At 44.9% G+C, this 144,179-nt stretch overlaps 3 protein-coding genes across 5 annotated transcripts; 1 reads left to right on the top strand and 2 right to left on the bottom strand.

Annotated features, from left to right (window-relative positions):
• Positions 1 to 37,167: 37,167 nt before the first annotated feature.
• On the bottom strand, positions 37,168 to 45,170 carry C1H2orf49 (chromosome 1 C2orf49 homolog). Its single transcript, XM_066577853.1, has 4 exons — positions 45,019 to 45,170; positions 42,516 to 42,682; positions 40,181 to 40,532; positions 37,168 to 37,576 (listed from the first exon to the last, which is right to left on the bottom strand). The coding sequence occupies exons 1-4, from the start codon at positions 45,121 to 45,123 to the stop codon at positions 37,520 to 37,522; spliced, it is 681 nt and encodes a 226-aa protein (XP_066433950.1). The 5' UTR covers positions 45,124 to 45,170; the 3' UTR covers positions 37,168 to 37,519.
• A 9,105-nt stretch (positions 45,171 to 54,275) lies between these two features.
• Positions 54,276 to 106,788, top strand: TGFBRAP1 (transforming growth factor beta receptor associated protein 1). The gene is made up of 12 exons (XM_066577847.1): positions 54,276 to 54,352; positions 59,497 to 60,235; positions 68,776 to 68,970; positions 71,524 to 71,678; positions 78,035 to 78,117; positions 81,355 to 81,696; positions 90,229 to 90,286; positions 91,165 to 91,308; positions 91,987 to 92,133; positions 100,846 to 101,005; positions 104,992 to 105,425; positions 105,812 to 106,788. Exons 2-12 carry the CDS (start codon positions 59,527 to 59,529, stop codon positions 105,998 to 106,000), a joined length of 2,616 nt encoding a protein of 871 aa, XP_066433944.1. The 5' UTR covers positions 54,276 to 54,352; positions 59,497 to 59,526; the 3' UTR covers positions 106,001 to 106,788.
• A 9,313-nt stretch (positions 106,789 to 116,101) lies between these two features.
• Positions 116,102 to 129,563, bottom strand: GPR45 (G protein-coupled receptor 45). 3 transcript variants are annotated; one of them, XM_066577834.1, is made up of 3 exons: positions 121,164 to 121,335; positions 120,948 to 121,068; positions 116,102 to 117,645 (listed from the first exon to the last, which is right to left on the bottom strand). In XM_066577834.1, the coding sequence occupies exon 3, from the start codon at positions 117,517 to 117,519 to the stop codon at positions 116,398 to 116,400; it is 1,122 nt and encodes a 373-aa protein (XP_066433931.1). In that variant the 5' UTR covers positions 117,520 to 117,645; positions 120,948 to 121,068; positions 121,164 to 121,335; the 3' UTR covers positions 116,102 to 116,397. The 3 variants fall into 3 exon arrangements, with proteins under 3 accessions (XP_066433931.1, XP_066433935.1, XP_066433926.1); XM_066577838.1 differs by lacking the exons at positions 120,948 to 121,068; positions 121,164 to 121,335 and adding an exon at positions 129,506 to 129,563; XM_066577829.1 differs by lacking the exons at positions 120,948 to 121,068; positions 121,164 to 121,335 and adding an exon at positions 126,459 to 126,549.
• Positions 129,564 to 144,179: the final 14,616 nt, after the last annotated feature.

The following is a 144,179-nucleotide window of genomic DNA, read 5'->3' as shown; positions in this document are numbered from 1 at the left end:
AATGTTGGCAGTATTTGGAATGTTGGCAGTATTTGAAATGTTGGCAGTATTTGAAATGTTGGCAGTATTTGGAATGTTGGCAGTATTTGGAATGTTGGCAGTATTTGGAATGTTGGCAGTATTTGGAATGTTTGCAGTATTTGGAATGTTGGCAGTATTTGGTGTCTCTGGAATGTTTGCAGTATTTGGAATGTTTGCAGTATTTGGAATGTTTGGAGTATTTGGAAAGTTTGCAGTATTTGGAATATTGGCAGTATTTGGAATGTTGGCAGTATTTGGAATGTTGGCAGTATTTGGTGTCTCTGAAATGTTTGCAGTATTTGGAATGTTTGCAGTATTTGGAATGTTTGCAGTATTTGGAAAGTTTGCAGTATTTGGAAAGTTTGCAGTATTTGGAAAGTTTGCAGTATTTGGAAAGTTTGCAGTATTTGGAAAGTTTGCAGTATTTGGAAAGTTTGCAGTATTTGGAAAGTTTGCAGTATTTGGAATGTTGGCAGTATTTGGAATGTTGGCAGTATTTGGAATGTTGGCAGTATTTGGAATGTTGGCAGTATTTGGAATGTTGGCAGTATTTGGAATGTTGGCTGTATTTGGAATGTTTGCAGTATTTGGAATGTTTGCTGTATTTGGTGTCTCTGGAATGTTTGCAGTATTTGGAATGTTTGCAGTATTTGGAATGTTGGCAGTATTTGAAATGTTTGCAGTATTTGGAATGTTTGCAGTATTTGAAATGTTTGCAGTATTTGGAATGTTTGCAGTATTTGGAATGTTGGCAGTATTTGGTGTCTCTGGAATGTTTGCAGTATTTGGAATGTTGGCAGTATTTGGAATGTTGGCAGTATTTGGAATGTTGGCAGTATTTGGAATGTTGGCAGTATTTGGAATGTTTGCAGTATTTGGAATGTTGGCAGTATTTGGAATGTTTGCTGTATTTGGTGTCTCTGGAATGTTTGCAGTATTTGGAATGTTTGCAGTATTTGGAATGTTGGCAGTATTTGAAATGTTTGCAGTATTTGGAATGTTTGCAGTATTTGAAATGTTTGCAGTATTTGGAATGTTGGCAGTATTTGGAATGTTGGCAGTATTTGGTGTCTCTGGAATGTTTGCAGTATTTGGAATGTTTGCAGTATTTGGAATGTTGGCAGTATTTGGAATGTTGGCAGTATTTGGAATGTTGGCAGTATTTGGAATGTTGGCAGTATTTGGAATGTTTGCAGTATTTGGAATGTTGGCAGTATTTGGAATGTTGGCAGTATTTTGTGTCTCTGGAATGTTTGCAGTATTTGGAATGTTTGCAGTATTTGGAATGTTTGCAGTATTTGGAATGTTGGCAGTATTTGGTGTCTCTGGAATGTTTGCAGTATTTGGAATGTTTGCAGTGTTTGGAATGTTGGCAGTATTTGGAATGTTGGCAGTATTTGGAATGTTGGCAGTATTTGGTGTCTCTGGAATGTTTGCAGTATTTGGAATGTTTGCAGTATTTGGAATGTTTGCAGTATTTGGAATGTTTGCAGTATTTGGTGTCTCTGGAATGTTTGCAGTATTTGGAATGTTTGCAGTATTTGGAATGTTGGCAGTATTTGGAATGTTGGCAGTATTTGGAATGTTTGCAGTATTTGGAATGTTTGCAGAATTTGGAATGTTTGCAGTATTTGGAATGTTTGCAGTATTTGGAATGTTTGCAGTATTTGAAATGTTTGCAGTATTTGGAATGTTTGCAGTATTTGGAATGTTTGCAGTATTTGAAATGTTTGCAGTATTTGGAATGTTTGCAGTATTTGGAATGTTTGCAGTATTTGGAATGTTGGCAGTATTTGGTGTCTCTGGAATGTTTGCAGTATTTGGAATGTTTGCAGTATTTGGAATGTTTGCAGTATTTGGAATGTTTGCAGTATTTGGAATGTTTGCAGAATTTGGAATGTTTGCAGTATTTGGAATGTTTGCAGTATTTGGAATGTTTGCAGTATTTGAAATGTTTGCAGTATTTGGAATGTTTGCAGTATTTGGAATGTTTGCAGTATTTGAAATGTTTGCAGTATTTGGAATGTTTGCAGTATTTGGAATGTTTGCAGTATTTGGAATGTTGGCAGTATTTGGTGTCTCTGGAATGTTTGCAGTATTTGGAATGTTTGCAGTATTTGGAATGTTTGCAGTATTTGGAATGCTGGCAGTATTTGGAATGTTGGCAGTATTTGAAATGTTGGCAGTATTTGGAATGTTGGCAGTATTTGGAATGTTGGCAGTATTTGGTGTCTCTGGAATGTTTGCAGTATTTGGAATGTTTGCAGTATTTGAAATGTTTGCAGTATTTGGAATGTTTGCAGTATTTGGAATGTTTGCAGTATTTGGAATGTTTGCAGTATTTGGTGTCTCTGGAATGTTTGCAGTATTTGAAATGTTTGCAGTATTTGGAATGTTTGCAGTATTTGGAATCTTGGCAGTATTTGGTGTCTCTGGAATGTTTGCAGTATTTGGAATGTTTGCAGTATTTGGAATGTTTGCAGTATCAGGAATGTTGGCAATATCAGGAATGTTGGCAGTATCAGGAATGTTGGCAGTATTTGGAATGTTGGCAGTATTTGGAATGTTTGCAGTATTTGGAATGTTTGCAGTATTTGGAATGTTTGCAGTATTTGGAATGTTTGCAGTATTTGGAATGTTTGCAGTATTTGGAATGTTGGCAGTATTTGGAATGTTGGCAGTATTTGGTGTCTCTGGAATGTTTGCAGTATTTGGAATGTTTGCAGTATTTGGAATGTTTGCAGTATCTGGAATGTTGGCAGTATTTGGAATGTTTGCAGTATTTGGAATGTTTGCAGTATTTGGAATGTTTGCAGTATTTGGAATGTTTGCAGTATTTGGAATGTTGGCAGTATTTGGAATGTTGGCAGTATTTGGAATGTTGGCAGTATTTGGTGTCTCTGGAATGTTTGCAGTATTTGGAATGTTTGCAGTATTTGGAATGTTTGCAGTATTTGGAATGTTTGCAGTATTTGGAATGTTGGCAGTATTTGGAATGTTGTCAGTATTTGGAATGTTGGCAGTATTTGGAATGTTTGCAGTATTTGGAATGTTGGCAGTATTTGGAATGTTGGCAGTATTTGGAATGTTGGCAGTATTTGGTGTCTCTGGAATGTTTGCAGTATTTGGAATGTTTGCAGTATTTGGAATGTTTGCAGTATTTGGAAAGTTTGCAGTATTTGGAATGTTGGCAGTATTTGGAATGTTGGCAGTATTTGGAATGTTGGCAGTATTTGGAATGTTGGCAGTATTTGGAATGTTGGCAGTATTTGGAAAGTTTGCAGTATTTGGAATGTTGGCAGTATTTGGAATGTTGGCAGTATTTGGAATGTTGGCAGTATTTGGAATGTTGGCAGTATTTGGTGTCTCTGGAATGTTTGCAGTATTTGGAATGTTTGCAGTATTTGGAATGTTTGCAGTATTTGGAATGTTTGCAGTATTTGGAATGTTGTCAGTATTTGGAATGTCTCTGGAATGTTGGTAGTATTTGGAATGTTGGCAGTATTTGGAATGTTTCGGAATTTTTTGGAATGTTTGCAGTATTTGGAATGTTTGCAGTATTTGGAATGTTTGCAGTATTTGGAATGTTTGCAGTATTTGCAATGTTTGCAGTATTTGCAATGTTTGCAGTATTTGCAATGTTTGCAGTATTTGGAATCTTGGCAATATTTGGAATGTTGGCAGTATTTGGAATGTTGGCAGTATTTGGAATGTTTTGGAATGTTTTGGAATCTTTGCAGTATTTGGAATGTTGGCAGTATTTGGAATGTTTGCAGTATTTGGAATGTTTGCAGTATCTGAAATGTTGGCAGTATTTGGAATGTTGGCAGTATTTGGAATGTTGGCAGTATTTGGAATGTTGGCAGTATTTGGTGTATCTGGAATGTTTGCAGTATTGGGAATGTTTGCAGTATTTGGAATGTTGGCAGTATTTGGAATGTTTGCAGTATTTGGAATGTTTGCAGTATTGGGAATGTTGGCAGTATTTGGAATGTTGGCAGTATTTGGAATGTTGGCAGTATTTGGAATGTTGGCAGTATTTGGAATGTTGGCAGTATTGGGAATGTTGGCAGTATTGGGAATGTTGGCAGTATTTGGAATGTTGGCAGTATTTGGAATGTTGGCAGTATTTGGAATGTTGGCAGTATTTGGAATGTTGGCAGTATTTGGAATGTTGGCAGTATTTGGAATGTTGGCAGTATTTGGAATGTTGGCAGTATTTGGTGTATCTGGAATGTTTGCAGTATTGGGAATGTTTGCAGTATTTGGAATGTTGGCAGTATTTGGAATGTTTGCAGTATTTGGAATGTTTGCAGTATTGGGAATGTTGGCAGTATTTGGAATGTTGGCAGTATTTGGAATGTTGGCAGTATTGGGAATGTTGGCAGTATTTGGAATGTTGGCAGTATTTGGAATGTTGGCAGTATTTGGAATGTTGGCAGTATTTGGAATGTTGGCAGTATTTGGAATGTTAGCAGTATTTGGAATGTTGGCAGTATTTGGTGTCTCTGGAATGTTTGCAGTATTGGGAATGTTTGCAGTATTTGGAATGTTGGCAGTATTTGGAATGTTGGCAGTATTTGGAATGTTTGCAGTATTGGGAATGTTGGCAGTATTTGGAATGTTGGCAGTATTTGGAATATTGGCAGTATTTGGAATGTTGGCAGTATTTGGAATGTTGGCAGTATTTGGAATGTTAGCAGTATTTGGAATGTTGGCAGTATTTGGAGTCTCTGGAATGTTTGCAGTATTTGGAATGTTTGCAGTATTTGGAATGTTTGCAGTATTTGGAATGTTTGCAGTATTTGGAATGTTTGCAGTATTTGGAATGTTGGCAGTATTTGGAATGTTGGCAGTATTTGGAATGTTGGCAGTATTTGGTGTCTCTGGAATGTTTGCAGTATTTGGAATGTTTGCAGTATTTGGAATGTTTGCAGTATTTGGAAAGTTTGCAGTATTTGGAATGTTGGCAGTATTTGGAATGTTGGCAGTATTTGGAATGTTGGCAGTATTTGGAATGTTGGCAGTATTTGGAATGTTGGCAGTATTTGGAATGTTGGCAGTATTTGGAAAGTTTGCAGTATTTGGAATGTTGGCAGTATTTGGAATGTTGGCAGTATTTGGAATGTTGGCAGTATTTGGAATGTTGGCAGTATTTGGAATGTTGGCAGTATTTGGAATGTTGGCAGTATTTGGAATGTTTGCAGTATTTGGAATGTTTGCAGTATTTGGAATGTTTGCAGTATTTGGAATGTTTGCAGTATTTGGAATGTTTGCAGTATTTGCAATGTTTGCAGTATTTGCAATGTTTGCAGTATTTGCAATGTTTGCAGTATTTGCAATGTTTGCAGTATTTGGAATCTTGGCATATTTGGAATGTTGGCAGTATTTGGAATGTTGGCAGTATTTGGAATGTTTTGGAATGTTTTGGAATGTTTTGGAATCTTTGCAGTATTTGGAATGTTGGCAGTATTTGGAATGTTTGCAGTATTTGGAATGTTTGCAGTATCTGAAATGTTGGCAGCATTTGGAATGTTGGCAGTATTTGGAATGTTGGCAGTATTTGGAATGTTGGCAGTATTTGGAATGTTGGCAGTATTTGGTGTATCTGGAATGTTTGCAGTATTGGGAATGTTTGCAGTATTGGGAATGTTTGCAGTATTTGGAATGTTGGCAGTATTTGGAATGTTTGCAGTATTTGGAATGTTTGCAGTATTGGGAATGTTGGCAGTATTTGGAATGTTGGCAGTATTTGGAATGTTGGCAGTATTGGGAATGTTGGCAGTATTGGGAATGTTGGCAGTATTTGGAATGTTGGCAGTATTTGGAATGTTGGCAGTATTTGGAATGTTGGCAGTATTTGGAATGTTGGCAGTATTTGGAATGTTGGCAGTATTTGGTGTATCTGGAATGTTTGCAGTATTGGGAATGTTTGCAGTATTTGGAATGTTGGCAGTATTTGGAATGTTGGCAGTATTTGGAATGTTTGCAGTATTGGGAATGTTGGCAGTATTTGGAATGTTGGCAGTATTTGGAATGTTGGCAGTATTGGGAATGTTGGCAGTATTTGGAATGTTGGCAGTATTTGGAATGTTGGCAGTATTTGGAATGTTGGCAGTATTTGGAATGTTGGCAGTATTTGGAATGTTAGCAGTATTTGGAATGTTGGCAGTATTTGGTGTCTCTGGAATGTTTGCAGTATTGGGAATGTTTGCAGTATTTGGAATGTTGGCAGTATTTGGAATGTTGGCAGTATTTGGAATGTTTGCAGTATTGGGAATGTTGGCAGTATTTGGAATGTTGGCAGTATTTGGAATATTGGCAGTATTTGGAATGTTGGCAGTATTTGGAATGTTGGCAGTATTTGGAATGTTAGCAGTATTTGGAATGTTGGCAGTATTTGGAGTCTCTGGAATGTTTGCAGTATTTGGAATGTTTGCAGTATTTGGAATGTTGGCAGTATTTGGAATGTTGGCAGTATTTGGAATGTTGGCAGTATTTGGAATGTTGGCAGTATTTGGAATGTTTTGGAATGTTTGCAGTATTTGGAATGTTTGCAGTATTTGGATTGTTGGCAGTATTTGGAATGTTGGCAGTATTTGGAATGTTGGCAGTATTTGGAATGTTGGCAGTATTTGGAATGTTGGCAGTATTTGGTGTCTCTGGAATGTTTGCAGTATTTGGAATGTTTGCAGTATTTGGAATGTTTGCAGTATTTGGAATGTTTGCAGTATTTGGAATGTTTGCAGTATTTGGAATGTTGGCAGTATTTGGAATGTTGGCAGTATTTGGAATGTTGGCAGTATTTGGAATGTTTTGGAATGTTTCGGAATGTTGGCAGTATTTGCAATGTTGGCAGTATTTGGAATGTTGGCAGTATTTGGAATGTTGGCAGTATTTGGAATGTTTTGGAATGTTTCGGAATGTTTTGGAATGTTTGCAGTATTTGGAATGTTGGCAGTATTTGGAATGTCTCTGGAATGTTGGCAGTATTTGGAATGTTGGCAGTATTTGGAATGTTGGCAGTATTTGAAATGTTGGCAGTATTTGAAATGTTGGCAGTATTTGGAATGTTGGTAGTATTTGGAATCTTGGCAGTATTTGGAATGTTTCGGAATTTTTTGGAATGTTGGCAGTATTTGGAATGTTGGCAGTATTTGGAATGTTGGCAGTATTTGGAATGTTGGCAGTATTTGGTATATCTGGAATGTTTGCAGTATTGGGAATGTTTGCAGTATTTGGAATGTTGGCAGTATTTGGAATGTTTGCAGTATTTGGAATGTTTGCAGTATTGGGAATGTTGGCAGTATTGGGAATGTTGGCAGTATTTGGAATGTTGGCAGTATTTGGAATGTTGGCAGTATTTGGAATGTTGGCAGTATTTGGAATGTTGGCAGTATTTGGAATGTTGGCAGTATTTGGAATGTTGGCAGTATTTGGAATGTTGGCAGTATTTGGAATGTTGGCAGTATTTGGAATGTTGGCAGTATTTGGAATGTTAGCAGTATTTGGAATGTTGGCAGTATTTGGTGTCTCTGGAATGTTTGCAGTATTGGGAATGTTTGCAGTATTGGGAATGTTTGCAGTATTTGGAATGTTGGCAGTATTTGGAATGTTGGCAGTATTTGGAATGTTTGCAGTATTGGGAATGTTGGCAGTATTTGGAATGTTGGCAGTTTTTGGAATATTGGCAGTATTTGGAATGTTGGCAGTATTTGGAATGTTGGCAGTATTTGGAATGTTAGCAGTATTTGGAATGTTGGCAGTATTTGGAGTCTCTGGAATGTTTGCAGTATTTGGAATGTTTGCAGTATTTGGAATGTTTGCAGTATTTGCCAAGTTTGCAGTATTTGGAATGTTGGCAGTATTTGGAATGTTGGCAGTATTTGGAATGTTGGCAGTATTTGGAATGTTGGCAGTATTTGGAATGTTGGCAGTATTTGGAATGTTGGCAGTATTTGGAATGTTGGCAGTATTTGGTGTCTCTGGAATGTTTGCAGTATTTGGAATGTTTGCAGTATTTGGAATGTTTGCAGTATTTGGAATGTTTGCAGTATTTGGAATGTTGGCAGTATTTGGAATGTTGGCAGTATTTGGAATGTTGGCAGTATTTGGAATGTTTTGGAATGTTTCGGAATGTTGGCAGTATTTGGAATGTTGGCAGTATTTGGAATGTTGGCAGTATTTGCAATGTTGGCAGTATTTGGAATGTTGGCAGTATTTGGAATGTTGGCAGTATTTGGAATGTTTTGGAATGTTTCGGAATGTTTTGGAATGTTTGCAGTATTTGGAATGTTGGCAGTATTTGGAATGTCTCTGGAATGTTGGCAGTATTTGGAATGTTGGCAGTATTTGGAATGTTGGCAGTATTTGAAATGTTGGCAGTATTTGGAATGTTGGTAGTATTTGGAATCTTGTCAGTATTTGGAATGTTTCTGAATTTTTTGGAATGTTTGCAGTATTTGGAATGTTTGCAGTATTTGCAATGTTTGCAGTATTTGGAATGTTGGCAGTATTTGCAATGTTGGCAGTATTTGGAATCTTGGCAATATTTGGAATGTTGGCAGTATTTGGAATGTTGGCAGTATTTGGAATGTTCGCAGTATTTGGAATGTTTTGGAATGTTTCGGAATCTTTGCAGTATTTGGAATGTTTGCAGTATTTGCAATGTTTGCAGTATTTGCAATGTTTGCAGTATTTGCAATGTTTGCAGTATTTGCAATGTTTGCAGTATTTGCAATCTTGGCAATATTTGGAATGTTGGCAGTATTTGGAATGTTGGCAGTATTTGGAATGTTGGCAGTATTTGGAATGTTGGCAGTATTTGGAATGTTGGCAGTATTTGGAATGTTTTGGAATGTTTTGGAATCTTTGCAGTATTTGGAAGGTTTGCAGTATTCGGAATGTCGGCAATATTCGGAATGTCGGCAGTATTCGGAATGTCTGCAGCATTGGGAATGTCGGCAGCATTGGGAATGTCGGCAGCATTTTGGAATGTCGGCAGCATTGGGAATGTCGGCAGCATTGGGAATGTCGGCAGCATTGGGAATGTCGGCAGCATTGGGAATGTTTGCAGCATTGGGAATGTTTGCAGCATTGGAAATGTTTGCAGCATTGGAAATGTTTGCAGCATTGGGAATATTTGCAGCATTTGGAATTTTTGGCAGTTAGAGATGAGCAAGCATACTTGTCCGAGCTTGATACTCGTTCGAGTATTAGGGTGTTCAAGATGCTCGTTACTCGTGACGAGCACAACGTGGTACTCGAGTCAATAACCTTTACTTCCCTGAAATGTTAGCGCCATTTTCTGGCTAATAGACATGCAGGGAAGGCATTACAAATTCCTGCAGTGAGGTTCCACCCCTATCCCACCCCCCTGAAGTGAGTGACTGGCGAGATCAGGTGACCGCCGAGTATTTAAATCTTTCCCGCCCGCTGCTCGCCTCAGACAAACGCTGGCAGAGATTAGGGACAGTGCTGCTGCTGCTATAGGGAGAGTGTTAGCGTCAGCAAGAACCCCAACGGTCCTTCTTAGGGCCACAGCTCACCCAGTGCACTACTGTTGTGGGTGCTGGGAGCAGTTATGCACAATATTTTTTTTTATATCGGACGTGCAGGCTATAGCGTTCTCAGACTGCAGTCTGTACTATGTAGTATAGGGGCAGTATTGGTCAGGCAGGGACAGTGGGTAGTGTAGAAGAACCCCAACGGCCACATCTTACCGTGTGACTTACAGTTGTTGCTGCTAGGAGCAGCTTTGCACCAAATTTTTTTCTTTAATCTTGGGCTCTGCAGACTATTGCGCTCTCAGTCTACAGCCAATTCCACAGAGTATAGGGGCAGTATTGGTGAGGCAGGGACAGTGATAGTGTAGAATCCTGTCAACAAGTACCCCAAAAAGCACATGTTTAGGGCTATCTGTGTCCGTATGCATTTAACTCTGTGGCTGCTATTAGTTGTAGTACCTCATTATTGCAGAGCTAGGTGTGCTTGCAGTCTTCCGTTTATTTTTTTCCTGGCTGCAGTTTGCGCTGTCTCACTCCAACTGCAGGCCAATAAGAATTCAAAAATTTTTTACACCGCTGTGTGTCTGCTGTAAATTGTTACTGTGACAGACCCCCATACAGAGAAACTCACATTGGCGTAATATAGCCTGCATTGCATTGCACAAAAATTACCAAAAGAAAACTGAAAATCCTTACAGCTAGCTGTGACTCTCTGCATTTCACTGCGTGGTTGGTGTGAGCTCAGAAGTATCAGTATTGCATATTGCACAGCTAGGCATGTTTGCAGTCTTCTGAATTATATTTTTCCTGGCTACAGTTTGTGTTACATAAGCGCTGTCTCACTCCAACTGCACGTCAATAAGAATTGAAACCATTTTTACACTGCTCTGTGTCTGCTCTATTCGTAATCCACCATGCTGAGGGGTAGGGGTAGGGCTAGAGGACGCGGAGTTCCAAGTGAGGGTGTCGGTATAGGCCGAGTTCCTGGTCCAGGTGAATCACAGCCGGCTGCTGCCAGAGTAGGAGAGAGGAAAGTTTCTGGGGTCCCCAGCTTCATATCACAATTTTTGGGCCCATGTCGTAGACCTTTATTACAAAATAAGCATTGTGAGCAGGTCCTGTCGTGGATGGCAGAAAGTGCATCCAGCAATGTCTCCAGCAACCTGTCTTCTACACCGTCCCCTGCTGCAACTCTGAATCCTCTCGCGCTGCTGCTCCTCCTTCCTACCGGCCTCCTCACTCCATGAAAATGACATATTCGGATGAGCAGGCAGACTCCCAGGAACTGTTTTCGGGCCTCAGCGCTGATTGGGAAAAAATGGTTCCTCTCCCACCTGAGGAGTTTGTCGTGACCGATGCCCAACCTTTGGAAATTTCCTGGGGTCCGAGTGATGAGACTGGGGACTTCTGGCACCTGTCTCAAGATCTTTCGGTGGGTGAGGAGGACGATGACTATAAAGAGACACAGTTGTCCATCAGAGAGGCAGTAGTAAGGGCAGTAAGTCCGAGGGAAGAGCGCACAGAGGATTCGGAGGAAGAGCCGCTGGACGATGAGGTGACTGAACCCACCTGGTTTGATAAGCCAACTGAGGACAGGTCTTCAGAGGGGGAGGCAAGTGCAGCTGCAGGACAGGTTGGAAGAGGCAGTGCGGTGGCCAGGTGTAGAGGCAGGGCCAGAGCAAATAATCCACTAGCTGTTTCCCAAAGCACCCCCTTGCGCTAAGCCACCATGCAGAGGCCAAGGTGCTCAAAGGTGTGGCAGTTTTTCACTGAGAGCGTGGACGATCGACGAACTGTGGTGTGCAACCTTTGTCGCGCCAAGATCAGCCGGGGAGCCACCACTACCAGCCTCACCACCGCCAGCATGTGCAGTCATATGATGGCCAACAACTCCTCAGGTTGGGATGAAGGCCGTTCACCGCCTCCAGGTTGCACCACTGCCTCTCCCCCTGTGCCCCAACCTGCCACTCAGATCCAACCCCCCTCTTAGGACACAGGCACGACCGCCTCCCGGCCTGCACTCATACCCTCACCTCCGCTGTCCTCTGCCCCATCCAGCTATGTCTCTCAGCGCAGCGTCCAGCTGTCGCTAGCAGAAGCGTTGGAGCGAAAGCGCAAATACGCCGCCGAGCACTAACACGCTCAAGCTTTAAACGTGCACATAGCCAAATTGATCAGCCTGGATAGGCTCCCGTACAGGCTTGTGGAAACTGAGGCTTTCCAAACCACTATTTTTCACGGTGTGCCATCCCAGCCCTGCACGACCACGTCTCCCGCAACATTGTACGTGCCCTCACTAATGCGGTTACTGGCAAGGTCCACTTAACAACGGACACGTGGACAAGCACAGGCGGGCAGGGCCACTATATCTTCCTGACAGCACATTGGGTGAATTTAGTGGAGGCTGGGACCGAGTCAGAGCCTGGGACCGCTCACGTCCTACCCACCCCCAGAATTGCGGGCCCCAGATCGGTGCTGGTATCTGCGGTGGTGTATGCCACCTCCACTAAACCTTCCTCCTCCTCCAACGCAACCTCTACCTCGCAATCAAGACGTGTCAGCAGTAGCACGTCGCCAGCAGTCGGTGTCGCACGGCACGGCGGCACAGCGGTGGGCAAGCGTCAGCAGGCCGTGCTGAAAGTACTCAGCTTAGGAGAGAAGAGGTTCCACAAACTGTTGCATGGTCTGACAGAGCAGACCAACCGCTGGCTTGCGCCGCTGAGCCTCCAACCGGGCAGGGTCGTGTGTGACAACGGCCGTAACCTGGTGGCGGCTCTGCAGCTTGGCAGCCTCACGCACATGCCATGCCTGGCCCACGTCTTTAATTTGGTGGTTCAGTGGTTTCTGAAAGGCTACCCACACTTGTCAGACCTCCTCGGCAAGGTGCGCCAGGTCAGCGCACATTTCCACAAGTCCAACACATTACCTTTGAGTAGTATATTGAAACTCACTCCTGAACAATTCCAATAGACAACGTCTAGCATATCTGGAAATATTCCCAGGGTGCGGGCTATCTTGGTGCCAATCCTAGGTATTATCCTATGGAAAACCACCGCACTCTGGCTTTCATCAATACCCCTAGATCTTCTGGTATTGTATGATTTACTGATGAGTCCAGAATAGGGACTAATCAATACCACTAGAACAACTTGATTCCGTAGTTGGGTACAAAATTGACACAGTACCCTGTATATGATTATCCACACCGTTTAATGGATTATAGTCCTTTTTTGAACAAATACCTTCTTTTGTGTCTATCTTAGACCACTAACGTCACTCCAAGAAAGTATATCTGGAGTAATCAAAGCCCCCGAGGAACCCACCCTGTGGGCGAAACGCGTTGGGCTACTGGAAGGGTTACTGTCTCATACTACACGACATCTTTTACTAATTATATATTGGACTATGAGAATTACATCTAATTCCGGCTGAAAAAATTATTGGAAATACATCAATTTTTCAGCTACGGGGAGTTTCATGTTGCGTTTTTTTTTATTATTAAAATAAAAAAAACCCTTACAGATGTAAAATACGTAAAGAGTTATGAACGGTACTGATCTTGAACTGTGATTGGACAATATACTCACATATCCCCTACCGTCTATCGGAATTTTTTGTTTGTTTGTTTGTACATAAGCTTTTAAGGATAATTTAATAAAGGTTAATTTTTAGAATTTCTATACTTTGGGTCCTAGAAGTAAGCAGGACTAATTATTTGGGACCTTGCTGCCTCTGTGAAGTGGTTTACTGACATCTGAGGCCACAAAGAACTACAATATTCTTCAGGTCAAAGCGAAGTTTGTCTATGCACTTTGCGGCTATATACATTGACAGCAGCAATTTAACCTCTCCCCATGCACAGATCACCTTTTGTATAGACATATAAATGTAATGCAGCTTCTTTCTCTAGTCCTTCCAATAGAACCCTGTTTCAATTCTCTGCTGGTATACAAGCTTTCACACCCAGCAGCAATATATCCCCTGTAGAATATCTGTCCTTGTTACCTGACCATGTGTTATATAGGCAAATAAACTTGATGCAGATTCTTTCTCTAGTCCCTCCAATTGAACCCCGGTATACCAGCTCTCACATCAGCAATATAGCTGTAGAATATCCGTCCATAACAGACCACGTGTTATTTAGGCATATAAATGGGATGCAGCGTCTCTGTCCTGTGCTCAACTGTAAAATGGCCATTAGTTAGACTGTGCCTACATTATATATGGCTAAGCCATGTAATGGAGTCACCTAATGAAACTGCTGCCCATATGCAAGATGAAGGACACATTTGCTGACATCAGCAAGGTACCCTGGCTGCTGATTGGCTGCACACTGACCTCTGCAACAGACATTATAGGAAGTTTGTTTTTCCACCAACTGCACAAATTTAGTTCGGACTTACCAGTTTCCATTTTGCAAAAATCGGGAACATTTTATTCCCGGGTCAATCACTATGAACAACCCAATTCACAAGCCTAATAATGTAAATTATTAGAGGAGAACCTAGTGCAAAGGTTAGCTTTAACACTTTCCAATTCTGTGTCAGGCCTCATTCAACATGCAGATTTCCCTGCATAGCTCTGAGATCTATTTACAATGTACTAGGCAACACTCCGATGTTGAAGATTGTCCGGCACATGGTTATAGTTTTGAGTCCCTGCGCAGTTACGCTGAAGTCTGCCCAGCAAAATCACAATGTAATATAGTCATCGCATAGGCGGTGTCTTCCCGTAGCACTATAAATTCTCACTCTGCCGAATAAAAATCGGAGAAGGAAAGATAGCAGGAATGGAGAATTTAAGTGATGAGGGCATAAGTGATGAGGGCATAGGAAGGTAAATTATGGAGGGGAGTGAGAATAAAGAAGATTTAAGTGATCGTGAAGAAGAGGTTATTGTTTTCAGTGATAAATAATGATGCTGAAAATAGTGAAGAAGAAGAAAGTGGTGATACTTCAAACTACCTGTAACGGGTAGTAAATTAATATTATGATGCTGATCTTATACAACTCATGTACACAGTAGTACAACAGCGATTCGCCCTTCCACAACATGCTCGCCCAAATGCAGAGTTAGAATGTTTTCAGCTGTTTTCTGCCAATTACAGATTTGTTTGAGCCACAATTTCACCAAAAAGGTATGTGCCAGGGAAATTCTGCGTACAGCACCAATCAGGCCCACCCCAATGCCCTGTTGCCGGTGGTAAAGAAAAAACACCACACACGGAGGTCTGGTATAGTTCAGGGAGTATCTGTGCGCTTTATTATAGATTACATGGGTCTTTATACCCCTTATCACGTCATTAGAAGTGTGTAACTGTCTTATTGGCTCAAATCCACCGCATAACCATATATGTGATGTCCGCAGTTCTGCCTGAGGCAGTGTTAGTCATAGACGCAGTTCCGCCTGAGGCAGTGTTAGTCACAGACGTAGTTAAACAGTTGTTCTCTTGATAAGGTGTCTCTGGGAAAACAGCCAAGCGTGCGGTCTTCTCTCAGCCTTGCAAAGCCTTGGAATAATATCTGATATGATTTTTAAGGCTACATATTAAGTTTTTTTTGCATTATAGTATTGCATAGAACTTGCATACAGGTATACAAGCATAAAAACATATAGCAATATATACATATACTCTCACAAACCCCCCTAAAAAACCTAATATGGAGATCAAGCACTAGGTCTCACACCTGCTCCTGGTCATCCTCTTTTATGTCAGGGCTTCCCCACTGCCCTCAAGGCCCTACTCTTAGGAGGGGAGCTGCCTACCTCGCCCCAGAAGGAGGCCATGGATTCCCTGGGCTTGTCTTCCGGGCATCCATACTCTATCTGTACAAGTTGACACCGCGCAGTGTGCCCCCTCACTGGAACCTATGGTTTTCTATACTATCCCTAGGCAAATGGGAAATCCACTAACAGTCCATCTTTGGAGACCGAGGCAGGCGCAGTACCAGTCCATCTCTCCATGTCTTTGGTAACGTACGGTGGTTGGCATTATAGGGACTGGCTGTACATCTCTTTCAAACAAAGGAAATGTTGGTGTCACATTGTCCAGTCTCTTACTCATACTCCTTTTGATCAAGGGAATAATACACGTACAGGAAATCAGCAGAACTAACAAAACAATGCCCAGGATTATACCCACTTGAATCAGGACTTTCTACCATCCCTTCAGCCATGAAAAGTATTGGTCCCAGGGATCTGTAACCCCTGAATTCCATTTAAGTTCTTCTGACAGACTGGTTAATTTTTTAATAGCGACAGTCACTTTACCTGTAGGTCCGGTGTTATTGAGAATGTAGGTGCAACAAGTTTCAGCAATCATCTTATATACTCCACCTTTTTCTGCTAAAATCATTTCCAGGGCAATTCTATTTTGGAACGCCATGGATGCAGTGGGTCCTAACTGGTCAGCTAACCCTTGTAAAGCATCCCTGGTGTAATTTACAAACCTCTGCTGATTGCAATATGATTTATCCAGTCAAGATTTTTGTTAACCGTGACAATAGTAAATAAGGATGCAGAACCTGCTTTAACCTGATCTCTGTCCTTAAATTCATCTGGCACCCCTATTGCATCTATGTATACATGTGGATCAAAGCTACCACCTGGAGCGTCAACTTCTCTCCTAGTACGATGCAGTGTTGGATTTTCACCCTCAGTGTAGCCTTCATATTGCACATTTCATTGTATTAATTTGTTCTGATCCCTGAAACGGGGCTAGTGTACAGTAGTCAAAGGTGTATGTGGCTATGTGTGCGTTAGAGGAATTGTACCACAATGTCGCTTCCCCTTCATATTCTCCGGACCAGGAGTTCCAGTTTCCCTCCTTTCCTGCCCCTGAACGTGTGACGGCCGCTTCTGCCCAGGCTCCCCATCCTGCCCATAGCATGGAAAAGATCATGAGTTCTGTGCTCCGGGACCCAGGACCTTTTTGCAGTGCGAGGTGTGGATCCAAGTGGGCTTTTCTTCGAGCTTGACTGCAGTTTGGGTGGTGAGCAACACCTGGTAGGGACCTGCAAACCGGGTTTCTAGTCCTTATCTCTCAAACTTTTTCACATAGACCCGGTCACCTAGTTTCAGATTGTGACACTCAGCTGTAGGACCTGGGAGAAAAGCTGAGACTGCAGAATGTGTTACTGACAATTCCTTGGAGAGGCCTATGACAAAACAAGAGAATCATTCCCCAAGCTCAGCTACTGTGGTATGTACCCTCCTGAGGGGAAAAAAAAACTAATGGAAGGTACTCAGTCCAAGATCTCCCCGTTTCCTCCATTGCCTTTTGTATCTACTTTCCCCCTACTCCGTGGATGGTAGGGTGTGTGAAAGTTCTGTTGACTGTTCGCCATACGCCGTCCTGTTCTGTTGCTGCCATTTTTAGTCCATTTTTTTTCCTTTTCTTCCTTGCTGGCTTGCAACTGTAAAGTCCTTAGCATATCAAAGTCCAAAGTTTTTATCAATGTTCAAAGTTTGTCAATGGCTTCTTTTCTTTCAAGGCTTGAGGGTCGCTGCCTTTGCTGTGTGTTCGGCCAGGGTGTTGCCTCTTGCTTCTCCAGTTTAGGAATTGGTGTGAGCTCTCCACTTTTTCAGGTAAAAGTAGGGCCTCCATGAGACTCTGCACCGCTGCATCATTCTTAATCAGCTGTCCTGCTGAGGTAAGAAACTGTCTGGTCTCCCATATTGGGCCATAATCATCAGCTATGCCAAATGCATACCAGGAACCAGTTTAAATGTTTGCCGTCTTACCTTCTGCCACTCTACACGCCTCAGTGAGGGCCTTCAGTTCCACTTCTTGCGCTGAGACATGCGGAGGCAGAGCTTCTGCTTTTAGGACATCTTGTTGTGTGACCACTGCATATCCGATGTGGAGTCATTGATCCTCACCCTGGTACCATCTACAAAAAGCTCAAAATATGCATTGTCAACAGGGGGTTTCAGTAACTGATGCTACAAGAAAATTTAAGTTTTAAAAACAAGGCTAGATAATCATGCTGATATTCTATTTCAAATAGATCAGAATCTTGTTGCAAAAAATGTAAAAATGGCTGATCTGCAATACCTAGATCACCTATTCCTTTTCCTTCCCCCTTTGAACCAGGATACTCAATTGGAAGAAGAGTAGCCGGGTTCAAAGTAGTACAACATTGGAAAAAGATGCTATGAGGCATGAAGAGGGTTGGATCTGACAGGCCAGAGATTAAAGGGGTTGTCCCGTGAAATCAAGTGGGGTTATACACTTCTGTATGGCCATATTAATGCACTTTGTAATATACATCGTGCATTAAAGGGGTTGTCCCGCGGCAGCAAGTGGGTCTATACACTTCTGTATGGCCATATTAATGCACTTTGTAATGTACATTGTGCATTAATTATGAGCCATACAGAAGTTATCAAAAGTTTTATACTTACCTGCTCCGTTGCTGGCGTCCTCGTCTCCATGGTGCCGACTAATTTTCGGCCTCCGATGGCCAAATTAGCCGCGCTTGCGCAGTCCGGGTCTTCTGCTCTCTTCAATGCAGCCGCTCGTGCAGAATGCCGGCTCCGTGTAGCTCCGCCCCGTCACGTGCCGATTCCAGCCAATCAGGAGGCTGGAATCGGCAATGGACCGCACAGAAGAGCTGCAGTCCACGGAGGGAGCAGACCCCGGTGGCCATCTTCAGCAGGTGAGTATGAAGACGCCGGACCGCCGGGATTCAGGTAAGCACTCTCCGGTTTGTTTTTTTAACCCCTGCATCGGGGTTGTCTCGCGCCGAACGGGGGGGGGGGTGTTAAAAAAAAAAACCCGTTTCGGCGCGGGACAACCCCTTTAAATATGAGCCATACAGAAGTTATACACTTACCCACTCCGTTGCTGGCGTCCCCGTCTCCATGGCTCCGACTAATTTCTGCATCTTCTGGCTTGTTTAGACGTGCTTGCGCTGTCCGGTCTTCTGCTCTGTTGAATGCGGCCGCTCCGGCGTGCTCGCGCCGGACAGCTGGTCTTCTCCACGTCATCGTAGCTCCGCCTCCGTCACGTGGCGCCGATCAGCCAATTAGGTGGCTGTAATCGGCAGTGGAACGCAAGACATCCACGGTGCACCATGGGAGAAGACCCACGGTGCACCATGGGAGAAAACCGTGGTGCATCATTGGGAAAAAAACGGTGGCAATCTTTAAAAGAAGAAAAGAAGAAAGTGCCCGAACGGGGATGCAGGTAAGCGTTTTTTTTTTTTGTTTTGTTTTTTTTTTAAATAACAAAGGGATTGTTTTTAAAGGGGCACAATGTGGGGGTAGGTAGAAAAAAAAAATTTTGATGTCACCGTGGGTCAACCCCTTTAAGTGCTTGGGTTGCACTTGTGTGCATATGCTCTGGGTGTCATGAGGGGTGAGGACCACTAGGGGGTAGTCCAGAACCGTAACCTTGTTCCCCCCAGTGAGGGCCTTCAGTTCCACTTCTTGCGCTGAGACATGCGGAGGACACCTCTTTGTGTCTTTTCTTGACTGGAAAAGAAAGGCGTTTGCTGGAGGATATATCTTGCGCTAAACCCCATCGGAACCAAGTCTCGCACTTGTCCCCTATCAACATTTCTTGTGGGAAACTAAAGGGATGCCTTGTTCCCCATATTTCTCTCACTACCTGTCCATCAATGTAACGTTCAGTAGACACTCTCCCACGCCGGGCACAATATATTACATACTGAACTTTTCACATTTCACTTACAGATACTTTCTTAGGCAAATAATACATGTACATACTTAACTTTCCCTGACTGTCCGTCTGCTCCTCATTTCAGCACTTTCTACCAAACCTTTGTCTTTCAAGGCACCCTTCTTGATCCTAAGGACCTCCACCCAGTCACCATACTGTAATCTACCTGTTACGGCACTCTGCCCCCCAGAGCGCCAGGTGGGGTGCCCTGATCTTCCCGCACCCCACTGTCCCTGCCTACTTGCCTCGGTCCTGGCTAACCCCAGGCGGACAACTGGGCGGCGGTCCCTGTGCTGGCTAGGGACCTGGCGACTACCTAGATGGAACTACTAACAGGGGACAGAGTGCCGACAGAAGAGGCAGGTGGAACAAACCAACAAAACTTACAAGCAGAGTAAGTCTGGAGATGGAGCTCACAGGTAAACAGACAGGCTACTGACGAGCAACTAGCACAGACTGGGACAGACCTGACTAGAGGCTAGCAGAACCAATAACTGGCAGTGAGCTCAGGTCACTGCCAGCCTTTTAACTAAAAGCCTCCGCCCAGGGGTGGAGAGTGGGAGGAGCCGACTCTCCCACTGTTGCATAAGGAAGGTGGAGGAGAGCGGGCGGCACCCTACGGGCGGACACGCCCACGCCGCTGCACGCTGGCTGCTCCACGCCGCCGGGAGAGCCCCGACAGCAGAGCTCTGGGACGCCGGAGCCGACATCGGAGCGCCGCGCGCCGGCCGTGGGAACCAGCGCCGCCCTGCATGGTAACATTACCCCCCCTCTGACGGGGGACCTCCGGGCCCCCGGAAACTCGACCAGGCTTATACGGAAAACGACGGTGGAACCGCCGTACCAACACGGGAGCGTGAACATCACGTGCGGCCACCCAGGAGTGATCTTCTGGTCGAAACCCCTTCCAGGCCACCAAATATTGTAGGGTTCCTCGACACCGACGAGAATCCAGTATCTCCTGGACCTCGTATTCAACTTCATCCCGGACCAGGGTGGGCGGAGGGGGACCGGAGGTGGGCATCACCGAAGGGACAAAAGGTTTCAATAGCGACTTATGGAATACCCTGTGAACCCTCCATGTGGGTGGCAGCCCCAGCTCGTAGGCGAGAGGGTTCACCACACGTGTGATGGCAAACGGCCCTACGTAACGTGGCGCCAGCTTCAAGGACGGAACCCGCAATTTGAGATTTTTAGAAGACAGGTATACCTTCTGTCCCACCCTGTAAGGTTCAGACACAGACAGACTCTTCCCACTACGCAACTGCATACAGGCCCCCGCTGCCTCCAAGTTCCTCTGTACCTCTTTCCATACCCCCTGAAGCGTATCTGTGGCGACATCCGCTGCAGGACAGACCGACGGGGTAGGGACTGCTGTAAGGAATCGAGGATGCTGACCGTATACACAAAAAAATGGAGACACCCCAGTGGAAGAACAAAGGCGGTTGTTTAGTGCAAACTCTGCCAAGGGCAGGAACTCTGCCCACTGATGAGCCTTTTCGCTAGCAAACAACCGTAAATATTGCACTAAATCTTGGTTCTTCCACTCAGTCTGACCATTAGTCTGCGGGTGGAACGCTGAAGAGAAGGAAAGCGACGTTCCCAGGTTTCTGCAGAAGGCACGCCAAAACTGCGACACAAACTGAACCCCGCGATCAGATACAATATTTTGAGGAACCCCATGTAGGCGAATTATTTCCTTTACAAAAATCGTGGCGAATTCTTTTGCCGAGGGTAGCTTTTTTAACGCCACAAAATGTGCCATCTTGGAGAACCGGTCGACCACCACTAAGATAGTGGTGCACTTCTGGGATTCTGGAAGGTCAGTGATGAAATCTACTGATAGGTGCGACCATGGGGTGGAAGGAACCGGTAGCGGTTTCAGAGGACCCTCCGGAGGACGCCGCCGACTCTTATTGCGAGCACAGACCGAGCAACCCCTCACAAAGTTGCGGATCTCCTGAGACATGCCTGGCCACCAGAAGTGTCTGGAACAAAGCTCCAGGGTCCCCTGGAACCCTGGATGCCCGGTGAGAACCGACGAGTGAGACTCATCCATGACTCTAGGGCGTAGGGTCTCAGGCACAAACCATCTGCCCTCCGGCACCCCCGAAGGAGCGTCCTGCTGAGCATCCTGTAGTTGAGGGACGAAGTTAGACTCCACAACTGCCACCACCACGCCGGGGGCTAAGATATTCTCGGGAGTCATGGTCTCACTATCCGGTACCCCGAAACTCCGTGACAGGGCGTCCGCCTTCACGTTCTTCTCTCCTGGGATATATGTCACGACGAAATTAAACCTGGCGAAGAACAGCGCCCACCTGGCTTGACGAGCTGTGAGTCTTTTAGCATTGGCGAGATATACCAGATTCTTGTGATCAGTATATACGGTAATTGGGTGTCTAGCACCCTCAAGATGGTGTCGCCACTCTTCCAGGGCCCATTTGATAGCCAATAGTTCACGGTTACCCACGTCGTAGTTGCGCTCTGCTGAATTGAACTTCCGCGAAAAGAACGCACATGGGCTATACCCAGACCTCCCACTGACTTCCTGCGACAATACTGCTCCTGTCCCCACTTCAGACGCGTCTACCTCAATAAAAAAGGGTAGTTGTGCGTCCGGCTGTATTAGCACCGGGGCAGTCGTGAATGCCTTTTTTAGACGGCTAAAGGCCTCAAGGGCTGCAGGCGACCACTTACCCAAGTTGGCCCCCTTCTTAGTCAGGTCGGTCAGAGGTTGAGCAATAACTGAGTAATTCCTAATGAATTTGCGGTAAAAATTTGCAAAACCTAAGAACCGCTGAAGAGCCTTGAGGTTGTCTGGTCTGACCCATTGGGAGATTGCTGCTACTTTATCAGACTCCATCTGAATCTCTGTGGGTGAGATTACATAACCAAGGAAGGATATTTGTTTAGAACCAAACGTACATTTCTCTAACTTGACGAAAAGTTGATACTCGCGCAAACGGGTCAGGACCAACCTCAGGTGCCGCACATGTGAGTCCCAGTCAGGCGAGTACACCAGAATGTCGTCAAGATAGATGACCAGAAATACCCCCAGAAAGTCGTGGAAGACCGCGTTCATAAAACCCTGAAACACAGCGGGGGCATTACAAAGGCCAAAAGGCATGACCAGACATTCAAAATGTCCTAACGGGGTGTTGAACGCCGTCTTCCATTCATCTCCCTCTCTAATGCGAATTAAATTGTAAGCCCCCCGCAAGTCCAGTTTGGAGAACCATTGGGCCCCTACCACCTGATTCAACAAGTCAGGAATTAGGGGCAAGGAGCACTGGTTCTTCACAGTGATTTTATTCAGGGCCCGATAATCCACACAAGGCCTTAGTGTCCCGTTCTTCTCTACAAAGAAGAGACCCGCCCCGGCAGGGGACCTGGACGGCCGGATATGCCGGTTGGCCAGAGCCTCCGAGACATAGGACTTGAGGGCTTCATGCTCACGGCCTGACAAATTGAAAATGGCTCCCTTAGGGATGGGGCTGTCGGGAATCAGATCAATACCACAGTCCCACTCCCTATGAGGAGGCAGAGCCTTAGACAGTTTTTTGGAGAATACATCCTGAAAGTCTGACAAATACTCCGGAATGAGCACCGTATCTGCGGAGCACACAGCTATGGTAGACAGGTGGTCATGACAGGATGATCCCCAATGAGTCAATTCCCGGGTGGACCAATCAAATTGGGGATTGTGCAGTGCCAACCAGGGCATACCAAGCACCACATCAACCGACATTTTCTCCATAACCAGGAAGGACAGTTCTTCCGAGTGGAGGATCCCCACCGTGAACTGTAATCTTGGGGTCCTCCATCGTACCAGGCCTGTAGAGAGGGGGGTAGCATCAATACTGGTAAAATGAATTGGCGTCTTCAGCGCCACAAATTCCGCCATCAGAGTACGGACAAAACACAGACTTATCAAGTTGGCGGCTGCTCCAGAATCAATAAACGCCCGCCCTGATCGGGAAAAATCCCGGAATTTAACATGACACGGTACCAAAAGTTTAGGAAGTACCTGAAGTACTAGGCGATCCTCCCTGCAATCGCCTAGGACTCGGAGTTTTCCGCCGGTTCCGGCTGCGAGCGTTGAGCCCTCAGTGGGCAGGTTATCACCCGGTGTCCAGCTTTCCCGCAGTAGAGGCAGAGACGGTGCAACAAACGGATCTGGCGTCGCTCTTTGGGGTCCAGCGGATCCACCTCCATCGGCTCGGACACAGGGACTGGTAAGAAGGAAGAGGGACCGGGATAACCGACCTCCCTGACTCTACGGGTTTGCCTGTCCTGCTTCCTAGACCTGAGCCTCCTGTCTGCCTTCACTGCTAGCTCCATAGCCTCCCTTAAGGACCCGGGAACGGGATGGGAAATTAACAGGTCTTTAACTGCGTCCGAGAGGCCCTGCAGAAAAACGTCTTTCAGCGCGCTATCGTTCCATGCCGTATCCCCCGCATAGCGTCTGAAGTTGGAGCAATAATCCTCCACACAAGCCGACCCCTGCCGCAGCGCCAACAACCGCGAAACCGCCAACCCCACTCGGTCCGGTTCATCGAAGATACCCCCGAGTTCCTGAAAAAAGGAGTCCACAGACTGCAGGCAGGGGGAACTCTCGGGGATGGAAAAGGCCCATGTCTGGGCAGAGCCCCGCAGCAGGGACATTATCAGCCCGACCCTCTGAGCCTCTGACCCGGAAGAACGGGGACGCATCCGAAAAAACAGGCGGCACGCCTGTCGGAAAACAAAAAACTTGTTCCTCTCCCCAGAAAACGCCTCGGGAAGAGGGCACTTGGGTTCGGGGCTGGTTGCGGCGTCCAATCCCTGCAACACCCCCTGCTGCTCCTGGGCCACCATGCGGGCAGATAAATCCTGGATCACAGGCACCAGAGCCTGCAGCTGGTTTGTGAGGGAACTGATCGCCTCCATGACAAACGGTTTTTAAGGGCCAGTTATTATGTTACGGCACTCTGCCCCCCAGAGCGCCAGGTGGGGTGCCCTGATCTTCCCGCACCCCACTGTCCCTGCCTACTTGCCTCGGTCCTGGCTAACCCCAGGCGGACAACTGGGCGGCGGTCCCTGCGCTGGCTAGGGACCTGGCGACTACCTAGATGAAACTACTAACAGGGGACAGAGTGCCGACAGAAGAGGCAGGTGGAACAAACCAACAAAACTTACAAGCAGAGTAAGTCTGGAGATGGAGCTCACAGGTAAACAGACAGGCTACTGACGAGCAACTAGCACAGACTGGGACAGACCTGACTAGAGGCTAGCAGAACCAATAACTGGCAGTGAGCTCAGGTCACTGCCAGCCTTTTAACTAAAAGCCTCCGCCCAGGGGCGGAGAGTGGGAGGAGCCGACTCTCCCACTGTTGCATAAGGAAGGTGGAGGAGAGCGGGCGGCACCCTACGGGCGGACACGCCCACGCCGCTGCACGCTGGCTGCTCCACGCCGCTGTACGCTGGCTGCTCCACGCCGCCGGGAGAGCCCCGACAGCAGAGCTCTGGGACGCCGGAGCCGACATCGGAGCGCCGCGCGCCGGCCGTGGGAACCAGCGCCGCCCTGCATGGTAACACTACCGTGCGGGTCCATGTCACACATTTTCATAAGGGTTTTCTTACATTTTACAAATTGGGACCCTTGTCTCTCTGCTACCAATTCATCCACTTGGCGGCGGCCCTTAAGGGGCTCCACCTTCTTTTATAAAGTCTTAATATTAAAACAACAACAACACGTATCCTTCTACTCCAAATTGTCAGCCCCTTATGTATGGCAAAACAACCGAAGGTCTCTTCTTCTATGGAACCCGTTTCATAGAGTGCATCCACCTAATCCAAATTGTCAGCCCTTTATGTATGGCAAAACAACCGGGGGTCCCTTCTTCTGTGAGACAAAAACTTCTGCAGATACAACAAACAACCCCCGCTACTGCTGAAACGCTACGGGCTTGATAGTACAAATAGACTATAGACTATTCCCTGGGTGGGCGATTGGTGCGCTTATCATGGTCAGTGGTCCGTGACGGTAAACCCGAAGCCCATGAGTTATGTGTAGAACTCTTAACCCAACCCGTCCGGTCACAAAGCACAGATAGTCCCTCCTGCTGTAAGACTCGAAGCGTAAAACTCAACATAAAAAATATGCTGGTCTTATCTTGAGTTCTGTGAGTTGATCAGGCTCGGTTGCAGCAGGACGGCCTCTCAGTGACGTGGAATCGGACGGTCTGGGCTGTACGGCTCCGGTTTTGCTGCCTCACCGTTGGCTGCCAATTTTCAGGGAAATTCTGTGTACAGCACCAATCGGGCCCACCGCAATGCCCCGTTGCCGGCGGTAAAGAAAAAACACCATCCACTGAGGTCTGGTATAGTTCCTCACACGGGGAGTAACTGCGCGCTTTATTATGGGGCTTTATACCCCTTATCACGTCATTAGAAGTGTGTAACTGTCTTATTGGCTCAAATCCACCGCATAACCATATATGTGATGTCCACAGCTCCGCCTGAGGCAGTGTTAGTCATAGACGTAGTTAAACAGATGTTATCTTGATAAGGAGTCTCTGGGAAAACAGCCAAGCACTCGGTCTTCTCTCGGCCTTGCAAAGCCTTGGAATAATATCTGATATGATTTTTAAGGCTACATATTAAGTTTTTTGCATTATAGCTAGAGATGAGCGAGCGTACTCGAAAAAGCACTACTCGCTCGAGTAATTTGCTTTATCCGAGTATCGCTGTGCTCGTCCCTGAAGATTCGGGTGCCGCTGCGGCTGACAGGTGAGTCGCAGCGGGGAGCGGGGCAGAGCGGGCAGGAGAGAGGGAGAGAAAGATCTCCCCTCCGTTCCTCCCCGCTCTCCCCTGCAGCTCCCCGCTCCGTGCCGGCACCCGAATCTTCAGGGACGAGCACAGCGATACTCGGATAAAGCAAATTACTCGAGCGAGTAGTGCTTTTCCGAGTACGTTCGCTCATCTCTAATTATAGCATTGCATAGAACTTGCATACAGGTGAAAAAGCATAAAAAACATATGGCTATTAGAGATGAGCGAGCACCAAAATTCTCGGGTGCTCGTTACTCGAGACGAACTTTTCGCGATGCTTGAGGGTTCATTTCGAGTAACGAACCCCATTGAAGTCAATGGGCGACTCGAGCATTTTTGTATATCGCCGATGCTCGCTAAGGTTTTCATTTGTGAAAATCTGGGCAATTCAAGAAAGTGATGGGAACGACACAGCAACGGATAGGGCAGACGAGGGGCTACATGTTGGGCAGCATCTCAAGTTCCCAGGTCCCACTATTAAGCCACAATAGCGGCAAGAGTGGGCCCCCCCCTCCCAACAATTTTTACTTCTGAAAAACCCTCATTAGCAAGGCATACCTTAGCTAAGCACCACACTACCTCCAACAAAGCACAATCACTGCCTGCATGACACTCCGCTGCCACTTCTCCTGGGTTACATGCTGCCCAACCCCCCCCCCCCCCCCCCCCCGCACGACCCAGTGTCCACAGCACACACCAAAGTGTCCCTGCGCAACCTTCAGCTGCCCTCATGCCACACGCTGGCCTCATAGCCACACCACCCTCATGTCTATTTATAAGTGCGTCTGCCATGAGGAGGAACTGCAGGCACACACTGCAGAGGGTTGGCACAGACAGGCAGTGACCCTCTTTAAAAAAGGGGGCGGGGCGACAGCCCATAATGCTGTACAGAAGCAATGAGAAATCAAATCCTGTGCCACCTCCATCAGGAGCTGCACACGTGGGCATAGCAATGGGGAACCCATGTGCCACACACTATTCATTCTGTCAAGGTGTCTGCATGCCCCAGTCAGACCGGGATTTTTTATAAAGTCACAGGCAGGTACAACTCCGCAATGGGAATTCCGTGTGCACCCACAGCATGGGTGGCTCCCTGGAACCCACCGGCGGTACATAAATGTATCCCATTGCAGTGCCCATCACAGCTGAGGTAATGTCCGATTAAATGCAGGTGGTCTTCGGCCCACACTGCATGCCCCAGTCTGACCGGGGTTTTTAATACATAGACACTGGCAGGTACAAATCCCTAATCTGAAGTCCCTGTGGACACACAGCATGGGTGGCTCCCTGGAACCCACCGGCGGTACATAAATATATCCCATTGCAGTGCCCAGCACAGCTGAGGTAACATCAGGTTTAATGCAGGTGGGCTTCGGCCCACACTGCATGCCCCAGTCAGACTGGGGTTCTTTAGAAGTGGACACATGGAGTTACAACTCTGTGTGGACCGACAGCATAGGTGGGTCCCAGGAAGCCACCATCGGTACATAAATCTATCCCATTGCACTGCCCATCACAGCTGAGGTAACGTCCGATTAAATGCAGGTGGTCTTCGGCCCACACTGCATGCCCCAGTCTGACCGGGGTTTTTAATACATAGACACTGGCAGGTACAAATCCCTAATGTGAAGTCCCTGTGGACCCACAGCATGGGTGGCTCCCTGGAACCCACCGGCGGTACATAAATATATCCCATTGCAGTGCCCAGCACAGCTGAGGTAACGTCAGCTTTAATGCAGGTGGGCGAAAAATTACTAGGATTACACTGTAGGCGAGGGCCCAAAAAATTGGTGTACCAACAGTACAAATGTACTTCAGAAAAATTGCCCATGCCCAACCAAGAGGGCGGCTGAATCCCATTAATCGCTTTGGTTAATGTGGCTTAATTTGTAACTAGGCCTGTAGGCAGCCCAGTTCAAATAAAAATTGGTTCAGGTGCAGGTTTCAACGCTTTATTGAATTGAGAATTGAAACGTATAAACATTGTTTACAAAAGTTATATGACTGAGCCTTGTGGGCCTAAGAAAAATTGCCCGTTCGGCGTGATTACGTGAGGTTTCAGGAGGAGGAGCAGGAGGAGGAGGATGAATATAATACACAGATTGATGAAGCTAAAAGGTCCCCGTTTTTTATGGTGATAGAGAACGATGCCTCCATCCGCGGGTGCAGCCTATGTATTGTTTAGGGTGCAGCCTATGTATCGCTGCTGTCGAAGAGAACTCTGGGGAAATCCAGGCTTTGTTCATCTTTATGATTGTAAGCCTGTTGGCACTGTCGGTTGACAGGCGGGTACGCTTATCCGTGATGATTCCCCCAGCCGCACTAAACACCCTCTCTGACAAGACGCTAGCCGCAGGACAAGCAAGCACCTCCAGGGCATACAGCGCGAGTTCAGGCCACGTGTCCAGCTTCGACACCCAGTAGTTGTAGGGGGCAGAGGCGTCACGGAGGACGGTCGTGCGATCGGCTACGTACTCCCTCACCATCCTTTTACAGTGCTCCCGCAGACTCAGCCTTGACTGGGGAGCGGTGACACAGTCTCGCTGGGGAGCCAGAAAGGTGTCAAAGGCCTTGGACAGTGTTCCCCTGCCTGTGCTGTACATGCTGCCTGATCTCCGCGCCTCCCCTGCTACCTGGCCCTCGGAACTGCGCCTTCTGCCACTAGCGCTGTCGGATGGGAATTTTACCATCAGTTTGTCCGCCAGGGTCCTGTGGTATAGCATCACTTTCGAACCCCTTTCCTCTTCGGGTATGAGAGTGGAAAGGTTCTCCTTATACCGTGGGTCGAGCAGTGTGTACACCCAGTAATCCATAGTGGCCAGAATGCGTGTAACGCGAGGGTCATGAGAAAGGCATCCTAACATGAAGTCAGCCATGTGTGCCACGGTACCTGTACGCAACACATGGCTGTCCTCACTCGGAAGATCACTTTCAGGATCCTCCTCAGGCCCTACACGCTGAAAGGATGACAGGCAAGCAACATGGGTACCCTCAGCAGTGGGCCAAGCTGTCTCTTCCCCCTCCTCCTCCTCCTCAACGCGCTGAGATACAGACATGAGGGTGCTCTGACTATCGAGCGACATACTGTCTTCCCCGCCTCCGTTTCCGAGCGCAAAGCGTCTGCCTTTATGCTTTGCAGGGAACTTCTCAAGAGGCATAGCAGAGGAATGGTGACGCTAATGATTGCAGCATCGCCGCTCACCATCTGGGTAGACTCCTCAGTTTCCAAGGACCTGGCAGATGTCTGCCAACCAGGCCCACTCTTTTGTAAAGAATTGAGGAGGCTGACTCCCACTGCGTCGCCCATGTTGGAGTTGGTATTCCACTATAGCTCTACGCTGCTCATTGAGCGTGGCCAACATGTGGAGCATAGAGTTCCACCGTGTGGGCACGTCGCACAGCAGTCGGTGCACTGGCAGATTAAATCGATGTTGCAGGGTGGCAGCGTCCGTCTTGGACTTGCGGAAATGTGCGCAGAGCCGGCGCACCTTTCCGAGCAGGTCTGACAAGCGTGGGTAGCTTTTCAGAAAGCGCTGAACCACCAAATTAAAGACGTGGGCCAGGCATGGCACATGCGTGAGGCTGCCGAGCTGCAGAGCCGCCACCAGGTTACGGCCGTTGTCACACACGACCATGCCCGGTTGGAGGTTCAGCGGCGCAAGCCAGCGGTCGGTCTGCTCTGTCAGACCCTGCAGTTCGTGGGCCGTGTGCCTCTTCTCTCCTAAGCTGAGTAGTTTCAGCACGGCCTGCTGACGCTTGGCCACCGCTGTGCTGCCACGCCGCGCGACACCGACTGCTGGCGACGTGCTGCTGTTGACACATCTTGATTGCGAGACAGAGGTTGCGTAGGAGGAGGAGGAGGGTGGTTTAGTGGAGGAAGCATACACCGCCGCAGATACCACCACCGAGCTGGGGCCCGCAATTCTGGGGGTGGGTAGGACGTGAGCGGTCCCAGGCTCTGACTCTGTCCCAGCCTCCACTAAATTCACCCAATGTGCCGTCAGGGAGATATAGTGGCCCTGACCGCCTGTGCTTGTCCACGTGTCCGTTGTTAAGTGGACCTTGCCAGTAACCGCGTTGGTGAGGGCGCGTACAATGTTGCGGGAGACGTGGTCGTGCAGGGCTGGGACGGCACATCGGGAAAAGTAGTGGCGACTGGGAACAGAGTAGCGCGGGGCCGCCGCCGCCATCATGCTTTTGAAAGCCTCCCTTTCCACAAGCCTATACGGCAGCATCTCCAGATTGATCAATTTGGCTATGTGCACGTTTAACGCTTGAGCGTGCGGGTGCGTGGCTGCGTACTTGCGCTTGCGCTCAAACACTTGCACTAGCGACGGCTGGACGGTGCGCTGAGAGACATTGGTGGATGGGGCCGAGGACAGCAGAGGTGAGGGTGTGGGTGCAGGCTGGGAGATGGTCGTGCCTGTGTCCTGAGAGGGGGGTTGGATCTCAGTGGCAGGTTGGGGCACAGGGGGAGAGGCAGTGGTACAAACCGGAGGCAGTGAACGGCCTTCATCCCACCTTGTGGGGTGCTTGGCCATCATATTCCTGCGCATGCTGGTGGTGGTGAGGCTGGTGGTGGTGGCTCCACGGCTGATCTTGGCACGACAAACCTTGCACACCACAGTTCGTCAGTCGTCTGCACTCTCAGTGAAAAACTGCCACACCTTTGAGCACCTCGGCCTCTGCAGGGTGGCATGGCGCGAGGGGGCGCTTTGGGAAACAGTTGGTGGATTATTCGGTCTGGCCCTGCCTCTACACCTGGCCACCGCACTGCCTCTTCCAACCTGCCCTGCTGCTGCACTTGCCTCCCCCTCTGAAGACCTGTCCTCAGTAGGCTTAGCAAACCAGGTGGGGTCAGTCACCTCATCGTCCTGCTGCTCTTCCTCCGAATCCTCTGTGCGCTCCTCCCTCGGACTTACTGCAATTACTACTACCTGAGTGATAGACAACTGTGTCTCATCGTCGTCATCCTCCTCATCCACTGAAAGCTCTTGAGACAGTTGCCGGAAGTCCCCAGCCTCATCCCCCGGACCCCCGGGAACTTTCCAAAGGTTGGGCATCGGTCATGACAAACTCCTCCAGTGCGAGAGGAACCATTGCTGCCCGTTCTGGGCAAGGGCCCGGGAGCAGTTCCTGGGAGTCTGCCTGCTCCTCAGAATGTGTCATTGTAATGGAGTGAGGAGGCTGGGAGGAATGAGGAGCAGCAGACAGAGGATTCAGAGTTGCAGCAGTGGACGGCGTAGAACTCTGGGTGGTCGATAGATTGCTGGATGCACTTTCTGCCATCCACGACAGGACCTGCTCACACTGCTCATTTTCTAATAAAGGTCTACCTCGTGGACCCATGTATTGTGAGATTAATCTGGGGACGCCAGAAACGTGCCTCTCTCCTAATCCCGCAGCAGTTGGCTGCGATACACCTGGACCAGGAGCTCGGCCTGCGCCCACACCCTGACTTGGGCCTCCGCGTCCTCGCCCGCGTCCTCTAGGCCTACCCCTACCCCTCAGCATGGTGTATTACCAGTAGTGCAGAAACAGAACGCTGTAATTAAATGTGCCGCTTATTGGCCTGTGGTTGGAGGCTGACTTCGCTTACGGAACGCACAGCAGAGCCAGGAAAGAATTTTGTGCAAGCCTGTAGTGAGACGTAGGTGCGTATGACTGAGCTAGTGGAATTCACAGCACAGAAGCAGTCAAGTGTCCAAAGGCCACTAGTAGGCCTTAAGTATTTTGCTTCTATTTTTTTAAAAGCTGAGCTGAGACAGCAGACAGATACTGTAGGCAGCGTATATATGTATACTGTTTCCCTCTGGACGGGATGACGGCGGTGATGTAACGGGCAACGCAGAGCCAGGAAAGAATTTTGCGCAAGCCTGCTGTAACACTTAGCTGCGTAATAATTAGGACTACTACCCCCAGCAGAGACGCAGTACACTCAAGACGATCACAGGCAGCCCAAAGATAGTATTTTTCCCAAATTTGTTTGAAAAAGCCCACTGCCTATATAGACAGTATATCTCTTTCCCTGCCTCACCAGTACTGGCCCTATACTATGTACAAGGACTGCAGACTGAGGACGCAATGCTCTGCACGCCCGATATACAAAAAATAAAATAAAATGTGCAACACTGCTCACAACAGCCTTAACAGTACTGCACATGGTCAGATGTGGCCCTAAGAAGGACCGTTGGGGTTCTTCAAGCCTAAAATAACTCCTAACGCTCTCCCTAGAGCAGCAGCAGCAGCATCAGCAGCACTGTCCCTGATCTCTGTCAGAATGCATCTGTGGCGAGCCGCGGGCGGGGCAGATTTAAATACTCGGGTGACACCTGATCTCCCCAGCCACTCACTGCAGGGGGGTGGTATAGGGCTGGAACGTGACAGGAGGAAGTTGTAATGCCTTCCCTGTCTTTCTATTGGCCAGAAAAGCGCAGTCTCAGAGATGAAAGTGAAAGTAACTCGAACATCGCGTAGTGCTCGTCTCGAGTAACGAGCATCTCGAACACCCTAATACTCGAACGAGCATCAAGCTCAGACGAGTACGCTCGCTCATCTCTAATGGCTATATATCTATATATATATAAAGCTGAAAGCCCTCACTGACTCAGTGACTGACTGACTGACTGACTCGCCAAAAGTTCTCCAACTTCCCGATTGTAGTAGAAACATGAATTTTGGCAGAAGCATAGATTATCTCCAAAATAGGAAAAGTTAATAGGTCCAAACTCGATTATTCGATTCTATACGCAAAAGAATTAGCGTCCAAATTTTACGTACGTAATCTAAATCTCTCACTTCCCAATGTCATAGAAACTTAAAATTTGGCACGGGCATTGATTATGTCATAAATAGGAAAAGATATTGGGTCCCAACTCCATTATTTAATTCTAAGCGCAAAAGAATTAGCGTCCAAATTTTACGTACGGAATGCATTTTTCTCACTTTCCGGTGTCATAGAAACGTGAAATTTGGCACGAGCATTGATTATATGATAAATAGGAAAAGCTAATGGGTCCCAACTCGATTATTCAATTCCATGCGCAAAAGAATTAGCGTCCAAATTTTACGTACGGAATGTATTTTTCTCACTTTCCGGTGTCCTAGAACCGTGAAATTTGGCACGAGCATTGATTATGTCATAAATAGGAAAAGCTAATGGGTCCCAACTCGATTATTCAATTCCATGCGCAAAAGAATTAGCGTCCAAATTCTACGTACGGAATCTAATTCTCTCACTTCCCGGTGTTATAGAAACTCAAAATTTGGCAGAAGCATTGATTATGTCATAAATAGGAAAAGCTAATGGGTCCCAACTAGATTATTCAATTCTATTCGCAAAAGAATTAGCGTCCAAATTTTACGTACGGAATGTAATTTTCTCACATAGAAACTTAAAATTTGGCACGGGCATTGAATATTTCATAAATAGGAAAATTAATGGGCCCCAACTCGATTATTCAATTCTATGCGCAAAAGAATTAGCGTCCAAATTTTACGTGCAGAATGTAATTTTCTCACTTTCCGGTGTCATAGAAACGGGAAATTTGGCATGAGCATTGATTATGTGATAAATAGGAAAAGCTAATGGGCCCCAACTCGATTATTCAATTCTATGCGCAAAAGAATTAGCGTCCAAATTTTACGTACGGAATCTAATTTTCTCACTTTCCGGTGTCATAGAACCGTGAAATTTGGCACGTGCATTGATTATGTCATAAATAGGAAAAGTTCATAGGTCCCAACTCGATTATTCAATTCTAGCGCAAAAGAATTGGCGTCGAAATTTTATATGCGGAATATAATTTTTTCACCTTCCGGTGTCATAGAAACGGGAAATTTGGCAGGAGCATTGATTTATGTCATAAATAGGAAAAGCTAATGGGTCCTAACTCCATTATTCAATTCTAAGCGCAAAAGAATTAGTGCCCAAATTTTATGTACGTAATCTAATTCTCTCACTTCCTGATGTCATTTTATATAAAGGAAACGTCGCATGGTTGGCTCCACGTGGTGTTTCCTGGGTAACGCAGAGAACTATGCAAAATGGTGACCATATTTTTTTCCTCGGTATCTCTAAAGTAACCACAACTCCATAAGATTTTCCGTGTGAACACCAGATAAATACCAGTACCAAATTAACTCGGGCGAAGCCGGGTATATCAGCTAGTACGTACATTCACACGTACACACGCACGCACGAAGAAAAAAAATCTAAAAAGTGATTCCTATATGAAAATATTCAATGTGGCACTCCAGAAGGATGTGTTACCAGAAGAAATGAAGGCATACTTTAGTGTCATAATGAACATGGTTCTGAATTTAAATCTGCAATTATACTATTTTACTGATAAACGGTTAGACCACACGCCATTCTTCATGAATGTTTTCTCACATCTACAAATGGTGGAAAAAATTGTTCTTCTGGTTAATGGAAGTTGCAGTTGTGAACAGCTAAATACTTACTCCACAGATAAGGAAAAGGGCCAAAAAAATCATCACTCAGCTTGTGGGAAATGTGAGGAACAGAAATACGAGAAAGAGGAGAAGACCATCAACTTTGGAGGCTGAGGAAAGACCAAATGGGAAGATGTATTTTCTAATACAAAAACGAAAAAAAAAAAATCCACAAGCTATTGTAGGGTTTGCAGCAGAAGAAAGGAGAGAAACCAATTTCTACTGTCATATAAGCAGTAGGAAGGCTGGACCTCCTCCTGGAGATTGTTTGTAAAAGTACCACACACAAAAATGATTAACCACATTAAACAAAACACTTTTCTTAATGGGGTTTTTTTTGCATTTTTTTTTTAATCATTTGAGTTCATTTTTATGTGTTTCTGTTGAGTTATTCTCAGTAATACTAAAATAAATAAGAGCTGGGGAAAGGGGGGCTGGCAGGGAAATTGAATTGGAAAAGGTTAAAATCCTAGGCAGACCTACTGTTATGTTACATAGCATGTATTTTCCTACTGCTCCCTCTAGTGGAATTATTGGGGAAGTGTATTGGACACATTAAAGTTGACCAGGATAATTTTCCTTTTTTTAAAAAAACAGACCTACATTAAACCAATATCCACATTCCATTACATGCAATAAACATATAAAAGTGTACTAAACATGGATTAAAAAAGGTAACGTTAAAATTATTAACCCATAAAAATCTACTAAGAGGTATTTAAGTCATTAAAATTTATAATCCATACATAATAGGATACATATCTGCTAAACGTTAGTACAGTGGTTGTCTGCCTACTGGAACACTACTGACCATACTCAGCTTAAAGTCTTGTGTCAAGTTTCCAAGACTAGAAATCTTGGAGCAGTTCCATCGAGAGTCTTCATAGTTGAAATTGGTGGTACTCGATGCTCACAGTGCTTAATACAATCTTTTATTTTAAAAAAGTAATTCACACAAGTACAAACATATCAGTGGATAAAGGGCACCAGGTTGCATGTGCTGTCGATCAACTACTGTACATGGGGATAGAGAAGTGTGGCTGTCCAGCCAGGGATGAGAACTTCCAATCTGAGTGAGGAGGGAACCACTCATTAGCGCAGAAGGCCCAATGACCACAGAGCGCAGCTGTATTAAAAGGGTTTTCCAGGCAGCCCCTCTTGGGTGCAACTTGGACACTTGGCAACTGTGATGGCAGCCTTATTGTTGGCTGACATATGGTGGATGTTTAGCATATGTTCTACCTTTAGGCCGCCTACACACAAACAAGTTGGATTCCGCTTGTGGGAGCCTGTAGTGGAATCCGACCCTATGCCCTGCCGGTGGCCCGACTTTTGTCTTCTTCTGTACTGCGGATGGCTGCAGCGAGCAGCCGTCAGACATGCACAGTACAGATTATTATTATTTTAAATACTTTTATTTCCCCCAGCACCTTTGCTAGACGATGACACCAAATCCGTGACCAATCCGTGATGTCAATTGCAGAGACTGCGGGTCAAGACAGCTTCCATTGACTTCAATGGAAGCCGTTCGTGTAAACACCTCACAAAAAAAGAGCATGTTGCACATTTTTCCTTCACTCGCGGAAAGCACAATTTGTTTCCGCGAGGGTGCAGGAAGCGTTTTCTCATAGCACACTATGAACATTATTTGCTGTGGATCTGGAAGCTAACCGCCAATTCCACAATGCAAATTGTTTTGTGTGCAGGTGGCCATAGGGCTTATTCACACGAGCGTATATTGGTCGGGTTTACACGTCCGGCCGATATACGCTTCCATCTGAGCAGTCGCCCCCCCACCCCCCCCCACCCCACACACACACACACACACACACACACAAAAAACTTCCTTTCCACTCACGGATTCTCTGCCTCTCTCCTCCACTCCAGCGTTTGCAATGGGAGCAGGCGGGACAGGTGTGGAGCTAAGCTCAACTCTGTCCCGCCCATTCCCATTGCTGGCTATGGACAAGGCTGTGGGAGCTCAGCTCCACTCTGCCCCACCCACTACCATTGCAAACCACAGGAGAGGAAGAGAGAGGCGGAAAGCCAGTGAGGTAGCTGTGTGAGTGGGGGGGGTAATTGCTTAGCTGGAAGTGTATATCAGCCGGTCGTAAAAACGCCGGCTGATATACGCTCGTCTAAATGAGCCCTTAGTGTGATGTTCAGGAGAGACCGACAACAACTGTCCCTCAGTAATCTATTGTAACAGAAATAGTGCTCTTATATATTAATACATGAGAAAACGTTATCATTTGCTTTTGTTAATGAATAAATACAACCTGTAAAAATTACCCACTGAATCTGATATCTCTTTAGTCTTTTCTTCTCTTTTTTAACACTACAGTCAATGACACAATGAATCACCACAGATTTCATCTTATTAGATTTTCATTTCATAGTTAAGCCTATTGTTCCACTCAATTCACCGATATTGGAAAAATAATACGAAAAATAACTTTATAAATGAAAACTCCCTTTATGGTTTATTTGGCAAAACCTTTGTATTTATTGCACCAGTTTTCTAATTTATTTTAATATTTTCTTTTTAAAAGTGCATCTGATAGAAGTCAATATGAAGTGCCACTGAATGCATTTGCTCTCTACTAAAGCATAAAAATCCCATCATACAGCCCAAAGTAGATTATGTCCTCATAGAGGCATCACGAGGAGTACAAATGCCACTGCAGTCCAAACATTTTAATATTATAAAAATAATACAGTCATGTCTATTAACAGATCTAAGAAAAACACTACTATCACTTGTAGAAGAGTGTTAGCCTTCCTTTCAGCACGATGGTCTTCGGCAATAAATTAGTCACTGAATGTATGATGATGTGAGCTACATGAGGGTGTGGGGTTCTGGTTTTGTAGAAATGTCTAAGGTGAGCAACACTGATCAGATTCATGCACCATTAAATCGTCCTTGACAGGTAGAAAAGCATTGGCAACGTCTGTACATCCTTGCACCTAAATTCCAGTATCAGTCATTAGAGTGATATCCTAAAGTCGGTCAGATATTCTTCTGCATGTAAACTCACGGCCATGTAACATGCTGGATCTTCTTCTTTGCTTCTGTAGGTTTCCCATCATTCTGAAAGAGTAAGTGAAATTCTTAGGACGAAGGCAAACAGGGAATGTATATGAAACGCATGGGATTTTAATCATTAGGACTGACCTGCTCTTTTGACCCCTGTTTCACTGAGAGCTTTTCCACCACATTTGTGTTTACTCCACCTCTTGCCCTGCTCTGGGTAGTTTTGGGAGGCAGCTGGTAACTGCAGCTGAGTGGCTTAAACCCCTGACCTATGTAACCTTGTTGCTTGGGCAAATGTTCACTTCTGCCTGGCAGCATCTGTGTCATATTACCTCCAGTTAAGTTATATGGGCTTATAAATCATATTACTATAAGACATGTAGAGACCAATTTTAAGGCATGCATTTCCATATTTTTGTCCAACCCCTGTATATCTATGAGGTATGTGATGTCCTGACCAGGAGAGAAGCTGACCGCTGATGACAACGTCCAGCCTGTTGCACTGGACAGCAGGCTGGATGACCAGCTGATAGACGCAGGTCTGCCGCTCAGGACCCCTGCCCATCAACCAAGGGGAGATGACCCCCTCAAATATTTTTACATATTTTCCATTAGTTTTTTCTGTCTGAAGAAAAAAAATAAAAATTTGCATAAAATTTGAATTTGAAAATTGCCGCGGCATCGGCAGCATCACGTCCTGCACATGCGTGATGGCAGGACACGCACCGCAGATCCGGACAGGTGAGTATAGGGTCTCTGGCCAGCACCGGGTCCCATTCCGCTGCGAGATTTTGCAGTCGGAATCCGACCTGGCGGTGGGCATGAGGCCCAAGACTCTTTTTTCTTTGAAGGACAAGTTGGTAGTTTTCAATGGCATCTTTTAACATGATGTATTGGAAAACGTTAACAAACTTTTTGCCAATTTTTTTCTTTTGGTGGAGTTGCTTTTATTGCAGTAAAAATGACATCTTATCTTTATTGTGTGGTTCAGCATGATTACGGCCATACTAAATTTATGTGGTACCACTTATAAAAATACCTTTAAAATAAAAATTGTTATCTGTTGCCATTTTTGGCCCCCATAACTTTTTTCACATTTTCTTCTTGTCGAGTGACCTCTTGCGAGGTGATCTGTAGTTTTTATTGATCTCCTTTTGGAATACTTATGACCTTTTGATCAATTTTTATTCAATTTTTTTCCTTGGAGTCAGGGTAACCCCCAAAAAATCTTGTCGTTGTGTATTTATTTATTTATTTATTTTTATGGCATTTGCTGTTTGGGATTAATAATGTAATATATTACTATGGCCACCTGCAGCCATCCGGGTTGGATTCCGCTGCAACAATTCTCGCAGCGGGATGCGAACCCGTGCCCATGCAGAGGCCTGCGACTCACCCTCTCCCGGCGTCTTCCGTCTCTGCGCAGAACTGGCCCGTCACTACTGACATTTCTGTACTTCACCCGCACAGAAAAAGAACATGCCGCGATTTGTTTTCCGCGTGCGTTTTCATGCAGACAAATCGCGATTGTGTTCATAGGATTGCATTTTGCAATGCAATCCTATGCAGGTGGGCACAGGCGGAAATTCTGCGGAAAATCCCACTGCAGAATTTCCACCCGTGTGCAGGGGGCCCAAACTGTACTCTTACATTTGCAGTGACAACATTTTTTTATTTTTTAATATGCTTACTAAGAAAGGGGGAGGGGGGGGGGGGGGGGTTAGACTTTAAACTATAGTACTGCATTATACAATGTTCTAATCAGTTTACTATTAAGAGGAGCCACAGGCTCGTGTTACATCTGGCCCCCCTAATGCGAATTAAGGCATTTAAATACCGCTGTCAGATTTACCTACAGACTCAAGTTGCAAGCCTAAATATGGTACAAACTCCAAGCCTAGGCAGGGGCCACTGACAGTTAAATTGTGAAGCATGTCAGACCAAATTAGATTGCAATCCCAGGCAACCTGGTACAGAGCAACAGAAATAACAATTCCTAGAAAGAAGTCCACTAATAAGGCTCAGAACAATCTCAAGAAAATAGAGAGCGCAACAGTCAGCCCTGATGGTGGACTGATGGTTACTCAGTATGTTATTTGCAACATGGGTCTGTAGGCATATTTGATCTTGAGTGATTTTATCTATCTGTTCTACTAGGGATCTTCTAGTTCCAATAAATCTGTATATTTCTTGAGGAATTAGGAGCATCCTAAAGAAACAAGACCAATGAAAAAAATAGAAGGCTTGACTTATTTACAAAAAAAAAAAAAAAGTTTAACATTTTTTGAGCCAAAGAATTTGCCACAATGTGGTACATGCCCTGTGCCAAAATATGGTTTCTACTATTGCTGTATTTACATGGGCGAGTGCAATATAGGTTTAATAAAATAGGACAGTGTGCAGATTTGAAAAAATGCAGTATTGGTGTGAGTGGGGGGGGGGGGGGGGGGGGGGAAGAGGGAAAAAAAAACAAAAAAAAAAACACTCCTGTAAATTAACGTTCTATTCATGAGCGAGTTCTGTCCGTCTCGCAACACAGAACTTGCGTGTGAAAAATCACACATTTAAGTACAGTTTAAAGCCAGATGCTGGCGTTTTCAGTTGTAATTCCCAATTTATCTAATGCATATGGCTGTTAATAGACGCCTGCGGGATACGTACCGTGACATCCGAGTCTTCCTTTGGAGCGGCCCTTTTTATTTTGATGATACTTCCACTGATTGGTGACTGTGCGTTTACTTTCACTGTTGCTGTATAGGATCCTGGTCCAGTGGTCAAATATTCATGGTTTCCAGTAGAGAGCTTGGTTTCTTTGCAGGCAATTGAGCTATTATGGTGGGACACCGGACTGGTCGGCACGGCTCCTGATTTTACCAGTATGCTACTCTTTTCTGTACATGACTGATGAAGCCGCTGAGCTGCATCTCCATTTTCTGTCTTTTTCACCTTTATACTTGTGCTGGTGGAGGCCCCATCAAATACTATAAGTGGGCGTTTTCTGATATTCTCAGCACTGTAACAGAAATACTATCTATAGTCAGTCTGTGTACCTGTACATTTACTGCAAGCAGATTGATTAGGCTGCATTGTGCTGATATAATAAGTCTGCAGGAAGACCAAAGCTAACCTAGCAGAAGAGCCCCAAAACAAAGAAAAATGAATAAATGCTGTCTCTAGACCTAGGGGAGTGATCATATAGACAGCCCACCACCGCATCAGGTTGTCTCACCACCGATATGCTGCAAAAAGTGGCATCAGATGTTCAAGAAACCATGATGCCACTTTTGCTTTACTTTTCACCCATTATAGGGTTTTCTTAGGACAGAACTTCATAACATAGCGCTACTATACGTCAAGAGTCTCCAACTGGTAGGAAGGGGGGACAGGGTGGAAACAGTGTGACACCAATGATTGCTAGAATAAAGTGGTAGGTGCGGTAAAAAAGTAGCATGGAAATCACTGGTCAAACAGCAGAGATAGAAAAAGGAGCAGCATCCAACAATGTTAAACTGAAGATATCAAATGTATAGCAGACACAGCTTGTATGTCTCAAAGTATGGTATCTTTTATTCCCACACACCAATATGCAGCGACGTTTCGACTCACACAAAACAGAGTCTTTCTCAAGCAGCTTGAGTCGAAACGTCGCTGCATATTGGTGTGTGGGAATAAAAGATACCATACTTTGAGACATACAAGCTGTGTCTACTATACATTTGATATCTTCAGTTTAACATCGTTGGATGCTGCTCCTTTTTCTATCTCTGCACTTCTGGATTTACTGGGGACGCCAGTCCAGTCCTCACAGGAAGCTTGCATCATTGCGTTCCTACTGAAACAGAACCCCTCCTGAGCAGGATCTGTTGGTGAGTGCTGCTGCCTAAACACATTTGTTTGCAATTAACTGGTCAAACAACACATGGAATATTGCATACAGTTTTGGGCAATGGTACTCAAGGAGTTATTAGAGCTTGAGCGGGTTCAGTGGCAGGCAAAAAGAATAAATAAAAGGATTGAGTGGACTACAAAACCCAGAGAGATGATCAAAATTGGGGTTAGTTTAGAGAAGAAAAAAAAATAGATGTTGGGGTGACCTAATAACTGTATAAATATAGTAGGGGACAATACAGAGATCTCTCCCATCATCTATTTATACCCAGGACTGTGACTGTAAGAAGGGGGCATCCTCCACGTCTAGAGGAAAGAAATGTTGGTGTAAAAACCTAGAAGGTTTTTTACTGTAAGGGCAGTGAGACTATGAAAAACTCTCTGCCTGAGGATGTGGTGATGGGGAACTCACTAAAACAGTACAAGAGGGGCCTGGATGTCTTTCTTGAGTGATACAATATTATATATTAATTACTCCAGAAGGGTTGATCCAGGGATTATTCTGATTGCCAGATTTGATTTTTTTCCCTAAAATGAAGATAATTGGCTTCTACCTCTTGGGGGTTCTTGCTTTCCTCTGGATCAACATTGTAGGATAATGGTCTGAACTGGATGGATAGTCTTTTTTTCAGCCTTACACAGTATATTACTAACTCAGTCTTCCGTCAGCTACATGTGGTCTGCCAATTATAGTCAATGGTAGACAAACAAAAAGCCAAGCAGAACTTCCAGGTGATAAATTGTCACAGCATTACCTTGCTCTAGCAACAGGCGTCAATCACAGCAGTCAGACCCCCCCCCCCCCCCCCCCCGACAAAATAGCAGTGCCTGTAGCTCTACCCCTGTGCTTAGTGACCACACTAACAGATAATACATTACAGTATGAGCACTTACCTTTTCTCAATAACCTTCACTTATAAACTATTGATACTTGGGTGACGGGTCTAACAGCGAACATAGAAGTGGAATGACAATGAGAATATATGAAATACTGAAACAGCAATCTGAATTTCACCTAAATCTTCCAACAGAGAAATAAAAGCTTTATTCCAATTGACCTATAGGCATGTTTATTTATAACACACACACACGGCAGCAGGAATCTTACCACTTATTGTGTAGTTCTCCAAGATTCCTTACTCCTCTCCTGCTTTCCATCAGCTTACCCCATCGGCTCTTGGGTAATTGTCTTTGGGGAAGGGGCATAGCATGCTGGACAAAAATCTCTGTTAACTGCTCTTTGTCATTTACGGCATCTTTGACTACAATGTTTTTCTGAAACAAAAATATAATAAAACACTCGTTGCAGATTGTTTCAGACTGACAGAAACATACAGATTTCAGAACATAAAAGCAACATTATTACATAAGTGACAACATGAAGAAATATACTGCAGCTGCCTGGAAACCAGCATTTGATCCACAGACAGCAGTTATCACTCCTCCTTTCTCTATGAGAATTGGGTCTTCCCATGACAATGTAATAGCAATCCCAAGAATGGAAGAGCAGAACCCCGCAGGAGCAACTCTGTTCAAGTGAATAGGACCGCACAGCAGGCGTTCAGGACTGTCAACGTGAAGAGATATCCGTGCTAAACTAACAATGTGGTCCATTAATACTGAGAATCATTGGGGGTCCTAGTAGTCAGACCCTCACTGATCGATATGTGATGGCAAATGCTACCAATATACAATCACCGTATAACTGCATAAAAAACTAATTATAATTGACTACTTGCAGTTTTCCTAGAAGACTATGTAGTCACAGTTACTGCAGACAGAGCATGCTGTGGGGTCCTATAATAGTAGAAGAAAACCATGGTCTACTATACTCATGTGGCATTGTTATGAGTGACACATTATCACATCCAGATGTCACCCATTGTGCTGCTGGTAGGAAGGTTTTGAACAGGATCACTTAACTTCCCCCTCTGTAAGCCCACATTATTTTCCCTGCAGAAGGTATCTACAGAATTTCTCTTGGCTGCTCTGCTGAGAACAGAGGATCACTATGCAGAGACCTGGTTGAGAGGAGAATGACTGAGCATGTGGGCCCACTGGCACTCAACTCATTCAGTGGTCATGGATATTGATATACACTTTGAACACCAGGTGACGCCATACTGTGTCCTTAAGCAAGTGGGACAAAGTTCTGTCTCGGGACTGGAGAGGGAGCATATAAACTGCAAATGGTCTTCCTTGCTGTTCCTTCGTTCTGCACCTCCTTTCTGGCTGGCAATCTTTGGACTTCCCAATCAGCAGTAGCATTAACTAAGGAATGCACTATATCTGCCTTGATTGGCCAGCACAGATCCTGTGATCAGTGCTGGCCAATCATAGATCACTGCACAGTGTATTTAAAAAATGGTGGCACCATCTTGACCATTGAATAACAGGGCCCTAAAGTAGCAGAATAGCAGAGCAGTTCCCCTACAGGTCCTGGGAAAACTTTTGTCCCAAAATCAGGAAGGCTGCTTTAATCCTTTCCAATCCAATTTCCCTGCCCCCGCACACTGCCCAGCTCTTATTTATCTTGTGTGGGGAAGTGTGTTGTGGTTTCCTTGGAATTATTCAACAGAAACAGATAAAAACGATCCGGCACGATGATTTTATTGCAATTTTTTTCCAATGAACCGTTAGTTATATATAACACTATGCAGGAGAGAGGTCCGGCCTCGCAGCGCTCCTCTGCATAGTATGATATACATGAAAAGAACTCTGACATGGCAGTTGTCTTCTGCATAGTGTTCGGCCACTCCCACACGTGTTCAGAAAGCGCCACTCGAAATCGCAGCATTTTTACCGCAATTTTGAGCCCCATTTTTGAACGTGTTTGACAGCCCTTTTTAACACACCCCGTTATTCTGAAGGGTGATGAGGTGCATTAAAAAGTGCTAAAATGCGCAAAAATAGAACAGACAGCACTCAAAAATCGTGACATTACAAACGCATCGTTCCAGCACAGGTCTGAGAAACACCATTAAAATCAATGGGAGTGTTGTACCGCGGCGCACGGGACGCCACGATAATCACGGTAAAAAGCGTGAGGGAGTGGCCTTAAAAGCATGTATCGGACCTCAGCTGACAGCGGAGCTATGCGGGAAAATCTCAGTGTCAGACAAGGTCGAATACTGGACTGGAAAGGGTTAAAGGGATATTCCGACCTCGGCCTTTTATCATGGAGATGGGGAATCCCTGCCCTCCGCTTCCGACAGCCTGTGGTAACAGCCCGGAACTGTCTGTAGCTCTACTGAAATCAATGCTGGCTATGGAAGCTGCGGCCCAGTAACTATAGCAGCCATCTCCAAGCTCACCTATGAAACCCCCTTTAATTGGATGGTTTTTGGGTTAATGTTTTTGCAATAGTTTAACACTTTTTTGGGGTTTGCCTTCTGCAGCCGGCATGTAGTCAGCACAGCAGCCAGCCTGTGGCCAGTACTAGGAGTGTGATGGGTCACCTCTAGGGTCAGAGATACCGCATGCATGACAGCCAAGACTGCTGCGCGACCACACACCGCGGTTACAGCCTCATAACACCGCCAGCTGCTCCTCCATCATAGAGAGGAGCCCCACACGCCCCCTGCAGGCCGTCGCCCCCACACGGCTCTCACCTGCTCCAGTGACAGCAGCAGGAAATCTCTGGAGAGCAGCTCTGGGTGCAGGAGAAAGTCACAGTCCTGCCCCCCGCACCTACCAGCGGCAGAGGCAGCAGCCATTATTTACCTTCCCAGTGAACCTGGCGGCTCCCGGACGTGACGTCAGCGGGTCTGCGACTGCTAGCCTCCTCCAGGCGCTCTGATGACGTAAGTCACATAACTGGAAGGGGAGGGGCCTATGGAGAGTACATAGATATATGCGTACAGGCCGGTAGTGAAGACCCGTGTAGTACACGTGCTGGCTCCTTGCCTGCCCTATCAGGTTTTCAGGCTGCGTTTGTTAAAGGGGTGGCCTTACGTGTCTGCCGCATCCACAGCGCAGGTGATGGGTACTTGCTGCCCGCCGGCCTCCCTTAGAAGGGTCACAATGGACTCCTGCAGGTGTTAGTGTAGAGGAGTGCTCCCAGCTCCACTCCTCCAGCATGTCAGGTTTTCAGGATATGCATCACCTTTGCCATACTGAGAGAAACCTGCCCTGTTGGGGAGCGCTGCTGTAGAGGGCTGCACACCACATCACCATTCATTCTCTACCTGCCACTTGCAGCCATCGGGGGACCACCAGCCTGGAGATGAATGTGGCTCCCACCTCTCTATCAGACCTCTGTGCTATATGCCATAAATAGATGGAAGCAATCCGAGCGCTGTAAATATACGGTCCATGGTCCTGGACTTTAAACTAAACTTATGGCAGCCTCCATGTAGTGGTCAGTGCTTGTAACTGCAGGCATGTCTCTCACTGAAATCAACGGGAGCATTGCCTGCAGCAGGGTTCATACGTGTCATGGAAATCCTGGAAATGTCATGGCCTTTTCTGATTTGTCATGGAATTTTTTTGGAGTCTTGCTTAAGAGTCGAATCGGTGCTCTTTTCACCCGTATCAATAAGATGATATTTTTTCTGGTATTTGTTAATTGACTGTAGTTCATGAGCTAAGGATAGGAGGACTGTTGGGGGATCGACAGAATCGAAGAAGCTGGTTTGTCAAAATATTCCAAGTTGTTTTCTATTTGAGAGTAAAGTCTGTTTAGAAAAAAAAAACTTTTGGCAAACACTAGCTCACCTAAACATTACAATTTTTTTTAAAGTGTCCCTTGTAAAACTGTTTCAAAGTGTATATACCGTATATTTAATACACTCTTATGCCGGAGTCACTGTTTCAAGCCGCTAAGGCTTCATTCACATGAACGTATATCTGCCCATCTGATGCATTGGTTTACAATGCATCAGTTCAGATAGGTGTATTCCCGTGGCGTAAAAGCTGGCCAGAAAAGATAGTTTGGGAACTATCTTCTGGCTGGACTACAGCAATGTCTCCCATAGACTCCTATGGGATCTGCCGAAGAAGGGAGATGGGAGGGAATTTAGCAGCATGTCCGCTAAACTCCCACCGTCTTCCATTTTCCTCTCCGCCCTTTGCTGGCTGTTTGCAATGGGAGGGGGCGGGAGCTGGTGTGCTAAGCTCCCATTCCACACCCCTCCTGTTGGTGGCAGCCGAGAGGGGGTGGGAGCTTGGCACACTAGCTCCTGCCCCCTACCCTTTGCCAAGAGCTATCAAGCTAAACTGCCTCCCCTGCCTGATGGTATCCTGCACTTGGCGTATACTCACTGCACCCGGGCCGTTTAAATGGGCGCACAAACGGGAGATTTGTGCGTCCGTTCATGCGATTCTTTTTTCGGTCGCACTGTAGCCGTGACACACCGACTGAAGATCGCCTACGCCCGTGTAAAAGAGCCCTAAAAGCTGTGAACTTGACAGTCTCTTAACTCTTTATCTGTTGCAGGTGTAATCTCTGTGTTTGTATCTGATCTGTTGATTAAAAGAAAATCGTGCACGCTCCAAGAAAAGGCCCATTTAGACGCAACGATCATCGCTCAAAATTCTTTAAAAGTGTCGCAATTGAGCGATTATCGTTACATGTAAATGCGCGCCCATCGTGCACTTTTCGTAAGTCATTCGTTTATCTTTGTCTTTCAGTTCGCTTACAATCTAGAGTTTGGTAGTTCGCTTATCGCTTGGTTTGAATGAAAACCGTTCAGTCGATTTTTACCTCATTTTTTTACCTTCACTGATGCACATGCCATTCAAACTATCGTTCAATTATCGTTTATCGCCCATTTTCCAGAGATAATCATTACGGTTAAACGGTCGTCTTTAAAAACAAAAGCATTGATCATTTCCAACACTTGTAACGAATTTTGAGCTATGATCGTTGCGTCTAAATGGACCTAAAGGCCCAGTGTCCACGGGCGGGATGGAATATCGAAACGATATTCCGCTGTGAGAGAGCACTAATGTCACCGCGATTTTCTGCGTGATTTTCCGCGATGAATCTGAATGATAAGTTAACCACGGAGAATCGCGGCAAATGATTTTCCGCTCATGTACATTGGGGTGTGCTTTCCATAGTTATATGGAAAGCGTGTTGTGTGCTCCGCGTACAATTTTTGCCGCGGATCACGCTATGACAAATCGCCCGTGGACAGCCAGCCAAAGTGTTCTTTCAGGACTGAGTGGCTGTCAGATTGTGAATTCAAGTCATAGATAATAATAATTTCTGAGATTCTTGTATATTTTAGTTATTTTTGTCGAGAACTATTTCTTTATTCCATTACAATCCAGTATTGTGTTTAACACTGTAGGCCAAAGAAATGAAGAAATTGTTTTGGAGAAACAGAACTAAAAACACAAAAGAATCTCAATACTCAGTCTTAAAAATACAAAAAATATTTCAGATTTTAAAGTGCATAGAAGTTTTGTTCTCAACCGGCCTCTCATAGTTGGGGATTTTTGCATTAAAAATATATATATATATTTAACTGGAAATAGCTTGACTTAGCAGGGTCTGTTTCTTATTATTTTTGTATATAAAACAATAAAAAAACAAAAAACATTTGATTGCGTGTATTTTGAGTTCCGCGAGTGTCAGTAAGGCTGCCTGTCCACAGGCGGCAGACGGATCTCCGCTGTCAGCGTTATCTAATAGATAGGCTGACCACGGAAAATCGCAGCACGCTGCGATTTGCCGGCTGCGAGCAGAGAATCGCAATGATTCTCTGCTCGTGGACAAGGGGGAAGTGCTCTCCATAGCAACACTATGGAGAGCTTGAACTGCTTTTCCCGCGGCCGGATTATAGCTGCAGGGAACGCAATTCAAACTCGCGCGTGGACAGGCAGCCTAGAAATCAAGATTTTGTCATGGAAATAATTTCTTAAAAACCTGTATGAACCCTGTGCAGTTACCAGCCACTACATGGGAGGTCGGTGCGGAGGCTTGTGCTCCAATCTCTGTGTATTTGGAGCCGAATTCTACGAGCTGACATCCCATGTAGTGGCCGGCGCTTGTAACTGCAGGCACAGCTCCCATTGATTTCAATGAGAGCTGTGCCTGCAGTTACAAGCATCGGCCACTACATGGAGGTCTGCGCGGAGGCTTCTGCTCCGACCTCTGTGTTATTGCGGCGCTGACAGCACGCGCCCACTCAGCTGATCGGTCGGGGTCCCAAACGACGCTCCCTGGACGCTCAACTTGACGATAGGTCATCAATAGTATTTCCATGAAAAATCCCTTTAACGTCCCGGAGCGGAGAAACCTCAGTTCCTGGCCATTTAACCCCCTCCATGCCACCAATAGCTATTCAAGTATGTAAGAAGGTGAGGGGTTTCCCACTTGCCCATTGGCACCCCATGATGTGATTGCGAGGTGCCGACGGATTACTATGGCAGCAGCCTATCAGATCGTACCTCCAGCAGAGCCTGATGGGCTGATGGTATATGCATACTATACTGCATTACAGAAAGAATGTAAGGTACTATGCTAGCAATACGATTATCACCAACGCAAGTGCCCTTGATGGACTAAAATGGTGTTTAAAAAAATGTAATTAAGTTTAGTAAAAAAAAAAAAAAAAAACTGTAAATGAAAAAATACATATTTTTCTCCCACAAAATAATTTTCAAAAACCCCCCAACCAAATAACAGGTATTGCTGCATTTAAAATGACCCAAACTGTTAAAATATTCGTTTATCACACATGGTGAATGACATAATTATTATTATTTTTTTAAATCTCAGAATTATTATTTTTCAACCATTCATCTTGAAAAAAAATTCTATAAAAAGTGGTCAAAAAGTCATGTGTAATCCAAAATGGTATCAATGAAAATTACAACTCTTCCCACAAAACATAAGACATAGGTCCATAGGTGGGTAAATTAAAAAGCTGTGGATCTTGGAATGCAGCTATGCAAATTAAATTTATTTCAATTTTTTAAAAGTTTTTTTTATTGTGTAAAAATAGTAAAAACTTTTTAAAACTACTTAAATTTGGTATTGCTGTAATCATATCGATCTTCAAAATGAAGGACAACAGTCTTTTATGCTGTAAAGCGAACGCCGTAAAAGAAAAAAAAAACAAAACATCTGAACGTCAGCACATTATTAATCCTGCGCTGCTAAAAACGTAAAAAATGGAGGCAGAATGCTTATTTTGTTCGTTTTACCTCCCAAAAAATGCAATAAAACTGATTTTTAAAAAAAACATATGTACCAGAAAATCATACAAATACAAACTACAGCTCGTGACGCAAAAAACAAGCCTCCACAGAGCTCCGTCCAAAAAAAAAATTAAAATGTTAGGGCACTTTGAATGCAGTGATGTAAAAATAATTTTAATTTCCAAAGAAAACAGGTTTTATTGTGCAGAAGCTGAAAAATCTAAAAAAATTATATTTTTTGTATCGTTTTAATCATACTGACCAACAGAAATAATGTATTGTCATTTATGCTGTATGATTGATGCTGTAATAACAAAAAATAAAAAACAATGACATAATTGATGTGTTTTCTCTCCCTGCTCTCAAAATAAAAAATTTACAATACATATATGCACCCTAAAATGGTAACAATAAAAACTATAGTTCGCTGCATAAAAAAGAAGCCCTTATAGGGCCATGTCGAAGGAAGAAAAAAAGTTATGTCTTTTGAAAAGTCAGTATGAAATTCCCCTAAAAATCGTTGCATCCTCAATGCCAAAATAGACCATGTCCTTGTACCTGCCTCAACCCTTAGCAGGTGAAGTAGGAAAAAGTGACTTGTTCTCTGCACATCAACCGCCCTCTGTGAGGGAATTGTGCTGCTCATTTAGTCTCTGTTCACATGCAACGCTACTTTTTCTGTCAAAATGATGGACAGTTTGGCATAACCTCGTGCCGCTGGAGGCTGTTGTGTGAGGGATCTGGCTGGTTCCTGGGGTTACCATTATAAACGCAAATCACAAGACAGGTGTGAACAGAGTCTTATAGAGGGGAAGGTTTTACGCCTTATGGTATATTCATATGGATCTGCAAGAAAAAGTGATATGTCACCTTTTTGTGCAGAAATGCGTTGGAAGCTCCGCATGCGGATTTTGTCCTTTGACAGGGCTAAAGCGGTGTGTGGATCTACAGCAAAGGCAAAATAGCTGTGCATTTCTGACACAGTTTTACAATGGAATTCCACGCTGAAAATTCCATGGCAGAATCCACCATGTGAATACCCTTAGGCCGCCTGCAGACGGGCGGAAATTCCGCGGGAAGCTGCCACAGGATTGCATTAACAAATGCAATCCTAGGCAGATGGCCCCGATTTGGGCGTGTGAAATCTCACGCGGCAAACAAATCGCGGCATGCTCTATTTGCGAGTCCCGCACAGAAACGTCACTCGCCCGCTCCGCTCTGCGCATGCACCAGCACATGAAAGAGCCGGGGCCGCGGGAGCAGGTGAGTGACGCGCTGCTCTCTGCAGACGCTCGAGTCAGGTCCCGCTGTGAGAATTTTCGCAGCCAGATCCGACCCGGCCGTCTGCAGGCGGCCTTAGGCTAACTACACACGGATGAGGGCAATTCACGGCCCGATACCGCCCTTGCCATCCATGTGAAAGCCGCGAGGATGCAAGGCGCTTTCATGTAAAAATAGCCCGGCATCACTTCAGGGATGCAGGAAATCTCTGCCGCGACATAGGTTCACTAAGTTTTTCTCATTGTTTTAAATAGGAGAGCTCACATTGCACCACATACACCTAGCACACGGTGCAATGCTGCCGCCGGACCCATTGAGAACAATGGGCCGTGTGATGCTTGAGCACGCACAAGATAGAACACGCTGCGATTTGATTGCCGCATAGCAGCCCATCACGGTGCCATGGGGAAAAAAATCACTCAAGTGTATGACCCCATTCAAAAGAATGGGGCTCATATTTGTACAAGAGTTTCTTGTCCCTGTGAAGCCAGTCTTAGGATTCTGCATCAAGTCCATAGCAAAATCTGAATCATAAAGTGTATTATTAATTCTGATAGAAATCTGTTCAAATTGAACTGGCAAGGAAATAGGTGCTGCTGGCAGAACCTCCTCAGGCTAGTGCTATATGGTGACTTTGGCCACAACAAAGGTCGCAGCATCACAAAATTCAATGCAGTCGCATTGCAGCTCATGAGTTGCCATGTCCGTGACTTGATAATCACAAGAAGTCCAAACTTGCTGGATTTCTTACCATTGTCTGTTTGCAGAAACCTGTGAGACAAAACTTGACCCCATTGACATCCATTAAGTTGCAATGTCGCCATGTACCTGGAGCCTTATAGTAATACCAAAGGTATATTCATCATTACACTCTTGGATTACTCCTAGAGTACTCTGTGACCTTGTAGAGTGAATTATGTGACCTGCTGGGGTGCAGAGTGCTCATTCTGCAGCAGATGCAATGTTGACCAAGTTTCAGTGAGTTAGCTCACTTAGATAAGAACAGTGGCAGCACAAACTTGGATATTTTTTAGAAACGACCCCTGCGAGGGAAGAGTGACTTTCTGGAAATGGCTCCAGTGCCTCAACCAAGCTATACCACAAGATGAAACTGCAGAATTTCATACAGGTGGTATATAGACATTCTGTAAAGAAATCAGCAAAATTGAAGGTGGTCAAGCAGTAACCCTCTCCCAAATTAGACCAGATGACATGGAAAGACCCCTATGCACTGCTAATGAGTTGAGGGTAAGGTGAGCTAGGGCCTTCGAGTGGCAGCGATACTGACTTGGGGGACTGGGGCCTGTGAGAGACATTATCACTGAGTGGTGACCTGTAAGAGGGGTATTGTTGTTGTTGGGGGCCTATGGAACATTTTACCGAATGGGGGACTATGAGGGGCATTATTACAGAGTTGGGGGCCTGCGATGGGCATTATTACTGAATGGAGGCCTATATGGTGCATTATTAGCTAGTGGAACCTGTGAGGGGGATTATTACAGAGTGGGAGTCTATATGGGACATTACTACAGAGCGGGAGCCAACTTGGGCCATTATTAGTGATGGAGGGTATAAGGGGAGCCTTATTATTTAGTGGGGGTACTTTTACTGTGTGTGGGACATGAAAAGTGGCACTTACTATGTGAGGCCAACAGGGAGCACAAAAAGGGGGATACTGTTACTGTCTATGCCACTTAAGGTGGCATTACTAGGGTACTATCTGGAGCACTATGGATAAGGGAGATTATATGGAAGTTTGTAAAACGAATCGAGCTCCATGGAAGATTGAGGCGTTAAAGATGTCTACGTGTCAATTTCTGCAGAGACAAGGTATGACCAGAAGTCATCATGACACTCTGGGCTGCATGGAGGGAAAGTGAACGACTCCAGTTACAGGAGATGTCCCCTGTGATTTCTGGATATAACGGTACTGTAATCTTTTATACGGTCTGTAAATTGCCTGTGTAGATTTAGTATATACTGCTATATGGTCACTGTATGGAGGGGGGATTGGTCTTTGTATAGTGTTTTTTTCAGTAACACTCTATGGTGGCATTATGTGGTCATAGCAGATTTCACCCTTTGAATTGAAGGGATGACTTCTGCTGCAGCTCTAAATCAAAATCAGCACCAAATCTGCTACATGTGAACATACCCTTAGGGCAATCATATTGGGACTATTAGGGTATTTTCACACAGTTAATCCGCTGGTGGGGGGGGGGGGGGGGGGGGAGTTGTGTGAATAGCCACAGGCCTTTGGTCCCCTTAATCCACCACTTGCAGGGAAGTGGCTGGAATACACAGAGGAGACTTCCATAGTGGGACAGGTGAAGGCCATGGAGTGGCCCCTTATTTTGAACATGTTTCTATCATCAGTCGATACATGCTCCTAAATAATCATCAGAGAAATGACTTCTGCCTGGCACATTTGTGCTGTTTCTGCATCCATTTCAATGCTGCACAACTGTGCAGGATAAATTGGACCAGGGCTGCTGCACTGGGTGCCACCATTTTAATGCTCTGCTTTCAATCCTGTTTTTGGATAGAGCATAGCTAGCACACTCTGAGTATGCTCTGTGGAATGTGCTCCAGTAATGATGAACAGCCAGAGCATGTGCTCCAGAGATGACAATGATAGACAGGCAGAGTATGTTTTCTGCACTCTGAGTATGCTCAGAGTACAAAGATGAATACGCCTCAATCTAAGTAGCAGTCTATTGATCAATAATGGCACAATAACACTACAGATACCGCTGTGTTCACGTCTGTTGAAGATTCTGTCAGATTTGACAGAAAGAATAGCGCTGTATGAAGTGACATTCTTCCTGTCAAAATGACGGATACCATTATAAGTCAGCGGAGTCTGTCACATGACAGATCCAGAACCCCGCTATGTTATTCTGCTCCTATGATAGATAAGGTTATGTTCACATTTTTGTCAAGTTATTCCTTTGTCAGTTCTAGTATACAAAAAGAATGAAAATTACCCTGCAGATTTCACATTTTCTTGTTAAATGCACTAAACTGACAACCATGTAGCTGCTGCCAATAAAAATACTCCCAGATCCCCATACATTCTAGTCTCTTCAGTACCAACTGGCTAGAATGTATGGGATGCTGGGAGGTGCTTCTCAATGCTTTCTTGTTGCACCTGCCAGCAGCCCATACGATGCACTCTATCCACTTCAACACGTATGGGCTGCTGAGAGAACCTCAGAGGAGCCAATATACAATCCACAAGCAAGATTGTACTGTGGGACCCATGAGGGCCGCTTGTGCGCAGGCGCCCATCTCAGAACAGTCTATGCACAATGACGGCTTCTGATAGGAAACAGCACTTTCATTAAAAATAAACTACTGCCCACAGTAAAGATGGACGCCTGGACACTAATTGATGTCACGTGGGGGCTACCAATGACTGTGAAGGAGGTCATGTGTCAGAAAGGCGACGCCTCTTTCTGTAACACGTGACAGTGACAGAGAGGAGGCCCGGGGCAGCCAGAGCACAGCCAGGTAGTAACACTGCACGCCCTGTGTACCCCGATATTGGTGTCCTGCATCCCACGTACCAGGCAACCTTCCTGTAGAACTCGTCATATAGCCTAGTGCATATATGTACATATAGTAGTGTATGCTCTGCTTGTAGACTGCAGTAGTGCTTATGAAGTGTATGGCAAGGCGATATGTCATTGTATCTGCAGTGCTGATCACTGGCATTGTAGGAGCAGCCGGTAACATGAGGGATCGTGTATAGCTAGAACAATAGTAGGGGGACATAAAGTGTAGCTGGCTATTCAGGTGTTTGATGACACTGGGGGACAACTATCATGGACATCAGTGCAGCTCCCACATGGCTGGTCAGCATACAGGGAGTGAGCAGTACTGGTATGTGTGTATAGTACTGGTCACCCAGCTTTGCCAGGGCCAGATGAGAGGCTGCTCCATTCAGCCCTGTGCCTGAGCAGGAGTCTGCCCTCTACAGCAGCTGTTAGATTGCTGCAGACAAGGGTTGGGGGCTCTTGACTGCATAGATTTCTTCAGCGCTGTTGTATGGACTGGGGAGGGTGTGAGACCTATATGGGAATGTGTGATCCTGCTATGTCCGACAGCAGTTTCTCTTTTCCAAATACCACCCGTTACTTACTATGGAGATCCGCTGCTTCCTCTACTTGTGGAGGAAAAATCGCAGCATGCTCCATTTTTAGCGCAGATTCCGCACAGACTGCTTCCATTGAAGTCAATAGAAGCTGTCCGATCCACGACAGGTCACCTAGCGACGGTGCGGGGGAAAAAAATATGTACTGCGCATATGCGGCTGTGAGCCACTGGGTCCTTTTGCAGTACAGATTCTCCAGCGACAGAGCAAATGCACACAGAGCCGGATTGTGTTGCAGGATTGCGCATGTGGAATCTGGCTCCGCAGTGTGCAGGGGGCCTAAGTTGGGAATTGATGAAAAATTTGCAAAACTTAATAAAACTTGTAAGCGGTTTTTTTTTTTTTTTTAAGCCTCATTGATCCTTACTGCCTAACGTGCATATAAAAATATTGGAGGAGAATTATTAGAAGTGCTCTAAGGGAAAAATAGAGCCGTGACCATTGCAGCGTATCAGGTCCACGGGGAAATAGGAGCTGGAATCTAATTGGTTGCCATGGACAGCAGTTTGATAAATCTCACCTTACGTATTTCAGTACATACGTGTCACTGGGATGTTTTATGCATTATCATGCATGCGGCTGACATCATTTTTTTTTTATAGGTATTTTATGTGTTTTCTGTATCTAGTTGTATGATTCTACACGTCTTATCATTCTCATTGCGTCTTTTATATGTTGTGGTGTTGGTAATATTGCTGTGCATCTGCTTTTGAGTTGGCCCCTGTCCATATTATAGAGGGGGGATTGGGTGACCATCTACTGTGTGTGGAGGGGTCTTCTGACTCTTCCCTGTCAACAAGTGTGGAGAGGAATCGAAGGATCGGACAAATTGAATTCCAACGCGCTCACTTATTTCTCTGGCAGATAAGCTGATGCCAGAGTGGTCTGATTATTTCCCTCCTCATATACTCAGCGAGTATGTGCGCTTATGGTGGAGCGGTGCGCAATAGCTGACCGCTGTCTGAAGTGTATGGCAAGCTTAAGGAGGAGCTGTCATGTCCCTCCCATCGCCTGTTCCAACCTCCATTAGGTGCGGCTGCTGACTCTTGAGTGGTCTCTAGTCCTCTGGATGACAACAGTGGAGACTGCGCACTTTACAAATTTAAAGCGCTGGAAGCTGAATCTAACGGAGGTCAGCGCAGGAAAACACTGAGCGGTAACAGAGACAAAACAAAAAGTGCGCTGGAGTCGGGGTGGTTTCATGCCTGCGTTAGGGATCGGTTCAGGGTTTTCGTCTTATCTGCTCCGTTTTTGGAGGATGTGAAACTAAAATCAGCTGATCATTTTTTTTCTCCCCATTGATTCCAATGGGTTTTCAAAATAAACTGAAGGCTTTCAGTTTGCTTTCAGTTCCATTTTGCTTCAGTTCTTTTGACTGGAGCAAGGATGTAGCAGACTGCGTCCTTGTTCCAATAAAAAAGGAAAGTAAAACAGAAAAGAAAACCTTCAGTTTTTTGAAAACCCATTAAAATGAATAGGAAAAAAACTGATTAGTTCATTTCTATTTTATATCCTCCAAAAACTGAACAGAGAAACAGAAACCCTGAACGGATCCCTAACACAGGTGTGAAACCACCCTAAATGGGGCCAAAGCTGCAAAACAATGCAGCTGGCCCCTCACTGACCTGGTATTCTTTAAAGGGGACAGTTGTGATCTGCTAATTGTCAAAGGATATTTCTATTAAGTAGGGATCGGCCAAAGCAGAGAACCCCTTTAACCCCTGTTGCAGATATTTTGTAGACAGTCTTCCTGCAAGCTGCTCCATACAATGTCACCTAGCATTTTGCTGATAGTCAATGGGCAATCCCCTGCAGACCTGCAAGGTTATCATTTAGCTTCAGTTGAAGGGAATCCTCGAATCACTATTTGAGATATATATTATATTTTTCAATTGTTTCCCCAATGCTGAACCAGCTTTTTAATTCTTGGCTTTTGTCCTAACTTGTCAGCTATCTCTCTCTGGAATGGCGCTGACTGCAGTGTTTCTCACTGGGAAAGATGCTAAACAGGAAGGCCATAATGAGCAGGAAGAAATCTCCTCCCCGTGTGATGACAGTTTAAAAGTTTTTTGAAAACTTTGTACAAAGTATTGTAGGATGTGTCATAAATGTATGATTAGCACCAGCCACTACCATTCTGTAGCTGTCAGCTTCCTCCCACCATGCTCTGCTTCACTTGAGAGACCCCCTAACTGATAACACATTTGGTGGTATTCTGACCATAGACATTAATGACATTTACAGCACCTCTAGAACCACACAGATTGGATTAACAGGCATTCTGTTACCCCTCAAGCTTCTTTGCCTGTTTCCATAAGGCTTCCGCCACACTTCCCGTGTGTGAGAGTTGCGCCAGAGCCTCTCGGCGCATCAGACAGCACATGGACATCTGTTCATGTGCTGTCCATTTTATGTACAGGCTGTACGCTGACATGCATTTGCGTGTTCTAATTCTCATGTATGATACGGACAGGAATAGATGATACAACGAGCTTTTTTTCACATGGACCGAAAAAACGTCCATGTGCATAGCCTCATAGGCTATAATGGGGCCATGTGCTGTCTGTGGATTAACATGGGCACCACACGGCCCCAAACACCTTAGTGTGTTGGAGACCTAATTCCCGTAGATTTATAAAGCCATGCAATGCTCTTCTGGGAAGTTTATGCAAATAAGGAAGCTGGAACAATACCTCTGCAGCGCCACCTATTGGGAATTTGGGATGCAAAAGGGAGATGGTACAATGTTTTTTGGAGAACCACCTATTGGAAGGTAGCTTCTCTAGAAGTTAATGGCTGGCCTAACTGGCCGTATAAGTCTCCTTGCACCTATTTTGAAATCTCCACAAGGAGAACCTGTACCCCTCCTGTCCTGTAGGCTGTGATTGGGGAGATACACAGTAAATGTGTATGGTTGGAATGCATATAACTCTATATGAGGGAGGGGGATCGATTTAGTTTTTTTTTTTTAAAGGCCCTGACAGGAAATATGAAGCGATGGACATTTTCTGCTCTGCGGCATTGTCTGAATTTAGTAAAATTATGCTCATTAAAATAATTGCCAGGTAATGCCATGCTTCATCTTCACTGCTGGAAATATGTTTAGGGGCTTCTTGCCAGGGTCCCTCTCAATCCGATTGTTTTCTGGTAACTCAACATGGAAGAATAGAATACTATGGGTTTTTGCTCTTCTCACCAGGATATTACACTGCCCTGTCTCATCCTAGTGAGACTGACTTCACAGAACAATAGCGCATGTTCATACATCACATGTACAACTAGTTTATAACTTACATTCAGCCATGTAATGTAGTAGGAAGCTCCGTTTATGAAAGACACTTTTAAGTTTTATGATTGATTTTAATGGGTATAAAGGCTTGTTCACATGAGCGTATTTCTGCAGGGTATTGCATGCTCAATTTTTGTGCACAAAATACACGGCATGTTCTATTTTGTGTGTATTATGCACCACAGTAGGCAATTAAAGAGAATGGGCCAGCGCAAATACACAGGAAACATGCGTATTCACTCTATTTGAGCAGCAAATACATGGGCCTTTCTACGTATTTTTTTCACAAAAAGTCACTGGAGTGGGTGAAATACGTGGGCATACTCGTTTTTTTTTTTTTTTGCGTAAATATGTGACCCCAATGCGCTTACACCCATGTAAACGAGTCCTTAGGCTGGGTTCACATGGGATGGAAATACCACTGAATGTCTGCAGCGGGACCGCACTAAAATTCTGCTAGGTTTCCACAGCTTGAAGTCCCGGGCGATTTGGCGTGGGTTTTCAAGCGGCTTATTCCGCTATGGCCAGCTCTCCCTGTAGAGAGGAGAGAGGCCGCTGCGTAAACAGTGAAACAATTGACTGCTGCGGCTTTGATTTCCATGATGCATCTTAGTTTCCACGCGCCTTGCCCGCAGAGTGTGAACGGGATTTTTGCAACTCTCGTCCATTTTGCTGTATTAACCTAGGATAAAAATTTCAGGCGGAATTTCCGTGCAGAAAGTCTGCACGGAAATTCTACAACAATTCCGCCCTGTGTGAACTCAGCCTTAGGCCGCCTGCCGACGAGCGGAAATTCCGCTGCGGGATTTCCCGCGGAATTTCTGCCCGAGGAAGCTACCACAGTATTGTGTTAGCAAACGCAATCCTAGGCAGACGACCGCGATTTGTCCGCGCGGCAAACAAATCTCACTCCCCGGCGTCGGCTCTGATCTGCGCATGCGCCGGCTGCAGCCGGCACATCAAAGAGCCGAAGCCGCGGAACCAAGTGAATACGCACTGCTCCCTGCAGGGGCTTGTGTCAGGTCCCGCTGCGAGAATTCTCGCAGCCGGATCCAACCCGGCGTCTGCAGGCTGCCTTAGAGTAATAATTTTTGTATCAATTAAATATATATTGCAAGATCTTAAAGATTTTCATGTTGGCAGAAGCTGTATAAATGATGTTATGGGATCTCAGTTCTAACTTTTCTCATTGTTTGTAACTTTGCTTTCTAGGACGCCCTGGGGCTCCCTCTCTTTTTTGCCATGAGTGTTCAGGCATTTCGGCTGGTGTGCGCTTCAGACAAGGAACATCTTCCCCCAGGGATACAGATTGAATGCTTGGAGTGCTGCGGGCATGACCTGTACATTGGCACTAATGACAGCTGCATTCACCATCTCCTGCTAGTAGAGGAAAACCACACTGAAGTGAGCGGCCTACCATTGGTTCAGCTATCCGACCACCTTAACACTAGCTTCACAGCCACCCGACAACGGCAGAGACAGTTGGGTCTAAAGAAGCCGATATGTGAATTGAGAGCAGCGTCGGCCTTGGGGCGATTACTGGTGCTGTGTGATAATACTATTACATTGCTGTGCAGTGACTCTCTTGAGCAAGTTGCTGGAACTAAGATCCGGGGGGTGCTCAGCTTCACTCTCAATGAGAACCCGGTGAGTGGGGACCCCTTCAGCGTGGAGGTTTGTTTGATCTCTTCTAAGAGACGCACTGTGCAAATCTTCAGCGTGGGGCAGGAGCGGGTACAGCTGGTGCGGGAGGTCACCACGCCAGAGCAGCCGTGTGCGCTGGCAGCAGATGGACACTTTCTGTGCCTGGCCCTCAGCAGCCGCTATGTCACCCTGAACTATAATACTGGGCATTGCCAGGATCTTTTTCCCTATCCCAGTGAACAGAAGAGGCCGATCATAAAGAGGATCAGCAGGCAGGAGTTTCTTCTGGCGGGACCCGGAGGTTTAGGTAATAAACACTATCAGAATGTATTCTTTTTGCTGTTTATTACATTAATTATCACAACCAACATTTTTGTTATGTATAAATTAGAGATCCACAATTTCTATCTCCCATTTCTAATAATTCTACATTAGATAACATGAGTAGACGTGATAGCGCGCATTCTCTAGGTAAGAGTCATTCACTTGGGTTCAGCTATCTGCAGATTTTGAGCTGAGGTTTAATGCAGAAATAGGTTTTCATTAGTTTTATGTTGGACCACTGTCAGTAATGCAATGCTTAATATAAGAATATATAGTCTTTTTACCAAGGCAACTTTTACCTGTAAATCAGTGGTTAAAATTCCATTCTTCAATGGTTTTATCTATTTAGCTAGTTTTATCTTTTCCCCTGATCACATGTACGTTACGGGCTCTTCTTATTGGTTGCTCTCTGAGTTTTGTAATGTTGTCTCGATCATCCCTCCTTTACTGTAGGATAATGATTTCCACTCCCCTGTGGGCAGCAGTTATGCCACAAAATGTTTGTTTGGTGGGCAAGCAGACAACCAAATCAAGCTAAAACCTAGCACAAAAATAACCCTATATGCCCAACAGCAGCAATGGGTTCCCTTGAATGGAAGACTACAGAAGTTCCCTATGATACCATTCCCAGCACCGCCTCACTCTCATATATTCTACATTGTGTGTATGTAGAGATATTGAACCAGTAGGGAGTGTTGGAAGATATGAGATCAGATTACTGAACCAGCCGTACTAGAATGGTTGGTGCCATGCAATAGTGGAAGCAACTGGTTGAGGTCAGGGTTTTGTGCAATTACTACTAGGTAGCGTCAGGGAAGATACATTAAAAAATAAACCTTTTATAAGCATAGTGCTCTTTTAAGATAATGAGCCGCCTTAAGGGTCATTACATAGTAACATAGTATGCTAGGCTGAAAAAAGACAAATGTCCATCCAGCTCAGCCTGTTTCCACACCCCATTACCCCCACACCCCTTCCCATGTGGATCCAGAGGAAGGCAAAAATAAAACAAAAACCCAAAGAAACAAAAGCTAATTTACCCCATTTTGGGGGGAAATTTTTTTTTCCTGACTACATAATGGCAGTCAGAATAATCCCTGGATCAACATTTGAAAAGTTCCTACCTGAATCCAAGTCCGACGTTCGGAAGATCCCTAGATCAACAAGCATTGGTTTCGTCAATATAAACCTGTTTTTTTTTTTTAAAGGAAGATCTGTTTTCACCACGGGTTAATAGTTGTCTTACAGATCGCAGTCTGAAAGCAGCATCTGCAATACGATCTGATCATAGCATTTATAGCGGATGCTGTGTATGTATGGTGTATATGTACACTGTGTATATAGAAACATCCTGATAGAGAATGCCCACCCGTGCGCTAAAGCTCAAGGGTAGTTTGGTTATGCAGCAAGACAATCTGAAGAAAACAAGCAAGTTCACTGCTGAATAACTTTAAAAAATATATGAAATTAAGCTTTTGGAGAGGCTGAGTCAAGATGTTGTGCCATGACCCTAAAGGAATATTCTGGGTATTGAACCACTTGTAGTATTGATGACTTCTCCGGATAGGTCAGCAATAGTTGAATAGTGGGGTTCCGCTGTTTAGGACCCCCTGCGATCAGCTGATCTCAGCTGCAGCATCATTGCAGTGGGACCAATGTTGGCACTTCCATCAGTTCCGGATTAAGGGGGAAATTCCTTTTTTTTATACATTAAATTAGGAGCTGGGCTACAGTACCAACCCAGGCAGTTGTGCTATGGTCAGTGCTGACTGCAGTGCCAACGGCCCCAGGAGTCAGCTGATCAGCGGAGATCCGAGTGGCAGGTCCCTGCCAATTGGTTATTGATGATGTGTCATCATTAGAGATGAGCGAGCGTACTCGTCCGAGCTTGATGCTCGTTCGAGTATTAGCGTGTTCGAGATGCTCGTTACTAGAGGTGAGCACCACACGATGTTCGAGTTACTTTCACTTTCATCTCTGAGACGTTAGCGCGCTTTTCTGGCCAATAGAAAGACAGGGAAGGCATTACAACTTCCTCCTGTGATGTTCAAGCCCTATACCACCCCCCTGCAGTGAGTGGCTGGCGAGATCAGCTGTCAGCCGAGTATATAAATCGGCCCCTCCCGCGGCTCGCCACAGATGCATTCTGACAGAGATCAGGGAAAGTGCTGCTGATGCTGGAGCTGCTAGGAGTGATTTTAGGCTTCAAGAACCCCAACGGTCCTTCTTAGGTCCACATCTGACTGTGTGCAGTACTGTTGAGGCTGCTTTTTGCAGTGTTGCACATTTTTTTTTTTTGTATATCGGCCCTGCAGAGCATTGCGTCCTCAGTCTGCAGTAATTTTACATAGTATAGGGCCAGTAGTACTGAGGCAGGGACAGTGAAAAAGGTGAAAGACATATACTGTCTATATAGGCAGTGGGCTTTTCCAAAAAAATTTGGGACAAAAAAATATATTTGGGCTGCCTGTGACCGTCCTGACTGTACTGCGTCTCTGCTGGGGGTAGTAGTCCTAATTAATACGCAGCCAGCTAAGTGTTAAAGCGGGCTTGCGCAAAATTCTTTCCTGGGTCTGCTGTGCGTTCCGTAAGCGAAGTCAGCCTCCAACCACAGGCCAATAAGCGGCACATTTAATTACAGCGTTCTGTTTCTGCACTACTGGTAATACACCATGCTGAGGGGTAGCGGTAGGCCTAGAGGACGTGGGCGAGGACGCAGAGGCCCAAGTCAGGGTGTGGGCACAGGCCGAGCTCCTGATCCAGGTGTATCGCAGCCGACTGCTGCGGGATTAGGAGAAAGGCACGTTTCTGGCGTCCCCACATTCATCTCACAATAAATGGGTCCACGCGGTCGACCTTTATTAGAAAATGAGCAGCGTGAGCAGGTCCTGTCGTGGATGGCAGAAAGTGCATCCAGCAATCTATCGACCACCCAGAGTTCTGCGCCGTCCACTGCTGCAGCTCTGAATCCTCTGGCTGCTGCTCCTCCTTCCTCCCAGCCTCCTCACTCCATTACAATGACACATTCTGAGGAGCAGGCAGACTCCCAGGAACTGTTCCCAGGCCCCTGCCAAGAATGGGCAGCAATGGTTCCTCTCCCACCGGAGGAGTTTGTCGTGACCGATGCCCAACCTTTGGAAAATTCCCGGGGTGCGGGGGATGAGGCTGGGGACTTCCGGCAACTGTCTCAAGACCTTTCAGTGGGTGAGGAGGACGATCACGATGAGACACAGTTGTCTATCACTCAGGTAGTAGTAATTGGAGTAAGTCTGAGGGAGGAACACACAGAGGATTCGGAGGAAGAGCAGCAGGACGATGAGGTGACTGACCCCACCTGGTTTGCTATGCCTACTGAGGACAGGTCTTCAGAGGGGGAGGCAAGTGCAGCAGCAGGGCAGGTTGGAAGAGGCAGTGCGGTGGCCAGGGGTAGAGGCAGGGCCAGACCGAATAATCCACCAACTGTTTCCCAAAGCGTCCCCTCGCGCCATGCCACCCTGCAGAGGCCGAGGTGCTCAAAGGTCTGGTAGTTTTATTTACTGAGAGTGCAGACGACCGACGAACAGTGGTGTGCAACCTTTGTCGTGCCAAGATCAGTCGGGGAGCCACCACCACCAGCCTTACCAACACCAGCATGCGCAGACATATGATGGCCAAGCAACCCACACCGCCTCCGGTTTGCACCACTGCCTCTCCCCCTGTGCCCCAACCTGCCACTGAGATCCAACCCCCCTCTCAGGACACAGGCACTACCGTCTCCTGGCCTGCACCCACATCCTCACCTCCGCTGTCCTCGGCCCTATCCACCAATGTCTCTCAGCGCAGCGTCCAGCCGTCGCTAGCGCAAGTGTTTGAGCGCAAGTACGCCGCCACGCACCCGCACGCTCAAAACGTTAAACGTGCACATAGCCAAATTTATCAGCCTGGAGATGCTGCCGTATAGGCTTGTGGAAACGGAGGCTTTCAAAAGCATGATGGCGGCGGCCCCGCGCTACTCGGTTCCCAGTCGCCACTACTTTTCCCGATGTGCCGTCCCAGCCCTGCACGACCACGTCTCCCGCAACATTGTACGCGCCCTCACCAACGCGGTTACTGCCAAGGTCCACTTAACAACGGACACGTGGACTAGCACAGGCGGGCAGGGCCACTATATCTCCCTGACGGCACATTGGGTGAATTTAGTGGAGGCTGGGACCGAGTCAGAGCCTGGGACCGCTCACGTCCTACCCACCCCCAGAATTGCGGGCCCCAGCTCGGTGGTGGTATCTGCAGCGGTGTATGCTTCCTCCACTAAACCACCCTCCTCCTCCTCCTCCTTCGCAACCTCTGTCTCGCAATCAAGATGTGTCAGCAGCAGCACGTCGCTAGCAGTCGGTGTCACGCGGCGTGGCAGCACAGCGGTGGGCAAGCGTCAGCAGGCCGTGCTGAAACTACTCAGCTTAGGAGATAGGAGGCACACGGCCCACGAACTGCTGCAGGGTCTGACAGAGCAGACCGACCGCTGGCTTGCGCCGCTGAGCCTCCAACCGGGCATGGTCGTGTGTGACAACGGCCGTAACCTGGTGGCGGCTCTGCAGCTCGGCAGCCTCACGCACGTGCCATGCCTGGCCCACGTCTTTAATTTGGTGGTTCAGCGCTTTCTGAAAAGCTACCCACGCTTGTCAGACCTGCTCGGAAAGGTGCGCCGGCTCTGCGCACATTTCCGCAAGTCCCACACGAACGCTGCCACCCTGCGCACCCTGCAACATCGGTTTAATCTGCCAGTGCACCGACTGCTGTGCGACGTGCCCACACGGTGGAACTCTACGCTCCATATGTTGGCCAGGCTCTATGAGCAGCGTAGAGCTATAGTGGAATACCAACTCCAACATGGGCGACGCAGTGGGAGTCAGCCTCCTCAATTCTTTACAGAAGAGTGGGCCTGGTTGGCAGACATCTGCCAGGTCCTTGGAAACTTTGACGAGTCTACCCAGATGGTGAGCGGCGATGCTGCAATCATTAGCGTCACCATTCCTCTGCTATGCCTCTTGAGAAGTTCCCTGCAAAGCATAAAGGCAGGCGCTTTGCGCTTGGAAACGGAGGCGGGGGAAGACAGTATGTCGCTGGATAGTCAGAGCACCCTCCTGTCTTTATTTCAGCGCGTTGAGGAGGAGAAGGAGGTGGAGAAGCATGAGAAGGAGGGGGAAGAGACAGCTTGGCCCACTGCTGAGGGTACCCATGCTGCTTGCCTGTCATCCTTTCAGCGTGTATGGCCTGAGGAGGAGGAGGATCCTGAAAGTGATCTTCCTAGTGTGGACAGCCATGTGTTGCATACAGGTACCCTGGCACACATGGCTGACTTCATGTTAGGATGCCTTTCTCGTGACCCTCGCGTTACACGCATTCTGGCCACTTCGGATTACTGGGTGTACACACTGCTCGACCCACGGTATAAGGAGAACCTTTCCACTCTCATACCCGAAGAGGAAAGGGGTTCGTGAGTGATGCTATACCACAGGACCCTGGCGGACAAGCTGATATTAAAATTCCCATCCGACAGCGCTAGTGGCAGAAGGCGCAGTTCCAAGGGCCAGGTAGCAGGGGACGCGCGGAGATCAGGCAGCATGTACAGCACAGGCAGGGGAACACTCTCTAAGGCCTTTGACAGCTTTATGGCTCCCCAGCAAGACTGTGTCACCGCTCCCCAGTCAAGGCTGAGTCGGCGGGAGCACTGTAAAAGGATGGTGAGGGAGTACGTAGCCGATCGCACGACCGTCCTCCGTGACGCCTCTGCCCCCTACAACTACTGGGTGTCGAAGCTGGACACGTGGCCTGAACTCGCGCTCAATGCCCTGGAGGTGCTTGCTTGTCCTGCGGCTAGCGTCTTGTCAGAGAGGGTGTTTAGTGCGGCTGGGGGAATCCTCACGGATAAGCGTACCCACCTGTCAACCGACAGTGCCGACAGGCTTACACTTATCAAGATGAACAAAGCCTGGATTTCCCCAGACTTTTCTTCTCCACCAGCGGACAGCAGCGATACCTAAACAACACGTAGGCTGCACCCGCGGATGGAAACATCGTTCTCTCTCTATCACCATCAAAAACGGGGACCTTTTAGCTTCATCAATCTGTGTATAATATTCATCCTCCTCCTCCTGCTCCTCCTCCTGAAACCTCACGTAATCCCGCCGAACGGGCAATTTTTCTTAGGCCCACAAGGCTCAGTCATATAACTTTTGTAAACAATTTTTATACGTTTCAATGCTCATTAAAGCGTTGAAACTTGCACCTGAACCAATTTTTATTTTAACTGGGCTGCCTACAGGCCTAGTTACCAATTAAGCCACATTAACCAAAGCGATTAATGGGTTTCACCTGCCCTCTTGGTTGGGCATGGGCAATTTTTCTGAAGTACATTTGTACTGTTGGTACACCAATTTTTTGGGGCCCTCGTCTACATTGTAATCCTAGTAATTTTTAGCCCACCTGCATTAAAGCTGACGTTACCTCAGCTGTGCTGGGCACTGCAATGGGATATATTTATGTACTGCCGGTGGGTTCTAGGGAGCCACCCATGCTGTGGGTCCACAGGGACTTCACATTAGGGATTTGTACCTGCCAGTGTCTATGTATTAAAAACCCCGGTCAGACTGGGGCATGCAGTGTGGGCCGAAGACCACCTGCATTTAATCGGACGTTACCTCAGCTGTGATGGGCACTGCAATGGGATATATTTATTTACCGCCGGTGGCTTCCTGGCACCCACCCATGCTGTCGGTCCACACGGAGTTGTAACTGCATGTGTCCACTTCTAAAGAACCCCAGTCTGACTGGGGCATGCAGTGTGGGCCGAAGCCCACCTGCATTCAACATGACATTACATCAGCTGTGCTGGGCACTGCAATGGGATATATTTATGTACCGCCGGTGGGTTCCAGGGAGCCACCCATACTGTGGGTCCACAGGCAGTTGTAACTGCATGTGTCTACTTCTAAAGAACCCCAGTCTGACTGGGGCATGCAGTGTGGGCCGAAGCCCACCTGCATTTAATATGACATTACCTCAGCTGTGATGGGCAATGCAGTGGGATATATTTATGTACCGCCGGTGGGTTCCAGGGAGCCACCCATGCTGTGGGTGCACACGGAATTCCCATTGCGGAGTTGTACCTGCCTGTGACTATTTATAAAAAAACGCGGTCTGACTGGGGCATGCAGACACCTTGACAGAATGAATAGTGTGTGGCACATAGGTTCCCCATTGCTATGCCCACGTGTGCAGCTCCAGATGGAGGTGGCAGAGGATTGGATTTCTCATTGCTTCTGTACAGCATTGTGAGCTATCGCCCGCCCCTTTTAAAGAGGGTCGCTGCCTAGCCGTGCCAACCCTCTGCAGTGTGTGCCTGCGGTTCCTCCTCATGGCAGACGCACTTATAAATAGACATGAGTGTGGTGTTGCATGAGGGCAGCTGAAGGCTGCGGAGGGACAATTTGGTGTGCGCTGTGGACACTGGGTCGTGCAGTGGGGGGTTGGGCAGCATGTAACCCAGGAGAAGTGGCAGCGGAGTGTCATGCAGCCAGTGATTGTGCTTTGTTGGAGGTAGTGTGGTGCTTAGCTAAGGTATGCATTGCTAATGAGGGCTTTTCAGAAGTAAAAATTGTTGGGAGGGGGGGGGGCACTCTTGCCGCTATTGTGGCTTAATAGTGGGACCTGTGAACTTGAGATGCAGCCCAACATGTAGCCCCTCGCCTGCCCTATCCGTTGCTGTGTCGTTCCCATCACTTTCTTGAATTGCCCAGATTTTCACAAATGGAAACCTTAGCGAGCATCGGCGAAATACAAAAATGCTCGGGTCGCCCATTGACTTCAATGGGGTTCGTTATTCGAAACGAACCCTCGAGCATCGCGAAAATTTCGTCCCGAGTAACGAGCACCCGAGCATTTTGGTGCTCGCTCATCTCTAGTCATCATCCATAGGAAAAAAAAGTCCCTGAATGCCCCTTTAACAGCTAAATGTTTACACACATGCACAGGTCATGTTTTTCAGCTTATTTACCATTAGGCCACTCTCACACACACTGTAAAACCCCTCCATTGATTTTATTTGCTTCTCAGACAAGCTTTCAAAGTAGCGTTCTAATGCCGCAATTTTCGGCCGCTGCCTGCTGTATTTTAGTGTGCATTAAACGCTGACTAACAAGTGTTAAGGTGGCAGAAATGAAGTTCTAAGCTCTCGCTCACGACCTGAAGGTTGCAGGTTCAATCCCCGCGTGGTTCAGCTCAGTCTTCCATCCTTTCAAGGTCTGTAAATGAGTACTCAGTTTGCTGGGGGGTAAAAGATGACTGGGGAAGGCAATGCCAAACCACTCTGCAAAAACAGTCTGCCGCTGCGGCGTCACCCTAGCAGTCAGTCATGACTCGGTGCTTGCACCAGGGGACTTTACCTTTACTTTACATTATATAAAAAGCGTCCTTACATTTGCATTCGCTATTAATGGACCCTCCATAGTTTGTTTCAGTTCAAATAGTTTTGTTCCTACTTTTTAGGGATGTTTGCCACCGTAGCAGGAATCTCTCAGCGGGCACCGGTTCACTGGTCCGAGAATGTTATTGGAGCGGCAGTATCTTTTCCCTATGTGTTGGCTTTGGATGAAGAGTTTGTCACTGTGCACAGCATGCTGGACCAGCAACAGAAGCAAAGCCTACCGTTCAAGGAAGGAATCATTCTGCAGGACTTTGAAGGTAACAGTCATAAATGGACATATTACATGTCATTATATCATTGTATTACAGTATGTTCGATGTCGATAATATGGTATGCAACAAGAAAACCGAAATAAAACAAACTTTACCTTGGCAGATCCAAGGGGGATGTGTGCATCTATATGGGTGACTCTTGAAGATCATGGTGAAGTCTCTGAGCACGTATACATGCAGTATATAGGTGTGCAATACTTTGGGATATTTGGCACATTGATCTTGTAGATATGTCTCACAATCCAACTGAAATACTAGGTACTCAGTGGGGCAGATGTAGTCAACAAGCTCAGAGCCAAAAGCTTCACCGCAGATGACACAAAACTAGTATGCTTGTAGAACCACAATACCCAGAAGACTGCTGCTGCCGGTGGTATGGAGATCATTATTGCATCTAGTGCAAAAGACAGACTCTGTTCTATATTTTTATTCCTTATGTAGAGCGGTGTAGTTTATTGGTGTTAATCCAGCACTTTGGCAGCAACTTTCTTCATACCAGCAATTCCTGTTCTGCGTGTTTAGTGTTGCCACATGGACATTATGTAGAGCGCAGTCACAGTGTGCCCTAATTCACATGGACTGTAGATGATAGTTGATTTGTTCTATTGATATTTTATTTCCCTTACTGAAACGGGAAGTGTCATCTTCCTTTATCTTGTGACAGCCTCTCTCTGTCAGTACTGTGTTCTTATTTCCTTCCTCTTGTGTAACAGACCAAAATATGTCTATTCTGGAGAAGAACATCCGTATAAGAACAGCACAACAGTTGGTTGGTCAATATTGCCTTTCTTTGTGGCCTTTCCCACTATTTCCCTGTTCTATGGAGACATTTAAAGGCCCATTTACTTGTAACGATTATCGCTCAAAATTCATTAAAACGACCAAAAATGAGCAATAATCATTACATGTAAACACAGGCATCGTGCAGTTTTTGCTTAAATGATGATTTTTAAGGTGAATTTAAATTCCATCGTTTAGCTAGGGAGAGAGAGAGTATATCTCAACAGACCGCACACAACATAAAAATCGCCGCTAACATTGTAATCTGCCGACAGCTGCGAAGAGAACAATGCAGCTGTGTGCACAGCTAGGCATGTGATCACACACTGGGCTCTGCAAACAGCTGGTGGAGGCCCTTTTGCATGCAAATGAAGATGATAAAGTGTTAATGGCCATCAGCACTTTATGCAAATAGATCACACAATCTTTCAGTCTTTTGAAAGATTATCTTTGCGTGTAAAAGAGCCTTTACTACTTTTGCTTGTTGCTGCATTCAGGGAGTGTGGATTTTCTCCTTTTAATGTTCATTTTTGTACAACTATTTGCATAGTTTAAGGCAGAGTTAGACAATCTGTATAGTGACTAGAAAATGTTTTTTGTAACCTGGTATTCCTATAAGCCCTTGAAGGGGTTGGTCCATTATAGGTTTCACCTGTTACGCAGACACCCCAGCTGTGGCTCGTCCTGAAGTGCATGCAGACCACCACCACTAATCCATTCACTTCAATAGGACCGCTGGCGATAGCCAAGTATCCTTGAGCTGGGGGAGGCGAGGAATTGTATGTGCATTTTAAAGGAGAGGGCAGAGTCAAATGTTACACCAAGGCAGACTTGTAGGACAAGTGAAGGTATGGACCCATTGTTTGTGATTGATAAGCCCCTGTTTTCTTTGCCTGTATCTATCAAGTCAGGCTTAGTTTCCAAAACCGCAGCACACTCTAGTCTAACTGAAATTTTGGCATAGAATTCACTCTTGCCATTACAGAGGGTGAAATCAAAATCTGTATTAAAACTCACATATGTATGGTACTGGCATTGTGGATTGTTAGACAACGTAACCTAAAAAAAATCTTAAATGTTATTTGCATTCAAGTTTCTAATGTCAGATTTTAGAAAAATGTGATTGTTCCCAGAGAAACCAAGTAATCTTGTAGATCTGATACCTTTTAATGGCTAACAAAAATACATGATGTTATTGCGAGCTTTCAAACCTCTCAGGGTTCTTCCTCAGGCTTAATACAATTTTTGAAACAAATACAGCAATCAGTAGGAACCCTCATATTGGTGTTGTGTCGCAGCGTTGCCAAGGTACATTCACAGTAGTGGTTAACTCCCTGACTTGTGCTTCCAACAGCTATACAGTGGTACACTTAGCCCTTAGGCTCCCATGTTAAAAAGCATAAAAAACATATACTGCACACTATATATCTGTGGATAGAATGGCATAGTAGACAACAAAAAACAAAGGAAAATTCATATTGGCCCTACAGATGCCAAAAGGACATTCTTTTCGCCTCCACCTGTTGAATGGAAGGCATTCTATGGAAACGTTTGATGTATACACCAGGAGCTTTACCAGCACATAGGCTAAATGTACTCAGCATTAATGCACCCTTACAATCCCTTAGTTGTATTTCCTATGAGATGCCTTCTCATTAAAACATTCATTACTGAAGGCTTCTTGACTAATAAAGGCATCAATCAGTATGTAGTATGTTGATTATTGTCTAATTGAATTTCTTTCTTTGTGTTTTCCAGGTAGGGTCATAGTAGCAACCAGTAACGGGGTGTATGTTTTAATCCCCTTGCCTTTGGAAAAGCAGATACAGGACCTTTTATCAAACCAGAGAGTAGAAGAAGCACTTGTACTTGCCAAGGGTGCACGGCATAATATTCCAAAGGAGAAATTTAAGGTATGCAAAATTGTAATGGTTTTATTGTAAAAAAAAAAAAAAAAGTAATCGCTCACAATAATATTCTAGCCATTTCTCTATTATCACCTTAAGGCTGCCAGTCCACGGGCGAATGTTCATTGCGTTACCCATGGCGATAATCCGGCCGCGGGTAACGCAGTGAACGCTTTTCATAGCGTTGCTATGGAAAGCGCAGCCGTGGCGTCCACGACTGGAGAATCATAGCGGTTCTCCGCTCGCGGGATCTAAATTTGCAGCATTTAGGCTCACCGCAGAGAACTGACAGCGGCCCCCACGGCAGAATAACGCTGGCGATATTCTGCAACGCAAGTCGACTGGGCCTAAGGCTACATTCATAGTGCGCTTTTCATAGCTTCTGTGAAATTGAGTTCAACGGGAAACAACTAATCGCACACGGTATGCGAGTGAGATGCAAAAGTCGTGTGAATAAGCCCTAAAAAGGCCAAGTGTGGTAGTTAAAGGGGTTGTCCCGTGAAATCAAGTGGGGTTATACACTTCTGTATGGCCATATTAATGCACTTTGTAATGTACATCGTGCATTAAATATGAGCCATACAGAAGTTATTCACTTACTCACTCCGTTGCTGGCGTCCCCGTCTCCATGGCTCCGACTAATTTCTGCATCTTCTGGCTTGTTTAGACGCGCTTGCGCTGTCCGGTCTTCTGCTCTGTTGAATGGGGCCGCTCCGGCGTGCTTGCATCGGAGAGCTGGTCTTCTCCGCGTCATCGTAGCTCCGCCTCCATCACGTGGTGCCGATCAGCCAATTAGGTGGCTGTAATCGGCAGTGGACCGCAAGACATCCACGGTGCACCATGGGAGAAGACCCGCGGTGCACCATGGGAGAAAACCGCGGTGCATCATTGGGAAAGGACCGGCGGCCATCTTTAAAAGAAGAAAAGAAGAAACTGCCTGAACAGGGATGCAGGTAAGCGATTTTTTTTTTTTTTTTTTTTTTTTTTTTTTTTTTTAAATAGCAAAGGGATTGTGTTTAACGGGGCACAATGTGGGGGTAGGTAGAAAAAAAATTTTTTGATTTCGCCGCGGGACAACCCCTTTAACTCGTTCATGACCAAGGGTCACTGATGCCCCTGTGTCCAGGTAACATTCTGTAGTTCTGTCATTCACACTTCCAAAACATATTAACTTTTTTTTTTCTGGCTTTTTATTTTTTTGCTAGGTGAGTGGTATTTTTCAATGTTAATATTTAACATACCATATAATATACTGGAAGACTCTTAAGTGGGGCAGAATAGGAAGAAACGTTAATTGCACCATTTGGGGGGGAGGTGTGTATGGTCTAGTAAAAATGGCATGCTGTCTTTATTCTGTGCATCAGTACAATTACAGTGATGCCAAATTTATATAGTTTTTCTTCCTTTTTTTTTTTTTCTTTTAATTCTTTATTTAGAAGTTTTCCATTTTTTTCCAAAACAGCAAGTTAAATCACTGTTAAGTAATGCAAAGAAATTGACAACCTGCAATCTAAACAGTAGTACAAAATTTCCCCAACCAGATTAAGACAAAGTGTTAAACCTTGAAGCACATGCAACAAACCCCTGGAGGTGGCCCATTCAGGTACTACCTATGGTATTGCAAGTATGAACTGCAATTATGCTTGGTCCTGAATTTCCAACCCCTGTGAAGAGGGAAGAAGACCCTCATTAAAGTTCAATCCCCGACCCACTCCTCCCCACACCTCTGCCTATAGTTATCCCCACCCACTCCCTGTACCCTCTCTATTCCTCTGTTTTCTTGATAGTGAAAGACAACCTATTTTAAACCGCTGACTGTGGCGTAACAGTAGAACAGCAAAAGAGGGAAAAACAACCGTAGAAGAGAAGGGAAAGAAAGGGGGGGAAAAAAAGAAAAACAAAATCTATAAAGGAAAGGAATGGAAGGGACGAAGAGTACATCATAAGGGCTTATTCAGACGTCCATATATCGGTCGGGTTTTCACTCCCGGCCGATATACTGTGTCGCTTTCTGCAGGGGGAGAAGGCGGGCCGGGAGCAGTGCTCTGAGCTCCCGCCCCCTCGCCGCTGTTTGCAATGGGAGGCCCGGGACGAGGGCGCAGCTAAGTTCCGCCCCATCCCGCCTCCTCCCATTGCAAATAGTGATGAGGAGCGGAGAGGGGGCGGCAGCTCAGTGCACTGCTCCCGGCCTGGCCTGCCTCCTCCCCCTGCAGAAAGGGACACTGTATATATCAGCCGCGTGTGAAAACCGGCTGGTATACGGACGTCTGAATAAGCCCTAAGGCATAGTCTTGCATTTGTCCCAATTTTATGTGGCAAGACCTTGGCGTTCCGTGGCATCATTTTCTGAACTTTACTAAGGTCCGGATTCCGCTCTCCAGTGCACTTATGAGTTATATATGTTATGGAATTCCAAAGAATTCTGGAATTCGATCCAATGAAACCACGTTAGTTTATTTTTTTTGCATAGTAATACTTCAGAAAAGGCCTTTCTTAAAAAAAAAAATAATTGCTTCCTGCTGCCATATTTTGACTCCCATAACTTTACTTTTCTATCATTGGGGCTTTATGAGGCCTCATTTTTTTGTGGGGTGATCTGTAGTTTTGTATTGGTACCATTTAGGGGAACATATAACATTTTGATCACTTTTTATTCAGCTTTTTTTGTGGAAAGAAAGTGACCCAAAAAGCGCAAATTGCATATTTTTTTCATGCAGGATTAATTTTAATACATTAGACCTTTTATGAATGCAGTGATACAAATTTTTAGACTTTTTTTTTCCTTTATTCGTCTAGATGCGAGCACTGGGAAAAGGTTGTGTTTGTTTTGTTTTTGTTTGTTTTAACTTTTTAATGTTTTTTTATTTTTATAATAAGTCTTTGCTACTTTTTAGTTGTTTGTTTTTTTTGTTAGTCCCCATTGGGGAATTGAACTTTTGATTGTTTTTACAGTATAATGCATGACTATAGTATTTTACTGTACTGCATTTTGACAGGCTGTCTATTAAAGACATGTCACAGGCACATCTTTACAGGGAATCTGCTATCAACTTTTACCCCCTCAATCTGTGGTAGCCGTTATTTTCATAAGGATTTTCTACTTTTATACAATAAAACCCATTTTTTGTTAAAAAATAAATAAATTAAAGTAAAAAAAATTGATACTGCTGCATTTAAAGATCCCTAACTTTTTTTTTTTTTATGATGGGTCAGTTTGTGAGGGCTTGTCTTTTGCATGGTGAACTGTCTCTTTCATTAGCACTATTTAAGGTACACACAACTTTTTAATCACTTTCTCATGTTTTTTTTTAAAATTCTTTACAGTGTTTGCCATCCATGACATCTAATACTTTAATTTAATTGCACAAGTAGTTATAGATGCAGTGATATCAAATATGTATTCTTTTTATACTAATTTTTTATGAAAAAAATGGAATGAGTTCGTACAAAAAGAAGGGAAGTGGGTCCATTAAAAAAAAATATTTTTTTCTACCTGGCTATTTTTTAAATTTTTATTCTGTCTCAACGGGGTACTTGTATGATTACTCAGGACTCTATTATCTCCATTCTTCTACACTCTTGACAGCCATAACAATCAACAGCTTCTTCTTAAGCATGTAACTAGTTATCTTCAGTCCTGACTATATTTGCATGGTACCAACTGTACCATACAGTTGGCATCTTGCAAGTGATGGTGCAGGCACAGCTCCCAGTGCCATACTAGTACAGTGGTTTGAATTAAGTACACGTGGGATGCAACATACTATTATGGCGCAGAGCATGAATGGGTTAAAGAGGGTCTGTGCTCAAGTACTTATGTTCCCTGTAGATGGCAAACCATTTTTCTTTGCTCCGCCCCTTTTAAATAAGTGTGGTGTTCTGAGCACACCGCATAATGAACTATCTATTACTGCTGAAATACTTTGATGGACGGCTTTAATGGGCCATGTAATAGGGTGACGTTAGGTGTACAAAACGACAGGTTTGCATCATCTGTTGTTGGTTCCTCGGCGAAGATGTTCACTCAATAGATTTAATGTAAATCTCCCTGATTCTTGTACATTCAGATTTTCATTTTTATGTGGGAAAAAAAAAAAAAGTGAGTGGTCGCAAGGTTTACCACTTCCTGTGGGCAAACCACATTAAACAGCTCTTGGGAAGTCTAATATTAGCACAAAAGTTTCAAGGGAACTTGACGAATACTAAAGTTTTCTGTATTCTATTACTACACTCATGTGTCACTCATACTTGTTGCTTCTATCACTGGGCATGTTCCATAGAAGTAGTGTGATTATCACTCATACTGGCAACCTGAACTTCACGTCCTCCTATACAGTTACTGATAATTATAATTATTGCAGGGCTCAGCTCAGCCTCTCTGACTAATACTTATATATTTAGGAAAATCTAATCTATCTAGTCTAATCTATCAAATGGCGAATTATCACATTGTGTCCCTAGAAGGCAGAAATGGTACTCCTAGAAGCCAACATGATGTCTGATCAGAAGCAGACAGGAGGCTGAAGTGCAGGGAAGGGAGTATAAAAGACATCCAGATCTTGAGAGACAATCGGGTGGGCGGAGGTGCAGTCATGAAACGTTCTCTTTCTATTTGAAGTCTTGATGCACAATGAAAAAAGTGCTAAGCAAAGAACAGCTGAGTTTTGAGATTGCTGGTGGGTATACCATGTTTCCCCCAAAATGAGCCCTAGCCTGATTTTTCAGGGAGGCGTGAAATACAAGCCCTAGTTACATTACATAAAATAAAAAAAATAGTAATACATTACCCAGCATGCTCGGTCCAGGTCCTTCCCGCTGCTATTCAGAGCACTGCATTGATTGGTTCTTTAAGTGCTGCTCAGCCAATCACAGCCATCATTTTTGAGAAGGCTGGATTTATGAATTGGCTAAGCCGCCGCTTAGTCAATTCATAAATCTCACCTCCACAACGTGATGGCTGCGGTTGGCTGAGCCGCGGCACTTAAAGAACCAATCAATGCAGTGCTCGAAGAACCAATCACAGCCATCACTTAGTGGAGGCGCGATTTATGGATCCTGTGTGGCTGGCCGAGGACCGCGGAAACCGCTTTGAGCCTCTGGGGAGCAACAGGAAGGACCTGGACTGAGCCTGCTAGGTAACTAAAATTGGACATTCCCCGAAAATAAGCCCTAGCGCCTCTTTGGGTGCAAAAATTAATATACACGGTCTTATTTTTGGGAAAACACTGTAGTTGCTGAGTGTCTCTTTACTAAAGTGTCTTTAGGGGAACACACTCTATTTGCTGTTTTTTCCTTGTTCATGTCGGTAAGGAAATTGAGGTGCTATATACAGTCATTTGAGTGGACACTGAAAGTTTTCCCGAAATGAAGATCAACATTTAATGTGGTTCTCAGTTTCAGCCAATAGTTGGGGTGTGGGGCAATAACCACCTGCCCCATAGAGGTAAAAATGGGAACAGCTAGAGGTAAAGATACATAGGGGAATCCATTATAAGCTAATCGGTATGTTTCTGTGCAGTGCACAGCATATGAGCTATTGTGTCCAAGACCTAAAGGTCGAGGCCGTTTATGACCAGGCAGCCCTTAAAGGGGTTGTCCCGCGAAAGCAAGTTGGGGTATACACTTCTCTATGGCCATATTAATGCACTTTGTAATATACATCGTGCATTAAATATGAGCCATACAGAAATTATTCACTTACCTGCTCCGTTGCTAGCGTCCCCGTCTCCATGGTGCCGTCTAATTTCAGCGTCTAATCGCCCGATTAGACGCGCTTGCGCAGTCCGGTCTTCTCCGTGTTGAATGGGGCTGCTCGTGCTGGAGAGCCGCTCCTCGTAGCTCCGCCCCGTCACGTGTGCCGATTCCAGCCAATCAGGAGGCTGGAATCGGCAATGGACCGCACAGAAGACCTGCGGTCCACCGAGGGTGAAGATCCCGGCGGCCATCTTCGCAAGGTAAGTAAGAAGTCACCGGAGCGCGGGGATTCGGGTAAGTACTATCCGGTTTGTTTGTCTTTTAACCCCTGCATTGGGTTTGTCTCGCGCCGAACGGGGGGGGGGGCTATTGAAAAAAAAACAAACCCGTTTCGGCGCGGGACAACCCCTTTAATAATACCGTAGCATCGGTGTGCTTGTGTGCCGTTCGTCTGTCAACCTGAAAACTGATGTTGATTTTTTTCGTTACATTTTTACACCAAGCTGTGATCAATATTTAGATAAGGGGAAATTAATATAAATGCTAAACCAAGGGCACAGCTACATATTGTAATATTATAATAGTGTGTGTTGGCTGTTAATCCATGAGGTAGTTCTATTAATCGTCTTGCTCTGTGGGATTACTAAACAGCGTTGCTTTTTCTACAGGTTATGTATAGAAGAATCTTGCAGCAGGCCGGGTTTATACAGTTCGCTCAGCTTCAGTTTTTAGAAGCAAAAGAATTATTCAGGTAAAGAATAACATCAATCAGTCTGAATTTTATGTCTGCACCAGAGATAATTCAGTGGGCACGGCACTTTGAACAAACTTGGGTTTATGTAATAGCTAATATGATAACTAGCAAAAGTGCAATCACTTTGACATATAATAATGGTTTTGTCCTAAAAAATTACTATAAAGTGCTGAGCACTAGGGGCATCACTTTCTTCTAACCTGCTGTCAACTGCCTGTTGTCATGTGAAGTCCGTCTCTAGTAACGCACACCAAGATTGATGACAGGAAGTGGGGGTGGATGTTTCATACTGCCCAGTGCCCATAGATGTCTATGGAGAGAAGGGGGGAAGCTTCTGCAGAGTGAGTTAGAACCAGAGAGGCTCACACTGATGTGGCTGCTGCTAATAGTGTTTACTATGTTATAGTTACTAAAATCGCATCTGCATTTCTCAGTACTACTGTATAATCTCCATGATGATGTTTTGCTTTAAAGAGAGATAGGAGAGAGCAGGATCTCTTTCTTTCTGTGCAGCTGGTTTTCATCCACCCTTTAGGAATAGAGCTTGTAGAGGGGAAAGCTTCTAAAAATGCCATATACAGGTCATATAATAGCCAGACATAGTTACTTCTCAGGGCAGCTGATTCTGAAAAGTTATCTGAAAGTTTGGGTGTAATAATCTGAAAGTCATGTGTAATTGTGTGTATAGACAAAGCCCTGCTGTGTCCCCATTAAGACAGCCAGTCAGAATGTTCAAACTTGACTGATTATGTACAGTGACTAAAAGTCAGGAAGAAATCATAATTCCAATGTAGCATTTTCTATGGGGGAGATTGCAAGGGCCCTTCTAAACTTGAGAAATGTTAGAATAGATTTAAGGTACATTATCACCACTTATGCCCATGACAGAACCCATAAGAGACCGCCTCCCATCCAGACAACGGAAACCTTCTAGATCTCTTTAACCGAGGAGGTAAAGGATGTTCCCGTCTTTACTGTTTACTGCCATAGAACAGGTTGGGAAAGGATTCCCAGGATTCCTCCAGATCTCTAAAGTTGGATTGTGGGGCCTCTCTCCCAAACTCTTTGGGCGTGTAGGTAACCTTACCGATGTAAATGTTCACTAGGAGCCAGTGGATACGTTTGGAATTATCCTCTTGTCCCCTGTTGCAGATGCTGTGCTGCCCTATCTCTGGTGGTGCTTTCATTAGCCGATGGATTTTCAGGTGTGTGCTAAAATGGGAAATGCTTAATATTACCACTAATTGGGCCAGGAGAGTTAGGGTAAGAAATGGATGCTTTCTTAGAGTAACTTCAGCCAGTCCCGTGTGGAATCACCCATGATAGCTCTGCTAATTCTTCCGTAATGCTGAGTTTTTAAATACACTCGTTGTCAAAAGAAAAATCGAACCCCTAGAAGGAGTTGTCGGAATAGAATGAAACTTTATATGCGTGATTGTAACGTTGATATAAGAAAGCGATTACAATATCAGAGCAAAAAAATAATTTATTGCAGAAAACTGAATACTTAAATGAGGCTCAGTAGTACCCTGTTGGGCTGCCTCTAGATTGGATGCAAGATGTGATACAGGCAGGCATGGAGGCGTACAGCTTCTGTATGGTATCCTGCAGCATATATGACCATAATTTGCTGTAACTAAGCCTCTAGATCATGCAAACTAACAGACTATCGAAGTTGGTATCCCGGATGGTCCCATACATGTTCCATTGGTGATAAATCTGGTGACCGTGCAGGCCAGGGAAGTGTGGCAATGTTGTGGAGACATTCTAGTGACCCCTTTGTGTGTGCGGCTGGACATTATCCTGCTAGAAAATGCCTCTTGGAAGCCGCCATGAGAGGAACACATGTGGCTGCAGGATGTCATGAACAAATCGCTGAGCTGTCATTGTCCCTCGTACCACTACTATGGGTGACCGACTGAAGCAGCACACTGTTGCCAGCAGTGGCAACAGTGTGCTGCTTCACAACAAAGGCATGATTGAGGTGCTCATCCCTAGGTGTCCAGAAATTAACACGACTGTTGTTGGTGCCAAAACTAAACATGGATTTGTCGTTGAAAACAATCCAGTTCCACTCCATAGCAGTCCAGTTTCGTCAATCGTGACACGACTGCAAACGGTGGGTGTCAGAGGCAGTACACCTAATGGCTGCCATGAAACCAAATGTCCTTCAGCCAAGCGCCTGGAGTGGTTCCGAAAGAGACATGGGATTGTAACAATGGTGCTACCTGTCTCCTTAGGTCAGACAATCACACGATCCTCTTTTCTGGTCGTATTTCGAGGGCGTCATGAGCCTGGTCACTTTGTGTGTGTGTGTGTGTGTGTGTGTGCCCTCATGTATCCACTGCTCCCAACAGCTCCTAACATACTAATTCTAACGGCCAAGGTGGTGGGCAATTCATCAATATGACCATCCAGCTGCTCGAATTCCAATAATGCGCCCCCTCTCAAACTCTGTGGGCGAAATCTCTTTTATTGGGTTGTTGAGGCGTTTAGTGGTCGACAAGTTCTACCAAAGAGGTCACTACACACAAGTAGCCTCTGAGAGACTTTTTAAAGGCCATGGGTAGAAGCACTTTTATGGGCTCAGGTGGAAAAACCGTTCATCTAATCACTCAGTTGCATATCTGCCTGAGATCTAACTGCATGCCGAGTTTTGCAGCAAAAGTATTATTTTCTTTTTTAGAATGGGTGTCTATTAAAACAAAGTTTTAGGTATGAACATAAAATGGAAAAGGGCTTCAAAATAGTCTGTGGAACTTGCTACAGACTGAAAATATAAAGGGTGTTCCCTTAAAGAGACCTAGTATGTTTCTCTCCTATCCGGATGGAAGAATGTCTCTCATGGGTGCTGTCATGGGCCTGATGGATAACTGATTAACAGTAAGTAATGTTGTGGGGTATTTTTTTTTTTTTTGCAATTTTTAGCGGTGGATCACATGTTCCATCCTCTGTAATGATCTCTATCAGCGGGGATCAGAAAAGGGAAAGTGTTTTCCTTTGGCGAACATTCATTGACTCTCCACTACTTTTGGGAGACTTGTGGACAAGCTGAGGGCTTTGCAAGTATGCTTAAACCTTTTTGCCACTCTCACAGATTTCCGTTACTAAAAATGGGACGCAAGGTTCCCTCGCTCTCTTCCATAGATCTTTTTTTTTTTTATTTTTTTTTTACAAATTTTATTACCTTTTATAGTTTTTGTTACATTTATATATTTTTCGTTTGTGTTACAGAAGCAGTCACCTTGATATCCGGGAACTCATCTCTCTCTACCCCCTTCTCCTTCCATCCTCCTCTGCATTCATCCGTGCACACCCTCCCCTGCATGAATATGCCGATCTCAATCAGCTTACACGAGGCGATCAAGAAAAAGTCGCAAAGTGCAAACGGTTTCTCATGTCCTATTTAAGTGAAATCCGTAGCACAGAAGTGGCGAATGGGTACCAGGAAGATGTAGACACTGCCTTGCTAAAACTTTATGCAGAAGCAGATCATGCGAGCCTGTTGGATCTACTGGTCTCAGATAATTCATGCGAAGTGTCAGACAGTGCAGCATGGTTGGAAAAGCACAAAAAGTAAGTGGTTTGTAGATGTCCTTTACTGTGCAGAATATCATGTTTAGGAGCACTGCTTTATTGCACTGCGTCAATTCTAAAAGACTCAACGCGAAGCCATAAATTGGTAATACAGAATTCAAAGTCTTTGACGTACTACAGTTAGGAGTTCCATACTGCTACACAACATAAAGTGCACAACATTAAAGGTATAGTCACAGAAATTTCTGTGACTGAAACATGCATTCCATTCATCTGAATAGGATTTGGTGGCCAACGCATGAATTTCTGCATGACCCATTTAGATGGGCACTGAGCAGTTGGCACACTTTTCGTTGCTATGTGTTAAATGCATCTATAAAGTAACTTAGAAACAGTGCCAGATCGATAAAGAAAATGTATATTACTAGTCATGTAATGCAAATAAAGAAGATGAAACACTACCTCTGCAGCGCCACCTATTGGATGGCAGCATTCCTTCAAATCAATGTACGACTCTATAAACAATGATTGGGAATATGAAGGGATTTCCTACCGTGGAGCAGGGCCTAAATAATCTGAAGCAGCCCTACTCCCAAACAAGCTTTGTGGGGCATGTAAGGCACGCTATAGTTGTGGCCTAGCACTTGCTAGGCACTGCCCAGAGGTGTGGACTGTTCTGCCAGTCATCTATGAGTAGGCTGTTTGCCATCTCTATTGCAAAAGTGAGAGGTACTGATCAGGGTTTCAGGGAACCCATATTGGGAAACTCGGATGTAATAAGTATGGGTAGCTTCTAGCACCTTACCTGCTTTAGTCTTAAATTTAAGAAACTTTGGAGGAGATTTATAAAATTGTCTAAAATGAACTGTCTTTGTTGCCCATAGCAACCAATCACAGAGCAGCTTAAACCCCTTAACCCCTTCCTGCTAGATGACATACATTTATGTCCTGTGAGGTCAGGGTATACATGAAATGAGATCGCGGGGCGACCTCTTTTCATACAGAGCGGCCCCCTGTGGGCAGTAGCTGCAATCAGCCATGTGGCCGATCGCGGCTATTAACCTTTTAAATGCCGCTGTCAATTCTGACAGTGGCATTTAAATCCACCAAACGATGGTCGGGGGTCCTGTTCGGCCCCCCCACGGTGAGATCGCAGGGAACCGTGTGGGTGTCATGGCAGCCGGGGTCCTTCTGAAAGGCCCCAGGGCTGTCTCGGCAGACTGCCTATCAAGCCATCCCCGTGGGGTGGCCTGTCAGATTGCAGTATGATGTTATGCTATAGCATGACATCCTACTGCAGGAGCGATCAAAGCATCGCTAGTTGTGGTCCCCTAGGGGGGCTAAAAATGAAAGTAAAAATTAGATCAATAAAGTTTTACTAATTGTAATAAAAAAAAGTAAAAGTCTAAATCACCTCCCTTTGGCCATATCGGTAATAAAAAAAAAAATCTAAATCATATAACAAAAATACATATTTGGTATCGCTATGTCCGTAAAAGTCCAACCTATCAAAGTTGCGCATTATTTACCCTGCACAGTTAATGTCCTCGGAAAAAAAATAAGGAACACCAGAAATGCACATTTTCAGTCACCCTGTCTCACAGAAAAAATGCAATTAAAAGCTTGTATGTACTCCAAAAATGGTACCAACGTAAACTACAGGACATCCTGCAAAAAATGAGCCCTTGCACAGCTACGTCGACGGAAAAATAAAAATGTTATTGCACACAGAAGATGGCGGCAGAAAATAATTAAAAAAAATATTAGAAATAAAAAACTATACAAGTTTGGTATCGTAGTAATCGTACTGACCCATAGAATAAAGTTATCAGGTCATTTTTGTTGCAGTTTGTGCGCCGTAGAAACAAGACGCACTAAAAGATGGCGAAACGTCGGTTTTTTTTTTTCATTTTACTCCACTTAGAATTTTTTAAAAGTCTTGCAGTACATTATATCAGGAGTCCCCAACTCCAGTCCTCAGGGACCACCAACAGGTCATGTTTTCAGTATATCCTATGGCAAGAACACCTGTGCAATGTCTGAGGCACCCACAATAATTACATCCCCTGTACAATACTGAGGAAATCCCGAAAACATGACCTGTTGGCGGTCCCTGATGACTGGAGTTGGGGAACACTGCATTATATGGTACATTAAATAGTACTATTGAAAGATACAACTCGTCCTGTAAAAACAAGCCCTCATAAAGAGACGTCGATAGATAAATAAAGGAGTTATGATTTTTTAAAGGGGGGGGGGGCGTGTCATCAAGGGGTTAAGGACCAAGAGCAGTAAGTATACGGTGCTTGGTCCTGGGCTGATAGCAGAAATACAGCGCAGGATTAAAGCCCCTGTTCTGCAATCAAGCAGTAACAGGTCGGGTTCTCAGCTGTTAGTCGCAGCTGAGAACCTGGAGGAGAAGCAAAAAGCAGTTTTTAAGTGCTTCTGGCTTCTTTCCTGGGTACACAGTGCTCAATGAGCACTATGTACTAAAAAGTGAAAGTGTTTCTTCCACTACACGACCCGACTATGACGTGACCACCGGGCTCCCCTGGTACAGCAGAGCTACAGGGTCCTACAGACCTAGATCAGCTCTGCCAGTGACTATTGTTACTACATGGGAATGTTTTCTCCTGTAACCGGGGCTCCTATGGATGCCCCAGCTACAGTGGAAAAGTGTGTAATTTAAAAACTAAACAAAACCAGAGATCTTTTACCCTGGGTTCACACAGGGCGGATTTGCTGCGGCATTGCTGTTGCATATCCGCACTGCGGCAAAACCGCTGCGTTTGCAGTGCAATGCAGCACAAATGAGTTTTGGAAAAAAGCTGTTCTCACAGGACGGATTTTTTCCGCACAGCCGCAGTGCGGAAATGCAACTGCGGCGCGGTTTTAACCCTTTCCAATCCACTGTCTGACGTCTAAAGACATTATGATTTAAGGCTGTACAGCTCCTAAGTTGGAAGATGTCCGTCGGGGTTCTCTTACTGTATATTGCCAGCCTCTCTGCTGTCGGAACCTATCCAACGTGTCCCCTCATGCAGTACTGTCTTTAGCCAGTATAGAGCGCCATTGTATAACGGCAGAAAAAGAGTAAGCCCCCCCCTAGGAAAACCAGGATACAAATTGGATTGGAAAGGGTTAAAAGAAGCATCATGTCCATTCTTCTGTCTTTTCCACAGCGCTTTTTTTGTCCATAGACCTCTATGGACGCAGCTAAATCCGCACCAAAATACACTGCAAAATGTAAAAAAAACGCTGCGGAAAAAAATGCTTGAAAATCCGCAAGCCTAAATTAACCTTTGAAGCCGTTTTGCCGCAGTAGCAGTTCTTCTGCGGCAAAACCGCAGCAAATCCGCCGTGTGTGAACCCAGCCTTATGATGACATGGGGATCATAGATAGTAGTAAAAAAAAAATTAAATGGGTATAAGTAAAAAAAAAAAAAAAAATTGCTGAATAAAATTAAAAATGGTATATATAAAAAAGAAGCCGATGCCAGACATATGCGCCTTCTAATACGAAACCATGCATATTATATATCACAAGCCTGAAACAAAACCAATTTCCATATTAGCGAAAATATACTAATTTTAAAAAAATCTATAAATGTTAAAATAATTTTTCTAGCTTTTTACCCCCAATAAAACTATAAAAAATGAGAAAAAAGGGTCAGTAAAAAATGTATTTTAAAAATGGCTCTATATGTCACAGGAAAAAAATGCAGAAAAATTAATATTAGAAGCTGAAGGAAAAAAAATAGGGCAGTAAAATGACCACATGGGTAAAATCCCTAAAAAGTGTCTGGTCCTTTTAGATACACAGCAGCCTGGACGTTAAGGGGTTAATTTCATATTCTGCCTTTAAAAAATGAAAGGTGCTCGGTGATTGGTTGCTATGGGCAGCAAAGGCCGTTTTCATTTTAGACAGTTTTTTTAAATCTCCCTGAAATGTGTTCTCATCGTCCTTATTCCATGTCATCTGATCTGGTGTGCTGGTGGTACATGCTGCTCTGCTCCAAGAACTGAGAGGTGTTGGATAATCCTTACTGTTGGGCTGTATTTGGTTTACTTTTTCCTATACACATGTCAAAGTGACCTTACTGCTTCTTTTAGGTGATAGGCAAGTCATGTTAAACACATTAAAGGGGTTGTCCCGCGGCAGCAAGTGGGTCTATACACTTCTGTATGGCCATATTAATGCACTTTGTAATGTACATTGTGCATTAATTATGAGCCATACAGAAGTTATAAAAAGTTTTTCACTTACCTGCTCCGTTGCTAGCGTCCTCGTTCCCATGGAGCCGACTAATTTTTGCCCTCCGATGGCCAAATTAGCCGCGCTTGCGCAGTCCGGGTCTTCTGCTCTCTTCAATGGAGCCGCTCGTGCAGAATGCCGGCTCCGTGTAGCTCCTCCCCGTCACGTGCGATTCCAGCCAATCAGGAGGCTGGAATCGGCAATGGACCGCACAGAAGAGCTGCGGTCTACGGAGACAGAGGATCCCGGCGGCCATCTTCAGCAGGTAAGTATGAAGACGCCGGACCGCCGGGATTCAGGTAAGCGCTGAGCGGTTTGTTTTTTTAACCCCTGCATCGGGGTTGTCTCGCGCCGAACGGGGGGGGGGGGGGGGGGGTTAAAAAAAAAAAAAAAACCCGTTTCGGCGCGGGACAACCCCTTTAATGTCTGGGCATTTTTGGTTTAAATGACCAAACACAATAAGGCTGGATTGACAGAATCCGGCTAAGGTAGTTTTTTTTTTTTTTTTTTTCTGTTTTGGTTTCCTCATCAAAACTGAGGTTTGTTTGAAAAGAGATTTTTTTAAAGTGCTGCAGGATGGAACCAAATCTGCAGCTGCGGAGGTCCATACCAAAATCCGTAGATCTAACTTCAGATTTTGATGCAAAATTGCAGGCAAGTTTTCAGCCATTTTCAATTCTGCATCATAATCTGCAGGTAGCCGATGGATTTCTGGGCAGAATTTACCACTGCCTGTGGTGCGTCGTGTGGACTATTCCGCCCAGTGTGAAAAGCCCCTTTTAGTCAAAGTCTGGTAATTAGATATTGTAAGTATACATATATGTAATTATAATTAACAAACTTTAGCTGCTACCAAAAATTCTGTTTACCAAAACAAGGTGTGTGGCAGAAACCCTGCAAATTTAATTGGCTGCCTGTCCACGGCCGGATTATTGCCGCGGGGAACGAAGTGAAAGCTCTCCATAGCGTTGATGATGTCACCGTCATATGATCAGGGGCGGAGCTCAGAGCCCTGGTGACTGATCACATAACAGTGATATCGTCGCAGGTCCTGTAAGCACATTGCTGCTGTCCGACTGCTGGTTTAGGACCTGCGACCAACTCCAATCCCTTTCACTATATTTTATTAGTAGGTGACGCATTGTGCCACCAGAAACACTGGTACGTGTTTGCTTTATAACTAGTGCATGTTGTTTTTAGCAGCGGGCCACTGACGACATCGGCTTCAGGCCGGTCTTGCATGACCGTGTGTGAATTGCGAAATCCGCAATCTTCATCTCCGCGGACAATCCACGGTATTCCGCATTCATTCAAAAAATAAAACGCTCACATGAGCAGATGACGATTGCGATTTCCGCTCGTGGTAATAAAATTGCAGCATGTTCTATTTTCGTGCGAATTCCGCATGGACTACTTTCGTTCAAGTCAATGGAAGCCGTTCGACCTGCTGTCCATCGCAATTGACATCACGGATAGATCACCGGTACCCGCTTCATTGCCTAGCGACAGTGCGGGAATAAGAAAGATTGAAAAAAAATCTGTACTGCACATGCCCGATGGTGGCTCGCCACGGCCATCCGCAGTACAGGAATTCAAAGGTACGCGCAGTCACCAGCCGGGGACTGGGCCACATTCCGTTGCAGGCTCAGCATGCGGAATCCGTCCCATCTGTGTGAGACCGGCCTTAATCTGAGTTAGCAGGGTGTCCATGGGTTGTCATGGCACCCTGGTTCATAAGGCCTGTGGCAGGGCTTTATAAGCTACACGTAAAAATACTATAAACTGCAATGCAGAAGTATTGGAGTATCTAGTACAAGCGATCAAGCAATTGCAAACTCAAGTCCCCATAGGGGACAAAGAAAAATAAAAATGTAAAAATAAGTTTAAATTTAGGTTTAGATTTTTATGGGTAAAAAGGAAAGGATTTTTTGCAAATGTTGTGTTTTTTTGTTTTTTTTTATCATTGTCTGGTCTTGAAGATGTATAACCCCTTAGTGACCGCCCTATAGTGTTTTTACGTTCTGCTGCTACATCCCAGGTGTCAGCTGTTTATTACAGCTGAGACAACAATAATACAATCTAAATTTTAAAACAAATATACATATTTGGTATTGCTGTGTCCGTAAAAGTCTGATCTATCAAACTAACACATTATTTACCCAGCACGATGAATGTCGTCCGAAAAAAAAAAAAAGGCCGCCAGAAATGTGCTTTTTTTTTTTTTTTTTTTTTTTTTTTTTTTTGGTCACCCAGTCTCCAAGAAAAAATGCAATAAAAAGTGATCAAAGGTCCTATGTATTCCAAAATGGTACCAACGCAAACTACAGTACATCCATTCAAAAAATGAGCCCTCGTACAACTACGTCAACGGACAAATAATTATTGCGCGCAGAAGATGGCGGCAGAAAATAATTTTAAAAAAATGTCTTTGAAAAAAAAAATCAAAGTAGTACTGCAAAAAAAACTATAAGTTTGCATTTGTAGTAAAAAATAAATGACCCATAGAATAAAGCTATCATGTTGTTGTTGTTTTTTTTCATTTTACTCTACTTAGAATTTTTGTAAAGTGCTTCATTACATTATATGGTACAATTGGAAAATACAACTCATCCTGTAAAAAACAAGCCCTCATACGGCAACATCAATGGATAAATAAAGGACTTGTGATTTATTTATTTTTTAGGGGGGGGGGAGAAAAAACAAAAATGGAAATAAAAAAGCTTGGTCACTAAGGGGTTAAACAGTAATAAGAAAAAAAATTGGTGTCACCATGTAAAATTAAAGTCTAAATGATTAATTTATTGCAAAGAAAAAAATTACACTGTAGGAATTGCTTTTTTCGTTTTCCCAATCACACAATAAAACGTGATCGGAAAGCTAGAAACGCCCACAAATTACATAAATACAAACAAAAATCAAGCCCTGATAGCCTCATTGAAGGAAAAATAAAAATGTACGGGTCTCAGAATATGGCACTTGGGAGCAATTTTTGTTTAAAAACATTTTTAAAGCAGTAAAAAAGAAAACCTATAGAAATATATAATGTCACCATAACTGTACTAACCCACAGAATAAAGTGAATTTCATTTTTATTGTAGCATCAAAGATAAATCCCCCCCCCCCCCCCCATGCCCCAAAACGACACTCTTTTTTTATTTATTATTTTTCACTTTACCTCACTTTATACGTATTTATTTTTTTTTTTTGGTACATCAAATGTTATAAAAAATACAATTCATCCCACCAATAACGAGCCTCATATGGCCATGTCAACAGAATATTTTAAACCTATGGCCTTGGGAAGGTAACGACAACATAACAAAAATGAAAAGGAAAAAAAAAATCTCTGGTCGTGAGTTAAATTTGGGGGGCTCAATCTGTTGCTTTATTATGAATAAGGCCACATGTAACTGCCACAGTTTGGTAGTGGTATCCCAGAGGCCTGTCCCACCATGTAGCTTTACCAAGAATCGGCACAGTTTGAAATTCTTGTTCATGTCTGCATTTTTTGCAGATCAAACGGGAACTCCTTGTGGTCTCCCTATAAAAGGTGGTGCCGCAGGTGAGGCTCCTCAGCCTTATATTAAAGGAGATGTCCCGAGGCAGCAAGTGGGTCTATACACTTCTGTATGGCCATAATAATGCACTTTGTAATGTACATTGTGCATTAATTATGAGCCATACAGAAGTTATAAAAAGTTTTTTACTTACCTGCTCCGTTGCTGGCGTCCTCGTTCCCATGGAGCCGACTAATTTTTGGCCTCCGATGGCCAAATTAGCCGCGCTTGCGCAGTCCGGGTCTTCAGCAGTCTTCTATGGAGCCGCTCGTGCCAGAGAGCGGCTCCGTGTAGCTCCGCCCCGTCACGTGCCGATTCCAGCCAATCAGGAGGCTGGAATCGGCAGTGGACCGCACAGAAGAGCTGCGGTCCACGAAGGTAGAAGATCCCGGCGGCCATCTTCAGCGGTAAGTATTGAAGTCACCGGACCGCCGGGATTCAGGTAAGCGCTGTGCGGGTGGTTTTTTTAACCCCTGCATCGGGGTTGTCTCGCGCCGAACGGGGGGGGGGGTTTAAAAAAAAAAAAACCCGTTTCGGCGCGGGACATCTCCTTTAAGTTGCCAAGTATTTACGAAGTAATAATGTAGACAAGCGCTGCGGAATATGTTGGCGCTATACAAATAAAGATTATTATAATAATAATAATATAGATGAAGATGTTTGCTTTGAGTAATTCCAGTGTGAGAGATGAGAAAACTTTACAAGTAAAACTGATAGTAATTATACAGCTAACAGAATGCACTTTTGTTTTTGCTTCAGATATTTTGCACTTGGTTTATTGTATCACTACAACAAGCAGGATGCCGCTGCGGTGCAGGTAATTGAAAACTATTTTCCATTTTTTATAATCCTATAATAACTGCATTTTAGAACTTTTTTATATTTTGCATTGAATTGAACAACTCTAATGCTAAACAATGGGACTGTAAAAAAACAAAAAAAGTTTTTAACCTGTTCAAAGGTGCTTATTCATCACCTTGAAAAATCTCCCACAATTTTAATGCATGTTGCCCCCATACAAACCTACAGGAACATTAAAGTATAGGATCTGTATACGTCTTCTAGCATACAATTGTATACATCAGATGTAAACTTTAAACATGGTGTGAACAGAGTCTTATAGTTACACTACCCAATAATCTCCTTCACAAAGTTCAGGTCTGAGCTGGAAGTATAATAGAAGGCATCACTCCTATTGTTTCAGTGGGAGTAAAGCTGTCTATTAAACTTCCGTCCCTAACAATTGATCCCGAGGGGCTGACTCACCAACTATTCTAAGGACAGGTCTTCAATAGTAAAAGTCCCAGAATACCCCTTTGACACCTTAACACTACAGGACGTACATTTTTATCCTGGAGGTTCAGGGTTTGTATGCAGGATGATCTGGGGTCGATACTGCTCCATACAATGCGGGTGTCAGCTGTAAGAAACTGTTCCAATCAGCAGTATCTGTCATTCCCACACCATATTTTCTATGCTTTTGTATCAGAAATCAATTGTTTAGTATTCAACTTATGGAGACAAACATTTTAAAGTTACATAGTGATACAGAACAACCAAATTTGCTGACAATATTGGACATCATATAGTGGTTTAACCATCATTCTCATGTTTCCATGATTTACTGTGATACGTAAAAATAAAGCTTTAAATTAACAATTTTTTTCAAAAGGGCTTTTGCTTTCCTCCTTACAGATTTGGGTAAAAATTGTGAATGGTGAGCTTGAGGACAACACTCGGCCAGACCTGTTTGAGTATATAGTGGACTTCCTGACTTTTTCCAAAGATCAGCATCTGGTGTGGCAATATGCAGACTGGGTTTTGCAGAAAAGTGAGCAGGTTTGTGGTTCTTGGGTTAAGCAAGTAATCTTTTTTTATTTTCAGGCATTGTCATGAAGTAATTAGTTCTCTAATATATGATACTGTCCTAATAGTCTAGATCTAATGATAAGAGTTGTGGCACCAGATCTTCTTCTGTCACGTAAGGGTTTATTTATAAGAGACTTTTTTATTGGTTTCCCCCCCACCCCAACCCATCCCCACAATTTATGTTAAAGATGCAACATTTTTGTAAGTTAAAAAAAATCTCATGTAAATATAGCCTAAGGTCATGTTCAGACAGCCCCATACAAACCTGGGTGCAACTCTGCATTGGACAATACATGTACACCCGTCCCTGTGCTGTCCATTATTCATGGATCATACACAATGCATGTGCTATTCTTGTCCATCGAAACAGATAATAGGATATGGAGCAATTCTTTTCTCACTGACTATTATGGAGGTGTGTGCTATCTGTGACAGACAAAGCCCAAATATATGGCCATCTGAATGGGCTATAGAATTGCGCAGATGAGCGATTGGACTGAAATTGTATTTTCTTTGTTTCCTTTGTGCCTCTTATACTCCAATAGTATCAGTAAATGTATACTTGCGGGAGACTTCTAATCAATATCATTCATCATGTCCAGTGTTTATATCTTATGTGCAGTTTAAAACGTATTATTTTATCTTTAGGTTGGGGTTCAGATTTTTACTAAACGATCGTTAGAACAACAGATGCAAAATGGTTTTTGTCCGGATAAGATTCTAAATCATCTCTGCAAGTACCGCAAGGCTTTACTCATCTATCTGGAACATTTAGTCATGGGAAAGAACATTCAGGTAATCCTACAGATACTTGCAAGTCCCACATACTCTAAAACAACAGTGGAAGGGTAATGGATAAAGCATCTATGATCTTTGTATACTTCTACTACCATTCTGAAATACGTGATTGTAGTCAATGTAACGTCCCTCTTAATACAATGACTTTAAAGGAAGTCCGTCCGCAGCTATCGGCCCCGTTCACATCACCATTTTTGTTTGCCATTCTGCCAGAGGAACAGCAAAACCGGTTTTACTTCCTGTTGATTTCATTGGAATTATCTGAGCTTCAGTTATGATCAGCTTGGTTCCCTTCTATATGGCTTCCGTTCTTTTTTTTTTTTTTTTTTTTTTTTTTTTTTTAATGGAAAAATTAGCGCAGACTGCAGCACAATTTTTTTTTTTTTTTCACTACAAATCAGAATGTCAACAGAATGGACCTTTCCGTTTTTATTTACATTCTAGCCAGTGGATGAAGGAACTGAATAGAGAGGTTTCTGTTTTGGTTCGGGTTTTTGTTGCCTAACGCAGGGGTCCCCAACCACTGGGCCGCGGACCGGGACCGGGCCGTTGTGCGTTTAGCGCCGGTCCGCGGCACCGCCGGGAACTTTTGCTCTAAACACAAGGCCCGCTGCCTTGTGCTATGTGGCCCACGGTGTGCCGACGCCGCTGACTACTGAAGCGATTACCAGCGGGGGCGCCGCAGCTCCCCGCTGGTAATCGCGCTGATCCCAGCGCACACACTGACGTCTGTGCAGCCAGGATTCTCCTCCCCGAGTCCCCTGCTCATTAGTTCCGCAGGAGAGGACTCGGGGAGGAAGCATTCCGCGCTGCACACGTCAGGGCAAGCAGACAGAGAGCGACAGCAGGGAGGAGGTAAGCATATGGGTTGGGGGGCTGCCTATTACTGGGGGGGCTTCATATTACAGGGGAAGGGGCTGCCTATTACTGGGGGGGGCTGCCTATTACTGGGGGGGCTGCCTATTACTGGGGGGGGGCTGCCTATTACTGGGGGGGGGCTGCCTATTACTGGGGGGGGGCTGCCTATTACTGGGGGGGGGCTGCCTATTACTGGGGGGGGGGCTGCCTATTACTGGGGGGGGGGGCTGCCTATTACTGGGGGGGGGGCTGCCTATTACTGGCGGGGGGGCTGCCTATTACTGGCGGGGGGCTGCCTATTACTGGGGGGGGGCTGCCTATTACTGGGGGAGGGGGCTGCCTATTACTTGGGCGGTTGCTTACTGAGGGGGCTACTTATTACAGGGGAAGGGGCTGCTTATTACTGGGGGGGCAGGTTATTACTGGGGGGCTGCCTATTACTGGGGTGGCTGGTTATTACTGGTGGGGGCTACTTATTACAGGGGAAGGGGCTGCCTATTACTGGGGGGGCTGCCTATTACGGGGGGGGGCTACTTATTACAGGGGAAGGGGTTGCTTATTACTGGGGGGGCTGGATATTACTGGGGGGGTGGGGGCTGCTTATTACAGGGGAAGGGGCTGCTTATTACAGGGGAAGGGGCTGCCTATTACGGGGGGAAGGGGCTGCCTGTTACGGGGGGAAGGGGCTGCCTATTACGGGGGGAAGGGGCTGCCTATTACGGGGGGAAGGGGCTGCCTATTACGGGGGGGGAGGAGACCTGCTTATTATGGGGGGGGACCTGCTTATTACTGGGGGGGGCTGCTTATTACTGGGGGGGGCTACTTATTACTGAGGGGTGCGGGAGATAAATTATATGCTGCCCTGTGTGTGTGCTGGGGGGGGGGATAGATTATATACTGCCCTATGTGTGTACTGCCAGGACATTCTAAATGTCATAATTAAATAAGAATGCACTAAACTCCAACTCCCTTCATAACCCCGCCCCATATAACCAAAGCCCCGCCCATGTCCAGCCCAACCCTGCCGGGCCTTGTAAAAATGGTCTTGCTTGAAGCCGGTCCCTGGTGCCAAAAAGGTTGGGGACCACTGGTCTAACGGATCCGTTTTTTTAATGAGTATGCGTAGAATGGAAGAAAGACCAAATGGATCATTAAAAAACAGATGTATACAGAATGAAACAGAAACAAAATTATAGAAATACTTAATTTTTTTTATGGCTCTGTCTACCGGATTCATAAAAAAAAAATAGGAACACTAGGTTATGTTTTAATTCTGTTTTGCTACTCCTTTCATTTTTTTATTTATTTATTTTTAAATGGATCCATTAAAAATATAAAGCACAATGCTGATGTGAACGAGCCCTAATATACAAATTGACACTAAAGGAAAGTATTACTTATGTATTCCTTATGTTTGCAATCATATTCAAACTTTATTGTTATTATTTTAAGTTTATAGGTTTTCCCTGTTATTGGAGCATCCATAGGAAAATGGCCCGTCATGGCATTAGTTACTGGCCGCTGCATTTGCTAAGATCCAGCAGTTCTGCAGTGTCAGAGGGCTTTACCACTGCCTTTATTCATTACATGCTGCTAACTGAGCACAATGCAGACTTCAAAAGAGATGAGATGTAGTTGTGAGACACCTATATCTTCTCCTCGTAGTCCCTGGCTGTCTTCCGGACACCCAATTTGCTCCTGCTAGAGCTGCAGACTCTGCGCGGTCGTTAAAGCGGTTGTGCAAGTATTAAGTTATCATGTATCCACGTGATGTGGGATAGCTTTCTGATCAGTGGGGGTCCTGAAGGTCCCTGTATGAATGGAGCTGCAGTTGAGCGTGTGCATTGCCACTTCATTCATTTCAATAGAACTGCTGAAAATGGCCAAGTTCAAGCCTAGTGAAAACATACGTCACAGCTGTATGGAAAAGAACAGCATATTTAATTCTTGTATTAAAAAATAATCTTTCTTTGTATAGCGCCAACCTATTCCGCAGCGCTTTCAGGCATGGGAGAACACAGGCAATACAACAATAACGTGATATACAATCAATTTGACACAGGAGGTACGAGGGGGGGAGGGATGAGGCATGGGGGAACACAGGCAGTACGTGAATTACATGTGGAAGTCGGTTATTAGGAAGCAAACGGGTAGGGCGGTAAGGTGGTGCAGGGGTAGAGGTTATATGCGATAAGCAGGGTGGAAGGTGTGGAGAGCCATAGGAAGGGGCGGGAACTATGTCAGGTGATTTGGTATGCCTCCCTGGAGAGGTGCATTTTTAGGGCGCATCTGAGATTTTGTGCATCAGGAATTGTTTGTATGCCTTGGGGTAGAGCGTTCCAGAGGATGGGTGCTGCTCTGGTGAAGTCCTGGAGGCGAGCATGTGAGGTTCGTATTAGAGGGGTATTTAGTCTGAGTGAGTTAGCAGATCGGAGTGTGTGGGCTGGGTGGTGTACGGACAGGAGGGAAGTGATATACGGTTGCATGGCGCTATGGAGAGCTTTGTGGATGAGGGTGAGGAGTTTAAATTTAGTTCTGCAGTGGATGGGCAGCCAATGCAATGACTGGCATAGTGCAGAGACATCTGAGAAATGTCTGAATAGAAAAATGAGCCTAGGTGCCACGTTTAGTATGGATTGGAGTGGAGCGTGTCTGGTGCGGGGAAGACCAATAAATAACGAGTTGCAGTAATTGAGTCAGGAGTGGATGAGGGCAACAAGTGTCTCTAGCATGTCCGTGGTGAGGAGAACGGCCGGATTTCACCAATATTCCTCAGGTGCAGTGTGACTCCAAGGCAGTGGGTGTGCTGTCTGGGGTTTATGATGGTGCCAGATACTGGAATGGAGATATCGAGGGGAGGTCGGTAGGAAGACTGAAAAACGAGAAGGTCAGTTTTAGAGAGGTTAAGAGAGCGCACCTAGAGCACCGCCGGATGAAGCGTGTTTGGGACATGAGCCAAGGTTGCCATGGTGTGCGGTTGACTGCTTGAGTCACGGGTGGTGCCGCTTCATCCAGGGCACGTCTGAATAGTTTATTATGAGGCAGCGAAAAATAATGTTACACAGGCCCCTCCCCTTCAAAAAAAAGACATGAAAATAATTTTAACCCATTTACAATGTCCACCATACATGTAAAGTGGATGTGTGTTTGGCTCATATGGAGCAGGCTTAGGCCTAATGCACACGGCCGGATTTTCGCCACGCGGCGTAAATCCGCGGCGTTTCACTGCAGCTATTAGGTTCTATTGAACCTAATAGCTCAATGTACATGCTGCAGAATTCCACCATGGAATTCCGAAGCATGATATTACTCGCAGCATGTCCTATTTGCTGCGGGTATACGTGCGGATGGTCAATGGAAGCCGCCCGTCACGCTATACTTCCGCTGTAGCACAGCGGAAGTATAGCGTGACTACGCGCACCGCTGGCCGGGTCATGTGACACCGCCGGCGTGTCACGCGCTGTACTGCACATGCGCGGCCGGAGCATCATGCAGGACTTCACGCAGCGTATCCGGAGGTGAGTGTGGGGTCTTTGGGGGGGGCACCGTGACTGACTCCGCTGCGGTATTCCGCTTGCGAAGCCCGTCACGGCCGTGTGCATAAGGCCTTAGGCTTTCTGTCGCACAGCTGACACTTGCTTGCAGTGGCCTACAATCCCCACTGTTTAAATGGCCCTTTGATGTTGTGGTCAGACGGAGGGGTCCCTCTGTTCCTGAGTCTGCCCTTTACAACATGATTATTGCGTGCCAAATGCTTGCCTTAACAGCCAAAGGTCTAGTGCAGTCCTCTAGGCCTGCCAGTGTAGTGTAGCTACTACACCCTACCTGTGACTGGGTGTAATAGCATGACAGCTGAAGCACAGTGCACTGCGTATTTTTATTTATTTTTTACAACCGATGAGGAGATCATATGTCGAAGTCTCACTAGGAGACTAAGGCCGCTCTCACACCACCCGCTTTTTACTCTGATTAGCGTGGCGTTCAGAGCACAGTGTTAATCGCACTACAACTCTTCCATTGATTGCAGTGGGACCTTGCAGAACTATGCTCGAATGCTGCATTTCTTATGCCGTGATTTTCGAGCGATGTCTGTTCTATTTTTCTGCGTTTTTGTGGGGTTTTTCTAACACACCTCATCACCCATCACAATGATGGGGTGCATTAAAAAGCGCTGTCAAACCCTGTACTATGTTTTCAAAAACACTGCTCAAATTCGTGGTAAAATGCCGCACTTTTGAGTGGCGTTTATCTGAACGCATGTGTGAGAGTGGCCTAAGAAATTAATAAAGTTTCAAAAAAAGAACAAAAATACATATACAAAAAATTTAAACTAGTGAAATCTAATTTATACCCCATGGAAAATTCTTTTACAAAAAAAAAAAAACACAATGCCAGTAGTGCATATTTTGTCACATCCAATTCCCCCCAGAAAGTGGGGAAATTAAGTTATTGTAGTCCGAAAGCAGTGCCACAATTTTTTATTTTTTTTATCATTAAAGTTTATCTTTATAGAAGTAGTAAATCATAAAAATATAAATATGGTACCTCCCTAACCATACTTACCCACAGAATAACATTAACATGTAATTTCTACTGCACAGTTAACGTTCTAAAAATAAAATTCAAAGGCGCAATTTACATTTTTTTATTTCGTCCCACTTAAATTTAAGTTTCACAAAACCTTTATTGAAAAGAAACAGATTTTTTGCTGAAAAAGACCACATGGTTCATTCAGTCTGTTCTTCTTTTTATTTTTTATCATAAAATAGATCTATGCTTATTCCAGGCACACATACATTCACTTACTGTTAATTTTCCAACAACAGCTGCTGGAAGTTTTTCCAAGCATCTGCTACTCTTTCAGTAAAATACATAGCCTCACAGGGAAAATACCACATCATGAAGAAACGCTCAAAATGAGACAAAAACTAAACACACAAAAAATTAAGTTCTGAACAATCAATTTTAATTTCAAACACTTACATGTCTCTTGTGGTCCATTAAACAGAATGATAAGTAGTTGTGTCGTAATGTTGGATGATAGAGTCATTAATGTGACATGGCATTAATTCGGTGAATTCAGCTGGAATACAGTTTCACAAGGTATTGACTATGGTGAATACCTTGTGATATTGACCATGGTCCACAGTCTACATCTTCATCATGAGGCTATCGTATTCACTCAACGTCTAATCGATGACCACAGATTCTCGATTGGAGAGGGATGTGGGAATTATGCTGGTGAAGGAATCGCCTGGACACCTTGCGGAGAATGCCTCCTGATGTTTGCTGTGTTAAACGTCATGTTGTCCTGGTGAAAATGGTGTTTGGTATGCCCATAAGATATGGTAGTGTGATAGGTTGCAACACCTTAATATAATGTCATGCCATCAATGTGCCCATGATATTTACTAGAGGTGATTTGGCTGTTGATGGTGATGGCACCCTAACAATGACTACTTGTTGACTTCTGTGTGGTGTTCTAAAATGGCTGAAGGATCAACCTGATTGTCACATCGCCTTCAGATCCTCACTCGGCGATCATCATTGCTGAGACAGAATCTCAATTCAACATGCCAGGCATTCGCAATGATGATGCGGAGTGAGGGGCAGTGTTTGCAACTAATGGTTTAACCGAAAACCTGTCTCAGTAAATCTATGCAAAATATTGGAGCATCCATAGATCTGTCTATACACTCCATAGAATGTCACCAGCTGTGGATTGTGGAGCTCTTACCGCATGATACTTCTTGGCATTGTAACCTTCATCTCAGTGCTCCAGTCCAGCTACAAAGATGCACATATCGCTCTGTTGACCGCCATCTCTAAATTTGACCTACGGTTGTGGCATCTCGTTAAGTTTTCTGCTGTGTTATGCCGTGAATTCAACCAGCTGTACATAGCCCTATGGTGAAACCCTTAGCAAAATTGTCCTTTTTGAAGAAATGGCTTTTGACAGTGTTTTCAGTCTTTAATCTTTATCTAGACAGACAATGAAACAAACTTCACAAACTGGTTTACTCCTATAATCACACTCCCAGATTACGGGATTGGCCCAAAACTGCATCAATTTGCATAATTTGCTTGTCTGAACATATTCCGAAAATTGCATAATGATGCAACTAAATCTTCAAAGAAAGGCATGGCATTTTCTCTGTGAGGGAGTATAATACTGTATTTTCTAACATTGCTTCTAGTCTTCCCCCAACTAATCTCTGATTGTGCCCCCTTGTTCTAGTGTTTAGTATCTTAATAAAAACACTTAGCTCTTGAACCTTATTTGTCACTTTGCCATATGTAAAGGTTTGGATCATGTTCCCCCTCTCTTTCCTCTAGGCTATACAAATTAAGTTACCGTATATTCCGGCGTATAAGATGACCTTTTAACCCCGAAAAATCTGCCCTGCAGTCGGGGGTCGTCTTATACGCCGGGTATACAGTCTCCAAAAAAAAGCAATACTCACCTCCCACAGCGTTCTGCGGCACTGCTGCAGCCTAGCGCTCCCTCCTTGTCGCCGACAGAGCATTGCTTTCTGGATGCGGAGCTTGAAATCCCCGCCTCCAGAAAGCTAATGCTGTGATTGGCTAACTCGGGCGGCGTCGGCCAATCACAACCATTCAATGACATCATTGAATGGCTGTGATTAGCTGACGCCTCCTGAGTTAGCCAATCACAGCCATTCAATGATGTCATTGAATGGCTGTGATTGGCTAACGCAGCGCCAGCTTTCATTGGCTGACGCTGCCTGAGTTAGCCAATCAAAGCATTAGATTTTTGGAGGTGGGGATTTCAAGCCCTGCATCCAGAAAGCAATGCTCTGTCGGCGACGAGGAGGGAGCGACAGCCTGCAGCAGCGCCGCAGAACGCCGTGGGAGGTGAGTACTTTTTTTTTTTTTCTTCTCCTATACCGTATTCCCGGCGTATAAGGCGACAGTTGGGGGGGTCGTCTTATACACCCAGTCGCCTTATACGCCAGAATATACGGTATTTAAGTCTTGTTCTTGAGACCATCCATCATTTTGTAGCTCATCTTTGGACTTGTTCTATTTTATCGATATCTTTCTGTAGAAGTCTCCAGTATGGAACACCATATTCTAGATGTGGTCTCACCAGTGCTCTAGACAGCAGGATCACAATCTCACTCTTTCTACTGGTTATACCTCTAGCTGTGAGGACAAACGTCCTACTGCCTGACTACATTGATTTGAATCTTTTAGAGTGGTTTCACATCTGCGCGGGGAATTCATTTGGGGAGCAGGAAAGTGGAATCGCGCAGATGAACGGTTTTGTCTCTTGACTAAACAAATAGTGAAGTCTGCAGTACTGTCTGTTCAGTTTTTTGTTTTTTTTTAAAATGCAAACCTAATGGAATGGAAGCAAATTTAAAGCTTTTAGTTTACATTATGTTTTTAAAACCCGATTGAAATCAATAGGGGAAAAATTGCAGTGTTTAACTCCATTTTAATTCTGTCTGCTTCAGAAACTGAAAGGTATGCAAAGACAAGAACTCTTGGAGCCTTTTCCTTTACTACTTTTGTGCACACTTTAGGCTGTCTCTGTTCATTTTCTGAACACAGGTGTAAATGTAACCTTTAAAAAACAAAAAATAAAAAAAATTATATACACTATACTATAGCGTTCTAATTTAAATGACTTTGTGGACAGTCTCTATGATTGGGCTTATTAGTCATTGGTGGGAGCTTAGAAGAGGAACAGATGCTGGTGAATTAGTTGATATTCTTCTCCCTATTGATATTGTCCAAAACCTCTAAAGCCATTCCTTGCACTGGTGTATTTGTTTATAGACTGTAGAATATAGAAATGTCATTATGTTGCTGTTTTGTGCACAGAAAGAAAAATATCACACACACCTCGCTGTACTGTATGTTGAAGAAATCCTGTGTCTGATGTCGGTGTCCTCGTCAGACCAGACTGAGCTAGAAGACCTGCGGCAGAGGTTTCAGAGTCTGTTACAGCAATCTGATTTGTATCGGGTTCTCTTGCTTATTGGTGAGTGTGTGTGACACATTGGCAGGACATTGCACGGAATGTCATAGTGGTTTTATTTATTTTGCTTTTACAGCCCCCATCAGTGTAATTTCTATGTGTTCTCTTCCAAAGTTGATTAAATGTCTCATGCTTACTGTATGATAGCGGGCTCCCATTTTTTTCAAGTGACTTATGAACTTTTTATATGCCAGTATGGTATTTACCAGGCCTAAAGTTATAAAAATATGGAATCCCAAGTTTTGATTTGGGGTTTATTTCACATCATGAAGCTGGTCTGAAGTAGCTGATTAATACTGGAAGTAAAAAAATGGGCCTCTACCTGAATTTAAAGAAGACTAAAATTATGACAACTGCAAAACATGGCCAAATTCAAATCAAAATCGACAATGAGGCCATAGAATGCGTGCGAGACTTCATCTTACTTGGCTCAAAAATTGATAAAGCAAAGGAATCTTTGACGGAGATAAAACATAGGATAGCATTGAGGTGAAGCGCGATGCTAAACATGGACAAAATCTGGAAAAGTAGGGATATCGGTGTAGCAACCAAACACAGGATAGTGCAGTCCACCGTTTTTTCCATAGCAATGTATGGATGTGAAAGCTGGACTCCGAAAAAAGCTGATAGAGGATTGATGCGTTTGAGCTGTGATGCTGGCGAAAGCTGCTGTGTATGCCCTGGACAGCAAGAGTAACAAAAGACTGAAAGATTTAGCAATCTATTTGCATAAAGTTTTAATGGCCATTAACACTTTATCATCTTCATTTGCATGTAAAAGGGCCTCCAAGGGGTGTTTCAGAGCCCAGTGTGTGTTGAATCACACGCCCAGTGCACAGCTGCATTGTTCTCTTCCTGGTTCCTTTATTTCTCACTAGCTGCAGGATGGATTTTAAAGGGGTTGTCCCGAGGCAGCAAGTGGGTCTATACACTTCTGTATGGCCATAATAATGCACTTTGTAATATACATTGTGCATTAATTATGAGCCATACAGAAGTTATAAAAAGTTTTTTACTTACCTGCTCCGTTGTTAGCGTCCTCGTTCCCATGGAGCCCGACTAATTTTCGCCCTCCGATGGCCAAATTAGCCGCGCTTGCGCAGTCCGGGTCTTCTGTAGTCTTCTATGGAGCCGCTCGTGCCAGAGAGCGGCTCCGTGTAGCTCCGCCCCGTCACGTGCCGATTCCAGCCAATCAGGAGGCTGGAATCGGCAGTGGACCGCACAGAAGAGCTGCGGTCCACGAAGCAAGAGGTTCCCGGCGGCCATCTTCACAGGTAAGTATAGAAGTCACCGGAGCGCGGGGATCAAGGTAAGCGCTCCGGTAAGCTGTCTGTACGTCCCTGCATCGGGGTTGTCTCGCGCCGAACGGGGGGGGGGGTTGAAAAAAAAAAAAACCCGTTTCGGCGCGGGACAACCCCTTTAAGTTTACCTTAGAAACATCCTTCAAATGAAACTGCATGATGCCTGCATTTACATGTAACCATTATTGCTCATTTTCGGTCATTTGAACGTTGAGCAATAATAGTTAAATGTAAATGAGACATAAGACGGTGAGCAGCAATGCTGAGCACTGAGAATGTGATTTTATACTAGCTGTAACACAGTAAATAACTCACCATTGGCTCCAACAGCCAGCACAGTAAAAGTCTTGGGCCTCATGTCCACGGGGAAAATCAGGCCCTTTACGGATTCTCCATGGAGAATCCGTAGCGGGTCCCTCCTGCCCCGCAGACATGGGGGGTGAAAATAAGAATAAACTCACCTGCTGCGGGCCGTGCGTGTCTTCCCTTCTTCGCAGCCGGATCTTCTTTCTTCGGCCCGGCGGATGTGCTCGGCATGCCGGCAGCGTGCCGCGCACATTCGCTGGGCACATCCGCCGGGCCGAAGAAAGAAGTTTCCGGCCGCGAAGGAAGGAAGATCTGCATCGCCCGGAGTAGGTGAGTTTAATTCAGGCGCGGGTCTCCTGCGGATCCGGACGGCTTCCATAGGCTTCAATAGAAGCCTGTGGGAGACCCGCACCTAAATGGAGCATGTCCTTTTTTTTTTTATGCTCCAGAAATTTTTTAATTCACTTTTATTGACCATCCGCGGGTATTTATCTACCCGCGGGTGGTCAATGCATCCCTATGGGACACGGATCCGCATGCGGGTGATATGCTGTGGATTTTAATTGTTCTTTTTCCCGTGGATATGAGGCCTTGGTCTCTCCCTTCTGTATGGATTCTATGTGCAGCATGAGTTATCACCCTCCTCTACTTTCTGTTAGCTCTGTTACTCGAGATGGACTTTTAATTTGCTGCCCACTGCTTGTTATTATGTGAAGGAAGGAAGACCACTAATAGCTACAACTTTAGAGGGATTTTTCAGCACAAAAACCTCATTTGCTAGTTATCACAAAGGCTGTCATATAACCACAAATTGTTTGAAAAGTTAGTTTACGTTAAACCCTTTAAGGACCCAACAATTTTTCAGTTTTCCTTTTTAATTTTTTTATTTTTCTGCCGACCTATAGAACTTGCTTCTTTGTAGAATAAACTATATTTTTATTAGTACAATTTAATGTACCACTGAAAAACTTTAAATTTCCAAATGAAGTGCAATGATCTTCCGCCCCCCCCATTGCACCATTGTTTTTTGGGTTTTATTTCATTGGTGTCCATGGTGCAGCAAAAAATGATAACTATATTCTGCAGGTCAGTACAAATGTGACTAGACGAAATTGATAGTTTTTTTTTTTTTTAAATGGGGGGAAAAAAAACAACTAAAAGTTCTGTCACCAAATTCCAAGATCCATAGCCTTTTTTATTTTTTAGTCGATGGGACTTTGTGAGGCCTTTTTTTTTCAAAGGTGACCTGTAGTTTTTTATTAATAACATTTTGGAGCATATCACAGATAGTGAGAGAGTGAGGATAGCCTTCAGATTTAAACCACACAACCATGTAACTTTTGGGTCATTCTAATAGAAATCATCTGACCATATCCAATTTTTACAAAACTCTGCACATTTCTTAGTTAATGGAATATATATATATATATATCTCAATTTTTAGACACTTCAGGTAATGAGGTCGAGAACTACAGGGAGGGGCAATTTTTGAAAAGTCACCGAGAACCATAACTTTTGGTAATTCTCAAAAAAAATCTGGTATAAATCTACATATTGCAAAGAGATTGACAACTTGCACATCTTCCTATGCCAAATAATGTCTGAGATATGAATTATCAAAAATAATAGTTCTCTGTGACCTTCAGAAAATTGACCCCCCCCCCCCCCCCCCCCCCCCCATTTCTCTTACTCCCATGACCTGATGGCTCTGAAAATTTGATAAATGTATATACATTCTAGTAATGAACAAATATGCAAAGTTTCGTAAAAATCAGAGATAGTCTGATGTCACCCCTTCGGTGATTAGTCCTCGATAGAGATGAGCTAACGTACTCGTTTAGGGCTATTTCGCAATCGAGCATCGGTTTTTTTTGAGTAACTGCCTACTCGGGTGAAAAGATTCGGGGGGCGCCGGGGGCAGCGTAGTGGAGCGGGGGTTAGCAGTGAGGAACAAGGGGGAGCTCTTCCCCCCCCCCCCCCCCCCCACCCCCCACCCCCCCCCCCCCCCCCGCTTACACCCGGCGCCCCCCGAATCTTTTCGCCTGAGTAGGCAGTTACTCGAAAAAAGCGATGCTCGATTGCGAAACGAGTACGTTCGCTCATATCTAGTCCTTGAATTACCCATTTTTTTAAGTTACGGAATGGCTGACCAAACACACACAACTTTTCATTCTGTTGTGGAGAACATAAGTTTGAGCATACAGAATTTTAACAAGCCCAATGCTTTCAATCTTTTAGAAAAAAATGGCTCCAGAGGTGTATGGAAGTTTCTTATCTCCATGTGGCTAAAACATATATGTTCGGCCAACATGTAAGGTGTGTGATCAAGCTAGATCTCTGCTGTGTATGTTAATTTAAATTGTTTTCTCTTTCTTCTTTTAGACAAGATCAAAGGCACAGATATGCACATGGAAAGGGCAATATTACATGGGAAGCTGGAGGAACACGATCAGGCTCTATATATTTTGGTTCATCATTTGAAAGACTTTGGCGCAGCTGAGAACTATTGTCTGTGGAACTCTCAGGGCAGGGATACATCTTATCGGAAAAGACTGTTCCAGCTCCTTCTTTCTTCCTACCTCACACCATCCACGCCTGATAATTCACTAACTGTGGCTGCTGTAGATTTGTTGAATAACCATCCTACAGAGTTTGATGCATCCACTGTGTTGCGGTTGTTACCAGAAAATTGGTCTGTTCAGCTTCTTTCCCCATTCCTAGCAGGGGCCATGAGGGAGCATGTTCATGCGTTAAGGATGTCCCAAATGGCAATAGAACTTGCAAAGGCGGAGAATATAATTTATAAGAAAGAGAAGGTAGGTAGAATTTTTATATTGCTTATGTTACAAAGCAGATGCCTTTTATTTTGAACTATTCTCTTAGGCTGGATTCATACTTGTATTTCGTCATGAGAACAGGAAATGGAACACCAGCAGGAACGGACCTGTGCTATGATGGAGCCAAATTACACTTGAGGCACAATTTTTATTTATTTTTTTTAAAATCTTAAATAATGGGGCCCATCAGGTTTCCGACATGCCTCTCACAATTTTCCCGGTCATAATAGTGCAACATGCTGCACTATTTCATCTGGGATTTCGTGCTACTTGTGTACTGGAGAATTAAAATGAAGCCTCCAACGCTGATGTTAATGCAATTTTGTGGATTAACATAAATTTACATTTTATTCCTTTTTTTCCAGCTAAATATGAGGGAGAAGCCAGTAATCCTTTCAGAGAAGAAATTTTGCCATGTGTGTCGGAAGCCATTCCAAGAACCAGTGTTTGTCAGAAATCCCAATGGGCATATAGTCCACACCCATTGTGCCGAAAGCCAGAGTGTTAACAGCAGCATTGATGGCCACCCATCCAACTCTAGTAAACGAACTTGAAATAAAATCACTGAGCTGGAAATGTTTGCTGTAACTTCTCATAATAAGATCTCCTGGGAGGAGAACTGTGAAGAGTCCTTGTTATGGAATGAAGACTGTCTTATCAACATTTGAGAAAGTAGAAGTCAAGTCAATATCTGGCTTGATGGGTGCAGGGAGAGTGCAAGGCATTTGTAACACAGTCTTTTGAACAATGATGAACGTCATGAGAATCATTTTGATCTTAATCAAATGAAGCTTTTTGCATTTTTAAAGGTATTTGCACTGAAGATATTTTGCATACGCTGTGATGGGGGTATAGAAATCATTCAAGTACACCATAGATTTATTCATGTTTGGGGAAAAAAGGATCTATGTATGCATAATAAGTTGCTATGGTGGAGTTGATTGATTGGCATAGACCATTATTTTGTATTTTCCAGCAGATTAAACCATGATTGCTCAGAACATTCCACAGGTCACCTGTACCATGGGTTCTTCTATGTGTCCTGTAGTACAAGATACGTCTTATATCACCTTTTTTTCCACTATAAGATTCAAATCAAGTTATGGTAATAAATCCGATTTTCTGTGTACTAAGACAATATGATCTACAATTGATTGTAAATGTCTTGCTTTGTTCATTGGTTCTCTTGTCTTCTAAATTTTAATCTGCATAATGTATAACTAGATGGGCGCCATGCCTTATTTTCTCCAAAACTACCCTTAGTTATGTCATGATAATACAGCATGGTTGATTGTAACAAATTCGAATATCATTAAAAAGCTGTAATGCTGTTGGCGATGGATTTTAGAAACGTTCCTCAACCAATATGTATGCATGTGGTAACAATAGCAACTTTTGACAACCTATTTCTTCTGTTTCCCAAACAGTTATGTCACCCCTCTCCATTCAGTTTTTGAGAGTACAGTTAACATACCTCTAAGCCTGTTTGTCTACCTATTAAGGTCTATATTATTCATGTACATTACGGCTCATATGCAAAATCATTTTTTCCTTCAGAATTTATTTGCCATTGAAATATATTATTTATCAATCACTTATACGTTCCATACAAAACATACAGTAAGTATCTTGGCAAGCAATTGTGCCGGAAAGGTAAATCTTTGGTTCATGTAGTCTTGTACTAAAGGGATTGCAGAATTGTATATCAATTTAATGTGTTTTATGAACTATGCCATTCCCAAAGTAGGAATATGTAAGAAAAAAAAAAAAGAGAAATAAATTCTTATTTCCATGTGTAGTATCTGCAGTGACTGACTGATAAGTCTCTCACACAATATACCGCTTTTATACCTAATGGGGTTTTCCAAGAAGGGAAATATCCAACCCAACTTGAGTCCAGCAGTGTCGGTATCTCCACTTACGGCCTAGTTCGGACACAGGGTTGGATGGTATTGAGTCTGCCCCCTTCTAGGGTCGGGGGCTGGCTGACTGGCCCATGCAATAAGTAAGCCAGTCTCATTCTCTGCCAGTTCAACCTTACTTATTGAAATGATACAAACAACCAGCGCTCTGCAATGATCTTGCCAATAATGAGGAGGGGAGGAAAACTCCATATGTTGTGACCCTGTGTTGGAACAGGAGGTGTTGGCACTTGGCTGGATTGGAGAAGTATTTCTCTTCCTGAATAGTACTTTTTTGCGGAAATGGTTCAGATTTTGATATGGGTTTTGCCACGATCTGCAACAGATTTCAGCTTTTTAATTGAAGGGATGAAATCTGCCGCGGATCCGTGGTAGAATGTGCACCAATTCCGCTATGTATGAATGCACCCTCAATCACTGTACTAAGTTCCATGTGTCCTTGTATCATGACTGCTGTTCACTAGACGATCTATTCACATGAATGTATGCACAGACCGAAACACTGAGTATTCCCCGTGTATATGGCCCTGCTTACGTTTTTTTTTTTTTTGTGTTTGTGGGTATTGATTGCGTTTATTTTTTGCGCGCATGAAAACTGCTATCAGGTCCATTGATTTCATGTTCATGTGTAAGTCGCAGTGAATACGCTGGTCAGGGGGGAGATCCTGGGGATTATTGCTGACCTTGTGATACTGTTGAGATCTCATAGTCTGCAACCTACAGCAGGGAACGGGTTATTAACCTGGAACAGTCACAATCGCCTCTCGTTTGAAGCGGGTTATTCCAAAGGGAGAATATTTGAGGATTAGGAGAAACTGTTCCTCTTTCGGATAAGAATTGGGACTTGGATGATTTGAGAAGAAAGGCTGTCTAAATGTGGTCTTATCGAACGCATCCAATTTTGCTATGACCCAAAGCAGAAGGGATCTTTTAAGACCATGGGCTAGACCAGCTGATGACCCGATGATTCATGTTATCAGCACTTATGATTAAGCAGTGAAGGAAGTGAGAAATATTCTCATGAATTTCTAGCCAATATTGAGGAGCGATCCAGCCGTAAAGGATCTAGTGGGGGAGATGCCTAACATCACATAATGTGGGGGGAGAAATTAGTGTGACATTTTAGGCCGTAGCCATTATACCACCCTCCTAGACCAAAGACCTGGCTGGATCAAAAAATTTCTGGCAGACTATTTAGTTTATTCTTATCGAGATTGTGCCAATTGCAAAACAAGAGGTTCTATTTCCTTATGTACTTGCTCGTGTCCACGGTCTTATTTGGGTAAAGCAAAACGTGAGTTCAGATATCATGTATTAGAACATATAGGGGGGTGGGGACTGAAAATAAGACTATCCCTAACCACAACCGTCCTTACCTGGGAACAACCCCATCACTAACTTTTCAATTGATCAAAGTTATCCAATATGAGGAGGGAAAACTGGGACAGACGCATACATCAGAAATTCAGAAGATTTCTATGTTGTTTTTTCTGAAGTGTTTTTTTTATTTATTTATATATAGAATGAATAAAATAAAATTATATATATATATATATATATATATATATATATATATATATATATATATATATATAAAATTATAAAATATATTCTTTTTATCCATTTGTAGATGAGATTTTTTTTTTGGAGAACATTCTTCTTCTTTTGGATTGTTCCTTTTTTTTCATGGGGTAGAATAAGTCATCCATTTATAATAAGATCTGTCCTCTTATTGGTGTGAATACGATGAGCATTATCTATACTTGTGATGCTATGGATAAAAGACCAAGTCCCTCTTTTCTAACACTGTACATGCACTAGTGGTTTGTAACAGGGAGAGAACTAAGACTGCTTATCGTTACTGCACTTGTGCTAATTTCTTTCATCCATACATGCGCTGCCTTTTACTTCTGATCCGGTGATTGCCTACGTGGGATAAGACCTCTCACTGTCTGCGTTCTCTATTGCTCTTGATATGTTATTAAACAAAGGGAGATATAGCCATGCAGTATAATATTTAAAGCAAGGACTTGGTACAATCCTTCAGTCTCCCCGTGACCATGGACATTATTGCATCTTCATCCCACTTGCAATGTGGCTGGCCATTGTCCAGAGAGTGGGTTCATACGATGCAGTAAGTCTTCATTTATCATTTTAGAACCTTTTTTTTCATGAATCCTACACTTTCCTTATCACTAATAATCTATATATATAAAGACGAAAGCCCTCACTCACTCACTGACTCGCCAAAAGTTCTCCAACTTCCCGATGTCGTAGAAACATGAAATTTGGCACACGCATAGATTATCTCCAAAATAGGAAAAGTAATTGGGTCCCAACTCGATTATTCAATTCTAGCGCAAAAGAAGTGGCGTCGAAATTTTACGTACGTAATCTAAATCTGTCACTTTCCAATGTCATAGAAACTTAAAATTTGGCTCGAGCATTGATTGTCATAAATGGGAAAAGTTAATGGGTCCCAACACGATTATTCAATTCTATGCGCAAAAGAATTAGCCTCCAAATTTTACGTACGGAATCTAATTCACTTCCCGGTGTTATAGAAACTCGAAATTTGGCAGGAGCATTGATTATGTCATAAATAGGAAAAGTTAATGGGTCCCAACTCCATTATTCAATTCTATGCGCAAAAGAATTAGCGTCCAAATTTTACGTACGGAATGTAATTTCTTCACTTTCTGGTGTCATAGAGACAGGGAATTTGGCACGAGCATTGATTGTCATAAATAGGAAAAGCTAATGGGTCCCAACTCGATTATTCAATTCTAAGCGCAAAAGAATTGGCGTCGAAATTTTACATACGGAATCTAATTTTCTCACTTTCCAGTGTCATAGAAACGTGAAATTTGGCAGGAGCATTGATTGTCATAAAGAGGAAAAGCTAATGGGTCCCAACTCGATTATTCAATTCTAGCGCAAAAGAATTGGCGTCGAAATTTTACATGCGGAATGTAATTTTTTTCACTTTCCGGTGTCATAGAAACGGGAAATTTGGCCCGAGCATTGATTGTCATAAATAGTAAACGCTAATGGGTCCCAACTCCATTATTCAATTCTATGCGCAAAAGAATTAGCGTCCAAATTTTACGTACATAATCTAAATCTCTCACTTCCCAATGTAATAGAAACATGAAATTTGGCACGGGCATTGATTATGTCATAAATAGGAAAAGTTAATGTGTCCCAACTCGATTATTCAATTCTATGCGCAAAAGAATTAGCGTCCAAAATTTTACGTACGGAATCTAATTTTCTCACTTTCCGGTGTCATAGAAATGTGAAATTTGGCACGAGCATTGATTGTCATAAATAGGAAAAGTTCATAGGTCCCAACTCGATTATTCAATTGTAGCACAAAAGAATTAGCGTCCAAATTTTACGTGCGTAATGTAATTTTTTCACTTTACGGTGTCATAGAAACGGGAAATTTGGCACGAGCATTGATTATGTCATAAATAGGAAAAGTTAATGGGTCTCAACTTGATTATTCAATTCTATGCGCAAAAGAATTAGTGTCCAAATTTTATGTACGTAATCTAATTCTCTCACTTCCTGATGTCATTTTATATAAAGTAAACGTCACATGGTTACCTCCACGTGGTGTTTCCTGGGTAACGCAGAGAATTATGCAAAATGGTGAACATATGTTTTTCCGGTATCTCTAAAGTAAGCACGACTTCATAAGATTTTCCGTGTGAACACCAGATAAACACCAGTACCAAATTAACTCGGGCGAAGCCGGGTATATCAGCTAGTGATATAATATATATCTTCATTGACAGTAAGATTCAGAAATTATTTTACATTTATTTGATATGACTTATGTCTCATATTGAAATTATGTGTGGCATATTTAATTGGTGAAAGGAACTTGAAATGGTTCTGTATTTGTGAATTATTGATTCCATATCTTCAACATATTGCTATATCGGCAGACCCTGATGAGCCTGGAATACCTTCTGGTATGTTAATTCTGTGATTGCACATGGGTGTCAGAGTGTACAGTCCTTCATCGCATGAATGGTTGTTTGGATAAACATATGTATATCATAGTTTCTTCTGATTAATGGACTGATTGAGGATATAAGTTATAGCACAGGGTAGGGTTTTCCTGAAATCTATTGTTGTAATTTTCTGTATAGATTCTTTATTGGATTGCATGGTATTTATTATCACTCTGTCACGTATACTACCTTTTTTTTTTAATATAGGGTTTAATAGGTTGGTCTATGCTGAGAATCCTGCACAGGGTTGCCCTTGTCAGGGCGAGTTCTCCATAATGTTCAGGGATAAGTGTAGGGTATATTAGGGTACACATAGGTGTCCCCATTTTTTTAGCTATGTAAAATAAAGGTTACATTTTAACCTAGAACAATAGTGTGAATTTCTTTGATTTTGGTTTAGTTTTGTTGTGCTATGAGCATATCTACCTTCCAGGGGAAGGTGGCTACAGTCTAAAACATTGTTTCTCCACTATAATTATGAAAGAGCAGGCCAAATATGTTATACAGACTTTGTCTCCATCTAGTGGACATTTTCAGCTCAACCAAGCATAATCCCTCATTATTAGGGCAATGACACATGAGCATATTATGGCTATATTTATGCTTCTGCAATACAGATGAGTGTCTTAGCTTGACAGTGGGCATTCTGCTCCTAAAACTAATTCTGGGCAACTTGAGCCCAATGACATGGTGCATTATCCTGCTAGAATATCCCATCATTGTGGGGATATATGAAGTCCACAGAGGTCTGGAAATGGTCACCAAGCAGTGAAACGTTGCAGGCATCGGTTAATGATATGTTAAGGTAGAACAGTTGACCCAACCTATGCAATGAAGAACACACCTCACACCAGTATGGAACCAGCACCAGCTTGCACAATGTCTTGTAATCAACTGAGATGCATGCTTCCTGAGGTGAGGTCAGCGCCAAACCTATCCGCACAAAACAAATGATACTGCAACTGATCGGTATATGCTATGCCACATGTTGCCACTCCTTTAAGGTCCAGCTAGCAACCTCACAAGGCCAGGCAGGATCCTGTGTCCGGAACTCTTGTGGGTCTTCTGCTCCCATATCCCATGGAAGTGAACCCAATACTGCACTGACCTGCGAGTTAGGCATGTGGTGTCTCCTGCAGTGAATGTAGAAGCGCTTTCTGCTGGAGTCCTAATTCTAGCCACACATTGTCCGCCATGATCAGTAGAGGGGTTTTTTTTCTAAATATAGTCTTGCCCAAAATGATAAATCAATATACTCACTGTGGCGCCGGCGCTTGGGTTTCCAATGCATTCATTCGGATGAGTAATTTTTAGCCGCGTAAAACGTTGCATCGGGAGTAATAAGACCTTAGTAACCGGTTTTATATCCAGCCGGAAAAAATAGGTCTTACCCTATCTTTCGGCCGATATACGCTGGTGGCTCCCATAGACTGCTATAGGAGCTGCAAAAAAAAAAGGGGGGGGGAGGGAGTTTAGCAGCATCCCAATGCTGCTAAATGATTACAGCTGGTGCTATATAACGATTATAAGAAGTTCCGAAGATTTTTGTCAACTGAGGGATTTCCGTGCTGCAGCATATATACGCCGCAGCTGCTCGTGTAGATGGACGAGAAAATGTGAATTTTGGCCATGACTTGATCGCAGCTATTCTTCATTCACACGATTTTTGGCCACAATGGAGCCAGTGTGAGAGCGCAGCACTCGTGTGAAAGAGGCCTAAAGGAGAGAATACTGACTTTTCTCACTCCCTGCAAACTAAATTACTGTTAGTCTCTACCAGCAGTTAGGCAGTAGTAGCAGATTTAAACAATAATAGTTTGATCTACTGCATGCAAATGACACAGCTGTGAAGTAATTCAACACCCTAAAAATCATTAAGCTTTGGGTCTGGATGGCTACTAGCTGGAGTTTATAAGTCACTAAAAGTAGAAATCTTGCCAACTCTGACTGACTAATTCCATTCTGCATGGTAAAGGCATACTAGAAGCACCAAAGAGTTCTACATTTAAGTCTTACCCAAGCCAAGGAGGAATTGTTCAAAACCAGAGTCTAATCATGTGATATCACTCCTAAAACAGAACCTACAATAGGACTCTCTAACCCATGGAAAATTCAAGTGATACAGAGAGCGGCACCCACATAGTGCACCACATCAAACACTGACTGCAGAGTTCTTTCGTCCCCGTGGGGAGTCCCATCATCACTGAACACTGTAATAATTACAGGATTCAGCAGTGGAATCCGTGTATGCAAGTACACGAGGCCTTATGATAGGGTCCTAACTTTTTGTACCAGTTATCACTGAGGCAGAATCGGAGTCTATTAAGCTTTTCACAGTATAGACGTAACTAAAATATATAATCTTTATTAGGATTAGTTTAAAATTAATGGACTGACAACACACAGACAAAAAGGCAAAAGATGTAACAGGAACCCTAACGTAGGAGTTGGAATTAAAAGTGTGGATACGGGTTCCCTACACCAAACAAACAGTACATATAGATCAGAATGTCTCAGTGGCCGGGTCAATAAGCAGATAATGGAGACCCCCGTTAAGAGTCAGCAGCCCAGTCACTGAGTTTAAAGAGGTTCAGAGAGTGCTTTTTGACATGCACTCAATTAGCCATTGGATTCGGTTATGAGGGTGAACGTAGCCTACACCTCCTATATAGTTGAGAACGGCAATACCGAGCCTCTGATATGAACATAGAGTGCTCAGCTGCTATAGTATAAGTAGTTCAAGTTATTCAGAAAGTATCTTTGGTACTATGATTCAATTAGTACTTCGTGCTAGATAAGTATTCTAATGAGGTTTAAGATGTAAAACTAGAGGGCGAGTTCAAGTAGGTTCGACATGTTTCCCAATCTGTTTAGACAGTTCATCAGGAACAAAAAGGACATTAATTGAATTGAAAAGAGATACAGAAGAATTTGTATGTAGTAGTCGATATAACAGAACCAGAGGATTCCAGTATCATATACAAGATAACTAGAAACAGTAAGAAGAAAGGCAGACTTTCAGGATATCAGTCCTGGTCTGTGCAGCAGAGCCTAGAAGACTGCTATTAGCACCTAAGATTCAGCAAGATGCATTGCCCTTCTAGATCATTAAAGAGCAAGCAGGAAGGACACGGCTACACTGATAAGTAAAAGAGTCCCATGGCCTATACACTTAATCTACAAAAGGGTTTTCAGATCCCCAACTGGTAGTTCCCCTAAAGCTCTTTGTGTCTAGATCACCTCACTTCGTAGAGAATCTATTCCAGAGTTATCTAATGATGGGGTAGTAGAGCCGTGCCTCGCTACTATCTAGAACCCCAGAGGAGTATGGTGGTATAATCGCCCTGCTTCTAAGCTCTAAATGAATAGAAATTAATAAAGTGCTGTGGCCCCAAGGGTGGACCATATGCCTAACTTTTTGTAACAACATAAATAGTTTGATGTCAGCTCTGAATTGCTTTTATGATGTCCAAGAGTGGCGACTTTTCATAGATGCCTCAAGAACTAGTTTGAAAGCAGTTTTGCCTCACAATGGCAATGTGCTGCATTCTGTTCCAGTTGGAAAGGAGCCCTATGAAATGCTCCAGGATGTGTTTCACTCAATTAAATACTCTGAACAGAAGCGGAAGATCTGTGGAGATGTGAAGGTCATTGGCATCAGATTGGGAAAGCAAACAGGGTTCACAAAGATACCTGGGATAGATTTAAATGAAAATGGAATGGTGAAGACACAAGGAAAGGAAAAAGGGCTGTAGGAAGGAGTAAAGCAGACAGAAGTGCTATAGGAGAGGTGAACATTGTATGGCCTTAAAGAGGTATCCGGTGATTCAAAATGAAAGTTCTATGCTTCATAAGGCGATGACATGTAATTTTGTAATATAATGTTATAACTTGTTCTACAAAACTGCAGAGATATTGCTCCTCTCTGCTTGGGTATCCATTGGTTATGACCTGTAGGCTCTGCTGTTTTACTGGTCAGGCTACTTAGTGCCTTCAAATTCTGTAATGATGACAGTTTGTACATTTGTGAATGTGCACTTGTCAGTAAATGGCAATGGGGCACTGTTTAAAATGTAGTTTTTGCACTCCCGGTGACCATTTTAAATAACAATGTGGAAATATGAAGCTGGTGGTGTGGTCAGCAAAATAAACAGACTGGAATTCAGATTGATGACTTACTGTATATACTCGAGTATTAGCCGACCTGAATATAAGCCGAGTCAATACGTTTTATGAGAAAAAACTGGTAAAACTTATTTACTCGAGTATAACCCTAGCTATACTTGGGTATATACTAGGTTAAAAAAAAACCCACAATACTCACCTCCCAGCCCGTGTCTGCAAGCTGCTTGAGAATTCTCCCTGCTGTCATCTTCCTGCTCGGCTTTGAATTTCCCCGCTGTCAGCGCTGTGTAAGTAAGCAGCTTGCCGCATCGCCGGGAAGACCATCGCGCCGGGGACACAGACGCCGGCTGGGAGTTAAGTATTGCGTTTTATTTTTACTTCACTCGAGTATAAGCCGAGTGGGGCATTTTCAGCATGAAAAAGTGTGCTGAAAAACTTAGCTTCGACTCGGGTATATATGTTAGATCCATGTTCGGAATATTGAAGACATTATGGAACATTAGTGATTTAAGAATATACTGGGATGACTAAATCAAAGCATAATAAACTCAAAAAGGCACATTGTAAAACAAAGGCAGAAAGATACGAAAATCCTACTTTTATTTCTTAATTATTGCAAATAGTTTGGCACTCTTTTCCCTACTGCTCATTAATCATCTTTCCCTTTAAATATATACACTAATTCAGTGCAATCTTATTATTCTCCCTTTACCTCTTCTATAAAAGGTTAACACATTTGAGCTTCTTGAGTCATTAGAGAAGAATCAGTGGAACAAAATAGTTGCATCAAAATGAAAAGAAACAACAAGAACTAAAGAAATGTGCAATATATTAGGCAGAAATGTTCTGTGCTTGTACAAGAATTCCTGAAGAGCTCTTCTAGACAGCAGACTGATGTTCACTGCAAACATAGATGGTACTAGGACGGATTCTCCTTCTTGTCCTCCCTGGAATCTTGGGAAGGATCTTAAATGTTTTGGGCATAAATTCCATGCAGGCTTCCCGAAACTTTTTTATCCTCCAGCAATATATGACAGGATTGAAAACAGATTTGAGGTAAGTGAGCCACAAAATGCAAGTGCTGATACTATAGAAGGAGGAACTGTAGTAGAAAGTCCTACTGAAGACAGAAAGCAGACTGAACACAGAATGTGGAAGCCAGCAAAGCGAGAATCCAATAAAGAGAATCAATATGGTGGTGAAGGCCCTGGTTTTGAAACTCATGTCAACATTCAGCTGATGAGGCCGCTGAAGTCCCATCAACCCTAACTTGCTTACTTGGCTGAGGCATAAGCTCTCCGCATGGTTATGAATCCTGACAGCATTTCGTCTTACTGTGTTTAGGATGCATAGATAAGAGTATAGCATTACACTGAAAGGGATGAAGAACACTGCAACCACCAGCATTACTGCATATGCCCTATCCGACGAAAACTCTGTATATCCTAAAACACATTGCGGCGCTCGTGTTGGAACTTCCACTAAGGTCCAACCTACGACAGATGGAAAAGAAATACAAAAAGAAAATATCCAAGAGGAGCAGATCATTATTTTGGCACGGTGTGGGTTTAGTTTATCCTGTCTCTGAACAATGATCAGGAAACGATCAACACTGATAATAAGTAGTATGGCAACCCCTTCTAACACAAAGAACCAGTAGAGCATGGCTGATATCTGGCAAAAATGCGAACCAAAGTGCCAGGTCCCAGTGATAATTGTCACTGCAGTAAAAGGCATGCAAAACAGTGACAACATGATGTCAGAGAATGCAAGTGTTGCAAGAAGGAGGTTGATTGCAGAACGCATGGCTGGCTTTTGATAAACAATAAGGCAAACAATGGCATTGCCTAAAAAAGCAATGGCAATCATTAATATCATTATTATTGCCAGTAATATCCTGAGTGGGGTAGGGAATCCATTAAAAGTGGAGTCTTGGCTCAACGTTGTCACATTAAGATTGGGAAAAGTACAGCTGCCGAGAGCCGTGCTATTGCAGCCCATGCTTACAAATCAGGAATTCTATTTGCATTTTTCATTGACTTGTAGATCCCACAAATCAGATCTATCCAATATAGTGTTCATGTATCAGTTAAGCACTGTTCCATATTTGTCCACATCTTGAAATGTCTGGTAAAGAAAGAAAAAAAAAACCACATGAATACGACATCTCATGAAGGTAGAAGATGACATTTATAAACAGTATAGCAAGTAAGTCAGAGATAAACTGAAGGCGTTTTGTGGACAGTTTTTACCAGTTGATGAATTTTAATCACGAAGTAAACCACCAATTTTTTGTCATTTTTTTAAATTAATTTCAACATAAGCCTTTGAACGTCAGCTACAATGCAAAATGGCTGACTAAAAAGTACGGAGTTAGGGCTCCTTTATATGGGCGCTGTGATTTTCAGCTGCCCGCACACGACCACATAACAGGAGAAAAATCGCATGAACGAGAGGCAGCCGTGACCAAGTTGCAGCTGCATCTACTGTTTTAACCCCTCCTTCAGACGGTATACACACCGCTGCCCGGAATTTCTTCAGGCAGGGGGAAAGAGTTTAGCTCTTCTAAACTCCCACCCCCTCCCTTTGCCGGCAGCCGTAGTGTATTAAACTCCCGCTCCTTGTCAGGTGTTGGCAAGGGGAGGGGGCGGGAGCTTAGCAGAACTATTGTACTAATCTCCCACCTCCTCCCTTTGCCGGCAGCTGGCAAGAGGTAGAGAGGGGGAAGGAGTTTACCAGAGCCGCTGCTAAACTCCCTCTCACTTCCCTTTTCCGACAGCTCTCATAGCCTCCCATAGGAGTCTATGAGACCAGTTGGCGTATTACAGCAAAAGATAGGTCCAGACCTATCTTTTCTGGTCAGCGTAAAAGCGGACGTCCGGAAGGCGTACCGGGTGCATCTTTTCCAGCCAGCTGATTTTGCGCACAAAAAATAAATTAATTAAAAATCGCCCATCTGAACAAGTGCATTGGAATTCAATGCTTCAGATGGCCGCAATTTTCAGTCAATAATAAAATTCTCATGTAAAAGGAGTCCTTAAGGTGCTTTTAGACGGAACGATTAACATTCAAATAAGTGAAAGTGAACGATAGTCTCTAAACACGAGCCAATGACAAACAATAATCATTCACTTTTCATTTCTCATTCATTTTAAGCAAGCTAAAAAACCATTGTAGGCTCTTCACTTATTGTCCGGTTTAAACAGAGCTTGTTTTGTCCCTCTTATTTACTTATACAGCCAATGTGAAAGACTGAACGATTCTGACTTGAAAAAGCCAACTATGTATCTCCTATATAAACAGGCTGCCCAAAAACGAAAGCGCTAATGATGACATCACTTGTTCGTACAAACGATAACACTGCCCAACGATGATTTTGTTTCAGGCTCAAAATTAGCATATTCTTATGTATTTCTATAAGCTGAATTCAAAAATCACCATGAAAATGACCGATTAGCTCTTGCTTTGGAGATACAGTGACATGTCATTTTTTAGAGCTTGCATTTTTATTTTGTGGGAATTTTTTTTTCCTTTTTTGGGGGGAGTTGTCACACCTCTGAACTGACATAACACAACGTTCCCCATATGTTTGTAGGTTATAAACATAATAAATGTTGCTATGAGTTTCATTTTGTTTCCGTTTTTCTTTTTTTCAGAATTTCTGGTTTTGGAGAGCTTTTAAAGTGTAAAATTTGCTATATCAAAATGCCATGAAAATGTGTAAATTTAGTGAATAATTTTTGTTACATTTGTGGTGAAATAACATTTTCGTCACAGAAACGCAACCTGATGCCTCTTGTGAAGACTGCCTATCATCATTATTTTGGTGTGAAGGTAGGGGCCCAGGATAAGTCACGGGCTCCACATATATGTTGCAGCTCTTGTTCAGTTAAACTACGAGAATGGCTGAAAAAATAAAAAACGATCTATGGCTTTTGCTGTGCTTATGGTTTGTGCCTACAAACCATACAGATGACTACTGTTTCTGCTTGACTCCGCCTATAAAGGAGGGATTGTCAAATGAAGAAAACAGAAACAGTTCAATACCCGAATCTTTCATCTGCTATTCGATCTATTCCACATTCAGATAGTTTACCAGTTCCTACTCCACCCCAACATTATGAGCTTGAAGTAGAAAATGAAGAAAGTGTGGAAAAAGAAGAACCCAACAAGCCTTCCACAGCTCATCACCTCGACTTTAAGGTAAAAGATGATACACCGCACAGACTGAATCAAGCGGAATTGAGTGATCTCATTCGAGACCTTGACTTGTCAAAGAAGATGGCAGAACCTCTAGGGTCAAGACTACAGCAATGGAATCTTCTCCAACGTGTTGTCAGGGTCTCACAGTATAGAGAACGTCAGAGTAGAGATGAGCGAACGTACTCGGATAAGCACTACTCGTCCGAGTAATGTGCCTTATCCGAGTACCGCTGTACTCGTGCTGAAAGATTCGGGGAGCTCCGCTGCTGACAGGTGAGTCGCAGCGGGGAGCGGGGCAGAGCGGGCGGGAGAGAAGGAGAGAAAGATCTCCCCTCCGTTCCTCCCCGCTCTCCCCTGCAGCTCCCCGCTCCGCGGCGCTCCCCGAATCTTTCAGCACGAGTACAGCGGTACTCGGATAAGGCACATTACTCGGACGAGTAGTGCTTATCCGAGTACGTTCGCTCATCTCTACGTCAGAGGGATCTGCTTCCTTTTTTTGAGAAGAAAAACAATCCGGTTGTTTGCTGTGGCGTTAATGACTTGATGAAATGTTTGAATTTGAACCATGATCCAACTGACTCCTCCAAGCTTAGTTTGAAATCTGTATTACTTCACAACGGCAACCACTTTCCTTCTACTCCTGTTGATCATGCAGTTCACATGAAGGAGACTTATGCAAACATTACAGCCCTCCGCGACTCAAATATGCTGAACACAAGTGGAAAATCTGTGGTGATCTAAAAGTCATCGCTGTACTCTTAGGAATGCAACTGGGGTACACTAAATACTATTGGTTTTTATGTATGTGGGACAGTAGGGATAGGAAATCACATTACACTCAAGGGGACTGGCCTGCAAGAAATCTTGACTCTACCCAGAAAAGTGTCATTGCTGAGCCTCTCGTGGACCCAAAAGATGTTCTTCTTCCACCCATTGATATAAAGCTGGGTTTAATGAAACCTTTTGTCAAAGGTATGAACCAGGAAGGACAGGCATTTAAGTACTTAAGAGACACATTTCCTAGATTGAGTGATGCAAAGGTTAAGGAAGGTATTTTTGTTGGGCCACAAATTTGACAACTTGTAAAGGATCCTGCGTTTGACCAAGTTTTGGAGGAAAAAGAAAAGGAAGCTTGCCAAGTCTTAAAGGGAGTTATTCATGGATTCTTAGGCAACAAAACAGAGGATAACTACACTCAGTTGGTGACAGTACTTCTGGAAAAATACCATGCACTTGGATGCAACATGTCCCTTAAAATCCATTTTCTCCACTCCCACCTAGACTTTTTCCCTCCTAATTGTGGAGCTGTCAGTGATGAACACGAAGAAGGATTCCACCAGGATATTTCTGTAATAGAACAAAAATATCAGGACCGTTGGAATGAAGCAATGCTTGCTGATTAATGCTGGTCTGTGTGTAGGGATGCTCCAGAACTCACTTACAAGAGGCAAGCCAAAAGCAAACGATCTCATGAAGTCCCCACATGATTCTCTTCACACCGAACCACCTGCCAGGAATTCGTCCATCAATTTAGATATCTTAGAATGTAACTGTCATAAAAAAAATTTTTAATGCGCTTTCAATGTTTTAGCATATGCAATTAAAATGTGTCATTTACTCTTAATCTGTAAAAGTAACATACTTCCACCTATTGTATATCACAGAAACTAGAGCTAATAAAAATTTTTCTTTGTCATATTTGTTTTCTGACCCCAAAATTGACTCATGAAGTTAAAGGGGTTGTCCCGCGAAACAAAGTTGGGGTATACACTTCTGTATGGTCATATTAATGCACTTTGTAATGTACATCGTGCATTAATTATGAGCCATACAGAAGTTATTCACTTACCTGTTCCGTTGCTAGCGTCCCCGTCTCCATGGTGCCGTCTAATTTTCAGCGTCTAATCTCCCGATTAGACGCGCTTGCGCAGTCTGGTCTTCTCTGTGTTGAATGGGGCGCTCGTGCTGGAGAGCTGCTCCTCGTAGCTCCGCCCCGTCAAGTGTGACGATTCCAGCCAATCAGGAGGCTGGAATCGGCAATGGACCGCACAGAAGACCTGCGGTCCACCGAGGGTGAAGATCCCGGCGGCCATCTTCGCAAGGTAAGTAAGAAGTCACCGGAGCGCGGGGATTCGGGTAAGTACTATCCGTTTTTTTTTTTCAACACATGCATCGGGTTTGTCTCGCGCCGAACGGGGGGGGCTATTGAAAAAAAAAAAACCCGTTTCGGCGCGGGACAACCCCTTTAAGGAAACATTCCAAAATATTTTTTTTGTTGGCCAGTGTAATTGGCTCATCTAAAAGGACTGTGCTATCTAGCAATCAGAGCAGTCATGCCATTCCCCCTCCCCTATCCAGTAATCACAGCAGGGATTCCTCCATAGTGGTAATATTACAGCTCCTCCTAGTAATCATGGCGCTTTTTTCTCCCAGTCATCTCCACTATCGGAAGCTTCTGTGATGCGCCCTCTCCCGGGTTATACATACTTTTTATTAGCACAGAATGATGCTTGGACTGTTCATTTCTAGATGTGTTAGCTTTTAAAATGTGGCTGCTTTCTTGGCTTATCGTGTATCTTTGCTGTGTGCCATATGTTTCAGTCTGTATTTTTCTACGCACCTGAGCAGCCTACTATAAAGCTACATGTTCCTGCTCCTGCATTGATCTCTGATAGACCCTGAAGCATAAGGGACCATATCAATATCAGTTGTCCTCTGCAATACTGGCAGCCTGTGGCCTCCCCTGCTGGTACATATTCCCTTCCTGTTGGGAAGGAATGGGGAATTGGGTGTCTCCCGTTCTAATGATAGGCAGGGGCTTCAGTGGTTGCCCCCCGCAGCTGACACAGGGGCGCAATTCCAGCTGCCCGGAAACCCCCCAATGTGGCTGGATAAAATGCAGGGGCGTCGCTGGGATGGGGGAGGGTATAGTGGCAAAGTGTTTAGTGGCACAGGCTCACAAAAACGTTTTCCTCCCTCTCTACTGCCTCCTGTGGCAAGCTGAGTGGAGGGGCTGAGATAGGAGGCTCCTCTACCTCAATCCTGAATCCAACCTGCAACCAGGACTTCATAGCAGAGAGGCAACCAATAGCCAAACCTACAAAGGAGAAGATTCCACCAGTGCAGACCACGATGAAGAAAGAGAGCTTGACAAAAGTGAGGATGACTGGCTTTGGGTCTCATTTTTCAGCGTCCACATCTTATTACATAGAAGGAGGAAGATGGATTATAAATAGAGATGAGCAAACCTACTCGCCCGAGCGCCGCGATTTTCGAGTACTTCCGTACTTAGGTGAAAAGATTCGGGGGGCGCCGTGGGTAAGTGGGGGGTTGCATCGGGGAGTGGGGGGGGGGGGGGGGAGAGAGAGGGCTCCCCCCTGTTCCCCGCTGCTACCCCCCACTCCGCCACGCCTCCCCCCGGCGCCCCCGAATCTTTTCACCCGAGTACGGAAGTACTCGAAAATTGCGGTGCTTGATCGAGTAATTACTCAAAACAAGTATATTCGCTCATCTCTAATTATAAAACTTGCCTTTAAAAGCCATGTGTTTGCTCCTGGACATTTAATCCCTTAGTGACCAACCCTGTTTGCGCCTTAATGACCAAGCCAAATTTTGGAAATCTGACATGTGTCACTTTAAGATAGAATAACTCCGTAAAGGTTTTGCATGTCCAAATAATTCTGACATTTTTTCGCTACATATTGTGCTTCATTTAGTTGGTAAAAATAGAATGATAGAATTTGTGCATATTTATTTAAAGCGCCAAAATTGGGAAAATTTTGAAAAAAAAATCATCATTTTTTCACATTTTCAACTGCAATATGTCAAATATGGGCAAGCATACTGTACAGATTTTTATGGAGATATATATTTCTATCGGTTTACTTTATTCTGGAAGCAGAATCCCACTGGGTTGTGTGCATTTGGCCTTCGACAGTCTTTTTTTGGTGCTTCTTTTTGGTTAAAAAAAACAAGAAAAATCATGTTTTTTTTTTTAACAGGCTTTTTTTGGTCATTTGTTTTTCCCCCTATAGAGGAGCCTGTGAGAAAAGGCCAGAAAAAAAAAACTCCAAACCTGCAGCATACTTTAATTTTGAAAAAAACACCATGGACCCAAAAAGCAGCAAAAGTGAAAAACATGCCATGAAGAAAAAAAATAAACTGCAATCTTTGTAGGGCTTTCCCAAGCTTCCTGTAGATTTACAGCTAGAGATGAGCGAATGTACTCGGTAAGGGCGATTTCGCAATCGAGCACCGCGATTTTCGAGTACTTCACTACTCAGGTGAAAAGTACTCGGGTGCGCTGTGGGTGAGCAGGGGGTTGCAGCGGGGAGTGGGGGGGGGGGGGGGGAGAGGGCTCCCCCCTGTTCCCCGCTGCTACCCCCCACTCCCCTCTGCAACCCCCCGCCCCACAGCGCACCCGAGTACTTTTCACCCGAGTAGTGAAGTACTCGAAAATCGCGGTGCTCGATTGCGAAACCTCCCTTACCGAGTACGTTCGCTCATCTCTATTTATAGCCAATGTCTGGTCTGGTCGGATCACAGCAAAAAAAGCACCAGTCCCAAAAACGTGTCGCTTCTCAAAAAAAGACTGTCACCGACGTGCCCTGCGCATCCACCGGGCCGAAGAAAGAAGATCCGGCCACGACGCAGAGAAGATGACGCCGCGGCGAAGGGAAGATCCGGAGCGGGCGGGAGGTAAGTTTATTCTTATTTATTCTTATTTTCAGCCCTCATGTCCGCGGGGCAGGAGGGACCCGCTACGGATTCTCCATGGAGAAACCGTAGCGGGCCTCATTTTCCCCGTGGACATGAGGCCTTAGAGTCTGCGCCGTCTCCATTCTGTCACAGCAACCAAGATAGTAGTTAGCTACAAAATTCTTCCCGTTAGGCGGGGTTCACACGAATGTGCTTGCCGGCATGCCATTTGTGAGCTCGCAGCCAGTACGCAATGATACGTGTACTTGCACCACTACCCATACACTATCTTGGCATGTATACGCGCCAAGATAGCGCATGCCACAAATGTTTTTCGCCTGGCTCATGTACGCTGCAAAAACTGCGTTAGCAACATGGTCTAATGAACCCAGCCTAAGGACAGATGCAAATGAATGTATATTTCTCCCGTTAGGCGGTTGTGATAATCACGGCCGCACAATGGGACAAAGCGATAATGATTTCAATAGGATTTCAGTGGTTTTGTTTTCACTAGCGCTTTTCTCGGACGTTCATTGTATGCGTGAAAAACGATTGAACATGCCCTGCCTTTCCTGCTGAAGGGGGAAGAAATTCTCCTCATTCAGGCGCAACAACGCTCCGTGTCGGCGAATGTAGTTGCGCCATCGCTCATCTGAAACCGCCCTAATGTAGTAACCACCTGACAGTCCTTTCTGCTTATCACAAGTCAATGGCGAACTACACAACGCATGCAAATATATCTTCTGCAGCGCAAAACCTGCCAAGTCTTTGGATATAAATTTTAACCAAAGATTTCAACATAAAGTCAAATCGGGTCGACCGGATCAATGTATGCTGGTGATGTTTTTTCACAGCGTGTGGATAACATTTCATTATCATATCCGCGGTGCGTGAACCACAATATGCTGCCTATTCCTCGCCCGCGAATCCACTGCCCGCAGGCTACGTACGGATGTACCTGAGACCCTAGATGCAAATTCCCCACTGAACACAATGCGATGCAAAAACTGCACAGATTCCAACTCTGATTCTGCGCTCCGCCATGTGAATACAGGCTTCAGACAGTTCGCACCCGCAGCGGAGGATCACCCCTGGACATGATAGCGCTGCATGCTGCGCCGCTTCATCTGGGGAAATAGTGGGGCGCGGCAAGCCGGAGAGACCCCATTATAATTAGTGGGGTCCTTCCGGCGCCATCTGATTCAGCGCTTCCAGTTTTTCCGAAGACGCAGCCAACTAACAGAGAAAGTACTGGTGCTGTGAGCGCCGTCTGGGAGCAGGTGTAGCGTCCATTTACATGTGTTACAAGTTGCTGCTAGTGTGAACAGTGCCTAGTAACCCCTGCACTGCTGGAGCTAACAAGGCGGTAGCTGCAGGCTACATGTGTGCTAGTGGAAACAGTACCTAGTAACCCCTGCACTGCTGGAGCTAACAAGGTGGTAGCTGCAGGCTACATGTGTGCTAGTGGGAACAGTGCCTAGTAACCCCTGCACTGCTGGAGCTAACAAGGCAGTAGCTGCAGGCTACATGTGTGCTAGTGGAAACAGTACCTAGTAACCCCTGCACTGCTGGAGCTAACAAGGTGGTAGCTGCAGGCTACATGTGTGCTAGTGGAAACAGTACCTAGTAACCCCTGCACTGATGGAGCTAACAAGGCAGTAGCTGCAGGCTACATGTGTGCTAGTGGGAACACTGCCTAGTAACCCCTGCACTGCTGGAGCAAACAAGGTGGTAGCTGCAGGCTACATGTGTGCTAGTGGGAACACTGCCTAGTAACCCCTGCACTGCTGGAGCAAACAAGGTGGTAGCTGCAGGCTACATGTGTGCTAGTGGGAACACTGCCTAGTAACCCCTGCACTGCTGGAGCAAACAAGGTGGTAGCTGCAGGCTACATGTGTGCTAGTGGGAACACTGCCTAGTAACCCCTGCACTGCTGGAGCTAACAGGGTGGTAGCTGCTGGCTATAGTGGGCAGCAGTCGGCTACTACAGCCCTTTGTATGGAGGCACACGCATACAACACAGTCCACCAGGTCACTACCTTCCTGACTGGCCGCTCTCCCCGCCGCTCCCGGACACCACAGCTGGGCCCAGCTGCTACGGACAACGGCCCGGCTCACACAGCCTTCCAGGGGAGGGCCCAGCACTGTCAGCGCTGCGCCTGCTCCATGCCTCTCACATGCAGCCATGTAACCCCTGCGCTGCTGGAGCTTACAAGGTGGTAGCTGCAGACCACATGTGTGCTAGTGTAAACACTGCCTAGTAACCCCTGCACTGCTGGAGCTTACGAGGTGGTAGCTGCAGGCTATAATGTGCTAGTGTGAACACTGTTTAGTAACGCCTTCACTGCTGGAGCTAACAAGGCGGTAGCTGCACGCTATAGTGTGCTGTGGGAACACTGCCTAGTAACCCCTGCACTGCTGGAGCTAACAAGGTGGTAGCTGCAGGCTACATGTGTTCTAGTAGGAACAGTGCCTAGTAACCCCTGCACTGCTGAAGCTAACAAGGCGTAGCTGCAGGCTACATGTGTGCTAGTGGGAACACTGCCTAGTAACCCCTGTTTACACTAGCACACACGTAGCCTGCAGCTAGCACCCTGTTAGCTCCAGCAGTGCAGGGAGTTACTAAGCAGTGTTCCTTCTAGCACATTATAGCCTACAGCTACCACCTTGTTAGCTCCAGCAGTGCAGGGGTTACTAGGCACTGTTCACACTAGCACACGTGTAGCCTGCAGCTACCACCTTGTTAGCTCCAGCAGTGTAGGGGTTACTAAACAGTGTTCACACTAGCACATTATAGCCTGCAGCTACCACCTTATTTGCTCCAGCAGTCGAGGGGTTACTAGGCAGTGTTCACACTAGCGGCAACTTGTAACGCATATGAATGGATGCTGGAACGGCTCCCTGACAGCGTGCGCAGCAGCAGTACTTTCTCTGTTAGTCGGCTGCGTCTTAGGAAAAACTGGAAGTGCTGAATCAGATGGTGCCGGAAGGACCCCACTATCTATAATGGGGTCTCTTTGGGAAATAGTGGGGAGCTGCGCTGCAGGTCAGAGTGAAGTGGCGCAGCATGCAACGCTATCATGTCCCCGGGTGATTCTACGCTGCGGGTGCTGGAGCTTACAAGGTGGTTGCTGCAGGCTACATGCGTGCTAGTGGGAACACTGCCGAGTAACCCCTGCACTGCTGGAGCTAACAAGGCGGTAGCTGCAGGCTACATGCGTGCTAGTGGGAACACTGCCTAGTAACCCCTGCACTTCTGGCGCTAACAAGGCGGTAGCTGCAGGCTACATGTGTTCTAGTGGGAACACTGCCTAGTAACTCCTGCACTGCTGGAGCTAACAAGGTGGTAGCTGCTGGCTACATGTGTGCTAGTGGGAACAGTGCCTAGTAACCCCTACACTGCTGGAACTTACACGGCGGTAGCTGCCGGCTACACGTGTTCTAGTAGGAACAGTGCCTAGTAACCCCTGCACTGCTGGAGCTTACACGGCGGTAGCTGCAGGCTACATGTGTGCTAGTGGTAACACTGCCTATTAACCCCTGCACTGCTGGAACTTACACGGCGGTAGCTGCAGGCTACATGTGTGCTAGTGGTAACACTGCCTAGTAACCCCTGCACTGCTGGAGCTAACAAGGTGGTAGCTGCAGGCTACATGTGTGCTAGTGCAGGGGTCCCCAACTCCAGTCCTCAGGGACCACCAACAGGTCATGTTTTCAGGATATTCCATGGTAGGAACACCTGTGGCTATGTCTGAGGCACCAACAATAATTACATCACCCGTGTAACACTGAGGAAATCCTGAAAACATGACCTGTTGCTGATCCCTGAGGACTGGAGTTGGGGGAACACTGGGCTAGTGGGAACACTGCCTAGTAACCCCTGCACTGCTGGAGCTTACATGGCGGTAGCTGGAGGCTACATGTGTGCTAGTGGTAACACTGCCTAGTAACCCCTGCACTGCTGGAGCTTACATGGCAGTAGCTGCAGACTACATGTGTGCTAGTGGGAACACTGCCTAGTAACCCCTGCACTGCTGGAGCTAACAAGGCGGTAGCTGTTGGCAGTATTAGTGTATCTTGATGCCACCGGAAGCTAGGGGTTTGACAGGAGGAACGCCTCTCTTACACCCCTAGCTTCCAATTGGCTCAAAACCTGAAGGTGCTACTACTGTGGATTGTTGCCTGAAGCAGCCGGTGCTGAGCTCCAGAGCTGTGAGTCCAGGTAGCCGCTGGTCTTCTCACAGACTCGCTACTCTGCCCTCCCTGCAGTCTTCGGAGAGTGTAATGTTCGAGCAGGGAATACTGATAGCAGGGCTTGATCACAGGGACGGCATTGTGTTTCCAGCTCTCCGCGCTGCAGTAATTGCGTTTCTTAATGTCCCACCGTCTCTGCTCCCTGGTCGGCTGCTTGCGGTGCTCAGTGCTGGACTAAAATGCTCATGTCCACCCGTCTGTGCTCCCCGCTCTGCCACTGGGTTCCAAACTCTGAGCTGGCCCCGGCTGCACTCTCCCCTGTGTTCCGCTACAGGCTCCGGCGCTGCTATGTCCACAGCGGGGCTCCCCACCGCCGCTCCTCCAGCCCTGCAGTGGGAGGCCCCTGATAAGTCCTCCGCCACTCCAGAGCAGCACCCAACGGAGCCACAGGGTGGTGAGTAAAACAGCTGCGGAGAGGACGCCACAGCACACTTACTAACAGCCAATGCGGAGGTAGGAGTGTGAGAGGGCAGTCCCTCTATGCAAGCCCTGTCACACCGCTACCTTGCGATGGCGTCAAGATACACTAATACCTGCTGCAGGCTACATGTGTGAATAGTGCTTAGTAGCCCCTGCACTGTTGGAGCTAACAAGGTGGTAGCCGCAGGCTACATGTGTACTAGTGGGAACACTGCCTAGTAACCCCTGCACTGCTGGAGCTAACAAGGCGGTAGCTGCAGGCTACATGTGTGCTAGTGGGAACAGTGCCTAGTAACCCCTGCACTGCTGGAGCTAACAGGGTGGTAGCTGCTGGCTATAGTGGGCAGCGGTCGGCTACTATAGCCCTCTGTATGGAGGCACACACATACAACACAGTCCACCAGGTCACTACCTTCCTGACTGGCCGCTCTCCCCGCCGCTCCTGGACACCACAGCTGGGCCCAGCTGCTACGGACAACGGCCCGGCTCACACAGCCTTCCAGGGAAGGGCCCAGCACTGTCAGCGCTGCGCCTGCTCCATGCCTCTCACATGCAGCCATGTCCTGGTGCAGGCGGCAGGAAGACGAAGGTGGCCATCTTGCAGAGTGTGGACAAGACAGGAAGATCCCCCAACAATGTGTGGGCGGATTGTTGCAGAGCCTGCCGTGTGTAGCTGGCGGTGTGAGGACAGGCGAAGATTTCTGTCACGATTATCGCGACCGTACAATAAAAATAGAGTGTTTCGGTAAAGCTGAGTTTAGTATTTGTATGTTTTATCGTGGCCATAATCCCCACCTCCTCAAGGCCGCCATAACTGTGTGAGGACTTGCCTTTACAGTCTCCTGCCCACAGACAGATATGTGCTGTGGAATCTGCAGTAAATAGCGCTCATAGCATGCTAGGGCAAAACAGCTGTGGAGGAGCATGCTTCATTTTTTCGTGATTTCTGCGTGGACAGCTTCCATTGAAAACAATGGAAGCTGTCCAATCTGTGGCTCTTCCGCAATCACATTGCAGAAACATTGCGGATGCCGATGACGTAGTAGTTAAAAAAAATATATATAAAAAATCTGTACTGCATGTGTCCGACGGCGAGCCATGTTGACCATCCGCAGTACTGAAGAAAAAGAAACTAACCAGGTACACACGGGCGCCGCTTCTGGCATTCGGATTCCGCTGCGGGATTTTGCACGTGTCCACCTCTGCCGTATGCAGGGGGCCTAACCCCTAAGGCCTGGGTCACACAGGTCGTATTCTCGGCGGATATCTTGCGGTTTTGCCGCAGCGAAAAAACGTGAGATTTACGCTGGGAAACCGCAGTTTCAAAACCTGCAGCAATCGGCACCCATGGGGTGGTTTTACTGCAATATTTTTTTTTCTCTCCAGCTTTTAGTTTTATTGGCAGTAAAATGCTATATTAAAAAAAGGGTTTTTTTGATCTATACTTTATTTTAAATATATTATATTTTCACCAATAAAGTATGGGAATGGGTTCCTCATATTTTTTGACACTGACATAATTTGTATAGTTTGGGATTACAGGGTGCATACAGCGACAGTTTCGCTTAGTGTCAGCGGTGGGTCATTTTCTTTTTTATGTATAGATTTTTATTTTATTCTGTAATATTTTTTTTTTACCTATGTTTTGTAACTATATCTTTATAACATTTATGTTCCCCACGACGTTATGGTCTCTTTTTTTTTAATTTCACACTTTTCCACTGTAGTGTCCATAGGAGTCCCAGTTACAAGGGGAAACATCCCCCTGTGGTGCTACATTGAGCCCATGCAGCCTGAAAAGGAGAAGGCAGAAGTGGTTAAAAACGGCTTCTCCCTCCTCCTCTGGGGCCTCAGCTGTGTCTGACAGCCGAGGACCCGACCTGCTGCTGCATGATCACAGGGGCAGACGCTTTAAGCCTCTTTCACATGGGCGACATCAATGTGGGCGTGAGAAAATCGCAGCGATATTGCAGCTGTGTTCTGTGTGATATTGCTGAGTTTGATGGAACGAAATAGACCTTATTAACTATAATGGCGTCCGTTCAGTTTCCATTCTGTATTTTAACCCCTTCCACTCCAGGACGTACATTTATGTGGGGCGACCTCTCTTCATGCAGCGCAGATGTCAGCTATTTATTACAGCTGACACCAGCGGGCAATAACTGCAATCGGCTGTATGGCCGATTGCGGCTATTAACCCTTTAAATGCCACAGTCAATTCTGACAGCGGCATTTAAATTCCCCATACGCCCCCCCACAGTGAGTTCGGGGGAGCCATGCAGGTGTCATGGCTGCCGGGGGCCTTCTGAAAGGCCCCAGGGCTGTCTTGAGAGACTGCCTCTCAAGCCATCCCCGTGGGGTGGCTTGATAGGCTGTCTATCAGAATGCAGTATGGCGTAATTACGTTATACTGCAGGAGCGATCAAAGCATCGCATGTTGGACTTTAAAGAAAAGTAAAAAAGATCAATAAAGTTTTATAAATGTAAAAAAAAAAATTATAAAAGTTTACATCACCATATCTATGGTAAAAAAATTCAAAATCATAAAAGAAAAATACATATTTGGTATTGCCGAGTCCGATCTATCAAAGTAGTGCATTATTTACCCCGCATGGTGAACGTCGTCTGAAAAAAAAAAAGAACCCCAAAAATGCACTTTTTCAGTTACCCTGTCTCTCAAAAAGTCGTATGTATTCTGAATTGGTACTAACGGAAACTACAGGACATCCCGCAAAAAATGAGCCCTTGCACAGTTTGTGTGCCGTACAAACAAGACACACTGAAAAATGGCGGAATGTCGGGGTTTCTTCGGTTTACTCCACTTAAAATTCTTTAAAAGTTTTTCAGTGCATTATATGGTACATTAAATAGCACCATTGAAAAATACAACTCATCCCGCAGAAAACAAGCCCTCATACAGCGACGTCGATGAATAAATAAAGGCCAATTTTTTTTAAAGGGGGGAGGAAAAAACTAAAATGGAAAAAAAAGGGTCTGCGTCATTTTGGGGTTAACAGAACTCAGCGACGGAGGTTCTGAACAGATATGAACAGGCGGTTATACTATACATATCCTTCATAGACCAGGGTTACGTTCAGCTCCATGATGAATGAATATGTTATGAATATGTTATTTTGCAGGTACTTCCACTGTACTTGGGAGATCAGCAGCACGAGCCAGGCTCTACTCAATATCATTAGGGGGCTCCCATCAACCCCCAATTTCCCCGCAAGGCAGGTGGACACAAGTATGGCTATGGCAGCTGGAGGCCTAACAGTGATTCCTGTGTCTGCCAACTGCAGAGTCTTATCAGGGGCAGGATATAATAGGCTGGTTGGCAGTGTAAACTGATCTGTAGTGCAATGTAATATGCAGTAACTAATTATTGCAGTGCATTATAAATGTTATTACATGGTCAGGTCCCTTAGTGGGAAAAAAAAATGTGAAAAAAAGCATAACAAATGGTTACAAAAAATATTTAAAATCACAATTTTCCCCTTACACATCTCTTTATTATACAAACAATGGTAATATACTGTTAACAAACGATAATATAAAGCTTTATTGATCCTGCAATGCCAGAATGGTTGTGTTTTAGTCACCTCGCATCCAAAAAAGAAAATAATAAAGGGATAGAAAAGTTGGATGCTGTGTAACAAATTTGCGTCATATTTTTCTCTTTATAATTTAAGAGAGATCAACCTCAGCCAGAGAAAATGTAATATTTCCTCCAGACCTGATCAATCTCAACTGATCAGCTGATCCCTGGCCTCTTTCAATGCAGCAAGCCAAATGTCTGCATTGGGGTTCGAGACAGAAGTGTAATACAAGGCATCACTCCCATTGAAATCAATAAGAGAGATGCGTTCTATTAAATGGCTGGCTTGGCTGGGCTGACAGAAACTGGAGGATCAGCCGATCGGAAGGACTCCTGAACAGCAGACCCCCCTGCCAATCAATTATTCATGACCTAACCTGAGGATAGGTTAAAAAAAAAGAATTGTATGAGCAGGGAAAGAGACAAAATAAAAAAAGCCATACTCACCAGTGATATATTCCCCTAGTACCTTGCTGCTCTTTTCTGGAAGAAGCCAGAGCAGATATGGGCTGTTCATTATACAGGTAAACACTGGTCAATCACTGGTATCAGCAGTAATATTGCCATGCACATCACATTACCAATGCAGCTTCTTCAGGGACCAGAGTGGCACGGACTGATCAGAATTTAAATGTTCTGAACGTTCCCCCTGCGATGAAATCATGTTTGGATGTCATGGCAGGCGGGGGGGGGGGGGGGGGGGGGGGCGGGCTTCTTAAGGTCTCCAGGGCTTCTAAGATTGTTTGCCTATGAAGACGTGCCTGTGGCACATCTTCATAGGATACCTGTTAATGCAATAGCACAGTGTTACATAATACTGTACAAGTGATCATCATAATTTCAATTCCCCTACGGAGACTAAAAAAAAATCTATAAAATACTTTTTCAAACCCCCCTTTTTCCCAGTTGTATGGAGAAAAAAAAAGTAATGATTGGTATTGCTGTGTTCGTAAAGATTCAGATTGGTAAAATATTACATTATGAGTAGTAGTTTTTTGGTCACCCCTTCCCCAAGAAAAAGTCGTATGTACCCCAAAATTGTACCAATGAAAACTTCAGGTCCCCTCGCCAAAAACAAGCCCTCGCAGAAAATTTCGGGATCAAAAGATGACGATAGAAATAAATTTTTTTTCAAAAGGTACTTTATCTTTTTTATGTTGTTCTAAAAAACTATATAAATTTGGTATCACCATAATCGTACTGACTCACAGAATAAAGAGGGCGTCATTTTTACTGCACTATGCCAGTAAAAACAACCCCAACATGGTACAATTATGGTTTTATTCCATTTTACCCCAATAAGGCCTCCAGGACATGACTGAGCTGCATTCCGTTGTCTGAAGCAACTTTTTCATTTTGAGCAACTTTAAGCTCAGGAGTATTGCCAGCATAGAAAAGCTTGTGGCACAGGATGCGGTGCATGACGCAGGCTTCAGGATCTAAAAGAGCCAACAGAATACCGGTATGAGAATAAAGAAGCAACTGCTTTTACTTAACCATGGCTGTGTAGCTCCGCCATGACCTTTCTTTGGAAGCAAGCCCCTTGATCCAAGTGTATATGCTTCATGCAGCAAAATCAGCAGTTTGGTCTGGGGTAGGAGTCACTACTGAAAATTTCGAGAAATGATCAGTCATGACAGCAATAGACAGTATTGGTGGCTGCTAACTGCCCGATGAATATGTAACACAGATCTGTGAATAAAAAGCTGTTTGATTATTTTCAACTAATTTCCATATATTTTGGTGTGCTGAAAACGAAAAAAAAGAAAAAAATCCTAGACATCAGGATTTACCATGAAATGCATAATTCTCTTCAAATTTAGCAAATTTTTCTCAATTTTTGGTATTTTTTTTTTATCTTAGGGTTTTTAACAAAATTCAAAGTCAAAATTACTATTACCGTAATTAATTCACATCAGTGCATTTAAGATATACAATTCCAAAAAAACATAACTTTCAAAGAAAAGAACTTCCAGAGTGAGCTAATGGAAACCAGCATTAACATGTTGCAAGCTGACTGTACAGGCTCTGACATGTATGGGCTTGATTCAATTTTATTTCTTGGTTCTCGCTTGTGTTTCTATTGAATCTTGACGTCACTGGAAGTATGGGTGGAGACAAGATACAGGATGCTTGACAGGGTGGTGATGCCCCCAGGAGCTGATTGGCTGCCATGAGCCAGGTCCTAGCAGCAATTATCTCCTCGGAGCAGCCGCCCCCCCTTCCTTCTCCCCGTGGTGAACCGCTAGGTGGCACCGGTGCTGTCAGTGTGATACTGCTCTAGGAATACCCCTGCTGTGAGGCTGTGCCCTCCTATCTTCCCTGGCGAAGCCCTTGCGCTGTGACTTATGATGCTGCAGAGCATCTCCCTTGGTCATCTGCGGTAGTAGTGTATCTTGACGCCACCAGGAACTGCTGGTGGAGTCAAGTTTGACAGAGGGTTGATGCCCCCTGATGGTGATTGGCTGCACAGCATGGTGGAAAGCTAGGTCGTGGAAGGGCACTAAAAGCAGGGGGAAAGAACATGGAGGTGCCCCTGGTGCAAACGGAAAACCTTCGCTGCCGACGCACAACACAGAACTTGACTGATGGTGCTAGCAGTGAGGGCAAAAGATACGGTTGCATATTTTACAGCGCCATCGTCGGCACTCGACAATAGCCACCCCCACAATAGCCAGGCCGACCCCCAGCAGCTGTAGCTGTAAGATACCGTGGGATGCAGGGAGCCGACAGGGCGGGAGTGAGCGATACTGTTATGCTTCCACCCCCCACCCCACTTGATGCACCTTTCCCTGCGGCGGTGAGCAGAAGCGCTGAGGCCGCTAGCTGTCAGGGGGGGAGCAGGAGCCACACAGTCCCTACGGCGGTGAGGGCGGCAAATGTCTGTGGTGGAGCGCCAGGTACAGAGCAGACAGTCCCGGCGGCGGCCGACAAATGTCAGTGGGGGAGCGGCGGCCACGGAGCTGACAGGGGCAGAGATGTAGGTATTAAATGTATCTCCGTTTGCACCATGGACAGCTAAATGTTTTTTTCCCCCTGCTTTTATTGCCCTTCCAGGACCTAGTTTTCTAGGCTGCTGCGCAGCCAATCAGCATCAGGGGGAGTCACCCGCCCTGTCAATCATGACTCCACCAGGAGTTCCTGGTGGCATCAAGATATACTAATACCGCCATCTGCTTCCTCACAGCTCCCTCCGCAGACGTGTTTGTGCTCCTGTGCCGTCTCTCGTCTCTGTCCCAGACGCCGGCTCTCTGCTGCTGTGGCTGCTAACAGTTCGATCCCCTGCTCAGTGTCTGCTGCCGCTGCCAGTGACGCCGGCTCTCTGCTGCTCTGGCCACTGACAAACGGAAAGAGAGGGAGTAACTCCCACAATCTCTTCGTGTTAGCTCATCATTCTTAAATCGTGTTTCCCTAAGTTAGCGTTATGGCTCTGCGGAAGTGTATTAATTTGCCTGACATTTGTGGTGAATATACAGGGTTGAAGCAATAGCTGAATATTACAGACTTTGTGAATAAAGTATACTTCGCATACTTCAGACTAAAACTTGGAGATCAAGATAAAGTTTGGGCACCTCATAAAGTGTGCAAACGGTATGTTGAGGATCTCCGACATTGGTTCAAGGGTAGGAAAAAAGCTTTCCGTTATGGGATTCCTATGGTATGACGAGAACAAAAAAAAATAGTGACGAGTATTACTTTTGTTCAAGTGATGTGAAAGGGTATAATTCCAAATGGAAGCATTCCATTTCACACCCCAATCTTCACTCAGCAATTCGTCCAACCCCCATGGCATAGATATACCAGCACCCAAGCCCCCTGCTACCTTGGAAGAGATACCAAGTTCTAACTTTGAAGATGATACAAGACCAACATTTTTTTCCAGGAGGAGATGAATGATTTGGTAAGATACCTAAATCTTCCCAAAGATGCCCCTGTGTTACTCGGTTCAAGGCTCAAAAGCAGGAATTTATTATTGCCAGGAGTGCCTCTTTCATGGTTAACAGGTGTTCGTTCCTTACTTTGCCCAGAAAGACAAGTTGGTTTATTGCATCGATGTTGAAGATTTGATGGGTCAAATTAAAATCCAATCTGATTCAACGCAATGGCGTCTTTTCATAGATTCTTCAAAAAGAAGTCTCAAAGCAGTTTTGCTCCACAACGGCATTTTTCACGCTTCCATCCCTGTAGGTCATTCCGTACACTTGAAGGAAACCTACAAGAACTTGGAATTGGTTCTTCGTAAACTTAAATATGAAGACTACGGTTGGCAAGTGTGTGGGGATTTAAAGGTCTTGTGCATGCTGCTTGGGGAACAAACTGGATATACCAAATACCCTTGTTTTCTGTGTCTATGGGACAGTCGAGACCGACAAAATCACTGGAACAAGAAGAGTTGGCAGCCGAGGGTCCAAAAAAATGTCCTTCGAGAAACTTTGGTGCCTCCACATAAAGTTCTTCTACCACCTCTCCATATAAAATTGGGATTGATGAAGCAATTTGTGAAATCACTTCCAAGAGATGGGGAATGCTTCAAATATTTGGTCACCAAGTTTCCAGGCCTCTCGGAGGCAAAATTGAAGGAAGGTGTGTTCGTAGGACCAGACATTAGAAGGCTTATAGCTGATCAAGACTTTGTCAATACCATAAGGGATTCTCAAAAAGCAGGGTGGATTGCATTTAAAGAGGTCATAGAGAAATGTTTAGGCAATAAGAAAGATCCTGATTACAAAAAGATCGTCAGCCGAATGCTGAAAGCATTTGGAGTTTTAGGTTGCCTGATGAGTTTGAAAGGGCGTTTCCTCTAACCCCTCCTTGACTACTTTCCTGAAAATTTGTGAGCTGTGAGTGAAGAACAAGGTGAACAATTCCACGAGGACATTAAAGAGATGGAAAGAAGATACCAGGGAAAATGGAGCATTTGGGTGGCTTCACACGAGCGTGTTTTTTGTGTGTGCGCCTGCAAAGATAGGACATGCATGCACCTTAGGGAATGCACACATTGTTTTCAATGGAGCTGCGACTGCTGCTGGCGGCTTTAATGAAGACAATGGTCTGGCGGCACCTCGTAATTGTTTTTCAGGGAAGAGCTTTAAATATAAGCTCTTCCCTGAAAAACAAACATTTTAGTGTAAAAAATAAATAAAAATATACTTGCCTGTCCACCGCTGTTTTCTTCATCCCCGCGGGGAAAAAGAATTCCCTGCTGCACTTGCCACATCTGTGACAGATGTGACAAAGGAATTCTTCATCCCTGCGCAGAATAAAGAATTCCCTACCACAGCTACCACAGATGACAGCTGCGGTAGAGGATCCTGCTACCGGCATCCAGTAATTGTTTTTCAGGGAAGGGCTTTTGGTATAAGGCCTTTAAAGCTCTTTCCTGAAAAACAACTCAGGGGTGCTGGTAAAGCATTGTCTTTAATGGAGCCGCCGGCAGCAGTCGCGGCTCCATTGAAGACAATGCACGGACCTGCATACATGCATGTACGTACCTATGTATGCACAAGCTCGTGTGAAGCCACCCTTACAATGATAGCAGAATATGTTGGATGCTTCCGAGAGACATTCTAGATGCTACTCACAAGCGTAAATGTACCTCACAGGGAGGAGAAATGATTTTAGTGTGTTTTAGTTAGCTCATGTAAAATTTGTAATTAAAAATTTATTTTCATTTATTTTGAGGTATTGCCTTATGTGACATAGATAACTGAATTGTCAGGAAACGTGATATCCTATGACAAAACGGAGGCCATTTTCGGATTCAGTGTACCGAAAAATATAAAGATTATGTAGAATAACCAAAGCAGCTCTTAATTTTTTTTTTGCAGACCTGTGTAATCTATTATCAGAACTTCCAGGAGTCCTTGCCTGGTATGGTTTGGATGGGAGCATACTGCTCTTGCCTGCTCAGCTCACATACTTGGCACTCTCTACACTCCTCTTTGAGTTTTCTCTAGGTGCGGAAAGTATTAGAATTGCTGCAGCTAATGGAATGTTTTGGTGGCTCCGAAGTGGGCTCCGCACTCATGGGCCTTTCTAGTTACAGTCTTTGTCAACTTTCCCAGGATAACTACGTGGCTGCCGTGCCTTGATGTCTGTAGGAAGTTGTCCTTTTTCATATAGAACACCATTTTTCCCTTGCATGCGAACCCACTGGTGTAGCACAGAGGACGTTAAAGGGGTTGTCCCGCGGCAGCAAGTGGGTCTATACACTTCTGTATGGCCATATTAATGCACTTTGTAATGTACATTGTGCATTAATTATGAGCCATACAGAAGTTATCAAAAGTTATTCACTTACCTGTTCCGTTGCTGGCGTCCTCGTCTCCATGGTTGCCGTCTAAGACCAGCGACAAATTACCTTACCTCTATGCTCGCTTACTTAACTAACATAACTAAAATAACCATCAGACCTTCTGTTGGGTAAAATTGTGGGGTAGGCCACAGCTTTATTAAACCAACGCTTATCAAAACTTTATTCAATTAAGAAAAACCTTTATGAGAAAAAACCTTTTCCATGCCGTAAACGTCCAACTTTGAGTCCACAATAGTCCCGAGGAAATTCGTGAGCCCATGTCCTTCAGCTGCTAACCTTCCTCGACTCTCCTTCTCCAGCATGGAAAAAACTCCAGGCCACGCGGAATGCGTCGTTTACTCCCACGCATGACGCCCCACCCCACCAACTCGTGCCAAAGCCATCTCCACCCCATCTTGCAAACCCGACAGAAAAGTGTCCAGACCGACATCGCTCAGGTGGACTCCATCATCTCTGAGTGCTCCTCTCTCCTTTTCTTCCAACTCCCAATGTCTGATAGCGATGCCACCTAGTGACTGTACAAACTTTGAAATTTTTAAGTTGATTAATCTCCTGACCCTGTCTATCGCTTCCGGATCGCGCACTCCTCGCCAACTCCTTCTGGCCACTATATCCAACCAAACCAAAATTCCTTCTTGGAAGCAATCCCGGAACCTTAGCAAGTCTTGCTGCATGATGACCAGTAAGTCTCTCATTTTCATCCTTCCTAGGTCATTCCCCCCGGCATGAACAACTAGTACGACTCTTCGGGGGGTCCACCTGCTGATGTCCATAACAATCCGTAACAAACTAGGCCATTGAAGCCCTCGGACTCCGTGCCAATTTACGGCAGTTCCGGTTAAATTCAGACTCCGACCTGCCGGCCGTACGGCTGCACTCTTTTCAGCCCAGTAAATGTAGGAATGTCCTATGATCCACACCTTCCACGGCTCCGCAGCTGGAAGTAAGCACAGAAAAAACACAAGAAAAACCTCGAAATGGCTAGGAAAAAACCTAACAAGCAAAAGAAAAAATTCACGGCCGACGAAAAATTCATATAACCATCAGATCTGGCCTCACATATGATTTATATGCCTGAGACCTCCATCTTCCCAACCTTTTTACTTCTACTTCGTTCATCCCGCCTAACTCGGCCGTCGTTGCCGCGCCTATTCTGAAAGAATGAGTGCCAAACTCCGAAGCCTCTAGGCCTACCTCGCGCAAAGACGCGCGTAACACCGACGAAAATTGGAAACGAGTAAGCGGTAGACCTGACGCATGAATCAAAAATTGCCCGCTTGTGACTCTTGAAGCCAAATAACGCCTAACCGTGTCCACCGGACACCAACGTGCACCCAGGCTGCCAATTGACAGCCATTCGCCTCTGCCATAGATGTCCGTTTTTGACCGACTGACGCGCACACGTAAAGTCTCGTTTAAAAGTAGCACGTCGTTAAAGAGGAGGCCTCCCTCTTTTTTCTTACTTGCGGGAACTAGCTCGCTGATCCTCAATGCTGCGAAAAAAGCTAACAGGAATGCTGCTCTAAATAACAACGCTTCCTCTGCATTAACGCACGTGGTTTCCAAAACGTCCAGCAGCTTGCATAATAAATTGTACGTAATGGGCCGGCGGGCATCCACCCGCCGCTTGTCCTTTTTCCACCCGCGCAATATTTGCCGGATGGCAAAGTCCTTTGTCACGTCCTCTATCCCGTGCAACTTCAACAAAAAGGCGACACCCGCCAAATGTTTCTTGGCGACGTCAAAAGACGCTCGACGAGATCGTAGCGTGAATAACATATCCATTACTGCCCCGCGCGCAACGGAGCCCCCCGCAACGCGCCCACCTGTGAATGCCAACCATGCAGACCAGACCGTATTATAACTTCTCCATGTTCCCTTTGAAACCGACGCTTCCACCAGCTTCAACAACTCCTCTCGACTAGGCTCCATAAGAAAAGCGGGCAACGTAACCCCACGGTCTCCGCCCGCGGGTGCCGTTCCCTGAACAAGTCCATCTGAAAACGAGAGAGTGCGTCAGCTGCTCCGTTCAAAAACCCCGACACGTGCTTCGCGCGTAAATATATATTCCGTTGCAAACAAATCAGCACGACGTGCCTCAATAAAGCCAACACCGGCTGAGACCCCGAAGACTGTTTGTTGATAATTCGTACAACTGCCGCGTTGTCTGACCAAAAACAAATCTTGCTGTCCTGGAGCTCCGCTCCCCACAGCTCCAGGGCCACCACAACCGGGAAGAATTCCAGTAACGTAATATTTTTTACCAGCTGATGCTGTATCCACGACCTTGGCCAGGACTCCCTGCACCAGTGGTCTTTAAATATCACTCCGAAACCGTCCGAACCGGCCGCATCCGCAAACAGGTTGACGTCGTCCCCCGACCATTCCTCCTTTTGACACAACACTTGCCCGTTGAAAGTTTCCAAAAAAAACCTCCACATATGCAAATCATCTCTAATCCCGCACGTGACCCGAATAAAATGGTGGGGCTCGCTGACCCCCGCCGTAGCTAAAGACAATCGTCTAGAAAACGCGCGGCCCATGGGGATGACCTTGCATGCAAAGTTGAGCAGCCCCATGAGAACCTGAAACTGGCGCAGCGTGGCTTTTTTACACCGTTCCACGTCCGCTACTGCTTGTCGCAGCCGCGCTATTTTTTCCGTTGGTAACCGAAAAACCATTTCAGCCGTGTCAATTTCAATGCCCAAAAAGGTTAAACAAGTCACGGGGCCCATTGTCTTTTCCGCCGACAACGGGACCCCCAACCGCTGCATGAGATCCTGGAAAGTATTCAACAAAAACCCGCAAACACCGGAAGCTTCTGTACCGATAAACAGAAAATCGTCTAAATAATGCGTCACCGACGTGATACCCGTTTCATACCTAAGGATCCATTCCAGGAAGGAACTAAACAAGTCGAAAAAATAACACGAAATCGAGCAACCCATGGGCAGGCACATGTCATAAAAGAAAAAATTATCGATCATGCAACCCAAAAGGTGAAAACAATCCGGGTGAACCGGCAATAAGCGGAAAGCGGATTCGATATCCGTTTTTGCCAATTGCGCCCGCTTGCCTGCCTTGGTAACCAAACGAACCGCGTGATCAAAAGACGTATAAACCACTGAGGCTTGCTCTTTTGAAATACCATCATTCACCGACTCCCCTTTTGGGAAGGACAAATGATGGATCAGACGGAACTTGCCCGTCTCCTTTTTGGGTACCAAACCCAGCGGAGACACACGTAAATTGGGAAAAGGCGGTTCAGGGAAAGGGCCCGCCATGCGCCCCATTTCTACCTCTTTAAACAATTTTTCAATTACGAGCTCTCGATTTTCAACCGCGGACTTTAAATTGCGAGATAACGTGACGGCTGACTGCTCAACAAAAGGAATAACAAAACCAGTAGAAAAACCTTGCTCAAGGATTTTTGCTTCCTGCCTCCTGTGGTACTTGTCTAACCACGGAAGCAGGCGCTTGCTTCTCACCGGTGTTCGTTGTGCCGCTGGCACCCGCCACTGCTGGCGTTCTCTGCTTTCGGAAACAGCGAATCGCCGCGTGTTGCCCTCCGCAGACAGAGCACTCGTGCCTGTACCTGCAGGAGGCATGAAATCTGCAGTGGCCCTCGTTGAAGAGCCAACAGGAGCCGTTAGGTCGGGTTGCGGCCGCAGCGGGCTGTTGATTTCCCCCCGCGGCTCCCCCTTGAAAAGGCGCTTTTTGCGGACGCTGTGACAAGATCAACTGGATCCACACGTCAGTCGCTTTTGACGCCCAGCTAACATGACTCACACCCGATACACGGCGCCGAAAATCCTCATCATACCGCCACCACGCGGTCCCGCCGTGTAATTTGTAAGCACTGAAAATCGTATTCAAATAAACCATTAATTCAGGGCCTTTGTTCGGCTGATGTTGACAAACAACATAAGCCAACACGGAAAAGGCCTGTAACCAATTACCGAACGTTTTAGCAACCTTTTGTTTCTTTTCCGTGTTGCGTTCGGCTAATCTTTCTTTATCAACAGTAACATGATCCGCGGATAACAACGACCAAATATCAACGTATACACCTTTGTGGATTTTCTCCAACACATCCTCAGTTAAACCGACCCCTAATGGGGCAACACCACAAAATAGCGAATCCGCATATCTCAAACCTTCCAACGGATCTGTTTCAGAAACCATCTCAACCGCAGCTGGGCCCTCGCCCCCTGCTGCGCTTGAATCAACCTTGGTCAATAATGACTTTAAAACTGTAACCAAATCTTTTTTGTCCGCTGCTCTCGCGGGATCCATCACATTAAACCAAGCTTTTTTATAGTCACACTCACTGGCTCGACCGACCTCCGGCATCGCCAAGGGCGTGGTCCCCGCCAGTCGACTCCCGGTCCTGCTGTCCTGTCTGTTTGATGGCTGCCGATCCCTCGAACGTGTAGCCCTCTGCGCCGCTCCTGCTTGTGTAGCTCCGGGATAGCCCCCATATGGCCGCTCCTGCTCGTCCTCGTGCCTCCTGCGGCGTATGTAATCCCCGCTCGGGATGGTTGATGACGCCGCCACCGGCTGACGTTGGCTCTCTTGCTGGTAAAACGCCTGACGCGCCCTACGCCTATCGCCTCTGCGCGCCTCGCGCTCTCTGAAAGCTTCCCTACCGCGCTCTGGGCCTACCCTACCTAGCTCGCTCTCACTGTCGCGCGCGAAGCCCTCTCTACCACTCCTTTCCTTCTGCCTGCGCCTAGCATTTTGCCCCTGGCGTCTGTTACCGGTGTGGCTTGCGGGGCTATGGGAAGAGTAACCAGAAGGGTCAGCGGCCGTGAACACATACTTGGGGTTCACATAACAAAGTCTATGGGACCTACTGGAGGCGGGCTCACCTCTCGATGGCCGGAGGTCACCTTGCCTATGGCGCTGTGAAACCTCGTGGGTACGGTCGTGGGATGCTGGCCGTGGGCGGGTTTGCTGCTCATAAACGGACCCCTCAGAACTATACAAAGGGTTAATTACCCTATGGCCCGATGCCTGAACGGGGCTGCGGCGATACCGCGGGCTCTCACTGCACTCCCGCGGGCTGACCCCCCTCTACGTGCCGCTAACGCGCTGCGTGCTGTGCTGCTTGCGCTGCTAAACTCGCTATGCGATGGGCTACTTGGCTCCCTCCCCCCTGTGCCCCCCCTG

Source organism: Eleutherodactylus coqui, chromosome 1, assembly GCF_035609145.1.
Source record: "Eleutherodactylus coqui strain aEleCoq1 chromosome 1, aEleCoq1.hap1, whole genome shotgun sequence".
In the NCBI taxonomy this organism is placed as follows: Eukaryota; Metazoa; Chordata; class Amphibia; order Anura; family Eleutherodactylidae; genus Eleutherodactylus; species Eleutherodactylus coqui.
This window is presented reverse-complemented; position numbering and strand designations above follow the sequence as displayed.

Bases quoted from the DNA above. Each gene is read 5' to 3' on its own strand.
- C1H2orf49 (XM_066577853.1), bottom strand. From the start codon at position 45,123: ATGGCTGCTGCCTCTGCCGCTGGTAGGTGCGGGGGGCAGGACTGTGAC. The intron at 42,683-45,018 runs GTGAGAGCCGTG...TTTTTGTTTCAG, and splicing joins TGCTGCTGTCACTGGAGCAG to AAAAACATTGTAGTCAAAGA. The intron at 40,533-42,515 runs GTAAGATTCCTG...TTTCTGTTACAG, and splicing joins GGAGAACTACACAATAAGTG to TGCTGAGAATATCAGAAAAC.
- TGFBRAP1 (XM_066577847.1), top strand. From the start codon at position 59,527: ATGAGTGTTCAGGCATTTCGGCTGGTGTGCGCTTCAGACAAGGAACAT. The intron at 68,971-71,523 runs GTAACAGTCATA...TGTGTTTTCCAG, and splicing joins CATTCTGCAGGACTTTGAAG to GTAGGGTCATAGTAGCAACC. The intron at 101,006-104,991 runs GTGAGTGTGTGT...TTCTTCTTTTAG, and splicing joins TCGGGTTCTCTTGCTTATTG to ACAAGATCAAAGGCACAGAT.
- GPR45 (XM_066577838.1), bottom strand. From the start codon at position 117,519: ATGGGCTGCAATAGCACGGCTCTCGGCAGCTGTACTTTTCCCAATCTT.